At 41.6% G+C, this 144179-nt stretch overlaps 4 protein-coding genes and 1 non-coding gene across 11 annotated transcripts; 3 read left to right on the top strand and 2 right to left on the bottom strand.

Annotated features, from left to right (window-relative positions):
• The first annotated feature begins 6494 nt into the window (after positions 1 to 6494).
• On the top strand, positions 6495 to 16267 carry OVGP1 (oviductal glycoprotein 1). Of its 5 annotated transcripts, none has more exons than XM_027973012.3 (12): positions 6495 to 6537; positions 7057 to 7086; positions 7474 to 7678; positions 8603 to 8659; positions 9480 to 9645; positions 9922 to 10022; positions 10228 to 10387; positions 11014 to 11094; positions 11565 to 11672; positions 11771 to 11956; positions 13605 to 13721; positions 16103 to 16267. In XM_027973012.3, the coding sequence occupies exons 1-12, from the start codon at positions 6513 to 6515 to the stop codon at positions 16148 to 16150; spliced, it is 1284 nt and encodes a 427-aa protein (XP_027828813.2). In that variant the 5' UTR covers positions 6495 to 6512; the 3' UTR covers positions 16151 to 16267. The 5 variants fall into 5 exon arrangements, with proteins under 5 accessions (XP_027828813.2, XP_027828824.2, XP_027828810.2 ...); XM_027973023.3 differs by lacking the exon at positions 16103 to 16267 and adding an exon at positions 14689 to 15250 and having other exon boundaries at positions 7057 to 7283; XM_027973009.3 differs by lacking the exon at positions 16103 to 16267 and adding an exon at positions 14689 to 15249.
• Positions 16268 to 43337: 27070 nt separating this feature from the next.
• LOC114111016 (U6 spliceosomal RNA) lies at positions 43338 to 43444 on the top strand. Its single transcript, XR_003587148.1, has one exon. It is a non-coding gene; the product is annotated as a U6 spliceosomal RNA (small nuclear RNA).
• A 45399-nt stretch (positions 43445 to 88843) lies between these two features.
• LOC101106738 (acidic mammalian chitinase-like) lies at positions 88844 to 96207 on the top strand. Its single transcript, XM_060396897.1, is given in 6 exon segments — positions 88844 to 89213; positions 92930 to 93054; positions 93677 to 93800; positions 93962 to 94144; positions 95112 to 95228; positions 96163 to 96207. Coding segments are annotated over 6 exon segments (750 nt in total). The 5' UTR covers positions 88844 to 89057.
• A 2907-nt stretch (positions 96208 to 99114) lies between these two features.
• Positions 99115 to 104384, bottom strand: CIMAP3 (ciliary microtubule associated protein 3). Of its 2 annotated transcripts, none has more exons than XM_004002315.6 (6): positions 104338 to 104384; positions 103938 to 104080; positions 103213 to 103311; positions 102338 to 102468; positions 100776 to 100893; positions 99115 to 99369 (listed from the first exon to the last, which is right to left on the bottom strand). In XM_004002315.6, the coding sequence occupies exons 1-6, from the start codon at positions 104354 to 104356 to the stop codon at positions 99301 to 99303; spliced, it is 579 nt and encodes a 192-aa protein (XP_004002364.1). In that variant the 5' UTR covers positions 104357 to 104384; the 3' UTR covers positions 99115 to 99300. The 2 variants fall into 2 exon arrangements, with proteins under 2 accessions (XP_004002364.1, XP_060257428.1); XM_060401445.1 differs by having other exon boundaries at positions 103213 to 103308.
• A 14967-nt stretch (positions 104385 to 119351) lies between these two features.
• Positions 119352 to 141945, bottom strand: CHIA (chitinase acidic). 2 transcript variants are annotated; one of them, XM_004002314.6, is made up of 11 exons: positions 141905 to 141945; positions 140470 to 140499; positions 139695 to 139896; positions 128732 to 128788; positions 127603 to 127768; positions 122932 to 123056; positions 122382 to 122505; positions 121716 to 121901; positions 120862 to 120981; positions 120633 to 120774; positions 119352 to 119690 (listed from the first exon to the last, which is right to left on the bottom strand). In XM_004002314.6, the coding sequence occupies exons 1-11, from the start codon at positions 141927 to 141929 to the stop codon at positions 119449 to 119451; spliced, it is 1419 nt and encodes a 472-aa protein (XP_004002363.3). In that variant the 5' UTR covers positions 141930 to 141945; the 3' UTR covers positions 119352 to 119448. The 2 variants fall into 2 exon arrangements, with proteins under 2 accessions (XP_004002363.3, XP_042108223.1); XM_042252289.2 differs by lacking the exons at positions 128732 to 128788; positions 139695 to 139896; positions 140470 to 140499; positions 141905 to 141945 and adding an exon at positions 128026 to 128145.
• Positions 141946 to 144179: the final 2234 nt, after the last annotated feature.

The following is a 144179-nucleotide window of genomic DNA, read 5'->3' as shown; positions in this document are numbered from 1 at the left end:
TGCAGTCCAAGGGACTCTCAAGAGTCTTCTCCAACACTACAGTTCAAAAGCATCAATTCTTCAGTGCTCAGCTTTCTTCCCAGTCCAACTCTCACATCCATACATGACCACTGGAAAAATCATTGCCTTGACTAGACAGACCTTTGTTGGCAAGGTAGTATCTCTGCTTTCCAACATGCTATCTAGGTTGGTCATAACTTTCCTTCCAAGGAGTAAGCATCTTTTAATTTCATGGCTGCAGTCACCATCTGCAGTGATTTTGGAGCCCCCCCAAAATAAGTCTGACACTCTTTCCACTTTTTCCCCATCTATTTTCCATGAAGTGATGGGACCAGTGTGTCATGATCTTCATTTTCTGAATGTTGAGCTTTGAGCCAATTTTTTCACTCTCCTCTTTGACTTTTATCAAGAGGCCTTTTAGTTCCTCTTCATTTTTTTGCCATAAGGGTGGTGTTATCTGCATATCTGAGGTATTGATATTTCTCCTGGCAATCTTGATTCCAGCCTGTGCTTCTCTCAGCACAGCGTTTATCATGATGTACTCTGCATATAAGTTAAATAAGCAGGGTGACAGTATACAGCCTTGACATACTCCTTGTCCTATTTGGAACCTACTTAGCCATTAAAAAGAATACATTTGAATTAGTTGTAATGAGGTGGATGAAACTGGAGCCTATTATACAGAGTGAAGTAAGCCAGAAAGAAAAACACCAATACAGTATACTAATGCGTATATATGGAATTTAGAAAGACGGTAATGATAACCCTGTGTGCGAGACAGCAAAAGAAACACAGATGTATTGAACAGTCTTTTGGACTCTGTGGGAGGGGGCGAGGGTGGGACGATATGAGAAAATGGCATTGAAACATGTAAATTATCATATGTGAAACGAATCACCAGTCCAGGTTCGATGCATGATACAGGGTGCTTCGGCTGGTGCACTGGCATGACCCAGAGGGATGGGATGGGGAGGGAGGTGAGAGGGGGGTTCAGGATGAGGAACACAGGTACACCCATGGCAGATTCAAGTTAATGTATCACAAAACCAATACAATATTGTAAAGTAAAATAAATAAATTGAAAAAAAAAAAAAAGAAATGAGCACCAAAAAAAAAAAAAAAAAAAAAGACACAGATGTATAGAACAGTCTTTTGTACTCTGTGGGAGAAGGCGAGGGTGGGTTGATCTGAGAGAATAGCACTGAAACATGTATATTATTATATGTGAAACAGATTTCCAGTCCAGGTTCGATGCATGAGACAGGGTGCTCAGGGCTGGTGCACTGGGATGATCCAGAAGGATGGGATAGGGAGGGAGGTGAGAGGGGGCTCAGGATGGAGAACACATGTACACCCATGGCTGATTCATGTCAAAGCATGGCAGAAACCACTCAGTTCAGTTCAGTTCAGTCGCTCAGTTATGTCAGACTCTTTGCGACCCCATGAATTGCAACATGCCAGGCCTCCCTGTCCATCACCATCTCCCGGAGTTCACTCAAACTCTTGTTCATTGAGTTGGTGATGCCATCCAGCCACCTCATCCTCTGTCATCCCCTTTTCCTCCTGCCCCCAATCCCTCCCAGCATCAGAGTCTTTTCCAATGAGTCAGCTCTTCGCATGAGGTGGCCAAAGTACTGGAGTTTCAGCTTTAGCATCAGTCCTTCGAAAGAAATCCCAGGGCTGATCTCCTTTAGAATGGACTGGTTGGATCTCCTTGCAGTCCAAGGGACTCTCAAGAGTCTTCTCCTATACCACAGTTCAAAAGCATCAATTCTTCAGCACTTAGCCTTCTTCACAGTCCAACTCTCACATCCATACACGACTACAGGAAAAACCATAGCCTGAACTAGACGGACCTTAGTCGGCAAAGTAATGTCTCTGCTTTTGAATATACTATCTAGGTTGCTCATAACTTTTCTTCCAAGGAGTAAGCATCTTTTAATTTCATGGCAAAAACCACTACAATATTGTAAAGTAATTAGCCTCCAATTAAAATAAATAAAAAAGAAACAGTTGTTTAATTTTAAATCTAAGGTAATAAGAGGTAAGTATATACATGATCTCAGGTTTGTGATAGAATTAAAAGAACAACAATTAAAATAACTCACCTTTAACCAGGATATTTCACCCTTTGGATTATTAATTATCAATACTGGGTAATTCTTTGTTATGAGGGTCTGTCTTGCGCTGTAGGATGTTTAGCAGCATCCCTGGCTTTTATCCATCATGTACTAGTACCACCCCTGCCTCCACTGTGACAATGAAAAATGTCTCCGGACATTGCCATATGTCCGATGGGGGGCAGAGTATTGCCCAGTTGAGAATCACCGGCTTAAAAGGTAAAGAAAGAGGCCATTCCATGGATAACAATGTGTAATAACATGTTTATATATCTCTCACTAATGGTCATGTAGTCAACTGAGATGTGCCTGTTGTTTTTTGTTGCTATTGTTGTTACAAATAAACCTGCAGTGAACATACTTTCTTTGTATAACTGGGCAGATATCTCTGCATGGCAAATTTCTAAAAGGGAAGTTGCTGGGTTATAGGATTGTGGTTTCTCAAAATGATTTCTAAGGCGATTGAATAGTTTTTATATTTACTACTTTATTAAAATATTTCTTTTTGAGTTGCCTCAATTTTTACACTTTAATATATGAAATCATTGGATTTGGAGGTAGTATACATTTTCTAATATACATTAAAGTAAATGCATAAATATGAAAATAAAAAATCATAATACACAGCCAAAAATCATCTTTTATATTAAATACTAGGAAACAACACTCTAGCCTATCTCCTTCATTTTAGAGACATGGTAAGGCTCTCCAAGTTTATACTGATCTGTAGTCAATATTCTTTGTGTTCTTACATTAGTCAACTAGTTGCTTTTGTTCAAATCAAACTTCTCCATTTCTTCCACATGAGAATCATGAAAAATTTGGTCAAATGCTTTGTTAAACCCAAAGCCCTTCGCATCTGTGATCTTGCCCTCATCTAGTGAAGTGCTGTGGAATATGGGAGGGGCTGTTTGCTGTGGAATTTCTTTAGCAGGTCAACTAAAAGACATTTGTAAGTGTCTTTTCTCATTTCATGAGAACAGGCTAAACACTGGGAAGGAGTATTCTCTAAGTACCTGGTGGGTGTGTAAAAATACAAAGCAGTGGTTGTCTTTTGACAGCAAGAACTCAAGGAGGAGGATGGGGAGTGACCGGAGCGACATGGCACACTGGTTTTCAACATAGCCCAGCGTTTCACTGTTCATCGTCTCCTACACACAGAGCTTTAGTTGCCCACTCTTTGGCACAGTCACCCCTGAATGAAGCAAGGGTCACTCCTGGGCATCCATTGTTATGTCTTGCCATTCTTCTCAGCATCATCAGTCACTTTTGAAGGTATGGGACAGGCAGGTCTGGGATAGGAGTCCAGAGCACTGACCCAGGTGCAGATGAAGGAGGTTCAGCTGACCAACAGATTTGTCTCTGTGATGGGCACAGCATTAACAACCAGCCCCCTTGGCAGGAGTCTGGGTGGAAGAGAACAAACCTTGTGGGAAATCTCAGTGATGCAGAGTCTGGGTGGCAGGAGGTGGGGTGAGAGAAGGCCCAGAAGCAGAGAGAGGCAAGCATTCACATCAGGGAGGTCTTAAAAGTCAGGCAGTTAAGCCCCAGGAGCTTGGCAAGAATGAGTCAGGACCCAGGCCCTAGAAACCAAGTGAGGTACCTACAGTTTATAAACCAGGAAGAGAAATCAAAGCAGAGACCTAGAAACAAGACTTAGGGCACAAGGGCTAGGAACTAGGAAGCAAATAGGAGATTGGTCACTAGAGTTAGAAACCACAGTAGGGGCCATCTAACCAATGGCGTGAGTTGTTGTCAAACATGATCCAGTGTGCATTCAGGAATCTCTTGATTCAGGTTCACATTAACCCAAGGTATGGAAGGTGGCATTGAACATGCAGGTGTACCTAATGATACTACAGAGCAGGTATTGGATCTCAAGGTTTTTTAGAAACAAAACTCATGTATCTCCCACTTCACTTAATCCAAGAGACTAAGATAGAGACATGCTTTAGCTCTGGGAGATGTGATCCATATGTTCACTAGACTAGAGGTTCCTTGAGTAGAAACTCTTTCTTGATCAGCACATACCTAGGGTGTGTGTGTATCAGGGCCTGTGTGCACGTGCTTAGTTGTGTCTGGCTCTTTGTGACCCATGGACTGTAGCCCTCCAGGCTCCTCTGTCCATGGGATTCTCCAGGCAAGAAATACTGGAGTGGGTTGCCATTTCTTTCTCCAGGGGATCTTCCTGATCCAGGGATCAAACCCTCATCTCTTTCATCTCCTGAATTGGCAGATGGATTCTTTACAACCTGTGCTATGTGGGAAGCCCATTAGGGCCTGGCCTATGCTCAATAAAATATTCATTGAATATGTAAAGGAAGACAAAGAGGGATGAACAAATGGAGACACAGCCTCTGCTAGGTAGAGTATTCCCTCAGGCTTTCCCAGATTTCAGTGAAATATTCCCACCCTAAACATTCTATGCCACTTATTGTTTTTGTTCCATGATACCAAGCAACCTGCTGATACAAGTTACACTTTCCTGGTCTTCCTACTATAAATGAAGCAAATTAAACCACTAGTCATTGTTATTTCCCAGTGGCATTTATTATATTGACATCTGATTAGTTCCTCCATTGTGTGTGGATTAAGTGAGCAGTATGAATCTCTAAGAAGACAGGTGTATTGGATACACAGATAACAAAATTTTTGTCCCTGTGATGGAGGGTCACACTCTGAAATATGGGACCTACTCAAGGTTTGGGAACCTTGGTAGCAGAAAAGAAAACTGGTGGATCATGAAAACATTTGCTTATATACGTATTTTATTTATCCTTCATATTATTATTGTGTTTTTAAAAAATTGACTCTTAGGTGTCCAGAACTGCATTTGTTATATTTCTTAGGTTTATGACCCCTCTCATGACAGTGTCACCATTGGCTCGTATATTGGCTCAAACATCATTGACTCTTTCAAAAATTCAGATTTTTGTCTTCTCTTGAGAAATTGAAGAATCCTCCAAAGTATTGGTTCTATTTCACTGCAAGGCAAACATTAGTGGCTACTCAGAGTGCTGTCCCTGTTAATACTGATCTTTGATGTCTCCCAACTGAGAGACTTCATGTTAGCTGAAGTGTATCACTGGGCTTGCATTGTTATTCTTTTTTGTAAACTTTTCATTTTATACTGGAGTATAGCTGATTAACAATGTTGTGATAGTTTCAAGTGCATAGTAAAGGGATTCAGCCATACATATCATGTATCCACTGTCCCCTAAATGCCCTTCCCATCTAGGCTGTCACATAACATTGAGCAGAGTTCCCTGTGCTATACAGTAGGAGCACTGTTATTCTTCTAATCAACTGGAGCGTGAGCTATTCTATTGTGTCCACTTCACCAATTTGCATTACCTGCCTGTCAGCATTTGAGTTTGAGAATCCTGCTCTGGGGGCAAACTCTTGTGGCATCTCTAATAACTGCTATCTTTCACTGAGCCCTTGTTGTTGTTGTTCAGTTGCTCTGTTGTGTCTGACTTTTTGTGACCCCATGGACTGCAGGACACCAAGCTTCCCTGTCCTTCACTATGTCCCGGAGTTTGCTCAAACTTATGTCCATTGAGTCGGTGAGGCCATCCAACCATCTCATCTTCTTTCATCCCCTTCTCCTCCTGCCCTCAACTTTCCCAGCATCAGGGTCTTTTCCAATGAGTAGGATCTTCACATCAGGTGGCAAAAGTATTGGAGCTTCAGCTTCAGCATTAGTCCTTCCAATGAATATTCAGGGTTGATTTCCTTTAGGATTGACTGGTTTGGTCTCCTTGCAGTCCAAGGGACTCTCAAGAGTCTTCTCCAGCACCACACTTCAAAGCACTGAACTAAGTTTTTCACATGCTATGTCTTTAATCAGTATAAAATGCTATGAGGTAAGTTCAAGTGTTATCTCCATTTTACAAGTGTAGAAACTAAAGCTCAAAGAGCCAAGTAACTGTCCCTAGATGCTAAAACTTCTAATTTTTGACACTGCGATTCAAACTTTCCCCTTCCTGAGTCCATAGTTGGGAATTTTTAGCTTTACATTACATAATTTTCCTAACCACTAATATAACAACAGAATCACTGCTGCCCTTCAGTGTTTCTTCCTTGTACTCAGTCCATGTGAGGCTGAATTCCAGGAAGAGGGGCTGAGCATGGCCCTGCCCTCACTAGGGCTGGGCGTGGACACCTCTCTGCCAGTGTCAGAGGGAGTTGTTGCTTTGTTGGATCTCAGAGCTATGGCTCCGCTGGGTGGGAGGACAGAAGATGCTGGGGTCACTGTGACTCTGGGGCGGCCATGCATTAATCACTGTCCCTGGTTTTGTGTGTGTGTGGCTGGGTTGTCCCATAGTTGTACCTGGGGTATCTCATATAAAGGGGCTCCAGCCGTAGGCCTGCAGCTGTCAGACCACAGAGATGGGGAAGCTGCTACTGTGGGTTGGTGAGTGTGGTGGGTCCCAGCTACCAAATGTCTCTTAGTTCAGGAGGTGCTGGGCTTCATCAGCTTGTTGTCTCTGTGGTACCCAAGGAGCATCCTGGGCCTCAGGGGCCTGGATTAGAGGGAGGTGGACAGGACACAGTGAAAGGAGAAGTGATCAGAGCAGTGGTTCTCACCGGCTGCACATTAAGTATTTTTATGCCTGGCCTCCACTTCAGACCCACTGATCAGAATGTCTGTGGGAGGAGCCAGAAAATCACTATGCTTACATTATCTTCCAAGGTTGAGAACCACTGGCCTGAACCTTGCTGGGACTTCTCAGTGCCATGGTTGTCCCAAAGCCTGTGTGTCTACATGAGAGTATATTGGAGTGGGAAGGAGCTTAGATAGATCTGGCTTCACGCACTCTGTGTAGAGAAGAGGAAGGAGGGAAGGGTGTGTGTGTCTGCATTTGTGGGAGCTGGAGGGTGAGCTGGGGTGTGTGTGTGAATCTGCGTGTGTTTCTTCCTTTGTCTCCTGCAGGGCTGCTCCTCATGCTGAAACACCATGATGGTGAGGAAACTGGTCCTCTCCAGAGCCGGGGAGAGTGTCCACTGAGAACTGCTCCAGATCCAGTGTCTCCTGTGCCCACCTTGGCTCTGCGTCGGGGATCATTGACCCAGTGTGGCTCAACAGCGGATTCTGTCACTGTTGGGTCTTCTCTGCCAGGATCCAGACTCTCGGATCCATTCTGACCAGGGTTTCATGAGGTGTTCTTTCCCTGGGGGACCCCAGCAGTGGGGGATGGACCTGCCCTCCTTTTAGCTCTGGAGTGTGTGTGTGTGTGTGAGGGAGCAGTTACAGTAGCCTAGCCTCTCGGGCAGTGTCAACACCACTCTGTGGATGCTGAGCTCCATCCTCACTTGGTTTCTATCAATAATGCCTGCTGTCCCCTGCCAGGTGCTGCCCACAAGCTGGTGTGTTATTTCACCAACTGGGCATTCAGTCGGCCCGGCTCTGCCTCGATCCTGCCCCGGGATCTGGACCCCTTTCTCTGCACCCACCTGGTATTTGCCTTTGCCTCGATGAACAACAATCAGATTGTTCCTAAGGATCCTCTGGATGAGAAAATCCTCTACCCAGAGTTCAACAAGCTCAAGGAGAGGTGTGTTCACTGTGTGTGGGGGGCTGTATTTTACAGGTAAAGAGGAGTAAGTCTTTTCTTCTGTTAGTCGTCACCTGTCCTCTGATCCTTGGGTCCCTCCTCCTGTCAAGGGCTCTCTATAGTGTCCCTGCTCTGGGAGTTCCCCGTTGATCAGCACTTTGAGCTTGTCCTTGCCTCCCTGCCCTTGTGGCTGCTGTGCCCCTGCCTAGAATATGCTCCTCTCTCTTCTCTGTCTTACACCCCAACTCACCCTTCAAGCTCAGTGCTCAGGATTCTATTTTCAAATGCTTCGGAGAGAGCTGCGTATCACAAAAGCTTCACAAATGCTAGTGTTTCATTGCCCTTTGTCACCTGCAAATGAACCCCAAGGGAAGGGCTGGTGTCTATGGTCTTTGTACACCGGTGGCGGGGTCAGCGCCCAGAAGAGAGCTGGTGCTCAGTATTCTCTCCCAGGCCTCCTGGGCTGTCCTCTGCAGGGAGTGGTCTGTCGCTGTGTGCATGGTTGTAGAAGGGCAGAGAAAATCCATGTCACTAGAGCACAGCCTCCAGAGAGGAGAGCAGGGAGCTTGTCCTTCTGTTCATTGCTGTGTTTCAAGCACCTAAAGCAGTCAGAGGCACGTATTAATTGCTCAGTAAATGTTTGTTGACCAAAAAAGTGAGTGAAGAGAAAATTTAGGCTGCCTTTTCTTTTTCTGGGAATGTCATGGGAGTGGGGAGTTTGGGGGGCGTAGAGAGCCTGGGGTCCTGGGTGTGATGGTCTATATGTGGACTGGTTGCTGTCTCTTTTATCCTTCTTCTCCATCTTGGGCTCCACTCCTTTCTCCCTTAGGTTACTCCACCCACTGCCTCCTTTTCCTCCCCCTCCTCCCATCTCCACTACTTCCCACTGTTCTCCCAGCTCACCAACTCTGTCCTTTATCACAGGAACAGAGGGCTGAAAACACTGCTGTCTGTCTGGGGGTGGAACTTCGGCACCTCGAGGTGAGTCTGTGCTATTAGGTCTTCTCTCTGGGATGAGGTTGAGGTGATGGGTCAGGGGAGCAGGCCAGCTTTACACTCACTATCTCATGATTGCTAGGGGAAAGGATTAAAGTGGCTGTTTGCATTCCAAATTTGTAGGAAAAAAGCACGAATGAGAGCTTTGGTAGCTTACTGTATTTCACCCAGGTGTTCCTGAGAGATAATCAGCTAGGGATGATGATCAGGTAATGGAACCAAGCCTGCCAAGGTCTGAATCTGGTTAATCATTGCATGCAGTACTAGCCCCAAATTACTTAAAGTTCAGCTTTGCTATTCTAAAGGTTTTCCAATAGTGTCTTCACTATGGAAGAGAAAATACTAGGAAAAATGGAGAACAGTCAAACTGCTAATAAACAGAATAGCAAAAACTCTAGAACCCCTGGTCAGAGCCTGGCCCTCTTATGCCATGTTATGGGGCCCATTAGCTCAGAGATCTTTCTGGAAATGCTGGCCCTTTTCTCATGTTCCCTCCCCTTATCTGTTTGGACAAAGAGTCAGTGCCTGGCCAGGAGTGATCATTTCAAAGGCAGAGCTGTTCTGAGTCACTGTCTCTACCGCAGACTGAGTGTTGCTTCCATCTGGCAGGGGAAGGTATGGTTTGCAAATCCTTCCTGGAGCCTGAAGTCCAGGGCTGGGAAGGGACTTAAGAAGGTTTGAAAGTTTCAAAGCTCTGCCTTCCTTGCCACAGTCACATATGAACCAAAGAGCCTTGCAGGGGAGTGGTGGGGGGAGCACAGTTATGCAGAAAGCTCTCCTGGCCTCACCCCTGGCCCCCCTGCAGGTACACCAAGATGCTGTCCACGTTTTCCAACCGGGAAAGGTTTGTCAATTCAGTGAATGCCCTCCTGAGGACACATGGCTTCGATGGTCTGGACCTCTTCTTCTTGTACCCTGGACTCAGAGGCAGCCCCGAGCATGACCGCTGGACCTTTCTCTCCTTACTTGAAGTAAGGCCAGCTTTGTTGTTGTTCAGTGACTAAGTCGTGTGCGACTCTTTTGCCACCCCATGGAGTTGCTGGCTTCCCTGGCACTGGCCCTCTGCTCAGCGACTTACCACACTGGCTCACGTCCCCCTTTCTTGGGAACCTGTGGGCAGGGCCTGTGTCTGACTCTCCTGGCTCCAGGAGTTTTGTTATTGTGGAAGATTGTTTCCCGGATGACTCCTGCTTTCCCTGACTCCACTCTGCTTTGTCCATTTCTCTCATCTGCCTCTCTCTTCCCAGGAGCTCCTGCAGGCCTTCAAGAATGAGGCCCAGCGCACCATGCGCCCAAGGCTGCTGCTGTCTGATGCCATCTCTGGGGACCCCCATGTCATCCAGAAAGCGTATGATGCACGCCTTCTGGGCAGATGAGTGGGTGCTCCTTTGGTGTTTGGCGGGGGGCACTGGAGGGAAGAAGGCATCTTGGGTTCAGAACCCAGAGGTGTCCAGCACTGTCCCGGAGCTTTGACTTCCTGCCCTGCTGTGAGAGCACCTGTGGGAGGTGGGTTAAGCATGAATGTAGGTGGGGACAAGGATTATTCCTTATAGCCCGGACTTCCTGAGGAGATCAGAGGGGAGTGATGGAGCACCAGGCCATACCACAGCATCCCTTTGGGTAGATATCAGCATCATCCCTGGCTGGGCCTCAAGGAGTGAGTCCAAGGGCCTGACCTCTATTCTGCTGGAGTCCCCTGTGGATGTGCACCGGGTAACAGAGGGGATGGGTGAATTACCAACTACTGCCTCTGAAACAAAAATAGGAATGCCCAGTTAGGGCCCGTTTTCAGAGCAGAGGTCTTCATGCCAAAGTCACAAAACCAGATGGAGGGAGCTCATATCTCTAGGACATGCCAGTTCTGGACTAATTCTAACAAAGTTCAAGAATCAAGTGTTTCCTGATGTTAAAAGGGAGGCAGATGCAACATACAAGAGAGGATGCCATTCCTGTGTGTGATGACCCTTAGGGAGAGTGGGTTCAGCGTGTCAGGAGAGGTGAGAGATCCAGTGAGCTGAGTTGGCTAGTGTTGGTCTCATAGCCAGGCAGGATTGAGGACTCCACCTTCACCCAGCTGGGTCACCTGAGACAAATTAAGTAACTGCGTGAGTTTCAATTTTTTCATTTTAAAATGGAGACAATTATGGTAATTAGGATATTAACTAGATTAAAATGAAATTAGATAATCCATGCTAACCTCTACACTGTGCCTCGGTAAGGCTCAATTACACTTCGCCATCTGGAAAGCTTTCTGGAAGAGATGGGTTTCACTGGCTCCTTGAACAGTAGAAAGATGGATGCACTTTTGTGCTGTCTGATTACGCATGTCATTTATGCAGACCTCTGCTGCACTTGTGGAAAGGCAATGGCACCCCACTCCAGTACTCTTGCCTGGAAAATCCCACGGATGGAGGAGCCTGGTAGGCTGCAGTCCATAGGGTTGCTGAGGGTCAGACACGACTGAGCAACTTCACTTTCACTTTTCACTTTGATGCATTGGAGAAGGAGATGGCAACCCACTCCAGTGTTCTTGCCTGGAGAATCCCAGGGATGGGGGAGTCTGGTGGGTTGCCGTCTATGGGGTCGCACAGAGTCGGACACGACTAAAGTGACTTAGCAGCAGCTTAGCAGCTGCTGCACTTGTTTCCTGGTCTGACCCCTTGGATACTCTCAGGAAGGCATAGGTCCTGACACACCACTGTCCCTCACCAGCTGTGTGTTCCAGGGCAGCCTCTCACATGCGGAGCATGGCTCAGGCAGCTCCCAATACCCATCTCAGTACACAGAGATGGCAGGGGTGTTGGGTGGCTGATGTTCAGCTAGTTAGCTAGTTGGTGCTGTGAAAGTCTAGCTACCATGATCTTCATACCTCCTTTTCCTGCCCTTATAGATTCCTGGATTTCATCAGCGTCTTGTCTTACGACTTACATGGAAGCTGGAAAAGGTCACAGGACACAATAGCCATCTGTTCTCTCTGCCTGGAGACCCCAAATCTTCGGTAAGAAAAGGAAAGCTGTCAGGCAGCCCAGACATGCACCCCTGAGCCAGGCCAGTGGCTCTTGGTGACAAGGAGGTATTGGTTCTCCCTCCCTACAGGCATATGCCATGAGCTACTGGCGACAGCTTGGGGTCCCCCCCGAGAAGCTCCTCATGGGGCTCCCCACCTATGGATGTACTTTTCACCTCCTCAGAGCCTCTCAGAATGAGCTGGGGGCAGAAGATGTGGGACCAGCATCTCCAGGGAAGTACACCAAGCAAGCTGGCTTCTTGGCTTATTATGAGGTGACGGGAATGGGAACCTGTGTCTGTGAGTTAGGGCTCCCCGACCCGAGCCCAGGGCCAAAGCAGGGACAAGGGACCAAGGCAAGACTGAGGGCTAGAGATAGGACACAGAGGTGGTTTTCTGTGGTAAGGGACATCCAGTCTCTGGGATATTCTCTTTTCTTTTGGGGAAGTTATTTGAGCCCTTTGTAGGAGGTGAGGGACTGGGTGAACTCTGAATGGAGGGGGACAGATACCTCCTTAGAAGATTCTTAAATAATATTTAAGTCAATCCTGAATTACTGTATGGCCTAAATGAACATAATTAATATTTGAAAGATATATATATTTTTTCAAAAGTTCAAATATTTTCAAAAGTAAGAGAATAGTATAGCATCCTCTCATTCCCTGAAAGAGCCATGGGCCCAGGGCAGATATTTCACCCCTTAGAAGATTCTTAAATGGCAGTTAAGTCAATCCTCACTTACTATATGTCCTAAATAAACATAATTAATATTTACCATATGTATATAATCAGACATGTGCAAAAATAAAAGAACAGTATAACGTCCTCTCACTCCCTGATGCCCAAATGCCCTTCACTCAGCTTCAGTCATTAACCGCTCATGGTGAGTCTTTTTTTTTTTTCTCTGCTCCTGACTCCTTCCTTCTCACTAGTCAATTATTTTGAGACAATTCTAAGACATCCCGCATCACAGATTCTTTCTCCTCTACCTCGATTCCATGCCCGAATCCCCATCTCAACAAAGCTTGCTGTTGAGTAGGGGGAAGAGACATGGATCCAGGGGAATGTGGAACACAAGAGAAGACAGTAAGAGGCACCAAGTTCATGACTGTAGGGTGTGGGGTTGGTGGATTTTGAGCAGAACTATGAAGCACAGTAGAATCCTGATGGGTGGGAAGGACCTCCTAGGCAAAGGACAGCAGGCACCAGAGGGAGAGTTGCATCTTTGACTGAGGTGGTAATGGAGATGCTGGTGTCTCTCCAGTCTCTGCACTGTGCCTGCTCCTGGAGAAGTTTCCCTGCTAATCCAATGAAGCATGATTATGAGTGATGACATAGTCAAGGGGCGTAATGTTAAAGAGGTTTTGATAACAACTTTAATGAACAAACAAACAAAAATAATAACTTCCATATTAGCTTCTGCAGCCCAAATGGAATATTTCTATATCTTTGCAGCAAACTGTCTCCAGCACAGTGTTGGGTACCCAGTCTACAGTCAGTGGTTTTTTGATATAATCACCTAGTTCTCCCTGCCTTCAGGTCTTTACATTTATTATAGATTCAAAAGTTAGTTTGATAAATACCTGGATGGATCAGTTTATGTTGGTTTAATGAGCAAAGGAGATACTTGCTTATGAAAAGTCTTTGAGAAAGGTACAGGTTTGGTCTAGACTCAGGTTTCTTATGTAGTAGTTTGGTACTGACATTATTTACAAACTCTAGTTTGATTTCCTAAAGGCTGCCACCCACTCCTTGGTTCTCTACCTGTTTATCCATCATGGATATTAGAGAAAGGAATAAGCAATAGTAAGAATTTATCCAAAATAGAGAGGAAGTCTTTACCCCTAGGCGTGAACAGTTTGTCTGTGGTGCTTCTCTTCATGGAACGCCACGCAGCTGATCACTGTTCTGACGCTCCTGCAGATTTGTTCCTTCATTGAGGGAATGAATAAACGCTGGATTGATGATCAGCATGTCCCATATGCCTTCAAGGGGAAAGAGTGGGTTGGCTATGATGATGCCATCAGCTTTAGTTACAAGGTGAGAACTTGGTCCTTTATTGCTCCAACATAGTTTCCCTCTGGCTTCTGTGAGGCCCTTGTGTGTACAGTGTGTGTGTGTGTCTGTGTGTGCCCTCATGTGCACATGTGTGTATGTGCCTATAAAACTGCCAGAGGGATGGGATGGGGAAGGAGGTGGGAGGGGGATTCAGGATGGGGAACACACGTACGCCCATGGCAGATTCATGTCAATGTATGGCAAAACCAATACAATACTGTAAAGTAAAAATAAATAAAACTGAAAAAAAAAAAAAAAACCTGACAGGTTAACTTGTTAGCCTAAAAGTAGGGGGAAAAAGTCAGCATCTTCACAATTTCCAACTTAGCAATAATTCCTCCTTATTTTACATTTGGGGAAATTAAACCCCAGAAAGAAGCCAATTGATTTGGGCAAGTCATGTAGTTATTTGCATGTGACAATCTTTTCCATCAGTCTTACAAGAGAACTCTGGTAAGGTAATAAGAAAATCTGGATTCAGTGCTAAACAACTTCCATTTAGTTATATCTGAGGGTTTAATATCATGGATAAAATGCTTCATTTTCTTTTATGTGTAAAAGTTATGATATTGTCCATTCTATTCCTCTTTTATAGCATCACTATGTCATAAGATATGTTGAAATGATTTTTTTTTAAAATAAAGCAATATCTCCAATTTAATATGATGATAATGGTGATTAGCAGGCTGGGGAACCAGACAATATTTAATATTTATGAACATGTACTATGCGCAAAATATTGCTCCAAATATCTTACATGTATGAATTTAGAAATCTCTTAAAAATTATGGCAAAATATACATAACATAAAATTCACTATTTTATTCATTTTTTAGTCACCATTCAGTAGCATTAAGTACATTCACATTGCTGTGCAACCATCATATCTACCTCCAGAACTTTCTCCTCTTTCCAAACTGAAATGACTCCCCACTCCTTCCTCACACAGCTCCTGGTAATCACCACTCGACCTTCCATCTGTATGAATTTGACTACTCTAAGAGCCTCAATGAGTGGAATCATAGTATTTGTTCTTTTGTAATTGGCTTATTTCACTTAGCATTGTATCTTCCACTTCAACCTATGTTGTAATATGTGCATATAGGAACTCTGGATCCTAAAAATGTTGGAAATGTTATCCATTTTTGTTTTTTACATAAAAGGCAATTAAAACCCACAAGGCTTATGTAGCTTTTTTTTTTTTTTTTCAAGATCCCATAGCTAATAAGCAATAGAGGCTAGAGTCAAATACAGGCTACATGGCTAAGCATCCTACCATATTGCCTTCTGAGAGTCCATCTGATTTTGCCATTGTACTCAGTCTGGAGGGTGGCTAGTACAGCAGGTTGACTGACCATTGCTTTTTCAGGCATTTTTCATAAAGAGAGAGCATTTTGGGGGGGGGGAGCATGGTGTGGACATTGGACCTGGATGATGTCACAGGCACTTTCTGTGGCACTGGCCCTTTCCCCCTTGTCTACACGTTGAATTATCTTCTGGTGAAGGACAGTGAGTAGCTATGGCCTGGAAGCTGGGTTGGCAGTTGCAAAACCACTGGGTGGGTCCCTTCTGTAAGATTTAAAGGCTTTGTTGGTGCAAAATGACAATGAAAGAAGAAAATAAGCTTTGATGGCCAGGCCAGTCTGCTTTCTAATCTTGGTTTTGATGCTTGCTCCATTTGACCTCTCTGAGCTTTGTTTTCCCATCTACAAAACGGGAATAATCCTTATACACATGACATTATTATACACACTGGCAGTTAGGAGATGGAACCTGGCATGATAAATCTGCAACATCCTTGGAGATGGTCCATAATGAGATGGTCCAAATGAGATGGTCCTCATTTTGTGAGGAGACCAGGACTCAGAAAGATAATACAGCTAGTCAGGGGTGGAAATGAAACTCCAACTTAATTCTTTACAACATGCTTTCTAGGGCAACCTCCTTGCACTCAGCCTTTTTCCTCATGCCTCCCAAGTAGGGGACACAAAAGGATTCTTCCTGAGGATTCCACAAGTTAGGAAATAGGCCTCAGGGTCAATGTCTTGTGCAAAGTGTGACAGCCAAAGTGAGGGGCTCAGCATAGAGAACTGGCAGACTTCTGCTCGGGGTCACGCAACTGGAAATGTAGCAAACCCACCGAGTGTCCATGGGTGCCTGGGATCTTGTTGATACGTTTAAGTGGGGAAGCTGGGCTTCTGAGTGCGGAGACTTTATCTGTGTTGACAAGTGGGTGCATTCAGAAATCCTCTGCTTCTGGTTTGGGAGCTGGTACTTCATCCCTGGAGCAGCTCTAGTTCTGCCAGTGACAGGATGGGAAGGAAGAGGTAGGAGTCTCACCCTCTTCTGTTGATTTCTTCTAGAGTTCAGCTCAACTCCTTCACCAAAACTTTGGTTTTCAACTGCTGTGAATTCTTCAAGAATTGGCCCTGAAATGCCAACTACGACCAGGGATTTGACCACTGGTTTGGGCATTTTGCCGCTAGGAGGAGAGGCTATGGCCACTGAGACTCATAGAAAGTCTGCAACTATGACCACAGCCCCCAGAGGTGAGACTGCAACCCCTACAAGGACCCCTCTATCATCTGGAAGGCGCACTGCTGCTCCAGAAGGGAAGACTGAGAGCCCTGGAGAGAAGCCCCTGACCTCTGTGGGCCATCTGGCGGTGAGCCCTGGAGGGATAGCTGTGGGTCCAGTGCACCTTCAGATTGGACAGAAGGTCACACCCCCAGGAAGGAAGGCTGGAGTCCCTGAGAAGGTGACCACCCCCTCCGGAAAGATGACAGTCACCCCTGATGGGAGGGCTGAGACTCTGGAGAGGAGACTTTGACCTCTGAGGTGGACCCTGAGGCCTGGTGGGTTACTTTGGTCTTCAGACAGAAGCTAAAAAGTGGGTGCTGCTCTCTGGCTCTGTCATCTCACCTCTTTGGACAACTCCTCTTGCTTTTGACAATCCTTTTGTTCCCACTGATGGACTCATTCTTGGGATGACTTGATAACCCTTCTAATGAGTCCTCTCTGTAAAGAAACTTGGAAAACTCTGCTGTGAATAAAAGATACCAAAGTCTGTTGTGGGCAAAATTTGGGGGAAACCCTTATCTCTTCATCTAGGTCCCCTGATAGAGGCTGCCTGTGTCCAGACATTCATACATCATTCTTGGGGCAAACAGGTCCCAGGTCATAGTGAGGTCATCTCTTCTCTCTCAAATAAACTAAAAACATAAGAAGCCGTCTGAATTCTCTGAAGCTCTTTTCTTGAAATGACCAGTGGTAGTCAATTGTTATCTTCTCCCTTTCAAGATCACTTCCCCTTGCTATTTTTGGAAAGAGGGAATTTGTGTCTGTCCCAAGCTGATATTTTCCAGTGTTGATTATGAGCTTCTCTCTCTGCAATGAACACTGCTGACTTCACTGATGGTCAAAGCCAGAATCTCCTCTAGGGACGTTTTCCCTGTTGCTGAAGGGGCCTGAGAGAAGGAGGAGGGAGTTGTATCTTCCAGTTATATTCCCGACTTTGGAAAGTCTTAGTTGTCTCTGATAAAACACCTCCACCCCTACCTGTTCTCTCCATAAGGAGTGGTGGAGGGGAAGACAAAATCAACATATTTTGGTTATCTGCACACTTCTCCCAGGTCTATACTACACACTGCAGTCTACCTATGGTTTATTTTCCTGAGCATGATTCACCCTTATAAGTCAGTATAGACATAGGACCAACTTCTAGCTCTCCCTTCCTGGGAAGCAATGATGATAGTGTGTCCGATCTACCACCAATGTTACCTTTTCTTTTGGAAGTGCAGCCTCCAAGGCTTTAAAATAAGGGTTCATTAAAATACCTATAGGAGAGGCATTTATCATAAATGATAAAGCAGGTGAAGGCTGTACCCACACATGGGTGGGCACATGGCCTTGGGACCATGTTGCCACAGCATAAATCACAAATCAGTTAAGCTACAAAGCAAATCAACCTCAAAACCAGTTTACAAAACAGCCATTTATTTAGCTGATAATTCTGGAGGTTAGTCATTTAAGCTGTGTTCAGTTAGGTAGTTTTTATGATCTGGACTGGTCTTGACTGATCATGGCTGCAGTCACTCAACCATCTGCTATTAGCTAGTGGATTGGGTTGGGGTGGGCTGGTTTATCATGGCCTCAGCTGGGCTGCCTGAGGTCTCTTTCCATGAGACCTCCCATTCTTCAACTGGCTACTTTACAAGGTTGCGGTCTCTTTGTTACTAGAAAGCAAGAGAGAAATCTCCAATGGGCAATTTATTTTTAAATCTCTGCTTGAATTGCATTTACCATTGTTCCATTGGTCAAAGCAAGTCAAATGACCAAGCACGAAATTAGAATGGTTGCAAATTATGCAAATGAATATGGGGAAGCATAAATAAGTCGGAAGTTATTACTGCTAATCTGTTTCACAAACTCAATCTTCCAGTATTTAAGAAAAGCTGAAATTAGGTGTGTGTGTGTGTGTGTGTGTGTGTGTGTGTTTAGTAGAAACCTATTGGCTTCAAAGCATTGGCTAAAATGTCTGTGACTGGATGTGCCTGTGGATGTCAATCATGCCCCCTGGACCAGGGTGCTTTGATAGAGCAATTGGATCAAAGCATTCTATGTTTACATTAAGGTATGATGGAATAGAAGTGGGTTCACATTTCATTCTTATCACTGGATTTTCAGATTTTTTCTCCTAGTTGTTGTATAGACCCTACTCTCATCTACTTAAAGGTTAGGGATTATACATTTAATTGGACATTCTTAGAGTATAGGAGAGAATTAGAAGTGAAGCTTTTCCCACTAGGTCCTATATGGACAATAAACATTTCTGAGAATCTTTGTAAGTTTTTTTTCTGTCGCCTTTTCTACATGTGCTTTATTCATGGATAATGTGTCTAAAAGTTTCTATTTATCTATATATAAATAGATAAGTGTCTAGAAGTTTCTATTTATCTATTTCTAAAATCTAACTTATAAGCTTCCTGGAGCTTATCTTTTTGCTGTAAATTGACTGGGACTTCCAACTTCATCATTTATCTCAAAATATACATTAGTGGGCAACCAACATAAGTTGATACAGCCACTATAGAAAACAGTATGGGGGTCCTTCAAAAGTGAAAATAGTACCACCATAGTATCTCAGAACCCCACTTCTGGGTATCTTTCCAAAGAAAAAAACAGCACTAATTCAAAAAGATGTGTGCACCCCTATGTTCACTGAAGCATTATTTACAATAGCCAGTATGTTCATCAGTAGATAGAGCCAACCCAAAGCAGGGAGCCTGCACTTTTCTCTTTCTTAGTTCCTTTCTGACTCTACTCTTTACTATCCAAAATTTGTGGGAGCCACAGAAAAATTCCCTACAGTCCTGGTGGAACGTTTTGACCAAGATCTCCCTCCCTGTCCCTCTCATGGTCAAAGACATGGCAAAGGGATTTTTACCTTGAGAAGATTTGATGTGCAGTGAGTTCTCTGAACTTGGCCACAGCAGGTGAGTGGTCTGACAATACAGTGGGCTGCCCAGGGCCCTGGGGAATGGGACAAATGTGGAGTTGGATGCAGCTGGATTCTGGTACAATGCCTTGTACAGCTGTCCTCCTGTCACAGAGATAACAAGCCTCCCCTTAGCTCAGATCTTACACAGAGAGACAGGGCCCCAGGCCTTTGTGTGGGGCCTGCAGCAGAGATGGGGAGGATGCTACTTTGGGCCAGTAAGTTACACAGTGCCACTCCCCTCTTTGCCTCTAAACCCAGAAAATCCTCTCCATCAAGCATGAGTAGGCAGGGACCCAGCCCCTAGCTTCAATACAAAAAGGCTCTGTTTGGATTCTTCTGCATCATTTCTCTCTTGTCTGGGCATGTGCCATCCCATTAGGCCCCTGCTTTGTCAGGCTGCTGGCTTTTTCTTTCTCTTGCACAAGCTCAGGGTCCAGAATGAAAAGAGTGATGCCATCTGTACATTGATAGGAAGTGCTAAGTCACAAAGTACTGCATTTCAAGAGCTTAGCAGGTGTGTCCTAGCAAGTTAGGCATTCTCTGAAGGCATCTAACCTAAAATGCTGCTTCTGTAGTTTCCAATCCAAATCTCAGTGCCTCTCTCTGCAATATCTCACTCAAATAGAATGGCTTTTACAACAATTCTACACCTTAATCCATCATCTTTCTCATCACCCATAACTTACCCAGTGCCACCCTTTGTAATGAAGAACTAATGCTGCCTTCAGTGCTCAGATCTGTGACCTGGCACCACCCTACTCCTAGAGAGCCTTAGAAGGCTGTGGTCCATGAGCCCCTGAGGATGCTGAACACCACCCAAGGGAGTAGCTGATACAAGATGCTCTGGGGCATCTCAGGCCTCAGTGAGACTGCAGAGCTGTTCAGCTATTGCCTTCACTGAACATGCAGCTGAGTTAAGACAAGATCAGGTAAGTTGGATCTTGGCTTAAAGTCATTATCAAATGGTGAGAATCCAGTCCATTGGAGACTTAATGACTGTACCAGGTAGACAGTCCAATGGTTTAATCAACATGCATTTATTTGATTTTTGACTGTATGTTATATAATGTCACTTTCATTATTTCATCTAATCTTCACAATATACTTTGAAGTAGGTTTTAATCTCCCCATTGTGTCAGCAAGCAAAGCAAGGTTAGGAGTTCTATGACAAGGTATCCAGCATCCTGCAGCTGGAAGGAGAAGAGCCAGGCTTCAAGCACAACAGTGACTGCTCAAAGCCCAGGCTCCTTCTACTCACCACTCACTAAGTAGGAGGTGGACCCAGCTCCTGTCCCATTCATTGCCAGGGTAGCTGGGGAATATGTAGAGAGGAAGATGTGTGCAGAACTCATGAGGTGCTGACTGTTCATCATTAGGTGCTCAGCAGTGCAACAGGTCTGTAGCTTCCATGGGAATCCCTGAGCTGAGTCATGGGTTTATCTCTTGCCTTGTTACAGGTCTGGCTGTATTGCTGCAAGCATCATGACTCTTCTTCCTTTTGACAGAGGAGTTTCCACCATCAGCAAACTTACATGCTTGGAAATCTGAGAGAGCTGGAGTCTCCATCTCCTATGGCACAGTCAAATTTGCTACAAACAAATAAAGAAAGAGAAAAGAAAGAAGGATGGAAGGGAGAGAGGGAGGAAGGGAGGAAGAAAGAAAGAAAAGGAAAATGAGAAAGAGAGCTTTTTCAGCTCAACCTCCTGCATGCTTGTATCCACATTCCTTTGAACTCATGGAAATGAAATTGCTATGGATCATGAAGACCCTTATCAGAATAAGAAATTAAGATAGCAGTAGAGTGTGTTAGTTTAGACAGGATCAGTCATTAATTCCCTAGAAATTAGAACTCTTCAAGGGGAAAAGGTCTACTTTATCCTACATCTGCTTTGACTCCATTCCCAGGTCCTTGAGAAAGTGTTTATCTCTTATTCACCAATATGAGCCTTCCTCATGTCTCCAAGCCTAAGTCTAGAGGAAGAACTAAGATATTCAGAGTGTTTCTGCTGCTCCTCCTACAGGAGCCAGTGAAAGAAGCATTGAAATAACAGGTTTCAAGGCCTCTAAGTTCCAGCCCTTGTTCTTCCCACCTGAGTATACCATAAAGCTTATGTGTTATGACCAACTGGTCTCAATATCACCTGCTGCTGCTGCTGCTGCTAAGTCACTTCAGTTGTGTCCGACTCTGTGCCACCCCATAGATGGCAGCCACCAGGCTCCCCCATCCCTGGGATTCTCAGGCAAGAACATTGGAGTGGGTTGCCATTTCCTTCTCCAATGCATGAAAGTGAAAAGTGAAAGTGAAGTCATGTCTAAGTCTTAGCGACCCCATGAACTGCAGCCTACGAGGCTCCTCCGTCCATGGGATTTTCCAGGCAAGAATACTGGAGTGGGCTGCCATTGCCTTCTCCCTAGGCCCTGTCAAATTCGTACCAGAGAATGTTAACCTATGTCTGTGCACACAGGCCATCTATGCCTTCACCACTATGGTCAATAAAAAGATGGCGCCCTATGAGTGGAACAATGATGGCATCTAGTCTCAGTTCTAGAACCTCAAGGAGCAGTCAGCACCTTGTTCTGGAATATCTGGGAGAGTCACAGATATTGAGTGAATTTGAAACTCAGAGCTAGTTTTGGAAGCCAGCTCCCCACTCAGGGCTAAAGTACACCATACAGACAGTTCAGTTCAGTTTAGTCACTCAGTCATGTCTGACTCTTTGTGACCCCATGGACTGCAGCACACCAGGCTTCCCTGTCTATCACCAACTGCCAGGGCTTACTCAAACTTATGTCCAAGGAGTCAGTGATGCCATCCAACCATCTCATCTTGTTGTCCCCATCTCATCCTGCCCTCAATCTTTCCCAGCATCAGGGTCTTTTCAAATGAGTCAGTTCTTCATATCAGGTGGCCAAAGTATCGGAGTTTCAGCTCCAGCATCAGTCCTTCCAATGAACACCCAGGACTGATCTCCTTTAGGTTGGACTGGTTGGATCTCCTTGCAGTTCAAGGGACTCTCAAGAGTATTTTCCAACACCACAGTTCAAAAACATCAGTTCTTTGGCACTCAGCTTTCTTTATAGTCCTGCTCTCACATCTATACATGACCACTGGAAAAACCATAGCCTTGACTAGATGGACCTTTATCGGCAAACTAATGTCTCTGCTTTTCAATATGCTGTCTAGGTTGGTCAGTTTTTCTTCCAAGGGGCAAGTATCTTTTAATTTCATGACTGCAATCACCATTTGCAATGATTTTGGAGCCCAAGAAAATAAAGTCTGTCACTGTTTTCATTGCTTCCCCATTTATTTGCCATGACATGATGGGACTGGATGTCACTCAGTTTTCTGAATGTTGAGTTTTAAGCCAACTTTTTCACTCTTCTCTTTCATCAAGAGGTTCTTTAGTTCTTTTCACTTTATGCCATAAGGGTGGTGTTATTTGAGCACTGGGGGTTATTAATATTTCCCCTGGCAGTCTTGATTCCAGCTTGTGCTTCATCCAGCCTGGCATTTGTACTATGCATATAAGTTAAATAAGCGGGGTGACATTATACAGCCTTGACGTATTCCTTTCCTGATTTGGAACCAGTCTATTGTTCCACGTCCAGTCCTAACTGTTGCTTCTTGACATGCATACAGATTTCTCAGGAGGCATGTCAGGTGGTCTGGTATTCCCATCTCTCTCAGAACTTTCCACAGACTTCTGGCTGATCTCAGGAGAGGCTAAAGCTAATAGGTTTTTTAAAATTTGTTTTATTTATTTATTGACGTATAATTGATCTACAGCATTGTGCTATTTCAGGTGTATAGCAAAGTGATTTCACGTAAAAATATTTATAATATACATAGTGTTTTGACTATATATAGTGTCATCACTCATCTAGAGCCAGACATCCTGGAATGTGAAGTCAAGTCAGCCGTAGGAAGCATCATTACAAACAAAGCTGGTGGAGGTGATGGAATTCCAATTGAGATATTTTAAATCCTAAAAGATGATACTGTGAAAGTGCTGCACTCAATATGACAGAAATTTGGAAAACTCAGCAGTGGCCACAGGACTGGAAAAGGGCAGTTTTCATTCCAATTCCAAAGAAAGGCAATGCCAAAGAATACTCAAACTACCACTCATTTGCACTCATCTCACATGCTAGTAATGCTTAAAATTCTCTAAGCCAGGCTTCAGCAATATGTGAACCATGAACTTCCAGATGTTCAAGCTCTATTTAGAAAAGGCAGAGGAACCAGAGATCAAATTGCCAACATCCGCTGGATCATCAAAAAAGCAAGAGAGTTCTAGAAAATCATCTATTTCTGACATTATCGACTATGCCAAAGCCTTTGACTGTGTGGATCACAATAAACTGTGGAAAGTTCTGAGAGAGATGGGAATACAGACCACCTGACCTGCCTCTTGAGAAACCTATATGCAGGTCAGGAAGCAACAGTTAGAACTGGAAATGGAACAATAGACTGGTTCCAAATCAGGAAAGGAATGCGTCAAGGCTGTGTATTGTCACCCTGCTTATTTAACTTATATGCAGAGTACATAATGAGAAACGCTGGGCTGGAGGAAGCACAAGCTGGAATCAAGGTTTCTGGGGGAAATACCAATAACCTCAGATATGCAGATGACACCACCCTTACGGCAGAAAGTGAAAAGAACTAAAGAGCCTCTTGATGAAAGTGAAAAAAGAGAGTGAAAAAGTTGGCTTAAAGCTCAACATTCAGAAAACTAAGATCATGGCATCTGGTCCCATCACTTCATGGCAAATATCTGGGGAAAGAGTGGCTGACTTAATTATTTTGGGCTCCAAAATCACAACAGATGTTGACTGCAGCCATGAAATTAAAAGATGCTTACTCCTTGGAGGGAAAGTTATGACCAAACTAGACAACATATTAAAAAGCAAAGACATTACTTAGCCAAAAAAGGTCCATCTAGTCAAGACTATGGTATTTCCAGTAGTCATGTATGGATGTGAGAATTGGACTGTGAAGAAAGCTGAGCACCGAAGAATTGATGCTTTTTAACTGTGGTGTTGGAAAATACTCTTGAGAGTCCCTTGAACTGCAAGGAGATCCAACCAGTCCATCCTAAAGGAGATCAGTCCTGGGTGTTCACTGGAAGGACTGATGCTGAAGCTGAAACTCCAATACTTTGGCCACCTGGTGCGAAGAGCTGACTCATTTGAAAAGACCCTGATGCTGGGAAAGATTGAGGGCAGAAGGAGAAGGGGACGACAGAAGATGAGATGGTTGGATGGCATCACTGACTCAATGGACATGAGTTTGGGTAAGCTCCAGGAGTTGGCAATGGACAGGGAGGCCTGGCGCACTGCAGTCCATGGGGTCACAAAGAGTTGGACACGATTGAGCAGCTAAACTGAACTGACCTGAAAGACTACACACACACACACACACACACACACACACACACACACACACACATATGGGCTTCCCCGGTGGCTCAGTCTGTAAAGAATCCACCTGCAATGCAGGAGACCTGTGTTCAATCCCTGAGTTGAGAAGATCCCCTGGAGGAGGGTATGACAACCCACTCTAGTACTTTTGCTTGGAGAATCCCCATGGACAGAGGAGACTGGCAGACTACAGTCTATGTAGTCACAGAGTCAGACATGACTGATTGACTAAGCATATATATATACACACACACACACACACACATATGTATAGAGTCAGTTTCTCACCCCCACCCCCACCCATCCTGCCAAAATGTCTGTAGGAGTATCCTGCTTTGGCTTGAGCTGACAAGGTCAAAATCAAAGGTGGATTCTTGGCTGGAGGGAGCATTTGGTCCTGAGTCCTGTCCCGGGAAAATCACCAGGGAACCAGGGAAGTGAGGAAACTTCTAAAGCACCAAATGCCTGGACTCACGACTACTTGCAGCTGGATGCTGAGGTTCCTCTCCTGTCAGCTAACCTGAATTGCCAAGGTCTATCCAGGGGCAATTGCCACCATCCCAGAAACAAGGGATGTGTGTTGGGCATGTGGGGGAGGTTGTGTGGGGCAGGGCATGCCCTGGGTCTTTAATAACTCCTGACAAGAAGCTCTGAGAGGCCAGATGGGAAAGCAGTAAGTCTGTAGGATCAGGTGCCGAGACCTTACCCAATATTCCTGCCCATGGACATTCACCTGCTGTGTTCTTGTCCTGCTGTCTCTAGTAGCTTTTTCTGTCACCATTTCTAAAAGCATCACTTTCAGAGTTATCATTTGGATCTGACAAGTGGCTGTTCCATCAGCTGCAACATTTCAACACCAGCTTTTTCCAAGCCGTTAATAAACAAAAACACATTTTGGGAAATGTATCCTATATACATTGCCTTCACAGGCGACACTAGTTGTAAAGAACCTGCCTGCCAATGCAAGAGCCACAAGAGACTTGGGTTTGATTCATGGATGGGGAAGATTCCCTGGAGGAGGATATGGCCACCCACTCCAGTTTTCTTGCCTGGAGAATCCCATGGACAGAGGAGCTGGTGGGCTACAGTCCTATAGAGTCTAGCACCCAGTTGTGGATGTGACTGGTGATGGAAGTAAAGTTTGATGCTGTGAAGAACAATATTGCATAAGGACCTGGAATGTTAGGTCCATGAATCAAAGTAAATTAGAAGTGGTCTAGAGAGCTGTTATAAAACAATGTGATTAAACACTACTGAAGTGGCAGTGCAAAAGCATGGCCTAGAGGAACTACCCTACGTTCAAGGTCAGGGGCAGCAGCTGAAATGAGCTACCCCACATCCGAGGTAAGGAGCAGTGGCTGCACTTTGCTGGAGCAGCCATGAAGAGATACCCCAAGTGGCAAGGTAAGAGAAACCCAAGTAAGACGGTAGGTACTGAGAGAGGGCATCAGAGGGCAGACAGACTGAAACCACAATCACAGACAACTAGCCAATCTGATCACATGGACCACAGCCTTGTCTAACTCAATGAAACTAAGCCATGCCCTGTGGGGCCACCCAAGACGGGCGGGACATGGTGGAGAGGTCTGACAGAATGTGGTCCACTGGAGAAGGGAATGGCAAACCACTTCAGTATTCTTGCCTTGAGAACCCCACAAACAGTATGGAAAGGCAAAAGATAGGACACTGAAAGATGAACTCCCCAGGTTGATAGGTGCTCAATATGCTACTGGAGATCAGTGGAGAAATACTGGAGGGATGGAGCCAAAGCAAAAACAACACCCAGTTGTGGATGGGACTGGTGATAGAAGCAAGGTTTAATGCTATAGGAGCAATATTGCATAGGAACCTGGAATGTTAGGCCCATGAATCAAGGCAAATTGGAAGTGGTCAAAGAGGAGATGACAAGAGTGAACATCAACATTCTAGGAATCAGCGAACTAAGATAGACTGGAATGGGTAAACAACTCAGATGACCATTATATCTACTACTGTGGGCAAGAATCCCTTAGAAGAAATGGAATAGCCATAATAGTCAACAAAAGAGTCTGAAATGCAGTACTTGGATGCAGTCTCACAAACAACAGAATTATCTCTGTTCATTTCCAAGGCAAACCATTCAATATCACAGTAATCCAAGTCTATGCTCTGACCCGTAATGCTGAAGAAGCTGAAGTTGAACAGTTCTATAAAGACCTACAAGACCTTCTAGAACTAACACCAAAAAAGATGTCCTTTTCATTATAAGGGACTGGAGTGCAAAAGTAGGAAGTCGAGAAACACCTGGAGTAACAGGCAAATTTGGCCTTGGAGTACAAAATGAAGCAGGACAAAGGCTAATAGAGTTCTGCCAAAAGAATGCACTGGTCATAGCAAACACCTTCTTCCAACAACACAAGAGAAGACTCTACCCATGGACATCACCAGATGGTCACATTGAAATCTGATTGATTATATGAAGATGGAGAAGCTCTATACAGTCAGCAAAGATGGAGAAGCTCTATACAGTCGGCAAAAACAAGACTGGGAGCTGACTGTAGCTCAGATCATGAACTCCTTATTGCCAAATTCAGACTGAAATTAAAGAAAGTGGAGGAAACCACTAGACCATTCAGGTATGACCTAAATCAAATCCCTGATGACTATACAGTGTAAGTGAGGAATAGATTTAAGGGACTAGATCTGATAAACAGAGTGCCTGATGAACTATGGATGGAGGTTCATGATATTGTACAGGAGACAGGAATCAAGACCATCCTCAAGAAAAAGAAATTCAAAAAAGTAAAATAGCTGTCTGAGGCGGCCTCACAAATAGCTGTGAAAAGAAGGGAAGTGAAAAGCAAAGGAGAAAAGGAAAGATATATCCATTTGAATGCAGAGTTCCAAAGAATAGCAAGGAGAGATAAGAAATAGAGGAAAACAACAGAATGGGAAAGACTAGAGATCTCTTCAAGAAAATTAGAGATACCAAGGGAACATTTCATGCAAAGATGGGCTCGATAAAGGACAGAAATGGTATGGACCTAACAGAAGCAGAAGATATTAAGAAGAGGTGGCAAGAATATACAGAAGAACTGTACAAAAAAGAGTTTCACGACCTAGGTAATAATGTGGGGTGACTACTCACCTAGAGCCAGATATCCTGGAGTGGGGGCCTTAGAGCATCACTACAAACAAAGCTAGTGGAGGTGATGGAATTCCAGTTGAGCTGTTTCAAATTCTGAAAGGTGATGCTGTGAAAGTGCTGCACTCAACATGCCAGCAAATTTGGAAGACTGAGCAGTGGCCACAGGACTGGAAAAGGTCAGTTTTCATTCCAATCCCAAAGAAAGGCAATGCCAAAGAATGTGCAAACTACCGCACAATTGCACTCATCCCACATACTAGTAAAGTAATGCTCAAAATTCTGGAAGCCAGGCTTCAGCAATACGTGAACCATGAACTTCCAGATGTTCAAGCTGGTTTTAGAAAAGTCAGAGGAACCAGAGATCAAATTGCCAACATCTGCTGGATCATGGAAAAAGCAAGAGAGTTCCAGAAAAACATCTATTTCTGCTTTATTGACTATGCCAAAGCCTTTGACTGTGTGGATCACAATAAACTGTGGGAAATTCTGAAAGAGATGGGAATACCAGACCACCTGATCAGCCTCTTGAGAAACCTGTATGCAGGTCAGGAACCAACAGTTAGAACTGGACATGGAACAGCAGACTGGTTCCAAATAGGGAAAGGAGTACATCAAGGCTGTATATTGTCATCCTGCTTATTTAACTTATATGCAGATGAGAAACACTGGGCTGGAGGAAGCACAAGCTGGAATCAAGATTGCTGGGAGAAATATCAATAACCTCAGATATGCAGATGACTCCACCCTTATGGCAGAAAGTGAAGAAGAACTAAAAAGCCTCTTGATGAAAGTGAAAGAGGAGAGTGAAAAAGTTGGCTTAAAGCTCAACATTCAGAAAACTAAGGTCATGGCATCCAGTCCCCTCACTTCATGGCAAATACATGGGGAAACAGTGGAAACAGTGACTGACTTCATTTTTGGGGCTCCAAAATCACTGCAGATGCTGATAGCAGCCTTGAAATTTAAGACACTTACTCCTTGCAAGGAAAGTTATGACCAACCTGGACGACATGTTGAAAAGCAGAGATATTACTCTGTCAACAAAAGTCTATCTAGTCAGGGCTATGGTTTTTCCAGTGGTCATGTATGGATGTGAGAGTTGGATTATAAAGAAAGCTGAGTGCTTTTGAACTGTGGTGTTGGAGAAGACTCTTGAAATTCCCTTGGACTGCAAGGAGATCCAACAAGTCCATCTTAATGGAAATGAGTCCTGAATATTCACTGGAAGGACTGATATTGATGAAACTCCAATACTTTGGCCACCTGATGCAAAGAGCTGACTCATTTGAAAAGACCCCGATGCTGGGAAAGATTGAGGGCAGGAGGAGAAGGGGATGACAGAGGATGAAACTGTTGGATGGCATCACCAACTCAATGAACATGGGTTTGTGTGGACTCTGGGAGGTGGTTATGGACAGGGAGGCCTGGCATGCTGCAGTTCATGAGGTCACAAAAAGTTGGACATGACTGAGTGACTGAACTGAAGTGCACCCTTTAACATTATTAAGAGGGTGAATATTACAGCAGGTGTTTTCTACAATTAAAAAAAATGTAAATTAAAAAAAAACAGCCAGAAACATTGAATTTAGTTCTCAATTCTATGAATCAACTCTTTGGGCTAGGATGGGCTGGGTATTCTTCTGGTCTTGGCTAGGCTGACATATGCCTCTATGGGAAGCTAACACTCAGTGGACTGGCAGTGTTGCTGGGGTTGCCTGGCTATCAGCTAGAGCCAATGAAGTGACAGGCCACATGTTTCTCTTCTTCCTTCAGGCTAGCCCTGCTCACATGGCAGTCTTAGCACTAAGACTGTGGAAGCAAAACCTAAAAGGCCTCTTCAAAACTAGACCAGGAATTTGTATAATGTCATCTCTATAGCTGCTTTCTGTCAATCAAAGCAAATAACAAGGTCAAGTCGGATTCAGCTCCTAATGCAATGAGCTAAAGAGCACCATGGCTATTTTTACAATGGTCCATACTTGTGCTGTAGTCCCATTTTCCAAAATAATCCATTATTATCTGTTTCTTATGGTTTATATGTATAGAAGCATACTCTTTTCTATTTCACAAAATATTTTCACTCTCTCAGACACATATCATTAGCAGATTAGAGCTATTTTATTTTTTTAGTGGTGAATTTTTGCATTATCACTTTTTTAGGCTTCCCTTGCATCCATCTTTCCTGAATCTCAGTACTAAGTGCAGGATATTCTCAAAATGATCTTTTCCAAATATATTTTATTGATTCCCTCTATCTACTTCTGTCCCTTTTCCTTGGAATCTTTAACTCCAGATGCATAGCTGCGCACTCCTCAAGCTGGCTCCTTCTTATTTGGCTCTATTAGTTGGACCAAATTAAATCCAGACCAATTTGTCTTATAGCTCTTAAATCATCAGATTATAATTTTCCACTTATTTGACGCTGTGAAAGTGCTTCACTCAATATGCCAGCCAATTTGGAAAAATCAGCAGTAGCCACAGGACTGGAAAAGGTCAGTTTTCATTCCAATTCCAAAGAAAGGCAACACCAAAGATTGCTCAAACTACAGCACTATTACACTCATCTCACACACTAGTAAAGTAATGCCCAAAATTTTCCAAGCCAGGCTTCAGCAATATATGAACTGTGAACTTCCAGATGTTCAAGTGATTACACAGAAAAGTAAGCCAGAAAGAAAAACACCAATACAGTATACTAACATATATATATATGGAATTTAGAAAGATGGTAAGGATAACCCTGTATGTGAGAGGGCAAAGGAGACACAGATGTATAGAACAGTCTTTTAGACTCTGTGGGAGAAGGAGAGGGTGGGATGATTTGGGAGAATGGCATTGAAACATGTATAATATCATATAAGAAATGAATCACCAATCTAGGTTCGATGCAGGATACAGGATGCTTAGGGCTGGTGCACTGGGATGACCCAGAGAGATGGTATGGGGAGGGAGGTGGGAGGGGGGTTCAGGATTGGGAACACGTGTACACCCATGGCGGATTCATGTTGATGTATGGAAAAACCAATACAATATTGTAAAGTAAAAATAATAATCATCATCATAATAAAATTAAATTAAAAAAAAAGAAAAGGCAGAGGAACCAGAGATCAAATTGCCAACATCTACTGGATCATTGATAAACCAAGAGAGTTCCAGAAAACATCTATTTCTGCTTTATTGACTATGCCAAAACCTTTGACTGTGTGGAGCACAATAAACTGTGGAAAATTCTGAAAGAGATGGGAATACCATACCACCTGACCTGCCTCTTGAGAAACCTATATGCAGGTCAGGAAGCAACAGTTAGAACTGGACATGGAACAACAGACTGCTTCCAAATAGGAAAAGGAGTACATCAAGGCTGTATATTATCACCCTGCTTATTTAACTTCTATGCAGAGTACATCATGAGAAACGCTGGACTGGAAGAAACTCAAGCTGGAATCAAGATTGCTGGGAGAAATATCAATAACCTCAGAAATGCAGATGACACCGCCCTTATGGCAGAGAGTGAAGAGGAACTAAAAAGCCTCTTGATGAAAGTGAAGAGGAGAGTGAAAAAGTTGGCTTAAAGCTCAATATTCAGAAAATGAAGATCATGGCATCTGGTCCCATCACTTCATGGGAAATAGATGGGGAAACAGTGGAAACAGTGTCAGAATTTATCTTTTTGGGCTCCAAAATCACTGCAGATGGTGACTGCAGCCATGAAATTAAAAGACGCTTACTCCTTGGAAGGAAAGTTATAACCAACCTAGACAGCATATTAAAAAGCAGAGATATTACCTTGCCAACAAAGGTCAGTCTAGTCAAGGCTATGGTTTTTCCAGTAATCATGAATGGATGCGAGAGTTGGACTGTGAAGAAAGCTGAGTGCAGAAGAATTGATGCTTTTGAACTGTGGTGTTGGAGAAGACTCTTGAGAGTCCCTTGGACTGCAAGGAGATCCAACCAGTCCATTCTGAAGGAGATCAGCCCTGGGTGCTCTTTGGAAGGAATGATACTAAAGCTGAGACTCCAGTACTTTGGCCACCTCATGCGAAGAGTTGACTCATTGGAAAAGACTCTGATGCTGGGAGGGATTGGGGGCAGGAGGAAAAGGGGACGACAGAGGATGAGATGGCTGGATGCCATCACCGACTCAACAGACATGTTTGAGTGAACTCTGGGAGTCGGTGATGGACAGGAAGGCCTGGCGTGCTGTGATTTATGGGGTCTCAAAAAGTCGGACACAACTGAGCGACTGAACTGAACTGACGGTGGTTTTATTCCTAGTTTTTAAAGGGATCTCCATAACATCTTCCACAGTGGCTGTATCAATTTACATTCCCACAAACAGTGCAAGAGTGTTCCTTTTCTCCACACCCTTTCAAGCATTTATTGTTTATAGACTTTTCAATGAGGTCCATTCTGACTGGTGTGAGGTGATAACTCATTGTAGTTTTTATTTGCATTTCTGTAATAATCAGTGATGTTGAACATCTTTCCATGTGTTTGTTAGCCATCTGTATGTCTTTGGAGAAACGTCTGTTTAGGTCTTTCCCCTACTTTTTGATTGGGTTTTTTGTTTTTCTGGTATTGAGTTGTATGTGCTGCTTGTATATTTTGGAAATTAATCCTTTGTCAGTTGTTTCATTTGCTATTATTTTCTCCCATTCTGAGGGTTTCCTTTTCACTTTGCTTAGAGTTTCCTTTGCTGTGCAAAAGCTTTTAAGTTAAATCAGGTCCCACGTGTTTGCTTTTGTTTTTATTTCTGTTACTCTAGGAGGTGGGTTTTTATTTCTGTTACTCTAGAGGATCTTGTTTTGATTTATGTCATCGAGTGTTCTGCTATGTTTTTCTCCAAGAGTTTTATAGTTTCTAGTCTTACATTTAAGTCTTTAATCCATTTTGAGTTTATCTTTGTGTATGGTGTTAGGAAGTTTTCTAATTTCATTCTTTTGCATGTAGCTGTCCAGTATTCCCAGCACCATTTATTGAAGAGGCAGTCATTGCCTCATTGTATGTTCTTGCCTCCTTTATCAAAAATAAGGTACCCACAGGTGCATGGGTTTATTTCTGGGCTTTCTATCTTGTTCCATTGGTCTATACTTCTGTTTTGGTGCCAGTATCATACTGCCTTGATGACTGTAACTTTGTAGTATAAACTGAAGTCAGGAAGCTTGATTCCTCCAGCTCCATTCTTCTTTCTCAAGACTGCTTTGGCTATCTGGGGTCTTTTGCGTTTCCATATGAATTGTGAAATTTTTTGTTCTAGTTCTGTGAAAAATGCCATTGGTAATTTGAGAGGGATTGCATTGATCTGTAGATTACATTTGGTAGCATAGTCGTTTTCACAATATTGATTTCTCCTACCCAGGAACATGGAATATCTCTCTATCTTTTTATGTCATCTTTGATTTCTTCCATTCAGTTCAGTTCAGTTCAGTTGCTCAGTTGTGTCCGACTCTGTGACTTCATGAATTGCAGCACGCCAGGCCTCCATGTCCATCACCATCTCCCATAGTTCACTCAAACTCATGTCCATTGAGTCAGTGATGCCATCCAGCCATCTCCTCCTCTGTCGTCCCCTTCTCCTCCTGCCCCCAATCCCTCCCAGCATCAGAGTCTTTTCCAAGGAGTCAACTATTCGCATGAGGTGGCCAAAGTACTGGAGTTTCAGCTTTAGCATCTTTCCTTCCAAAGAACACCCAGGGCTGATCTCCTTAAGAATGGATTAGTTGGATCTCCTTGCAGTCCAAGGGACTCTCAAGAGTCTTCTCCAACACCACAGTTCAAAGCATCAATTCTTCAGCACTCAGCTTTCTTCACAATCCAACTCTCGCATCCATACATGACCACTGGAAAAACCATAGCCTTGACTAGACGGACCTTTGTTGGAAAAGAACTGTCTCTGCTTTTTAATATGCTGTCTAGGCTGGTTATAACTTTTCTTCCAAGGAGTAAGTGTCTTTTATTTCATGGCTGCAGTCACCATCTGCAGTGATTTTGGAGCCCCCTAAAATAAAATCTGATAGTGTTTCCACTGTTTCCCCATCTATTTCCCATGAAGTGATGGGACCAGATGCCATGATCTTTGTTTTCTGAATATTGACCTTTAAGTCAACTTTTTCACTCTCTTCTTTCACTTTCATCAAGAGGCTTTTTAGTTCATCTTCACTTTCTGCCATAAGGGTGGTGTCATCTGCATTTCTGACGTTATTGATATTTCTCCCAGCAATCTTGATACCAGCTTGTGCTTCTTCGAGCCCAGCGTTTCTCATGATGTACTCTGCATATAAGTTAAATAAGCAGGATGACAATATACAGCCTTGACTTACTCCTTTTCCTATTGGAAGCAGTCTGTTGTTCCATGTCCAGTTCTAACTGTTGCTTCCAGACCTGAATACAGGTTTCTCATGAGGGTGGTCAGGTGGTCTTGTATTCCCATCTCTCTCATAATTTTCCACAGTTTATTGTGATCCACATAGTCAAAGGCTTTGGCATAGTCAATAAAGCAGAAATAGATGTTTTTCTGGAACTCTCTTGCTTTATCAATGATCCAGTGGATGTTGGCAATTTGATCTCTGGTTCCTCCGCCATTTTGAAAACCGGCTTGAACATCAGGAAGTTCACGGTTCACATATTGCTGAAGCCTGGCTTGGAGAATTTTGAGCATTACTTTACTAGCATGTGAGATGAGTGCAATTGTGCAGTAGTTTGAGCATTCTTTGGCATTGCCTTTCTTTGGGACTGGAATGAGAACTGACCTTTTCCAGTCCTGTGGCCACTGCTCAGTTTTCCAATTTTCTATCATGTTGAGTGCAGCATTTTCACAGCATCATCTTTCAGGATCTGAAATAGCTCAACTGGAATTCTATCACTTCCACTAGCTTTGTTCATAGTGATGCATCCTAAGGCCCACTTGACTTCACATTCCAGGATGTCTGGCTCTAGGTGAATGATCATACCATCGTGATTATCTTGATCATAAACTCTTTTTTGTACAGTTCTTCTGTGTATTCTTGCCACCTCTTCTTAATATCTTCTGCTTCTGTTAGGTCCTTTTAGGACCATTTCTGTCCTTTATCGAGCCCACCTTTGCATGAAATGTTCCCTTGGTATCTCTAATTTTCTTGAAGAGATCTCTCATCTTTACCATTCTTTTGTTTTCCTCTATTTCTTTGCATTGATCGCTGAGGAAGGCTTTCTTATCTCTTGTTGCTCTTCTTTGGAACTCTGTATTCAGATGCTTGTATCTTTCCTTTTCTCCTTTGCTTTTTGCTTCTCTTCTTTTCACAGCTATTTGTAAGGCCTCCCCAGACAGCCATTTTGCTTTTTTTTGCATTTCTTTTCCATGGGGATGGTCTTGATCCCTGTCTCCCGAACAATGTTGGGAACTTCAGTCCATAGTTAATCAGGCACTCTATCTATCAGATCTAGTCCCGTAAATCTATTCCTCACTTCCACTGTATAATCATAAGGGATTTGATTTAGGTCATACCTGTATGGTCTAGTGGTTTTCCCTACTTTCTTCAATTTAAGTCTAAATTTGACAATAAGGAATTCATGATCTGAGCCACAGTCAGCTCCCGGTCTTGTTTTTGCCGACTGTATAGAGCTTCTCCATCTTTGGCTGCAAAGAATATACTCAATCTGACTTCAGTGTTGACCATCTGGTGATGTCCATGTGTAGAGTCTTCTCTTGTGTTGTTGGAAGAGGGTGTTTGCTATGACCAGTGCGTTCTCTTGGCAAAACTCTATTAGCCTTTGCCCTGCTTTATTCTGCATTCCAAGGCCAAATTTGCCTGTTACCCTAGGTGTTTCTTGACTTCCTACTTTTGCATTCCAGTCCCCTATAATGAAAAGCACACCTTTTTTGGGTGTTATTTCTAAAAGATCTTGTAAGTCTTCATAGAACCATTCAACTTCAGCTTCTTCAGCATTACTGGTTGGGGCCTAGACTTGGTTACTGTGATATTGAATGGTTTGCCTTGGAAACGAACAGAGATCATTCTGTCGTTTTGAGATTGCATCCAAGTATTGCATTTTGGACTCTTTTGTTGACCAGATGGCTACTCCATTTCTTCTAAGGAATTCCTGCCCACAGTAGTAGATATAATGGTCATCTGAGTTAAATTCACCCATTCCAGTCCATTTTAGTTCGCTGATTCCTAGAATGTCGATGTTCACTCTTTCCGTCTCCTGTTTGACCACTTCCAATTTGCCTTGATTTATGGACCTGACATTCCAGGTTCCTATGCCATATTGCTCTTTACAGCATAGAACCTTGCTTCTATCACCAGTCCCATCCACAGCTGGGTATTGTTTTTGCTTTGGCTCCATCCCTTCAGTATTTCTCCACTGATCTCCAGTAGCGTATTGGGCACCTACTGACCTGGGGAGTTCCTCTTTCAGTGTCCTATCTTTTCGCCTTTTCATACTGTTCATGGGTTTCTCAAGGCAAGAATACTGAAGTGGTTTGCCATTCCCTTCTCCAGTGGACCACATTCTGTCAGACCTCTCCACCATGTCCCGCCCATCTTGGGTGGCTCCACAGGGCATGGCTTAGTTTCATTGAGTTAGACAAGGCTGTGGCCCTAGTGTGATTAGATTGACTAGTTTTCTGTGATTATGGTTTCAGTGTGTCTGCCCTCTGATGCCCTCTTGCAACACCTACCATCTTACTTGGGTTTCTCTTATCTTGGACCTGGGGTATCTCTTCACAGCTGCTCCAGCAAAGTGCAGCTGCTGCTCCTTACCTTGGACGAGGGGTATCTCCTCACTGCTGCCCCTTCTGACCTTGGAGTAGCTCCTCTAGGCCCTTCTGCACTTGTGCAGCCATCGCTCCTTGGATGTGGGGTTGTTCCTCTTGGTCGCTGACCTCGGGTTTGGGGCAGCTCCTTTAGGATGTTCCTGCGCCTTCGCAGCCTGGCACTCTCAGCTGCTGCCCCTGACCTTGGACGTGGGGTAGCTCCTCTTGGACACACTTGTGTGCCGTCACAGTGGCCTGTGCTTTTGCACCGTCACAGCCGCCTTCCTGTGTCCAGTTCTTTCATCTCCTTAGGTAAGTTTATTCCTAGATATTTAATTCTTTTTGTTGCACTGGTGAATGGGATTGATTCCTTAGTTGCTCTTTCTGGTTTTTCATTGCTAACATATAGAAATGCAAGTGATTTCTGTGTATTGATTTTGTATCCTGCAATTTTGCTAAGTTCACTGATTCAGTTCAGTTCAGTTCAGTCGCTCAGTCATGTCCGACTCTTTGTGACCCCATGAATCACAGCACACCAGGCCTCCCTGTCCATCACCAACTCAGATTCACATCCATTGAGTCAGTGATGCCATCTAGCCATCTCATCCTCTGTCGTCCCCTTCTCCTCCTGCCCCCGATCCCTCCCAGCATCAGAGTCTTTTCCAATGAGTCAACTCTTCGCATGAGGTGGCCAAAGTACTGGAGTCTCAGCTTTAGCATCATTCCTTCCAAAGAACACCCAGGGCTGATCTCCTTCAGAATGGACTGGTTGGATCTCCTTGCAGTCCAAGGGACTCTCAAGAGTCTTCTCCAACACCACAGTTCAAAAGCATCAATTCTTCTATGCTCAGCCTTCTTCACAGTCCAACTCTCACATCCATACATGATTACTGGAAAACCATAGCCTTGACTAGACGGACCTTAGTCGGCAAAGTAATGTCCCCGCTTCTGAATATGCTGTCTAGTTTGATCATAACTTTTCTTCCAAGGAGTAAGCATCTTTTAATTTCATAGCTGCAGTCACCATCTGCAGTGATTTTGGAGCCCTCAGAAATAAAGTCTGACACTGTTTCCCCATCTATTTCCCATGAAGTGATGGGATCGGATGCCATGATCTTAGTTTTCTGAATGTTGAGCTTTAAGCCAACTTTTTCACTCTCCTCTTTCATTTGATTAGTTCTAGTAATTTTCTGATACTATCTTTAGGGTTTTCTGTGTACAGTATCATGTCACGTGCAAATGGTGAGACCTTTACTTGTTCTTTTCTGATCTGGATTCCTTTTATTTCTTTTTCTTCTCTGATTATTGTAGCTAGGACTTCCATAACTATGTTTAATAATAGTGGTGAAAGTGGACACCCTTGTCTTGTTTCTGATCTTAGGGGGAATGCTTTCAGTTTTTCACCATTGAGAATAATGTTTGCTGTAGGCTTATCATATATGGCCTTTACTATGTTGAGGTAGGTTCCTTCTATGCCCATTTTTTTGAAGAGTTTTAATCATAAATAGGTGCTGAATTTTGTCAAAGGCATTTTCTACATCTATTGAGATGATCGTATGGTTTTTATCTTTCAGTTTGTTAATATGGTGTATCACATTGGTTGATTTCTATATATTGAAGAATCCTTGTATCCCTGGAATAAACCCAACTTGGTCATGGTGCATGAGTTTTTTGATGTGTTGCTAAATTCTGCTAAAATTTTTTTGAGGATTTTTGCATCTCTGTTCATCAGTGACATTGGCCTGTAGTTGTCTTTTTTTGTGTTGTCTTTGTCTGGTTTTGGTATCAGGGTGATGGTGGCTTCATAGAATGAATTTGGAAGTGTTTCTTCCTCTGAAATTTTTTGCAAGAGTTTTTAGAAGGATAGGCATTAACTCTTCTCTAAATGTTTGATAGAATTCTCCTGTGAAGCCATCTGGTCCTGGGCTTTTGTTTTTTGAGAGTTTTTATCACAGCTTCAATTTCAGTGTTTGTACTTGGGTTGTTCATAATTTCTATTTCTTCCTGGTTCAGTCTTGGAAGGTTGAACTTTTCTAGAATCTGTCCATTTCTTCCAGATTCTCTATTTTATTGCCATATAGTTGTTCATAATAGTCTCTTATAATCCTTTGTATTTCTGCATTATCTGTTGTAACCTCTCCTTTTTCATTTCTAATTTTGTTGATTTGATTCTTCTCTCTTTTTTTCCTTGATGAGTCTGGCAAAGGGTTTGTCAATCTTTTTTTATCTTCTCAAAGAACCAGCTTTTAGTTTTATTAATCTTTACTATTGTTTCTTTCATTTCTTTTCATTTATTTCTGCTCAGATCTTTATGATTTCTTTCCTTCTACTAATTTTGGGGTTTTCTTCTTTTTCCAGTTGGTTTAGGTGTAAAGTTAGGTTGTTTATTCGATGTTTTTCTTGTTTCCTGAGGTAGGATTGTATTGCTATAAACTTCCCTCTTAGAACTGCTTTGCTGCACCCCATAGGTTTTGAGTTGTCCTGTTCTCATTGTCATTTATTTCTATAAATTTTTAAATTTCCCTTTGATTTCTTCAGTAACCTGTTGGTTATTTAGAAATGCATTGTTTAATCTCCATGTGTTTGTGTTTCTTGCAGTTTTTTCTTGTAATTGATATCTAGTCTCATAGCATTGTGGTCAGAGAAGAAGTTTGATGCAATTTCAATTTTCTTAAATTTACTGAGGTTTGGTTTGTGACCCAAGATGTGGTCTATCCTGAGGAATGTCCCATGTGCACTTGAAATGAAAGTGTATTCTTCTGCATTTGGATGGAATGTCCTGAGGATATCAATGAGATCCATCTCATCTAATGTATCATTTAAGACTTGTATTTTCTTATTAATTTTCTGTTTTGATAATTTGTTCATTGGTCTGAATGGGGTGTAAAGTATCCTAAAATTATTGTGCTACTGTCAATTTCTCCTTATATGTTTGTTAGTGTTTGTCTTATGTATTGAGGTGCTCCTATGTTGGGTGTATAGATATTTACAATTATTATGTCTTCCTCTTGGGTTGATCCCTTGATCATTATTAGGTAGTGCCCTTCCTTATTTCTTATAATATTCTTTATTTTAAGATCTATTTTGTCCTATAGAGGATTGCTACTCCAGCTTATTTTTGCTTCCCATTTGCATGGAATATATTTTTCCATCCTCACGCTTTCAGTCTATATGCGTCTTGAGGTCTGAAGTGGGTTTCTTGTAAACAGCATATATGGTTCTTCTTTTTGTGTCCATTCAGCTAGTCTGGGTCTTTTGGTTGGAGCATTTAATCCATTTATATTTAAATTAATTATTGATATATATGTTCTTATTGCCACTTTCTAATTTTGGGGGTTGATTTTGTAGATTTTTTTTCTTCTGTTGTATTTCTTGACTATCAGTTCAGTTCAGTTCAGTCGCTCAGTCATGTCCGACTCTTTGCGACCCCATGAATCGTAGCACTCCAGGCCTCCCTGTCCATCACCATCTCCCGGAGTTCACTCAGACTCACGTCCATCGAGTCCATGATGCCATCCAGCCATCTCCTTCTCTGTCGTCCCCTTCTCCTCCTGCCCCCAATCCCTCCCAGCATCAAAGTCTTTTCCAATAAGTCAACTCTTCACATAAGGTGTCCAAAGTACTGGAGTTTCAGCTTTAGCATCTTTCCTTCCAAGGAACACCCAGGGTTGATCTCCTTCAGAATGGACTGGCTGGATCTCCTTGCAGTCCAAGGGACTCTCAAGAGTCTTCTCCAACACCACAGTTCAAAAACATCAATTCTTCAGCGCTCAGCCTTCTTCACGGTCCAACTCTCACATCCATACATGACTACTGGAAAAACCATAGCCTTGACTAGATGGGCCTTAGTCGGCAAAGTAATGTCTTTGCTTTTGAATATACTATCTAGATTTGTCATAACTTTTCTTCCAAGGAGTAAGCGTCTTTTAATTTCACGGCTGCAGTCACCATCTGCAGTGATTTTGGAGCCCCAAAAAATAAAGTCTGACACTATTTCCACTGTTTCCCCATTTATTTCCCATGAAGTGATGAGACCAGATGCGACGATCTTCATTTTCTGAATGTTGAGCTTTAAGCTAACTTTTTTGCTCTTCTCTTTCACTTTCATCAAGAGGCTTTTTAGCTCCTCTTCACTTTCTGCCATAAGGGTGGTGTCATCTGCATATCTGAGGTTATTGATACTTCTCCCGGCAATCTTGATTCCAGTTTGTATTTCTTCCATTCCAGTGTTTCTCATGATGTACTCTGCATAGAAGTTAAATAAGCAGGGTGACAATATACAGCCTTGACATACTCCTTTTCCTATTTGGAAGCAGTCTATTGTTCCATGTCCAGTTCTAACTGTTGCTTCCAGACCTGCATACAGATTTCTCTTGACTATATGAGTCCGTTTAACATTTGTTGTAAAGCTGGTTTGGTGGTATTGAATTCACTTAACTTTTGCTTATCTGAACAACTTTTCATTTCTCCATCAATTTTGAATGAGATCCTTGCTGGGTACAGTAATGTTGGTCGTAGATTTTTCCCTTTCTGTACTTTAAATATATCTTGCCATTCCCTTATGGCCTGCAGAGTTTCTGCTGAAAGATCAGTTGTCAAGTATATGGGGTTTCCCTTTTGTTACTTGTTGCTTCTCCCTTGCTGCTTTTAATATTCTTTCTTTGTGTTTAGTCCTTGTTAGTTTAATTAGTATGTGTCTTGGCATGTTTCTCCTTGAGTTTATCTTGTATAGGACTCTTTGTGCCTCTTGGATTTGATCGGCTATTTCCTTTTCCATGTTGGGGAAATTTTGAACTATAATCTCTTCAAAAATTTTCTCATGCCCCCCCTTTTTTTTTCTCTTCTTCTTCTGGGACCCCTATAATTTGAATGTTGGTGTGTTTGATATGGTCCCAGAGGTCTCTGAGACTGTCCTCAGCTCTTTTCATTCTTTTTACTTTATTCTGCTCTTCAGAAGTTATTTCTACCATTTTCTCTTCCAGCTCACTGATTTCTTCTTCTGCTTCAGATATTCTGCTATTGATTACTTCTAGAGTATTTTTAATTTCAATAATTGTGTTGTTTTTCTCTGTATGTTTATTCTTTAATTCTCCTAGGTCTTTGTTAATTGAGTCTTGTATTTTCTTCATTTTGTTTTCAAGGTTTTTAATCATCTTTACTATCATTATTCTGATTTTTTTAAAGGTAATTTTCCTATTTCCTCTTCATTTATTTGGACTTCTGTGTTTCTAGCTGTTCCTTCATTTGTGAAGTATTTCTCTGCCTTTTCATTTTTTTCTTTTTTAAGTTTATTGTGTTTGAGGTCTCCTTTTCCCAGGCTTCAGTGAAAGTTGAATTCTTCCCTTGAAGAAGGTTGAATTCTTCTTCCTTTTGGTTTCTGCCCTCCTAAGGTTGGCCCAGTGGCTTGTGTGAGCTTTATATAGGGTGAGATTTGTGCTGAGTTTTTGTTTGCTTGTTTGTTTTTCTTCTGATGGGCAAGGCTGAGTGAGGTGATGTACTCCTGTACTGCTGATGATTTGGTTTGTATTTTTGTTTTGTTTCTTATTTAGATGAGGCACCCTGCACAGGGTGCTACTGCTGGTTGGGTGATGCTGGGTCTTGTAATCAAGGGGTTTCCTTGTGTGAGTTCTCACTATTTGATACTCCCTAGGGTTAGTTCTCTGATAGTCTAGGGTCTTGGAGTCAGTGCTCCCACTCCGAAGGCTTGGAGTTTGATCTCTGGTCAGGAATGAAAATACCACAAGTGGCTTGTTATGGTATTAAGGGAGAGTAAAACAAATATCCAAAAACGAGAAACCAAAGATGAACCCCAGATCAATAGCAGTTACAAAATCAGGCAAATAATAATTAAAATAATGGAATATCTAGGTTGTTTCCATGTCCTGGCTATTATAAACAGTGCTGCGATGAACATTGGAGCTGATTATACAGAGTGAAGTAAGCCAGAAAGAAAAACACCAATACAGTATGCTAACACATATATATGGAATTTAGAAAGATGGCAATGATGACCCTGTATGCAAGACAGCAAAAGAGACACAGATGTGTATAACGGACTTTTGGACTCAGAGGGAGAGGGAGAGGGTGGGATGATTTGGGAGAATGGCATTCTAACATGTATACTATCATGTAAGAATCGAATCGCCAGTCTATGTCTGACGCAGGATACAGCATGCTTGGGGCTGGTGCATGGGGATGACCCAGAGAGATGTTATGGGGAGGGAGGTGGGAGGGGGGTTCATGTTTGGGAATGCATATAAGAATTAAAGATTTTAAAATTAAAAAATAAATAAATAAATAAAATTTCAAAAAAAAATGGAATATACACATATACATATACACCCATGAGCAAAGTGAAAACACTAGAACAAAAATAAAGTACAGTAGATTGATCCAGTGAACAAAGGAAATCAAAATTTATATTTACCAGTTAAGAACAAAACGAACTTAAACACAAACTGGAAAACAAAACTAAAGCAAGGTGCCAAGTGGGAAATAAAGCAATGAAAACAAAACTAACAAATATGTTGAGAGGAAAGGAAAGAAAGAATAGACATGCAAATTTAAATAGAGGTAGATGAAGAAGATTTATATACATTAAAGATTAACTGCAAGGAGAAAAGAACAGTAGGAAGGACAAACGAAGGAATAACTGTAGAAAAATATTATAGGTTAAAAAATTAAAATTAAAAAAAAGAGAAAAGAGGAAAAAACGGAAGAAGAAAGAAAAAAGGGGGGAAAAAGGAAAACTCCACACAACTCCAAAAACCCAACATAGAGGCACAGGTTTATAACAACAATAGAAAGTGTAACTGAATGCTCACTTCGGCAGCACATATACTAAAATTGGAACGATACAGAGAAGATTAGCATGGCCCCTGCACAAGGATGACACACAAATTTGTGAAGCATTCCATATTTTTACTAGAACATTTTCTAACACCATACACACACAAAAAAACTCAAAATGGACTAAAGATCTAAATTTAAGACCAGAAACTATAAAACTCCTAGAGGAGAACATAGGCAAAACACTCTCCAACATAAATCACAGCAGGATCCTCTATGACCCACCTCCCAGAATACTGGAAATAAAAGCAAAAATAAACAAATGGAATCTAATTAAAATTAAAAGCTTCTGCACAACAAAGGAAACTATAAGCAAGGTGAAAAGACAGCCTTCTGAATGGGAGAAAATAATGGCAAATGAAGCAACTGACAAACAACTAATCTAAAAAATATACAAGCAACTCATGCAGCTCAATTCCAGAAAAATAAACAACCCAATCAAAAAATGGGCCAAAGAACTAAACAGACATTTCTCCAAAGAAGACATACAGATGGCTAACAAACACATGAAAAGATGCTCAACATCACTCATTACCAGAGAAATGCAAATCAAGACCACAATGAGGTACCATTTCACACCAGTCAGAATGGCTGTGATCCAAAATTCTACCAGCAATAAATGCTGGAGAGGGTGTGGAGAAAAGGGAACCCTCTTACACTGCTGGTGGGAATGCAAATTAGTACAGCCACTATGGAGAACAGTGTGGAGATTCCTTAAAAAATTGCAAATAGAACTGCCTTATGACCCAGCAATCCCACTGCTGGGCATACACACTGAGGAAACCAGAATTGAAAGAGACACATGTACCCCAATGTTCATCGCAGTACTGTTTATAATAGCCAGGACATGGAAGCAACCTAGATGTCTATCAGCAGAAGAATGGATAAGAAAGCTGTGGTACATATACACAATGGAGTATTACTCAGCCATTAAAAAGAATACATTTGAATCAGTTGTGATGAGGTGGATGAAACTGGAGCCGATTACACAGAGTGAAGTAAGCCAGAAAGAAAAACACCAATACAGTATACTAACACATATATGTGGAATTTAGAAAGATGGTAACAATAACCCTGTATGCGAGACTGCAAAAGAGACACAGATGTATAGAACAGATTTTGGACTCTGTGGGAGAGGGGGAGGTTGGGATGATTTGGGAGAGTGGCATTGAAACATGTATAATATCATGTAAGAAATGAATCGCCAGGCTAGGTTCAGTGCAGGATACAGGATGCTTGGGGCTGGTGCACTGGGATGACCCAGAGAGATGGTATGGGGAGGGAGGCGGGAGGGGGGTTCAGGATTGGGAACTCAGGTACACCTGTGGTGGATTCATGTTGATGTATGGCAAAACCAATACAGTATTGTAAAGTAAAATAAAGTAAAATTTTTTTTAAAAGGCAAAAAAAAAAAAAAAAAGAAAAGAAAGTGTGACTGAATATACACATATACATATACACCCATAAGCAAAATCAAAACAGTCCAACAAAAATTAAGTACAATGCATTGACCTGGAGAACAAAGGAAACCAAAAATTATATATGAGAACAAAATTAATTAAAGCACAAACAGGAAAACAGAACTAAAGCAAGACGCCTACTGGGGAATAAAGCAATGAAAATAAAACTAGCAAATATGTTAGAGGGAAGGAGAGAAAGAAAAGAAAAAAAGAATAGACATACAAAGTTAAATAGAGGTAGATAAAAAAGATTTAGATACATTAAAGATTAACTGCAAGAGGAAAAGAACAGTAGGAAAAGCAAACAAAGGAATAAATGTAGAAAAAATAATATAGGTTTAAAAATTAAAATTAAAAAAGGAGAAAAAAAAAAGAAGAAGAAAACTCCACAGAACTGCAAAAGCCCAATGTAGAGGCAGAGGTTTATAACAATAAAAACTGTGACTGAGGAAAAAGAAAAAAAAGTATCAAAAGCTTAATTGGATTTCTTAGTGCCAATAAAATTAACAACTACAACGGAGGTGGGGGGAGAAAAAGAAAAAAATCCAAGAGAATCTACAGGACAAGTCAAAAAATAAGAATAATAAATGTTTTTCTTGAGTCATTGCTGTTAGAGTCCTTTCCAGCGCTGGGAGTCACAATCCACCTTACCTCCCTAGGATGCCCTCCAACACTGTGCTGATCTCTGGACCTGCTGTGGGGGCACCTCAGATTCTAATCTGGTCCTACTCCTGTGTGTTCTTGCCTCCAACATCCACAGCTATCACAGCTAGTGTGTTTTCTTTTGTGGGAGCTCTCAATGTCCTTTTATATATTCCACAGACACACAGTCTGCCTAGTTGATTGTATGGATTCAATCTGCAGCTTGTCCAGCTAGTCAGAAGGTTTGGGGTCTTCTTCCTTAGCCACACTGCCCCTGGGTTTCAATCGTGGTTTTATTTCCACCTCTGCATGTGGGTCATTCACTGGGATTTAGCTCCTGAGGCTGGCCTGAAGGGCTTGGGTTTGCCCCTGTGAGGGCCAGATGTAGAGATTGTAGAGCTGCTTGGAGTGCAGGAGTTCTGGCAGCAACAGTTAGTCAGGGGGCTTGGTGGCTAGGGTAGTAGGAAATATAGAAGGGCTTGGCAACCCATGTTGGCTGACATGCTCCAGTATTCTTGCCTGGAGAACCCCCTCTTTGACAGAGAAGCCTGACAGGCCACAGTCTACAGGATTACAAAGAGTGGGACACTACTGAAGAGACCCTGTGCACATAAACACAAGGCTTTTTTTTTTTTTTTTGCCTGTGGCAGCTTTGCCCCAGTGAGAGTTGAGCGTGAAGGTGGTGCAACTGCTTGGCTTGCAGGAATCCTGGCGAGGCCAAGTGTGCAAGGACACAGACTGCCTCCACAGCAGGAGTTATGGCCTTATCAGAGTCTCTTTTTGAGCCTCTTGTAGCTGGCGATCAGAAGGCCTCTTTGGCCAGTCTTTCTCCATAGCTCTGCCCATTCAGGCACTTAGAGGGATCCCTTGCCTGGGGTCCTTCTCTGTTGTCCCATGCATCAGGCACATAGAGAGGGGCCCCCCTGACTGGGGTCCTACTCTGTAGATTGGTGGATCAGGCTCTTAAAGGGGCATCCTGGGTGGGGTCCTACTCTGTAGTTCAATGTGTCAGGCATTTGATGGGCCAGCCTCTCTATTGTTCATCTGCCAATGCTAGCATGTGTAGAGAGAGAGGCTATGGTGATGGCTCCGTCCCCTACACATAACTCAGCAGTATCACCTTGCTTCTCTATAGGCATTTCCCACCATGATCTCCTTCCTCACATCCCCTCTATCTGTCTCTCCACAGTCAACAGCAGCCCTCACCCTGGGGTTTCTCCATAATCCCTAAACTCAAGCTCCCAGACGCTGCCCCTTCCAGGAGACCCGTGTTCCTGACAGGCATATGTGTGGCTGTGGCAAGGACTGTCTGATTCTCATTCCATTTGGGCTGCCACAGGTCAGCTGTTTCACTCTTAGCCTTAAATATTTCTCCTCTGGCTCAGACAATTGCCCTGTTGTGGGGATCAGACCCCTGCTTCAGTTCCCCCAAGCCTCTGAAGGCAGGTCCAGTCCTACTAACACTCCTGTTTCTGCCCCTAGTTCCTTTGGTTCCGAGTTTTGCATGGTTCTGTATACTCTTTGCCACTGGTCAAGTACTCCTGTCTGCTCTCAGCTGGTGTTCTGCATGCACTTCTGTGTCTGAAGGTGTATTCCTGATATATCTGTGGAGATAAATGTACTCCATGTCCACCTACTTCTACGCCATCTTGTTCTCCCAAGTGGTATTTCTGAGCTAGATGGTGGAAGGAAGTCTCAGTAATGACACCTGGTAGGTGAAGCACCAAATTCAGGGTGGATTTTTTTCTGGATGCTGTAGTCTGAGTGAGTATAGCCACCCTCCAACTGTTTGCCCATGAAAGTCAGAAGCTGCTGGCTCTGTGGCTCCGTCTTGAATTTTGCCTTTGACATTCCCTTGATGCCTTTGACAGGGTTGCTGGGTTCAACTTCAAGAACAAAGACCCCATCAGGGTCTCACAAAGATCTGCATCTCTACATCTTCTGATTAGCTACCTCGTTGAAGAGAAAGAGCTAAACCTACAATCTTTGTGACCCACATGCTTTATAATGTTTTCTCTCTCCATTGAGAAGAACAATAGCTGTGGGGAAAAAAAACAGAAGCAAGGAAGGAAAATTTTCAGACTGTAAGCTTAGTTTTCAGGCAGGTATTCGAGCAGAGAGTACAGAGGAAATTTGAGAATCTGGGCATTTATTTGATTCAAAAGGGTTGTTAGGTATTATAACATCAGGAGTGAAATCACAGGGGATAGACAGAGGGAGCATGTTAATCTGCTTCTGGAAAGGACCATTGAAATCATGTGCTGCAAACACGTGAGCTAGGAAGCCAGAGGGATTAAGCAACTTTCCCAGCCTCCTCAGTGTGTTAGTGGTAGAGCTCACACTAGATTTCTCCTGACCGCCAGGCCCAGGATGTATTCTCATCCATTACACCCTGGACTTGGGTTAAGGCTTGTATCTGCCTTTTGCCCTCTTCCCTCACTCTACTCCCATCTGCACTGTAGTCTTACTCCTTAAAGTCCTTTGAGAGATAGGGGAAGCATACCCCTGCTCTAGAATCGTAGGCTGGGGTCTGCCCTTGCTGTTGAAAAAAGGCAAAAATGAAAGAATATTAATAACCCTGTAGAGCCTTCTAGGAATCCACAGTAGAGTTGGGAGACTTTCAAAGAAACCAGCTGAACTAGCACAAAGATCCATGAGCTTTCCTGAACTCCCCTGAGAGCCTTATGACCCAAGAGTAAGAAGCCAGGACCTCAGTGCCATTCTACGGATTGGGAACCCAAAACAAACTACAGATGAGTCTGTGTCCAGATCCACAGGCACCAGCAAAGCGCTTCATATGCTGCACTGCTAGAACTCGCTAGCTCACCTGTTTTAAGAGAGAGAGAGATGCTTTGAGCATTCTGAAACATAGCTTGGGAGACACAGAAGAAACTGACGACTGTCCGAGAGGGCTGGGCTACAAGATGAGAGAAACCATACTTATTTTTCATGGCGTGCACATGCCTCAGTGTTCATTCATACAGCTACAAGTTTCACAGCAACCCCCTCAGACTGCAGTAAGACTAAACTGAATCCACCCTGCAATTCTTAGTGCTTGTGTGTCTGGCAGTGTGTCTGGACAGCCTTCTACAAGATGTGACTAGAAGGAGATCATCCCTACCCAAAAGTGTATCTTCATGCCAGCCAGTCTTGTATACAGAATACTCACGATAGTTAGTCTTCATAAAATTCACTCATTTGGTATTCAGTGAATGTTTAGCCATGGGGCTTATTTTGCATAGGAAGTAGATTTTAAGTGTGATATGAAGTTGACATAGGCTTGCCTGATGTTCTTAAGGAACATTAAGTCAAGCATGGGAGATAAGGCAGATGTGCAGTATTCTATAATGACAATTATAATTTGTGGGGTGTTTATTGTGCACTTGATTTTTTACATATATTTTATTTAATGTTAAGAGCTGCCTTGAAAAGTAAGCATTTATAACCCACTTTTTTACAAATTAGGAAACTGAGATTAAGGAATCTTCCCATTTCCCTCTATCTAGAAAGTGGTATTATAGAAAGGATTTGAACCTCAGTCTGTGTGGCCCTTCTGCTAGTCCACACTTCTTCCTGAATGTCCATAAAAATAAGCAATGAGTTCTCTGAATGGTATAAATAAACTGCCAGGGAGCAGAGATGAAGAAGGTTCTCACTTCCAGCTGGGACATTTGGGGAAGGTATCATGGCAAAATGCATTTGAGCTTTAATGATGGCAATTTTAACAGAAGGAATAAACTCTATATTCTAGGCAGTGGGAATGGCTTCAGAAATAGCATGATGAGGCTGGTTTGGATCATGGATAATAGTATAATATACAAGGTGGATACTAAGGGGCTCACAGGAGGCAAGGCTGGAAAGGTGAGTTGAGGCCAGATTGTGGAGTCTTGCTGACAGGTGAAGAAGCAAAGTCTCTCTTTATGAGGCAATGGGAGCCTCTGAAGCCCTCCTCTCAGGTCCAGTTAAAAGGAAAATGAGGCTACAGTCATACCTCATTTTATTGCACTTTGCTTTATTTCACTTTGCAAGTATTGCATTTTTTACAAGTTGAAGGTTTGTAGCAACCCTGTGTTGAGCAAGTTTATCGACACCATTTTTCCAAAATCATTTTTTTAAACTTTTTTTCTCTGTCTTACATTTTAACAATTCTCCCAGTATTTCCAAAATTTTAATTCCTATTTTATTTGTCATAGTAATCTGTGATCAGTGATCTTTGATGCCACTTCTGTTGTTTTAGGATGCCATGAACTGCGCCCATAGAAGACAGAAAACTGTGTTCTGATTACTCCATTGACTGACTGTTCTGCCATCTCTCTATTTCTCTCCTCTTGCCACCCCCCCCCCCATTCTCTGAGGCACAACAATGTTGATATTAGGCTAATTAATAACCCTGCAATGGTCTCCAAGAGTTCAAGTGAAAGCAAGAGTCTCTCACTTTAAATCGAAAGCTAGAAATGATTAAGCTTAGTGAGTAAGGCATGCCAAATGCTGAGACAGGCTGAAATCTAGGCCTCTTGAACCAAACAGCCAAATTGTGAATGCAAGGAAGAGATTAAAAGTGCTACTCCAGTGAAGATATGAATGATAAGAAGCCAAAACAACCTTCTTGCTGACAAGGAGAATGGTATAGAGGTCCAGATAAAAGATCAGATAAATCAGCCACAATCCTTTATGCCAAAGCCTAATCCAGAGCAAGACCCTAACTCTTCTTAATTTTATGAAGGATGAGAGAGTTGTAAAAACTGCAGAAGTCTGAGGCTAGCAGAGGCTGGCTCATGAGGGTTAAGGAAAGAAATCATCTCCATCCCATAAAGGAGATGCAAGGAGAAGCTGCAAGTTCTAACACAGAAGCTGCAAAAAGTTATACAAAAGATCTAGCTAAGATAATTAATGAAGATGAATACACAAAATGGTAGATTTCCAGTGCAGATAGAGCAGCCTTATATTGGGAAGAGATGTCATCTATGACTTATAGTTTGAGAAGAAGTCAATGCCTGTTCCACAGCTTCAGAAGACAAGCTGACTCTCTTGTTAGGGGCTAACATTGCTGGTGACATTAAGTTAAAGCCAATGCTCAGTTAACCATTCAGAAAATCCAAAGATTCTTAAAAATTATATAAATCTACTCTGCCTGTGCTCTATAATAAGGCCTAGGTGAGAGCACACCTGTTACAACATGATTTACTGAATTCTTTCAACATGCTGTTGAGGTACACTGTTCAGAAAGGAAGATTTCTTTCAAAATACTAATATTACTGCTCATTAACAATGTACCTCCTCACCAAGAGCTCTGATAGAGATATACAATGGGATTAGCCCCATTTTTACACCTGTTACCACAGCACCTATTCTGTAGGCGGTGGATCAAGGAGTAATTTCAACTTACTACTTAAGAAATACATTTTAAAGGCTCTAACTGCCATAGATAGTAATTCATCTCATGGATCTGAGCAAAGCAAATTAAAAACCTTCTGGAAAGGATTCAATATTTAGATGCCATTAAGATCATTGAAGAAGAGGTAAAAATATCAAATTAACAGCTGTTTAGAAGAAGTTGATTTCAACCCTCATGGATGATTTTGATAAGCTCAAGACTTCAGGGGAGAAAGTAAGTACAGATGTGGTAGAAATAACAAAAGAATTGGAATTAGGATTGGAGCCTGAATATGTGACACAATCTCATAAAATGTGAATGGATGAGGAGTTGCTTCTTATGGATAAGCAAAGAAAGTGGTTTCTTGATATAGAATCTATCCTTGATGAAGGTGTTATGAAGATTGTTAAATTTAGTTGATAAAGCAGTGGCAGGATTCGACTATATTGACTGTTAGGTAGTTAGAATAGGAAAAAGGAGTCCATAATGGTGGTGGCCAAAAGACAAAGAAAGGAAAAAGCCCATGAAAATAGAACAGAGGAAGGTCCAAGGACCGGAGCAAGAACCTCCGGTAAAACAAACAGCCCTCCTGGCTAGCCCAATTTACATAGGGCAGGCTCATGGGGAGGAGAAAAAACATATAAAAAGAGGAGCCAAAATTGAGCAGGGGGACCTCTCTTCTCTTCTTTCTCAGGCCTCAAGGATGTATTTTCCTTTGCTTGCCAAATAAAATTGAGCTGTAACACTGGTCTGTCCATCACTTCAAATTTTTGGTGCAGTGAGACAAAACTGAGGAAATTACAAACTCCCCTGACAACTCCAATTTTGAAAGAAGCCCTACTGTGGGTAAAATGCTACCAAACATCACTGCATGCAGCAGAGAAATCGTTCATGAAAAGAAGAGTCAATCAATGCAGCATATTTCATTGCTGTCTTATACTAAGAAATTGTCACAGCCACCCCAGTCTTCAGCAATCACCACCCTGAGGAATCAGTAGCCATCAACATCAAGGAAAGGCCCTCCAAAAGCAAAGATTAAGATTCTTTGAAAGCTCAGCTGATGATTAGGGTTTTTATTTTTGCAATAAAGTGTTTTTAAAAATTTTTTATTTATTGGCTCTGTTGGGTCTTTGTCGCTGCATGTAGGCTTTCCTTAGTTGTGGCGAGCAAGGGCCACTCTCTAGTTGCTGTGCATGGGCCTCTCATTTCAGTTGCTTCTCTTGTTATGGAGTACAGTCTCTAGAGGGTGCAGGCTCAGTTTCTGTGGCCCACAGGCTTAGTTGCCTGGTGGCATGTGGAGTCTTCCTGGACTAGGGATCAAACTGGAGTCCCTTGCATTACAAGGCAGATTCTTAACCACTGGACCACCAGTGAAGCCCAATACAGTATTTTTAATTAGTGCATATACATTGTTTTTTTAGACATCATGCTACTGCACACTCAATAGACTACAGTGTAGTGTAAACATGACTTTTATATGCACTAGTAAACCAAAAAGATTGTGTAACTTGTTATCGTAATATTTGCTTTACTATAGTGGGCTGAGGTCTGAACACTTCATGCAATGATGGGCTCAATAAAGGACAGAAATGGTATGGACCTAACAGAAGTAGAAGATATTAAGAAGAGGTGGCAAGAATACATGGAAGAACTGTACAAAAAGATCTTCACGACCCAGATAATCATGATGATGTGATCACTCATCTAGAGCCAGACATCTTCGAATGTGAAGTCAAGTGGGCCTTAGAAAGCATCACTACAAACAAAGCTAGTGGAGGTGATGGAATTCCAGCTGAGCTGTTTCAAATCCTGAAAGATGATGCTGTGAAAGTGCTGCACTCAATATGCCAGCAAATTTGGAAAACTCAGCAGTGGCCACAGGACTGGAAAAGGTCAGTTTTCATTCCAATTCCAAAGAAAGGCAATGCCAAAGAATGCTCCAACTACCGCACAATTGCACTCATCTCACACACTAGTAAAGTAATGCTCAAAATTCTCCAAGCCAGACTTCAGCAATACATGAACCGTGAACTCCCTGATGTTCAAGCTGGTTTTAGAAAAGGCAGAGGAACCAGAGATCAAATTGCCAACATCTGCTGGATCATGTAAAAAGCAAGAGACTTCCAGAAAAACATCTATTTCTGCTTTATTGACTATGCCAAAGCCTTTGATTGTGTGGATCACAATAAACTGTGGAAAATTCTGAGAGAGATGGGAATACCAGACCACTTGACCTGCCTCTTGAGAAATCTCTATGCAGGTCTGGAAGCAACAGTTAGAACTGGACATGGAACAACAGACAGGTTCCAAATAGGAAAAGGAGTACGTCAAGGCTGTATATTGTCACCCTGCTTATTTAACTTGTATGCAGAGTACATCATGAGAAACGCTGGACTGGAAGAAACACAAGCTGGAATCAAGATTGTCAGGAGAAATATCAATAACCTCAGATATGCAGATGATACCACCCTTATGGCAGAAAGTGAAGAGGAACTAAAAAGCCTCTTGATGAAAGTGAAAGAGGAGAGTGAAAAAGTTGGCTTAAAGGTCAATATTCAGAAAACGAAGATCATGGCATCTGGTCCCATCACTTCATGGGAAATAGATCAGGAAACAGTAGAAACAGTGTCAGACTTATTTTGGAGGGCTCCAAAATCACTGCAGATGGTGAGTGCAGCCATGAAATTAAAAGACGCTTACTCCTTGGAAGGAAAGTTATGACCAATCTAGATAGTATATTCAAAAGCAGAGACATTACTTTGCTGACTAAGGTCCGTCTAGTCAGGGCTATGGTTTTTCCAGTGGTCATGTATGGATGTGGGAGTTGGACTGTGAAGAAGGCTGAGCGCCGAAGAATTGATGCTTTTGAACTGTGGTGTTGGAGAAGACTCTTGAGAGTCCCTTGGACTGCAAGGAGATCCAACCAGTCCATTCTGAAGGACATCAGCCCTGGGATTTCTTTGGAAGGTATGATGCTAAAGCTGAAGATCCAGTACTTTGGCCACCTCATGCAAAGACTTGACTCATTGGAAAGGACTCTGATGCTGGGAGAGATTGGGGGCAGGAGGAGAAGGGGACGGCAGAGGATGAGATGGCTGGATGGCATCACTGACTCGATGGACGTGAGTCTGAGTGAACTCCGGGAGATGGTGATGGACAGGGAGGCTTGGCGTGCTGCGATTCATGGGGTTGTGAAGAGTCGGACACGACTGAGTGACTGAACTGAACTGAACTGATAGTGGTCTGAAACTGAATCCACAATATCTCTGTAAACTGTCACAGATGATAAGCTCTGAGAGCAGTGGTGGTGGGGAGTGGAATGCAGGGACCTGAGGAGAGGAGTACTACTGAGCTCACAACCAGTGGGTGGCAGAAAGGAGAGATGATTCAAAAAGGATGTTTTGATAAGAGCCTTGGTGACAGAAATGTTGGAAACATTCACAGAAATATGGGAAATAGGAAGAGGTGCAAGCCTGAGGGAGATAGCCACCTGGAAATTGTCACCCATTAGGCTCAGGGTCTGGGGGCAAGGGTTGTCATGCTGGAGGCAGCTGAGGAATGTGAACCAAGGGGAGTCGCACAGGAGGAAGGAGCCTGAGCATAGTGAAAGCAAGCTAGGGCCACGTGAGGGGTAGTAGTTTGTGGCAAAGTAGGAGTAATAGGAACAGGAAAAGGAATAGGAAAAATATATGTAAGAATTTGAGGGCAAAAAGAAAAAAAAAAGAGTAAGTTATCCCTCTCTGTCTTTGCTTAAGGAGGGACCTTTGTTCTTACACTAAATGAATGAATGCAACCAATAAATAAATGCAAACTTAGTTAATGCTTCTGACTGTCAAAAAGAGTATGACATAGCCAATCATTTGCCTCACTGTCCAAACAGAATATAGCCCACTGTACATAAACCATCTTGAATTATGTAAGCTACTCCATGACGGAGCTTATTAAAATGGTTCCTGGGCTTGAGCCCAACCTTTTCTTCCTATAAAGTGAAATAAAGATAGCATGACTTTGCTGTCAGTAATAGGTTCTTAAATATGCTTGAGCTTTGCTGGCACTACCAACATTAACATTTACTTTCAGGGCAATTATGGTAAAGCAGAATATGATAAGTCACCAGAGAGAAGGAAGAGGGTAAGAAAGGCAGGATGAGGGAGCCTCTACATCCAGGCAAATGACCTAGCTCACTGTCCAGGAACCACCATAACTTTGTGCCTGTGAGTCACTCTCTCCCTCTTTTTTATTATTATTATTTTTTGCCCTTGAAATAAAATCAGATCACCTGACTCAATTGTTTTTTACTAAAGTAAACAGGGACATGTTTCCTTCCCTGCTAATAGATCTCACTACCCTACCATCTCCCTCCCTTCATCAACCCTACAGCTCATGGCACTTCAATGGCCTTGAGAGTAGGAGCAGAGGGAAGTGGGATTCGTGGAGAAAATTCTGAAGTTTTATCAGCCTCAGTAGATTGGGAGTCTACATAGAGTATTAAAAGGACTCAAGGAAATAAAAATAGCAAAAGTTTCCTACTGCAAGCAAAGCAATAGTTTACAAAAGCCATTCTTTTCACAGATGTGTTCCTCTAGCTGCTCTCTGTTGCTTTAAGCTCTGCTCCTAGTGCTGACAGTTGAGATAAGTATGTATTTCTCTTGGGATGGACCACCATATGGTTTCTCTTTTGTATTCTCACAGTTTAGAAACTCAGCACAGCTCCCTGTGCTTCTACTTTGAATAAAGACTATTAACTAAATTTTAAAGAGAGTTTGAAATTCCCTAGCCGAGTTTCAAAATGGCAGAATAGAAGGATGTGCGTTGATCTTTTCCTGTGAGAATTCCAAAATTACAACTTGCTGCTGAACAACCATCAACAGGCAAATGTTGGATCCCACCAAAAAAAGATACCCCACGTCCAAAGACAAAGGAAAAGCCCTAGCAAGACAGTAGGAGGGGCGAAATCACACTTAGATTCAAACCCCATACTGGCCAGAGATGCTCGTAAGGCTCAAACGAAATCTTGTGTGCACCAGGAAACCCCACAGAGACCGGGTCAGATCAGCCTTTGAGTGTTTGAAACTCCTGTGGAAGTACAGGTCAGCAGTGGCCTGGTGCAGGGGTAGGGGCTCTGGGTGCAGCAGACCTCGGTGTGACATAAGCCCTCTTGGATGAGGTCACCATTAACCCCACCATAGAGCTGCTGAGCAGACGACCCACAAACTGCAGAGCAATTATACCAAATAAATTCTCGCACTGTTAAGAAAGTTCTAGGACCTAAACAGATTTCCCAACCTGGAGATCTGGCAAAAGGGGCTGAGAACCTCCAGGGAATTTGACTTTGGAGGCCAGTGGGATTTGATTACAGAACTTACACAGGACTAGGGAAACAGACTCTTGGAGGGCACAAAAAACCCTTGTGAGCACCAGGACCCAGGAGAAAGGAGCAGTGACCCCACAAGAGACTGACCCAGACTTACTGTGAGAGTCCAGGAATCTCCAGTGGAGGTGTGGGTTGGTGGTGGCCGGCTACAGGATCGGGGGCACTGAGTGTGGCAGTGCATGCATGCGACTTTTTGAAGGAGGTCACCATTATCTTTATTATCTCTACCATAATTTGTTCTCAGGTCAAACAACAGGGAGGGAACACAGCCCTGCCCATCAACAGAAAATTGGATTAAAGATTTACTGAACATGATCCCTCTCATCAGAACTAGTCCCAGTTTCCCCCGTGGTCTCTTCTATCAGGAAGCTTCCATAAGCCTCTTAACACTATGCCTCAGAGGGAAGACATAATAAAAACCACAATCACAGTAAACTGACCAAATTGATCTCATGGACCACAGCCTTTTCTAACTCAATGAAACTATGCACCTTGCCATGTAGAGCCACCAAAGACAGATGGGTTATGGTGAAGAGTTCTGACAAAAAGTGGTGGTCCACTGGAGGAGGCAATGACCAACCACTTCAGTATTCTTGCCTTGAGAACCTTATGAACAGTATAAAAAGGCAAAAAGATAGGACATTGAAAGATGAACTCCCCAGGTCAGTAGGTGTCCAATATGCTACTGGATATCAGTGGAGAAACAACTTGAGAAAGAAAGAAGAGATGGAGCCAAAGTGAAAACAACACCCAGTTGTGGATGTGACTGGTGATGGAAGGAAAGTCCGATGCTGTAAGGAACAATATTGCATGGGAACCTGGCATGTTAGGTCCATGAATAAAGGTAAATTAGAAGCGGTCAAAGAGGAGATGGCAAGAGTGAACATCGACATTTTAGGAATCAGTGAGCTAAAATGAACTGGAACAGGTGAATTTAACTCAGATGACCATTATATCTACTACTGTGGGTAAGAATTCTTTGGAAGAAATGGAAGAAGTAGCCCTCGTAGTCAACAGAAGAGTCTGAAATGCAGTAATGGGAAAAATCTCAAAAACAACAAAATGATCTCTGTTAGTTTCCAAGGCAAGTCATTCACTACCAGTCATCCAAGTCTATGCCCCAACCAGTAATGCTTAAGAAGCTCAAGTTGAAGGGTTGTATGAAGACCTACAAGACCCTCTAGAATGAACATCAAATAAAGATGTCCTTTTCATCATAGGGGACTGGAATGCAAAAGTAGGAAGTCAAGAGATACCTGGAGTAACAAGCAAATTTGGTCTTGGAGTACAAAATGAAGCAGGGCAAAGGCTAACACAGCTTTGCCAAGAGAATACACTGGTCATAGCAAACACATGCTTCCAACAACAAAAGAGAAAACTATACACATAGACATCACCAGATGGTCAATATCAAAATCAGATTGATTATATTCTTTGAAGCCAAAGATGGAGAAGCTCTATCAGTCCAGTTCAGTTCAGCTGCTCAGTCGTGTCTGACTCTTTGCGACCCCATGAATCACAGCACGCCAGGCCTCCCTGTCCATCACCAACACCCAGAGTTCACACAAACTCACGTCCATCGAGTCAGTGATGCCATCCAGCCATCTCATCCTCTGTCGTACCCTTCTCCTCCTGAGTCAAGTCTTCTCATGAAGTGGCCAAAGTACTGGAGTTTCAGCTTTAGCATCATTGCTTCCAAAGAAATCCCAGGGCTGATCTCCTTCAGAATGGACTGGTTGGATCTCCTTGCAGCCCAAGGGACCCTCAAGAGTCTTCTCCAACACCGCAGTTCAAAAGCATCAGGTCTTCGGCACTTAACTTTCTTCACAGTCCAACTCTCGCATCCATACATGACCACAGGAAAAACCATAGCCTTGACTAGATGGACCTTTGTTGGCAAAGTAATGTCTCTGCTTTTCAATATGCTATTTAGGTTGGTCATAACTTTTCATCCAAGGAGTAAGCGTCTTTTAATTTCATGGCTGCAATAACCATCTGCAGTGATTTTGGAACCCCCCAAAATAAAGTCTGACACTGTTTCCCCATCTATTTCCCATGAAGTGATGGGACCAGATGCCATGATCTTCGTTTTCTGAATATTGACCTTTAAGCCAACTTTTTCGCTCTCCATTTTCACTTTCATCAAGAAGATTTTTAGTTTGTCTTCACTTTCTGCCGAAAGGGTGGTGTCATCTGCATATCTGAGGTTATTGATATTTATCCTGGCAATCTTGATTCCAGCTTGTGCTTCTTCCAGTCCAGCGTTTCTCATGATGTACTCTGCATATAAGTTAAATAAGCAGGGTGACAATATACAGCCTTGACGTACTCCTTTCCCTATTTGGAAGCAGTCTGTTGTTCCATGTCCAGTTCTAACTGTTGCTTCCTGACCTGCATATAGGTTTCTCAAGAGGCAGGTCAGGTGGTCTGGTATTCCCATCTCTTTCAGAATTTTCCACAGTTGATTGTGATCCACACAGTCAAAGGCTTTGGCATAGTCAATAAAGCCGAAATAGATGTTTTTCTGGAACTCTCTTGCTCTTTTGATGATCCAGCGGATGTTGGCAATTTGATCTCTGGTTCCTCTGCCTTTTCTAAAACCAGCTTGAACATCTGGAAGTTCATGGTTTGAGTATTGCTGAGCCTGGCTTGGAGAATTTTGAGCATTACTTTACTAGCGTGTGAGATGAGTGCAATTGTGCGGTAGTTTGAGCATTCTTTGGCATTGCCTTTCTTTGGGATTGGAATGAAAACTGACCTTTTCCAGTCCTGTGGCCACTGTTGAGTTTTCCAAATTTGCTGGCATATTGAGTGCAGCACTTTCACAGCATCATCTTTCAGGATTTGAAACAGCTCAGCTGGAATTCCATCACCTCCACTAGCTTTGTTTGTAGTGATGCTTTCTAAGGCCCACTTGACTTCACATTCCAGGATGTCTGGCTCTAGGTGAGTGTGAGTAATCACACCATTGTGATTATCTGGGTCTTGAAGATCTTTTTTGTACAGTTCTTCTGTGTATTCTTGCCACCTCTTCTTAATATCTTCTGCTTCTGTTAGGTCCATACCATTTCTGTCCTTTACCGAGCCCATCTTTGCATGAAATGTTCCCTTGCTATCTCTAATTTTCTTGAGGAGATCTCTAGTCTTTCCCATTCTGTTGTTTTCTCTGTTTCTTTGCATTGATCACTGAGGAAGACTTTCTTATCTCTTCTTGTTATTTTTTGGAACTCTGCATTCAGATGCTTATATCTTTCCTTTCGTCCTTTGCTTTTTGCTTCTCTTCTTTTCACAGCTATTTGTAAGCCTTCCCCAGACAGCCATTTTGCTTTTTTGTATTTCTTTTCCAGGGGAATGGTCTTGATCCCTGTCTCCTGTACAATGTCATGAACCTCATTCCATAGTTCATCAGGCACTCTATCTATCAGATCTAGGCCCTTAAATCTATTTCTCACTTCCACTGTATAATCATAAGGGATTTGATTTAGGTCATACCTGAATGGTCTAGCGGTTTTCCCTACTTTCTTCAATTTGAGTCTGAATTTGGTAATAAGGAGTTCATGATCTGAGCCACAGTCAGCTCCTGGTCTTGTTTTTGTTGACTGTATAGAGCTTCTCCATCTTTGGCTGCAAAGAATATAATCAATCTGATTTCAGTGTTGACCATCTGGTGATGACCATGTGTAGAGTCTTCTCTTGTGTTGTTGGAAGAGGGTGTTTTCTATGACCAGTGCATTTTCTTGGCAAAACTCTATTAGTCTTTGCCCTGCTTCATTCCGTATTCCAAGGCCAAATTTGCCTGTTACCCTAGGTGTTTCTTGACTTCCTACTTTTGCATTCCAGTCCCCTATAATGAAAAGCACATCTTTTTTGGGTGTTATTTCTAAAAGGTCTTGTAGGTCTTCATAGAACCATTCAACTTCAGCTTCTTCAGCATTACTGGTTGGGGCATAGACTTGGATTACTGTGATATTGAATGGTTTGCCTTGGAAATGAACAGAGATCATTCTGTCGTTTTTGAGATTGCATCCAAGTACTGCATTTTGGACTCTTTTGTTGACCATGATGGCTACTCCATTTCTTCTAAGGGATTCCTGCCCACAGTAGTAGATATAATGGTCATCTGAGTTAAACTCACCCATTCCAGTCCATTTTAGTTTGCTGATTCCTAGAATGTCGACATTCACTCTTGCCATCTCTTGTTTGACCATTTCCAATTTGCCTTGATTCATGGACCTGACATTCCAGGTTCCTATGCAATATTGCTCTTTACAGCATCGGATCTTGCTTCTATCACCAGTCCCATCCACAGCTGGGTATTGTTTTTGCTTTGGCTCCATCCCTTCATTCTTTCTGGAATTATTTCTCTCTCTGATCTCAGTAGCATATTGGGCACCTACTGATCTGGGGAGTTCCTCTTTCAATATCCTATCATTTTGCCTTTTCATACTGTTCATGGGGTTCTCAAGGCAACAATACTGAAGTGGTTTGCCATTTCTTCTCCAGTGGACCACATACTGTCAGACTTTTGCACCATGACCCACCCGTCTTGGGTGGCCCCATGGGTATGGCTTAGTTTCATTGAGTTAGACAAGGCTGTGGTTCTAGTGTGATTAGATTGACTAGTTTTCTGTGAGTATGGTTTCAGTGTGTCTGCCCTCTGATGCCCTCTTGCAACACCTACCATCTTACTTGGGTTTCTCTTACCTTGGATGTGGGATATCTCTTCACGGCTGCTCCAGCAAAGTGCAGCTGCTGCTCCTTACCTTGATGGAGGGGTATCTACTCACAGCTGCCCCTCCTGACCTTGAACATGGAATAGCTCCTCTAGGTGTCCTGGGCCCACGCAGCCAGCGCTCATTGGATGTGGGGTTGCTCCTCCTGGCCGCAGCCCCTGGCTCGGACATAGGGCAGCTCCTCTCAGCTGCTCCTGTTTTGTCCTAGCTTGGCACTCTCGTCTGTCGCCCTTGACCTCTGACGCAGGGTAGCTCCTCTCGGCCGTTGTCCCTGACCTCAGACTGGGGTAGCTCCTCTTGGCCGTTCCTGTACTGTCACAGCCTGGCACTCTCAGCGGCTGCCCCTGACCTTGGACGTGGGGTAACTCCTCTTGGCCGCTGCCCCTCAGGCATGGGGTCCTCCCGGCTTCTGCCCCTGACATCAGATGTGGGGTAGCTCCTCTCCACAGTGCTAAGTGAGCTGGTCACAGCCGCCAGCGCTAAGCTCTATACAATGAGCAAAAACAAGACTGGGAGCTGACAGTGATTCAGATCACGAACTCCTTATTATTAAATTCAGACTTAAATAGAAGAAAGCAGGGAAAACCATTAGACCATTCAGGTGTGATCTAAATCAAATTCCCTACAGTTATATGGTGAAACTGACAAATAGATTCAAGGGATTAGATCTGATAGAGTGCCTGAAGAACTATGGACTGAGGTTCATGATATTGTTCAGGAGGCAATGATCAAGACCATTCCCAAGAAAAAGAAATGAAAAAAGCAAAATGGTTTTCTGAGGAGGCCTTTCAAATAACTGAGAAAAGAAGAGAAGCTAAAGGCAAAGGAGAAAAGGAAAGATATACCCATTTGAATGCAGAATTCCAAAGAACAGGGAAAGATAAGGAAGCCTTTCTAAGTGGTCAATGCAAAGAAATAGATTAAAACAATAGAATGGGAAAGACGAGAGATCTCTTCAAGAAAATTAGAGATATCAAGAGAACATTTCATGCAAAGATGGGCACAATAAAGGACAGAAATGGTATGGACCTAAGAGAAGCAGAAGATATTAAGAAGAGGTGGCAAGAATACACAACTATACAAAAAAAGATCTTCATGACCCAGATAACCACAATGGTATGATCACTCACCTAGAGCCAGACATCCTGGAATGCAAAGTCAAGTGGGCCTTAGGAAGCATCACTACGAACAAAGCTTAGTGGAGGTGATGGAATTCCAGTTGAGCTGTTTCAAATCCTAAAAGATGAGGCTGTGAAAGTGCTGCACTCAATATGCCAGCAAATTTGGAAAACTCAACAGTGGCCACAGGACTGGAAAAGGTCAGTTTTCATTCCAATCCCAAAGAAAGGCAATGCCAAAGAATGCTCAAACTACCACACAATTTCACTCATCTCACACACTAGCAAAGTAAGACTCAAAATTCTCCAAGCAAGTCTTCAACAGTACGCGAACTGAGAAATCCGGATGGTCAAGCTGGATTTAGCAAAGGCAGAAGAACCAGAGATCAAATTGCCAACATCCGTTAGATCATCAAAAAGGCAAGAGAGTTCCAGAAAAACATCTACTTTTGCTTTATTGACTACGCCAAAGCCTTTGAATGTGTAGATTACAACAAATTGTGAAAAATTCTGAAAGTGAAGGGAATACCAGACCACCTGAATTGCCTCCAGAGAAATCTGTATGCAACTCAAGAAGCAACAATAAGGACTGGACATGGAACAACAGACTTGTTCCAAATTGGGAAATGAGTACCTCAGGCTGTATATTGTCACCCTGCTTATTTAACTTATATGCAGAGTACATCATGTGAAATGCCAGGCTGATGAAGCACAAGCTGGAATCAAGATTGCTGTGAGAAATATCAATAACCTCTGATATGCAAATAATACCACCCTTATGACAGAAAGCGAAGAAGAACTAAAGAGCCTCTTGATGAAAATGAAAAAGGAGAGTGAAAAGGCCAGTTTAAAATTCAACATTCAAAAACTAAGATCATGGCATCCAGTCCCATTACTTCATGGCAATAGGTGAGGAAGCAATGGAAACAGTGAGAGACTTTATTTTTGGGGGCTCCAAAATCACGGCAGATGGTGACTGCAGCCATGAAATTAAAAGATGCTTGCTCCTAGGAAGAAAATCTATGACCAACCTAGATAGCATATTCAAAAGCAGAGACATTACTTTGTCAACAAAGGTCCATCTAGTCAAAGCTATGACTTTTCCAGTAGTCATGTATGGATGTGAGAGTTGGACTATAAAGAAAGCTGAGCACCAAAGAATTTGAACTGTAGTGTTGGAGAAGACTCTTGAGAGTCCCTTGGACTGCAAGGAGATCCAACCAGTCAATCCTAAAGGAAATCAGTCCTGTATATTCATTGGAAGGACTGATGTTGAAGCTGAAACTCCAATACTTTGACCATCTGATGCAAAGAACTGAGTCATTGGAAAAGACCCTGATGCTGGGAAAAATTGAAGGCAGGAGGAGAAGGGACAAGAGAATGAGATGGTTGTATGGCATCACCAACTCTATGGACATGAGTTTGAGCAAGCTTCAGGAGTTGGTGATGGACAGGGAAGCCTGGCATGCTGCAGTCCATGGGGTTGTAAAGAATTGGATACAATTGAGTGACTGAACTGAGCTAAGTTTAAAAAATTGAGATTACTGATATAAAACTCCTAAAGCTGAAACTGACTAGTTAGTGGTCCTAAAAACAAATGTTAATATGTACATACTACTATATATATAATAGATAAATAACAAGGATCTACTGTATAGCATAGGGAACTATAGGGAACTATGTTCAGTATCTTGTAATACACGTAATGGAAAAGAATCTGAAAAAGAACATGTGTAAATATAAAAGTTTATATATATAAAAGTGAATCCGTTTTCTGTCCATATGAAACTAATTCAACTGTGTAAACCAATTATACTTCAATTAAAAATGATTAAATATGAAAATAAAATTGCAAAAAATATAAAAATTGTTAACAATAAAAAGTAAGATGGCAGGGCTCTTACATGGTGTCTTCTGCCTTGTTAAGCATTTTAAAATCTGTCATCTTACTGAGTCTTTAAAACAACTTTTCTCTGAGAGGTGAACAGGAAAGGTATTACCATACCATCTCACAGATCACTTAACTAAGGCAGAGATGTGTCTGGTAACTTGACTCTGAAAATACAGGGACTTCATGAAGATCATGGCAAAATCTAAACCTGAAGCCAGGATTCTTGACTCCTCCTGGATGGTTCATTTCCGCTTGGGTGAAATTACTAATCAGGGAAACAGCTCCAAGTGTTTAACACTCTTTAATAGTCATATAATAGTATGTTAAATAGACATATACTACTATCTTTTCTGTTTCAGTCTCCAAGTCAGTAAAATGGTAGTAATGATAGTACTGAATACATAGGGTTATAGTGAGAGATAGTGACTGAACTTAACTGTTTAAGAATCACTCAGAGCAGTGCTTGGAACATGACAAGTGCTGAGTAAGCATTGTGTGCATGCCTGCTAAGTCTCTTCAGTTGTGTCTGGCTCTTTGTGACCCTATGAACTTATAGTCCATCAGGCTACTCTGTTCATGGAATTCTCCAGGTAAGAATATTGGTTGGGTTGCCATTCCCTTCTCTGGGTGATCTTCCCTACCCAGGAATCGAACCCACGTCTCTTATGTCTCCTACATTGCAGGCAGATTGTAGGCAAGATTCTACAGCCTAGGCAACAGGGAAGTGTTCATTTAAATCAGAGTTTTCCAGCTTTAAGTTTTCATTTTAGCAAAAAGCACAGAAATGGAACACCAGACTGCTTCCAAATAGGAAAAGGAGTATGTCAAGCCTGTATATTGTCACCCTGCTTATTTAACTTATATGTAGAGTACATCATGAGAAATGCTGAGCTGGAGGAATCACAAGCTGGAATCAAGATTGCTGGGAGAAATATCAATAACCTCAGATACGCGGATGACACCACTTTTATGGCAGAAAGTGAAGAAGAACTAATGAGCCTCATGATGAAAGTTGAAAGAGGAGAGTGAAAAAGTTGGCTTAAAGCTCAACATTCAGAAAATTAAGATCATGGCATCCAGTCCCATCACTTCATAGCAAATAGATGGGGAAACAGTGGAAACAGTGGCTGACTTTATTTTGCAGGGCTCCAAAATCACTGCAGATGGTGATTGCAGCCATGAAATTAAAAGATACTTACTCCTTGGAAGGAAAGCTATGACCAACCTAGGAAGCATATTAAAAAGCAGAGACATTACTTTGTCAACAAAGATCCATCTAGTCAAGGCTATGGTTTTTCCAGTAGTCATGTATGGATGTGAGAGTTGAACTATAAAGAAAGCTGAGCACCGAAGAATTGATGCTTTTGAACTGTGGTGTTGGAGAAGACTCTTGAGAGTCTCTTGGACTGCAAGGAGATCCAACCAGTCTATCCTAAAGGAGCTCAGTCCTGGGTGTTCATTGGAAGGACTGATGTTGAAGATGAAACTCCAATACTTTGGCCACCTGACGTGAAGAGCTGACTCATTTGAAAAGACCCTGATGCTGGGAAAGATTGAGGGCAGGAGGAGAAGGGGATGACAGAGGATGAGATGGTTAGATGGCATCACTGACTTAATGGATATGCGTTTGGGTAGACTCTGGCAGTTGGTGATAGACAGGGAAGCCTGGCGTGCTGTGATTCATGGGGTCACAAAGAGTCGGACACAACTAAGAGACTGAACTGAACTGAACTAATTTATAAGGTTTTTAATTATCTCTTGGAAGAACAGAGGTACCTGTAAGAGACACCATCAGCCCTGAATTGCCTGTAAATTACAGGTTTGCTGTAATACATAAGGATCTCATGCAGATCCTCCCCTTCCCTCTTCAGATTTAAACAGAAAAGTTATTTGGAAATCTGTGGTTTCTTAAGCAATATGAAACTCCCCAGGGAGCTTTCTCTGTGAGAGTTTCTCACACTCTTCCTCTGGGTAATAGGTTCTGCCCACTACCTGACCTACTACTTCACGAACTAGGCCAAGTACCAACCAGGTCTGGGGCACTTCAAGTCTGGCCTCACCTCTGCCTTCATACTCATTTGATGTATGCCTTTGCTGGAACGTGGGAAGTGAGATCACACCATCAAAAGAAAAGATGAGACTCTCTACCAAGCTCTCATTGGCCTGAAAGACACGTAAATGATGAAAGGACTGTGAATCAAAATCTTTTTACCTTCAAGAACAGGTTGAACAAAACCTTCTACAGCAGCCTGCAAGCAGAAATTCCAAACAGGCCAACAAGAAAGAAGCACACAGATTTTTAATGATTCCAGTACTGTGATGACTCTAACATAAGGGAAATTGCTGCCTCACAGGAAGAGGTTGTTAATTGAAACACAGCTCCATAACCAAGGGAAATTCGGGAAAGTCCACGTTCCTGCGGACTCAGAAGGAAACAATCTTCCACTCAGAATCCATCCAAAGCTGGCATTGATGAAGCACTCAGTGTCTTTACTCAAGAACTTCACTCCAAGTGGAGTAATTTGAACAGTAGAGACATTGAAACACAGCAAGTTGAGATCAGCTACTCCAACCACTCTCATAATTTAGGAAATAAGGATGAGAATAAAGGAAATCAGCATGAGAGGCTGTGTGAGACTCCTGGTTTCCCAGTCCCTCCAACAGGTGGTGTTGAAATGATCAGTCAGTCTTTCTTTCCATTTGTTCTGATGCAACTCTTTGCTTCTTTTCCATCAGAAATAGACAAATGGAAACTCTCCTGGCTCTTGGCAACTGGGACTTTGGAGCTGCTCCATTAATTTTTCAAGGTTAATGTCATCTTTTCAAGATGACTTTCTACACTGGCTTTACTACAGGTATTGAGATCACTAGAGTCTTACCATGCCTTCTTTGGGTCTCTCTTAATTTTGCTGCCATGGTTTCCACTCCTGAGAATCACCTGACTTTTCTATTGCTTTGGTCACCAGATTCCTGTGCCAGTATGGGTCTGATGGGCTGGACTTTGGAAGCACCTGGCTCTTGTGGGAGTGCTCCTTAGAATAATCATCTCTTCACTATCCTGATGCAGGCGAACTATATTCCATATTATTTTAACTGGAAAGCACACAATCAGTTACCTGTGAAAGATCTCTGAGACCATATAGAAAGCCTAAATCCCTGCAATCTCAATTGGAGATGAAGGATCTGGAGACTCCATCCCAGTGGGGATGAAGAATGAAGGATTGTAATGCAAGTAAGCTTAGAGTTAACATTTGTAGAATTTCTTCTACTCATGTATAGGGAATGTGTGAAACTTTTGAACAGAAGGCCAAGCAGATCAACAAGCCCTAGGTGATGGTAGTTGCTGACATCCCCAACATCCAGTCTGGCTATGAGATTCCCTGACCTGTCCCAGTGAGTGATAACATGTGCTGTAATTCCTCTGTGTGCCACTTGTATAAGAGACACTCATCCTGATACAAAGAGCTGACTCACTGGAAAATACCCTGGTGCTGGAAATGATTGAGGGTGGGAGGAGAAGGGGGCAACAGAGGATGACATGGTTGGATGGCATCACCAACTCGATGGCCATGTGTTTAAGCAAACTTGGGGAGATAGTGAAGGACAGGGAAGCCTGGTGTGCTGCAGTCCATGGGGTTGCAAAGAGTAGAACATGACTTAATGACTGAACAACAACAGGAGTGGGAAATGACAATCAGAAAGATTTTAAATCTTTTACCCCTCTTCAGGTGCCTTCAGGACTATATCCATGTCATGACTTATGACCTCTAGGATTTTGGAAGGGCTACATTAGAGAGATCAGCTCTCTTCAAATACCAACAGCAATACCAACAGCAATGCCAACCTCAGTGGGTGAGTCCCTGCATAGACCAAACTGTAGACCAGAGATGTTGTAAATTACACGGAAATTCAGGGACAAAAGAGATCATAAATTTAATAATTTTCTTAAAGGAAAATTAAGTTATTATAATTAATTAACTTGTTCGTATTTACTAAAAATTCACCAAGTAATTAATATTGTACTAACAATTTTATCAGATAGGATACAAGATTAACAACCAGTGCTTTTTTTAAATAGAAGAAAATGAAGTACCATTACTCATTTAATCATAAATTATAAAATGTTTCTCCCATCTTTCCCCTTTCTGTTCCCTTTCTTCATTGCCTATTTTCTACTATTCTAATTCTTATACGTGTATGCCATACAGAATTTCAGCCATTCACCAGTGAATCATACAAGAAAAATCATGAAAAAAAGCCTTGGTTCTTACGTTGGAGAAGAGTCTTGAGAGTCCCTTGGACTGCAAGGATATCCAACCAGTCCATTCTGAAGGAGATCAACCCTGGGATTTCTTTGGAAGGAATGATGCTAAAGCTGAAGCTCCAGTACTTTGGCCACCTCATGCGAAGAGTTGACTCATTGGAAAAGACTCTGATGCTGGGAGGGATTGGGGGCAGGAGGAGAAGGGGACGACCGAGGATGAGATGGCTGGATGGCATCACTGACTCAATGCACATGAGTCTGAGTGAACTCCAGGAGATGGTGATGGATAGGGAGGCCTGGCATGCTGCGATTCATGGGGTCACAAAGAGTCGGACATGACTGAGCAACTGAACTGAACTGAACTGAATATATTTTTGATGGGAAGGGTATTTCTAAAGCCTATATATTGGTATGCTATTAAAATAAGCTTGTTGAGATAGAGACATACTCTTTCAAATGAGGGTGTATAAGTGATGTTGTAAAATACATTGCAATTACTTTGTACCACAGGAAAAACCATATGATAAAGTTTATTTAATATCTAATTACTGGGCCATCAACTGAGTGGAGCCTCTAGCTAAACTGCCTGCCTTTGTAGGATTATGCCAAGAGCCTCTAGAAGGACAATGAGGCCACAGCTAAGAAGCTCATAGTTGGATTCCCAGCCCATCATCCTGAGGAACACTTGCAACCATGACATTCATGTTCCTCTGGCCCTGGCTCTCCTGGGACCTACACCAGGTAGTCTGGATTCTGAGACTACAATGAGGTATGCTCCTGGAGACTCTAGAGAGAAAGAAGTAGGTGGCTTTTCCTTAGTCCACAGATTTAACAATATAAACAACATTCAACACTTCTTGGTTCATTTAGCTAGTGGTTGAAGCTACTAATGGATACTTATGGTTATTTTGAAGGGAGGCTAGATAAGCACTCATATTGGCTACTTTAGTTGGACCTCTGCTCTTTTAGGCTGGATTCCAAACACAGAGAAAGCAGGGGGGAAAAGATATCATCAGTAAGAATATATCAGTTTATAGATATTTCTAAGTGACTGCCAAGGTATTCTTTGATTGAGAGCTTTTCCTCAAAGAGGAAAAAAAAAGTAACCCAAATGTGAGAAAAAATCAAAATCCTGAATTAACTTTACTACTTTTTCCTATTTCTGCAAAAAGAAAAAAATGCCATTGAGATTTCGATAGTAATTGCATCGAATATATAGGTTGCTTTAGGTAGTGTAGACATTTTAATACTACTAATTCTTTCAGTTCATGGACACAGATGTCTGTTTATGTCTTCTTTAATTTCTTTCAGCCATGTTTTGTAATTTGCCAAGTATGAGTCTTTAGTCTTCTTGATTAAGTTTATTCTAAAAAATTTTATTCTTTTTGGTGCTATTGTAATTGAGATATGTTTCTTAATTTACTTTTCATGTTTATAGTTCATGTATAGAGATGTAGCTGATTTTTTGTATATTGATTTTATATCCTGCTACATTGCTGAATTGGTTTATTAGTGCTCTGTGTGTGTGTGTGTGTGTGTGTGTGTAATATATTGGGTTCCCTTGTATAAACTGTCATCTGCAAGCAAATACTTTAAATTCCTTCTTTCTAATTTGAATGCCTTTTATTCATTTTTCTTTTTTTTAATTGAGAGGTCATCAACACGTAACACTGTGTAAGTTTAGGGACCAAAGAAGGAGAGACGTGTGCAGTAGTGCCCTAAGAGAGTCAGGTGTCTGGAAAACCAAGGAAGTAAAGGTTTCTGGAGGAGAAGGTGATCAACTGTGTTAAATACTACTGATAAGTCAAGTAAGATGAGGTCTGAGAACTGACCATTAGGTTTACCAATATGTAACTCATCAACAAGAGTCAGTTTATTATATGGCTTTGTGGCAAAAGCCTGACTAGGTTTAAGAGAGAATGAAAGGAAAAGATTAGAAAACAGAAAACACAAGCCTATCTAAGTGTGCCTTAAAGAGAAGAAGTTAGGAGGAAAAGATTATGCAGACTAGAAGCTGGACTTATGATTTACCTCAACTTTAGACATATGAAGTACAAAAACATAACATTCTTTCAATATCTCTCACCTCCTGATTTTTATGTTATTATTTTCATTCAGTCAAAATTTTTATATTACATTTTTATAGTAGAGCTAAAGTCATATTTGAATTAATGTGATCTTCATCACCAGTACTTATACTACAGCTTCTCTGATACTGAATTCTTTCTTTGTTTTGTTAGACAAGAAGGGCTTATGTTGTTATGGTCTTTTTCTTGCATGTATGAAAAAGCCTGACTTTTGGTCATTAGCCTGACATTTGTCATTAGCTTGCTGAACATAAAAGTCATGGCTCACTTTTATTACAGTTTTTTTCCACAGATTTTGTATTTCTTATTTTTCCCCCCTCTGGCATTACATATTGAACAATCTCTTTGCCTATGGTTTTTTTCATTTACTTTTTGTTATTGTTGGCTGGTTTTGCAGTTGAATAGTTTTTTTTAAGTAGTGCTGTGGCTACTACAGTCCCTGAATTCTTTCATATTTGAGAACATCTGTTTGTTCTCTTTATATTTAAAAACTTTCTGGCATCCAATAGGACAGAATAATACTTTCTTTTTCTCAGAATTATTCTCTCTGCTTTACCCTTTAACTTCAGCAACTGGGGCAACAACCAGCTCTTCATAAGCTCAGTTACCTTCATGAAGTTGTAGACCCGTGTGTTGCACTTCTTTCTTCCCATCCTGGGGCTTCTCAGATACACACTTATACTGAAACATGGACAACCTAGACTTCAGAGGAGTTAGTGTCATCCCTGGGGATCAGAGGACCATGTTTTCTCCACCTTTCTTCCCTGGATAGACTAAAAACACATTCCATAGGACTTTTAAGAGAGTCCCAAGGGATTGAACATCCAGCTGTCCCTATTAGTGGCCAACTTGAACATATATTTTTGTACTGACTCTTTCTTCCTGTAACATTCCTCCATCTTTTCCTTCTGTTCACTAAATGCCACTTCAAAATAATTTATTCTCATATGAGCTGCTTCCAGGTAAACTTAGTTTTAGATAGTACATATGGCTCCATTGTGTTCTGGCACTGAATATAGTTGTGAGGATGTTTGAGGCCAATGGGTACTCACTATGCCTTTATTAATCCATATCTTTTAAATTATTTAATACCCTTTTCCTTCTGGTGCCTGAGGAGTTAATTATTATTCCTCGAAGTTCCATGACTTAACTAGAATACGCTCAGATTATGATGGTTGTCAATTCCTCCTAGAAGACAGTTGAAAGGAAAGGGTTAATTTAACCAATACCCTGCAGGCTGGCTCCCTAGAAAGAAATTTGGCCTCCTGCCTCTGAAAACCAGATGTAGCCTAGGGTTTGACACTATCTGTCCTGGCAAAGAAGTGACATGGTAGAGCAGGAATTCAGCCAAGTTTCCACCAAGTAACAATGCTGTAATCCTAACAGTTGTATCACACCAAGGGAAGTCCAAGCATTCTCGCAATCAATCAATGCTGAGATAGTGGGTAGAGCTGAAAGCCCAGGTTTTGCAACACCAGTGTGCTATTAGGTCCTATACCCTAATCTCGCTAGGAAGATTTTGGTTTTTAAAAACTAAGTATAAAAACCCCAGCATCCAAGATCCAGGGTCTCTCTCTTAGACCTAGATTTGCTCTCTACTAGATTGTTGTGTGCTGCCTGAGAACAAGATGGTCACAGGAGGATCAGTCATCTGCTATTGCTTTAATATCTGGGTTTTCTGCCAATAAAAATCAGTTCTGGGAAGCCTAGTTTACATGCTGCTTGATCAATCACCCTTAATTGCTTGACAGCTGGTGCAGAGATCTGGGTTTCTGCCTTGTGGCATCCAGCATGGCCTTCTAGAAGTGAACCAAGGGACTTGGGACTGAAAACATCTGCCTGGAGTATTGTGGCCCATCACAGTCAAAGTCGTGGCAGTCATGAATGAAGTCTAGTGTCCCAAATTCCTGAGAATCCAGAGAAATGAAAAGAGACTGGGTGGTTAAGATCACCCAGCCTAATATCTGATGGCTGTTATTAGTGATCTTGGAGGAAGTTGCCCAAAAGAGGACTGAGGGAACCTTAAATTAGCATCTCTGATGAAACCACAACTTGAAAACTCTGATTGGTTAAATATGAAGTGATTTCTTACATGGCCATATGCCATATAAGGTAGGTGCAAACATATGGGCGACTCCTCTGACTCTTTTCCTGTGACTAGTAAGGTCAATTCAAAATGGCATGGATAACTAGCATACCAGGGTGCTACACACCCCAGTTAAGTTGGGGCAAAAGAGGGGACGGAGCTGTAGTATGTGACATGTGATTAGTTTCTCACAGCAATTTAAGAAGATAATCACAAGTAGACTGACTGAAACAACAGAACTTCTGGGTAGATTCCTGCTGATGTCACATCTCAGAAGTCTTTGTGACTATGGCTGTTAAATAAAGGGCTCAAACATGACAAAATTGATAATGGTACTTATCTTTGTTTATGGGAAAAAATAGCAACATGTTGCCAAAGGGATGAGTGCAACTGGACTAATCACTTAGTGAGTAAAGTGAAAGTCACACAGTCATGTCCAACTCTTTGCAACGCCATGGATTGTAGCCGGCAGGCTCCTCTGACTGTGGAATTCTCCAGGCAAGAATACTGGAATGGGTAGCCATTCCCTTATCTAAGGGATCTTCCCAACCCAGGGATTGACCCTGGGTCTCCTGCATTGCAGGCAGATTCTTTACCATCTAAACCACCAAGAAAGCCCCTTAGAGAGTTAGGTGGAGAGAAAAATAAGGGACAGCAAATCCAGAATACAGTAGTCCCTCCTTGTCTGTGTTTCTCTGTCCATTTCCATGATGGTCAAGCTTGGTCTAAAGTAATTAAGTGGGAAATTCCAGAAATAAACAATTCATAAGTTGTAAATTATGCACCATTCCTCTTTGAGGAATGAACTCTCATATCATACCTCTTTGTCCTACTCAGGATCCCCAATATTGACACTGTCTTCTGCTGACATCCACACATGAACATTGTCACAGCTTTGGACTCAGGGTCACCCCAAGTGCATGATCCTCTCTCTGACCTATCATTGGAAGGTCAAGAGTAGTCTAATGTTATTTCATTCACCACAAATTAGCTCATCATGTAGACATTTTGCCATCTCACACCATCACAAGAAGCATGAATACAATATGATGTTTTTAGAAAGAGACACTATTTGCATAACTTTATTTTTTTATTTTTTAATTTTTACTTTACAATATTGTATTGGTTTTGTCATACATCAGCATGAATCTGCCATGGGTGTACACGTGTTCCCAATCCTGAACCCCCCTCCCACGTTCCTCCCCATACCATCCCTCTGGGTCATCCCAGTGCGCCAGCCCCAAGCATCCTGTATCCTTCATCGAACCTGAACTGGCGATTCATATCTTATATGATATTATACATGACTTTCTAATGCTAGTGACTAATGAAGTACTAATTTATATTTTTCTTTTTGCATAATTGTAAATCTTATATATGGTTGTATGCCCTATTTTGTGTATATGAAGATAAGATTACTTGTGATGTGTTACTTTAGTGGATGTTTTTATTGTTGTTAAAGTTATATAACTTTTACTACAGTATATTGCTATAATTTTATCTATTTTCTTATTGTTAGTATTATAAATCTCTTTTTGTGCCTAATATAAGTTAAACTTTATCACAGGTATGTAAGCACAGGAAAAAACATATTATGTATAGGATTATACTCATTTCACATGCTAGCAAGGGTATGCTCAAAATCCTTCAATCTAGGCTGCAGCAGTACACAAACTGAGAACTTCCAGATGTACAAGTTGGGTTTTAAAGAGGCAAAGGAGCCAGAGATCAAATTTTGTTTGACGTTGGGGAAAGGGGGTTCCAGAAAAACATCTATGTCTGCTTCATTGACTATGCTAAAGCCTTTGACCATGTGGATCACAAAACTGCTGAAAATTCTTCAAGAGATAAGAGTATCAAACTACCTTACCTGTCTCCTGAGAAAATTGTATGCAGATCAAGAAGCCACAGTTAAAACCGGACATGGAACAATGGACGGATTTAAAGCTGGGAAAAGAGTACATCAATGCTATATATTGTTACCCTGTTTATGTAACTTATATGTAGAGTACATCATGCAAAATGCCAGTCTGGATGAATTGTAAGTTGCAATCAAGATTGCTGGGAGAAATAACAAAACCCTCTGATATGCAGATGATACCACACTTGGCAAAAAGTAAAGAGAATCTAAAGAGGCGCTTGATGAGGGTGAAAGGGGAGAGTGAAAAGGCTGGCTTGAAACTCAGTATTAAAAAAACTAAGATCAAGGCATCCAGTCCCATCTCTTCATGGCAAATAGAAGGGAAAAGTGGAAGCAGTAACAGATTTACTTTCTTGGGCTTCAAAATCACTGTGGATTGTGACTGTAGCCGTGAAATTAAAAGACACTCCTTAGAAGGAAAACTATGACAAACCTAGACAGTGTATTACAAAGCAGAGACATCACTTTGCTGGACCAAGGTCCATATAGTCAAAGCCATGTTTTTTCCAGTAGTCATGTAGGGACATAAGAGTTGGACCATAAAAAGGCTGAGCACTGGAGAATTGATGCTTTCTAATTGTGGTGCTGGAGAAGACTCTTGAGAGTCCTTTGGACTGCATGGAGATCAAACCAGGCCATCCTAAAGGAAATCAACCCTGAATATTCTTAGGAAGGACTGTTGCTGAACTCAAAACTCCAGTATTTTGGCCACCTAATGCAAAGAGCTAACTGACTGGAAAAGATCCAGATATTGAGAAAGCTTGAAGACAAAAGCAGAATGGGTGGGATAGGATGACATTGTTAGAGATTATCACTGACTCAATGGACATGACTTTGATCAAATTCTGGGAGATAGTGGAGGGAGACTGGTATACTACAGTTCACGGGGTCATACAGAGTTAGACATGACTTAGCTACTGAACAACAACAATGCTTAGGATTTGGTACTATCTGAAGTTTCAGACATCCACTGGGGGTCTTGGATCATATCCCCTGTGGACAAGAGGGGTTACTGGACAGAATGGTGAAGTATTCAATATAATGCCACATTTCTATAAGCGTGGCTGTAAAATGTTTGATCCAATGAGATAGCATGGGAGAGCTCTCATAGTCAACAATTCCCTGGCACCTCCTGACTTGATGAGTTGGAGGCATTTTGCTTTCTGAGCAGAATTAGTATCCACATGTATCAACATTAAAGGGGTAATTCTATTATTGCAATCTCTACTATAAGCACAATTGTGTCCCCCAAAGTTTATATGTTGAAATTCTAAGCCTCTGTGATTGTATAGGAGCTAGGGCCTTGAAGAAGATAATTAAGGTTAAATGAGGTCACAAGGGTGGAACCCTGATTCAATAGAACTGGAAGAAGAAGAGACACCAGAGAGCTCTCATTCTCTTCACCACTGAAAGAAGCAACCAGAGGTGGCTATCTGCAAGCCAAGAAGAGACCTCTAACCAGAACCTGCTGCTGCTGCTGTTGTGTCTGACTCTGTGCGACCCCATAGATGGCAGCCCACCAGGATCCACCATCCCTGGGATTCCCCAGGCAAGAACACTGGAGTGGGTTACCATTTCCTTCTCCAGTGCATGAAAGTGAAAAGGAAAAGTGAAGTCGCTCAGTCGTGTCCGACTCTTCACGACCCCACGCAGTACTGGAGTGGGATGCCATTGCCTTCTCTGAATCAGAACCTGAACCTTCTCAGAAACTTGAATTTTCCAGCTTCAGGAATTGTGAGAAAATAAATTTCTGCTGTTTAAAGCTTCCCAGTCTATGGTATTTTGTTATGGTGACCCAATCAGACTAAGACAATGTCCAAACATTATCTGATGGCTCTTTCATGTCTTATTACCCACAGAAGATGGGATCAGGGAACGTGAAAAAGTCAGCCTGAAGACAAAGAGCTTAAGCCTGCTGTTTACTTACAAGTGGTGGAGTAGCTGAATTTCTTGCCCATTGCTATAAATGTCCTCAATAGAGCCATCCCAGAAACAGTCCATCTGTTCTCAGCCATCTGTTAGAAACCTAGGGATCTGAGGAGAGAAAGCTTTCTGGAGTTGAATAATTGAAATTTGGGGACCCAATGCAGGTCTCCCTTCCCACACATTCTCTTTCTATTTCCCCAACTCTGACTATAGGCAACTGTAAAATCTGGACTGCACTCAGTGCTAAAGGGTGGGTGGAGACCTACCTGGGTTACTGCTATCTCTGCCTGGACATTGAGGGTCTACCCAACTGCAGCTGTGTCCATTACCTTTACCCTGCTGAGTAGCCATTCTTACCTGGTGCTGGCACAAATGAAACCCTTCAACTATGCCATGACCCATGGGAATGGGCAAGTGCTGATGCAGGATTCCCACCTTGGTGATAGCTCCAGTTCAGTTCAGTTGCTCAGTCCTGTCCGACTCTTTGCAACCCCATGAACTGCAGCACATCAGGCCTCTCTGTCCACCACCAACTGCCGGATTCTATCCAAACCCATGTCCATTGGGTCAGTGATGCCATCTAACCATCTCATCCTCTGTCGTCCCCTTCTCCTCCTGCCCTCAATCTTTCCCAGCATCAGAGTCTTTTCAAATGAGTCAGCTCTTTGCATCAGGTGGCCAAAGTATTGGAGTTTCAGCTTCAACATCAGTCCTTCCAATGAACACCCAGAACTGATCTCCTTTAGAATGGACTGGTTGGATTTCCTTGCAGTCCAAGGGATTCTCAAGAGTCTTCTCCAACACCACAGTTCAAAAGCATCAGTTCTTTGGCAGTCAGCTTTCTTTATAGTCCAACTGTCACATCCATACGTGACTACTGGAAAAATCATAGCCTTGACTAGACGGACCTTTGTTGACAAAGTACTATCTCTACTTTTGAATATGCTGTCTAGGTTGGTCATAACTTTCCTTCCAAGGAGTAAGCGTCTTTTAATTTCATGGCTGCAGTCACCATCCGCAGTGATTTTGGAGCCCCCCCAAAATAAAGTCAGCCACTGTTTCCACTGTTTCCGCATGTATTTGCCATGAAGTGATGGGACCAGATGCATGATCTTAATTTTCTGAATGTTGAGCTTTCACTCTCCTCTTTCACTTTCATCAAGAGGGTCTTTATTTATTCTTCACTTTCTGCCATAAGGGTGGTGTCATCTGCATATCTGAGGTTATTGATATTTCTCCCGGCAATCTTGATTCCAGCTTGCGCTTCCTCCAGCCCAGTGGTTCTCATGATGTACTCTTCCTATTTGGAAGCAGTCTGTTGTTCCATGTCCAGTTCTAACTGTTGCTTCCTGACCTGCATACAGGTTTCTCAAGAGGCAGGTCGGGTGGTCTGGTAGGTATGGGTAAAATGACATAAATATTTATAGAAGAAGAAAACCCCTTGCTAGTTGGAAGAAAGCATCTGAAACCAGAGCAGCTGGATGAGATGCATTTTCACTTTCACTGCATCCTCTCAGGACAATTATCACTTAGGTTGTCATCAGTTCTTTGATGCAACTCTTATAGGTTGTGGATTCTTCTGCTAATCTTTATGATACTACATCTACCATCTAGAATAAATGCAATCAGGGAGAGCCAGAGGCCATTCTAGTCTCTCCAAATGTCACTGCTGCTGCTACTGCTGCTGCTGCTGCTAAGTCACTTCACTCGTGTCTGACTCTGTGTGACCCCAGAGACGGCAGCCCACCAGGCTCCCCTATCCCAGGGATTCTCCAGGCAGGAACACTGGAGTGGGTTGCTACTTCCTTCTCCAATGCATGAAAGTGAAAAGCAAAAGTGAAGTCGCTCAGTCGTGTCCAACTCTTAGCGACCCCATGGACTGCAGCCTACCAGGGTCCTCCTAGTCTTGTAAAATATTCTACTGAGTTACACCACCTACACCCTTACAGTTTAACTGAGTGTCACTTAAGGATCCTGGGTCCTAAGGCCTAATAGTTCATGGAGGAGAAATGTTCTTCCTTCTGGGATAGTACTGGCTACCTGGTCATTGGAACTGACATGGGACCAATGTTATAGTCATTAGTGAGTTATTTCCTGAGCTTTGTACTGCATCCCCCAATGATGGCTTTATTCAGCTCCCTATAATGCTTTTATGCCATCAGTAAGGAAAATAGTCATTGATGGGTTGATTCTGGATATACATGCCAATTTCTGCTCTATGTAATGAGCCCATCAGGGGTTCTTCCTTGTGAATGAACATCTTCCTCTATTGGCCTCAGGCAAATGAGTCTTGCACCCTGCAGAAGATTCACCCAATCATTCTTAGGTATCCAGGACTCTGTGGCCACTATTTGTCCTGATTCAAAAAAGTCACCTTTCTATGGAGTTGGCATCATAATGCTCCTCACCTTTATTTGTAGTCTCATCTTTGGATGATAAAATGCAGAAGAGTTAACTTAATGTGATGTATGGCAGTAGTATCTTCTAGTAGAAGTAATATCTTCTAGTAGTTATCTAGAAGATATTAATAAGATGGAACAATGGTCCAAGAGATGAGACAAAATTAAATAGATAATCATCCGCTCCTGTATTTCACTTACATTAAATTGAAGTCACTATACATTAGTTGATTAATACCTTGAAAGACCAAGGACTGTGCTAGAGATATAGAGATGGATAAAATAGTATCTGCCTCCAAGGAACTTACCTATTAGCAGGAGATATGGGCTATAAACAAATGGCACAAAACACAGTGCTGTATCTAATAAAATTTTGCATAGGGTTACAAAAAATCAATTTTCCAGGTACACAGGAGAAAGTTGTTACTTGAGTCCATTTCATATGTAGGCTCAATATGAAGCAAAACTGTGGTAAATTTGCTGCAAGAGATAATAGTCTTAGGCTGCATTAGTAACAATATTGAATTCAGCAAAGTGATAAACGAACAAGTAAATAAAAACACAGAACTAGGAGTCAGAAGCTCCGAGCTTGAGTTCTGGCTATGTATTTTACTGTGTGACTTCAGTAAATTCTTTCTCAGTTTCCCCTTCTGTTTATAGGAACAATAAAGAAACAAAGAAGTCTGACTCGCCTCCCTAATTGCTGTTGATAGAGCAAACTGATACAACTGCTTTGGAAAAGAAGTGCTTCAGTTCAGTTCAGTTGAGTCACTTAGTCGTGTCCGACTCCTTGTGACCCCATGAATCGCAGCACGCCAGGCCTCCCTGTCCATCACCAACTCCGGGAGTTCACTCAGACTCACATCCATCGAGTCGGTGATGCCATCCAGCCATCTCATCCTTGGTTGCCCCCTTCTCCTCCTGCCCCCAATCCCTCCCAGCATCAGAGTCTTTTCCAATGAGTCAACTCTTCGCATGAGGTGGCCAAAGTACTGGAGTTTCAGCCTCAGCATCAGTCCTTCCAAAGAACACCCAGGGCTGATCTCCTTCAGAATGGACTGGATGGATCTCCTTGCAGTCCAAGGGACTCTCAAGAGTCTTCTCCAACACCACAGTTCAAAAGTGCTTAGCTAAGCAGTAAAGTTTAAGATGCGTGTGCTGTTTCACTCAGCAATCCCACTCCCAGGCGGACACACAAGAAATCTGAAAATGCACCCAGAGTTGGGTAGAGGAATGCTTACAGCAACATGTAAGGAGGGAACCTGGAAAAAAAAACACACATGTTTTTCTAGACAGAAAGGATAAAAAAATCACAGCATATTCATATAATGAAATAGCATACAGCTGTGAAAAATAGTTTCTACTTGTAACGACTTGAATGAATCTCAAAAACATGAATGAATCTCTTAATACTGAGCTAAAAACAAGAAAAAGAAGAATATATATTGTATTATTTCACTTATACAAAAAATGAATGAATATAACTAAATAAGAAACACATTTTAATAATTTATTATAAACTATTTAATGTATTGTTTATGGATACATATGCATATGTGATAAAATTATAAGTAAAGCAAAGAAATGGTTGGCACAAAATTCAGGATAGTTGCTTATTTTAGGGAAGTGAGAAGCATCTAATTGGGGAAGGACATTATAAGATAATTTTCAAAGATAATATTATCTCCTTCAAACTGGGTTTTGGCAGAGTTCCCTCATGGTCCAGTGGTAAAGAATTTGCCTTCCAATGGAGGGGACGCAGGTTCGATCCCTGGTCAGGGAACTAAGATTCCACATGCCATGAGGCAACTAAGCCCCCTTGCACCACAACTACAAACTCGCACTCCACAGGAAAGACCCAGCACAGCCAAAAAACAAACAAACAAACAAACAAACCCTGAAAAAAAAGCCTGGGTGCTGGAACAGGGGTTTCACTTTATTATTTTTCTTTGAAATGTATACCTAAACTCATGTATTATAAAATTGAGATAGACTAAAAATAGTATGGGTTTATTGAAAAAAGTTGGGCAGTATGAGAAAATAGACAATGCCAACAGTTCTCAATATTTATTATTCTCAAATCTTATGATGATAGTAATTCTTTTTAGCATGGAAGTGTTCAGATGGAAGGCAAGTTTGACAGGGACTCAGTGGATATCCTAGGTAGTTATTAAGAAGGGATGTTTTATGTGCAGGTCGTTATACAGGGCCAGGAGAACCAAATTCAGCAGAAAATATCTCACTAAGTTAGGTCCAAATATTAATAAGATAAATCTGGGACTAGTGGTCTTACTGCTTGTTTTTACATATCTTTGACTTAACTTTGATTTGGCACAGTTCTGGCTCTTTGTCCCAACCGTATTCTCCTGGGCACTGCATAGAAATGCCTTTCCCAGTTCAACCTCGGACCACTTAATAAGAGGAAGCAATGCAGTGTAAATATTAGGATATTTCTATTGTGGACACCTCTAACCTTGGCACTGAATCCCGGATCTGGTGCTTAAGATTTGTTTGATCAACTTTCTCATCTACAAAGTTGAAGTGACAGTAATAATCCCTTTTATAGGCTAAAAAAATAATGAAGTAGAGCCCTCTGATTGTTTTTCAGTCATTCAGTATTTACCCTCCATTCTTTTAGAATTTCATTTTGTGGCCAATCTGGATGGAAATTTAAATCCAAGTGCCCTGTCCTTTCCCTAAGTGAGGGACTGGTTCAGACTCAGAGCTTCACAATCAGACTATTTCTCCCAGGACTTGGATTCTTGTGCGGACTGATGCATGAATGAAAAGTAAAACTGGAGCTTATTGGTCCTCAGTTCTCCTTATACATTGCTTCCCTAAGAAATGTGATTTCTGTCACATCAGGGGCAGGTTCTACGTTCTTATCTTTGATTCTGTGAGCTTCTTCATATTCTCCCAATATACTCTCTTGTGCTTGTTAGAGTTGTATTTTTGTTGTTGTTGTTTGTTTGTTTTAGTAGCTAAGTCATGTCTTACTCTTTTGCGACCCCATGGACTGTAGCCCTTCAGGCTCCTATGTCCATGGGAATTCCAAGGCAAATACACTGGATTTCCTTCTCCAGGGGATCTTCACAACCCAGGGATCAAACCTGCATCTCCTGCACTGGCAGGTGGATTCTTTATCACTGGGCCACCTGGGAAGCTCAGAGCTGGTTTCAGTCATTTGTAAAAAATAAATTCTTTAATTATATAAACACCAGAATGATCTCTGGTGTATAGTAGGTGCTTATAGTGTTTGCTGATATTACTATTTTTACAACTGAAATCCTCCCTGGCAGCACTTCTACCAGACTTTCTCTGGCCCTATTAGTCAGAACCAGATATCCAGGACCTAATCATCACTGGGAGAATGGATACAATTATTTAGTTCCTAAATGTGATAAAAATAAAAATCAATCTATATCTACAATAAGTCTGCTAAGGTGCCGACATCCCATGATGGGCACTCATATGTCCACCAACTACTTTCCAGGTACTGTCACAAGACAGCATCTTGGAAGCAAGTACAGTATGTACTTGAGGACATAAGTGTTTCAGAGGAAGGAGAGATCATTGAGCTTCCAAGAGAGGATCTGAGCTGGGCCTTGAAGAACTGTAATACTGGGGTAGGCAGTGAGGAGAAGGAGAAGACATTACAGGCAAAGTATGGAGAGACAGTGTGAGCAAAGGCATGCAAAACATGTTGGGGACAATGAACAGGCCATTTTGGCTGAGGCAGAGATTTTTAATGGGATAATAGTAGTGCATAATGTTTAGGAAGCTGAACTGGAATAAATTTTAAACAAAAAGTTCCATCAATGGTCAAGTTGCAAATACTTCTATTAAGAGAGACCTCAGTAGCCTCACCATCGTCTCTATCTGTCTGCAGCACAAAATATTTTTAAACTTTTTCTAGATCTAATTTGGAACTGTGGATTAGAGAGTTCTTACTGACCTTCAGAGGGTACATTTTGGGAACCATATGTTTTTAGATAAAATTACTGTATAATCATGACTAAGGTTGTCTCACATTGGGTGGCTCAGTGGTAAAGAATCTGCCTGCTAGTGCAGGAGACATGGAGATGTGGGTTCATTCCTTGGGTTTCCTCCCTGAAGGAGGAAATGGCAATCCACTCCAGTACTCCAGCGTTCTTGCCTGGGAAATCCCATAGACAGAGGGCTATAGTCCATGGGGTCACAAAGAGTAGGACATGACTGAGCACCTGCGCACATACATTCCAAAGAACAGGTGTAGAAGGTTCATCAAGTAGCACCTAAAGATGGACTTTTCTTAGGCACTGATTGCGTAAGTTACATAAGACTAATTCTACAAAGAAGAAAGGTCTAAGAACAGCTAATACCTTCCAAGGATTTTTAGTGTTTACTTTTCAATGAATACATGCTTTGATGCCAGGCACTAAATGTCCACAGCATAAGAATCTAATCATAATGTTTAAATGGATGCCTGTCAGCCCTGAGAACGGCCAAAAAAAAAAAAAAAAAAAAAACACCCTATTAAGCTGGTACTTTTCATGGTGATGGTCTCTGCTACCTCGTTAGGAGATGTTTTGTCCTTATTAAGCAGAGGAGGTGGTAGAGTGCGGGTTGGAGGTCCATGAGTGGTGTTTGTAGGGGAGGAGATCTGTTGACTTACTGATTAGCTATATACATATCTGGGTTAGCTGCTCTCCGCTTGGAAGATATCCTTTACAACGACCTGATAGTCAGATGGCATAAAAGGCAAGCTCTGCAAGACCAATACTGACAGCAACCATGGCGAAGCTTATTCTCCTCACAGGTGAGTCTGTAATTGGTGTGTGTTAGTTGCTCAGTTGTGTCCAACTCTTTGCAACCCCCATGGACTGTAGCCCACCAGGCTCCCCCTGTCCATGGAATTCTCCAGGCAAGAATAATGAAGTGGGTTGCCATTTCCTTCTCCAGGGAATCTTCACTACCCAGGGATCAAATGGATCCCTACATTATAGGTGGATGCTTTACCATCTTAGCTACTAGGGAAGCACAAAGTGAAGGTCACTCAGCCATGTCGGACTCTTTGTGACCCCATGGACTATACAGCTCATGGAATTCTCTAGGCCAGAATACTGGAGTGGGTAGCTGTTCCCTTCTCCAGGGGATCTTCCCAAACCAGGGATCAAACCCAGGTCTCCCACACTGCAGGTGAATTCTTTACCAGTTGAGCCACAAGAGGAGCCCAAGAATATTGGAGTGGGTAGCCTATCCCTTCTCCAGCAGATCTTCCCAACCCAGGAATCGAACTGGGGTCCCCTGCATTGCAGGTGGATTCTTTTTCAGCTGAGCTATCAGAGATGTCCCTCTATAATTGGAGATGGAGCCTTATTCTTACCTGATTTCTTTTCTCTCTGGATCTGATAGGCATGAAGTAGTCTTTACACAGAGCTCTACGCTTTTCTATTTTTCTTTCATCATTTCAAATTTCCATGCACACATATGTCTGCTTCTAATTCTCTTATCTCGATTGACTATGGCAGCATTTCTATCTTCACTGAGTCTAGAAGCATGGTCCTAAAAGAAAGGCTAGTTTTCTTCCAGTGCTTGTCTTACTCTCCCATCTCTTGTTGGGTTCTCTTTTCTCTATTCATCTTCCTGCACCACCTCTTTTTAATTGGCATTATTTTTATTTACATGCTTGTGTTTTTGGTTTTTTTCAGAGATGAAAATCAGTAGGAACTGAGATAAAGTTATGCTAGCTACATTTGTTCTGCTCTTTTCAGGATTATTCCATTTTTTATCCCTTACTGTTTTTATCCCTTGCTGTTGATATATTATAAAAATATCCGTTAGAAAGTCAATCATTTAAATGGGTTGATTCAGTACATTGTTTAGAGCCCAGTTGTATCCACGGCTTTTTAGTTGTTCTAGAGTTGAGATTTACAAACTTTTTGTAGCTTCGGCTTGTCCAGATGAGATCTCTAACTCAATTTATAAAACAATCAGATCAAAAATGTTCCTTACACCCTGATGCCACCACCCCACCCAGAATGAGGACAAGGGGGCAGAGATACAAGATTCATGTTTATCTGACAGCTGATGCCCTCTCCCCATCCCAGTATGGGAGGAAAGCTGGCACCTGCAGCATCCTCTGTCTGCCTCTATCCTTCCCCCCAGAACTGTGGCTGTAAAATCCCCAGGAGACAAGGGGGAGAAGATGAGGCTGATCCTGCCCCTTCCCTTCAGGTTCATTCCAGAATCCTGGCCATTGGCCTTAAGACAAGGGCTGGTCCTGTAGGAGGAAAATTACATTCCTTAGGTGAAAGCTGCTCAATATCACAACTAACCCCCACGGTTTTTTCTGGCTTGGGACCCTGACTTCAGAACCGTGCCCTTCATTCCTTCCCTGGGTTTTCATAGATTTGGCTTCAGTGCTGAGCTAAGTCCTCCAACTGTAAGGGGTTCTGTCAGAATAGCCAGGCCTGGGCTGGCGAGGGAATAGTCCTGGGACTCTCTCCCCCTTACATTTCTATGAATCTGAGATGGGTGGAGGTATGAATGTGACAACCTTGGGCACCTGTGCCAGGAGGTGGCAGCGGTGCTTTTCCTGCAGTGATAAAAGTCTTATATAAGACTGAGCCCAGAGGCTGCCCAGATGGCCAGCGTGTAGGCACGATGGGGAGGATGCTGCTCTGGGTCTGTGGGTCTCCCACTCTTTCTGCTCTTCTTCCTTCCCACATGTCATGGGGTGTCCCTGGGAATGCAGAGAAGGGTGGGCTTCTGTTTTAGTGAAGCTTCTACATGAGTTATTCCCCCATGCCTTGGCCTCTGTGTAGAGGAACTTGGGATCCAGGCCTGAGAATGATGAAATGGGGTCCTGGAAAATACCACTGATAAATCCAAAAACTCAGAGTGACTTTCAGACATTCTGAAAGTCTCCTGGGTAGCACCAGGTCCTAACTGGAAAGCCCATCTAAGGATGCCTTGTTTCTGAGTTTTGTTTCTTTGTTTGTTTCAGGCTTGGCTGTTCTGCTGCAGGTACAACTAGGTAAGGAGTAACACAGCCTCCTAGCCACACTCCAATTTTCCTGATAGTTACTCTTCTTTCCTTCCTTGCTTCTGACTCTGAATTTCCTCCTCCTTTCATGATGTCAGCGCTAGGACCTGTTTCGTGATGTTGGGACTTGAGCTAGCTCCCAGCCTGTTTCGGTTGATCTCAGAAAGCCAGCAATGAGAGGGGGCCTATAGCTCACCTAATCCAGAATAATTCACTTTATAGATGGGAAAACTAAAGCAGAGAGGACAGAAGTGATTTGTCCTTGATTGTTCAGAATCAGGACTTAAACCTATATTCTGATGCCAAGACTGGTAAGTATTTATTACCTTTGTAGTTTATACTCTTCTTTGTTTTGTCTTTTTTCCTCTCAAATATCTTCACATTATTTCTAATAACTAGGCATTGGCTGTGGATGTGAACATGACTAAAATCCAGATATGGGGACTCAGGAGACTGGGAAGAGCATGAGCTTTGGAGCAAGACTGCCTGGAAGTAGTGTAGGCACAATCAGTATTTGTGGAATAAATGGATGAATGAATTGGAATTCATCTTAAACTTTCAGCCTTGAGTAGTCCTGAGTCTCACCTGAAAACGAGAATGTTTCCCCCATTAGGCTGTATTGGAATTAAAATTTAAGCAAACCAATTTGCATAAAGCCTCTCAATAAAATATCAGTCACATCATATGCCATCTATAAGAGATATTTGTTTTATTGGTAATGAACTTGAGTAATCTTTGAAATTATGAATTATGCAAGGAGCATCATTAACCTTACCACTTGCTGCTATGATGGCAAATTTATTTTATTTTATGTGTAGACTTGAAATGATTTCAAACTTTCTGGGTCAAGAAATAAGCTTAGACCTGTTGACAAAAGTGTCATGACTGCTTAGCCAGGTCTTCCATAAGCAAGGGAAAAGGGTACTGCAGTATCTACCAGGTATCCGCCATGTGACCTCTTAGGGACCCCTTCCCCTTGAGGAGCTCATCAGCAAGTGACACAGACAGTGGAGCCCTGCACCACAATGACCGCCGCTTTCTCTTGCAGGTTCAGCCTATAAGCTAGTGTGCTACTTTACCAACTGGTCTCAGTATCGACCAGAACCAGCCAAGTTCTTCCCCAAGGATGTGGACCCATGTCTGTGCACACATCTGATATACGCTTTTGCCACCATGAATGACAACAAGATTGCTCCCTATGAATGGAATGACATTGATGTCCTGTATCCTGAGTTCCAAGCCCTGAAAGAACAGTCAGTAGGAACTGAATCCAAAGTGAATGGGAATCAGTGAGGGAGAGTGGAGAGCCCAAGTTCTGTCCCCCGTTCATCCCCAAATTTCATAAGATTCTGAAAGGCAGTCCTTTGCAGATTTCTGATGGGTATGTGGTAACGTATGATGTAAAGACTTACGTGGGCAGATGGGAGGAGCACTTGCCATGGGAACTTTAGAGCTTGTACTTGGCTGTTGCCCATTTCTCAGAGACTCAAGAATGGGGATAGAAGAGTTGTTTTCTGCAATATATGTATCCTAAAGCTCACAGAGCTTTCACTTAAATGTGCCTCTTGGTTTCTTTCTGCAGCAACAAAGATCTGGTCACTTTACTGGCAGTTGGTGGCTGGAACTTTGGCACTCAGAAGTAAGTCTTTCCGTGGCCAGAAAATGAGAGTGGAGGCAAAAGAAAGAAACCCTCAAGCTGGAGTGGGGAAATAAGATACCAGTGGGGAGGTGAAAATGAATGTTCCAGGGGGAAAGAGGCCAGCTCTTAAGAAGAAACTGTCCATGGATGGAAAGGGCTGACTGCAGCAGACCTGGAGAAATAGCAGTAGAATGGGGGAAATGATGGGGAAACACTCAAAAGACAGTAGAGAATGGTGAGTGAGACAGACTAGCTTGGTGACAGAGAAGCACCTGGGCTGCCATAAGATCATGAGCCCTGGGCTGAGTCATAGGCTCTTCTCTGGGGAAGTAGAGAGAAAGGATTTGTAACCTCACAGGCTTTTTGACTCTGAGTTAGAAAAAAGAGATGATGAGGTTAGACTTGACTTGTATGTTGAAAGTTGTCCAAGTCAGTGGTAAACAACTTTTTAAATTATGAAGTTGATGTCTTCCCATGTGCTGTGTGTGCTAAGTCACTTCAGTCATGTCCCACTCTTTGTGACCTTATGAACTGCAGCCTGCCAGGCTCTTTTGTCCATGGGATTCTCCAGGCAAGAATACTGGAGTGAGTTGCCATGCCCTTTTTCAGGGCATCTTCCTGACCCAGGATCAAACCCATGCCTCATGTCTCCTGCACTGGTAGGTGGGTTCTTTACAACTAGCACCACCTGGGAAGCCCAATGTCTTCCCATAATTATTTTAAAATTAGACAGCACAAAGTTATTTGACATGAAAAGTAACTTGCCCCTCTCTTCTTCCCTCCACAGTTTTCCCAAGGTAGCCAGTCATGCTTAAAATGTTGGAGCAAAATGTAATGAGTGTTTTTATTCTCACTCTAATAGCCAAGTGAAACTTCTGGCAGTTACCTATGAGGTAACAAGTTAATTCTCACATATAGCATTTGACCAATATTTCTTTTCTTTTCTTTTTTTAACCTCAAGTCCACTCTGCCAGTAGAATTTTTTCTTATCTTCCTCACAAATCACTTAAATAAGAAAATCTTTGCAGGTCAATTCCCCCAAACTCCAGACAATATCTCTACTCTTGACATTTTAGATTACCTAGTTTGTGCTAGTCAATTTTTTTTGATTTAAAAAAAGTACAGCCATTGAATACCAGAACTAAAAACAAAAAGAAAAACAAAAAGAAGATGAATTAAGGAGGTTGTGATCCAGTTTACAAAGCGTTTACCACAGGCTTTTTATAATCAGGAACTAACCAAGAGGGTTTGAATATGTGTTAATAGACTATAAAATTGCTGACTATGGCAGAGGCACTAATTTTTCTAGATATTAAGTCACCTTCAAATGCAAGACTCACAATATATTCATATATTGGGGGTCAGAAGTGCTTCATTAAATGCATTCACATTTTATAAGTCACATCTTAATTTTGGAAACAGTAAATAGAAAAATAAACATCTTAGGATCAAAGAACTGTGGTAGCTAAACCACTGCCCCTGAAAGATCTCACTAATAAGTAAAATGCACGTATACCACTGATTCAATAAACAGAAAAATATTATTCATTGGGTATACTGAATAAAATAAAAATTTAATTATAAAATTTTCTATTAATTACCATTAACAATTTGAATTCACTTAGCTGTAAAAATCCAACAGAAGTTATTATAAAATGCATAATAAAATTGATATTCAAGGGTGTAAGGATGATTTAGGGATCAGTGACGTTAATATAGACAAACTGTCTGCCTAGATTCACCACCATGGTCTCCTCAGCTGCCAACCGAAAAATCTTCATCTGTTCCGTCATTGACTTCCTTCGTCAACATGAGTTTGACGGCATTGACTTGGATATTGAATATCTGGGGTCCAGGGGAAGCCCAGCTGAGGACAAACAGCGATTTACCATCCTGATTAAGGTGGGAATGAAGCGCTAGTTCTCTGTCTTTTCGTGGAGAGGCCAGTGCCTTCATGGACTGTCTGTGAGAGTTGTGTTTCCCAGGGATAGCAAAGGCTGCTGTCCTCAGAAGCACACTTATGAAGGTGTTTGGGAGTTGTAAGCAATAGAAACAGACTCTGTGGGTAGCTTAAGTCAAAAGAGAATTTACTGGGAGGATATAGGTAACTGAAGGAATCCAATGAAGAAATTCTTTTTTTATTATATGTTTCTGGTAACACAGCATTATAGTTCAACATCTGTGTACATTGCCGAGTGATCGCAACGACAAATCCAGTTATTAGCCATCATCATGAAGCTGATGTCTTTTATCTGTTTGTCCACCCCCCACTCCCTTCCTCTCTGGTAACTACCAATTCACTCTGTATCTATGAATTTGCTTTTGTTTTATTTTATTTGTTTGCTGGGTTGTTTTTTTTTTTCTCCTCAGATTCCACATATGATTAATATAATATGGTATTTGTTTTTCTCCCTCTCACTCATTTCACTTAGCAAAATACCCTTACCTCTATCCATGTGGTTGCAAATGGCAGGATTTCACTGTTTATTAAGGCTGAGTAGAATTCCTATAACATCTTATGGAAAGATCCAAATGAACTTTTAGGACAAACATATGTGTATATATATATGTGTGTGTGTGTATGTGTATGCTAAGTCACTTCAGTTGTGTCTGACTCTGAGACCTTATGGACTGCTGCTTGCCAGGCTCTTCTGTCCATGGGATTCTCCAGGCAAGTATACTGGAGTAGGTTACTATTTCCTTCTCCAGGGGATCTTCCTGATCCAGGGATTGAACTCGTGTCTGTTGTGTCTTCTCCATTGGCAGGTGGTTTTTTTTTTTGTTTTTTGTTTTTTTTTTTTTAACACTAGCGCCACCTGGGAAGCCCTGTCATCTCATATATAGGAAGAGAAACTAATACCCTCCTCCCAGAACTTAGTGTTCATCCCTTCTTTCTTTGTAGCCTAAGAATATGTAAGAATACGTTATGCCTCTTCCTACTGGCCTGTAAGGTTTCTGCAGAAAAATCTAATGATAGCCTTATGGGATTTCACTTTTAAGTAACAAAATTATTTTTCCCTTTCTGCTTTCCTTAAAGCAGCAGATTCTTTCTTTTTTCATTAAATTTTACCATTTGTGTTACAATGTGTCTTGGAGCATGTCTATTTGGGTTCATTTTATTTTGAACTCTAAGCATCTTGGACTTGGATGTCTATTTCCTTCCCCAGATTAGGAAGTCTTCAGTTGCTATTTCTTCAAATAATTTTATGTCCCTTTCTCTTCTACTTCTGGGACTGTATAATGGGAATGCTGTTCTACTTGATATTGTACCAAAGTTTCCTTAAAGTATCTTCACTTTTTAAAATTCTTTGTTCAACCTGCTGCTCTGTGTCAGTGAGTTCCATTACTTTGTCTTTTGGCTCACTGATTTTTCTACCTATTCCAATCTGTTGTTGAACATATATAGGGTATTTTGCAGTTCAGTTATAACTTCTGTTTAGTTTTTGTGTTTTTAAAAAATATTTTCTAGCTATTTGTTGATGACGTCATTGTGTTCTTCCCTTCTCCTCCCAAGTTCAGTATCTTTATGATCATTTTGTTGAACTTGTTCTCAGGTAGATTGGTTATCTCCATTTCATTTCATTCTTTTTCTGAGATTTTGTCTTCTTCTCTTGATTAGAACCTGTCTCCTCATTTTTTCCCTAATTTTCTGTGTTTGTTTTGATGCATTAGATAAAGCAGCTACATCTCCCAGTCTTGATGAGTGGCTTTATGTGGGAGATATCCTGTGGGGTTCAGGCGCACTATCCTACCTGGCCACCTGAGCAATGTGCACAAGCCATGTGCCCTCTGTGGGCTGTGTATGTTCTCCTGTTTTGGCAGGGTCACAGCTACGATGACAGCACACCGGTATGCAGGGCTGGCCCTGCAGGATGCCTCTGGGGTCTCACCACAGCGGCTGCTGAATGCTGGTGGTCAGCACTAGGTCTTGAAATGCCATGGTGGCTGCCAGTAACTAGTGGGTGAGCTGGCCCCAAAATGGCTGTGAGACTCATCCGCGGTGGCTTCTGGGGGCTTGTGGGCAGGGCTGCCCCTCTAATGGCTGCAGGGTCTGTTTTCAGTGGATGCCAGGTGCTGGGAGATAGGGCTGCACCTCAGAACTGCAGGGGGCCCCTACCTGCCAGTGCCCAGCAAGGTTATTTCCTGGCTAACTGTGAGGCACTGCTGAGGCACAGGGGTAGGCAGGACTCTTGGCCATGTGCACCCACAGATTAGATGGAGATTTCCAATGTGATGCCACCAGTGCCTTTATTAGTAAGGTGGCTTGAGATGGCAAAAATGGCTCCTACTAGGGTCGCAGTTCCTAGGGATCATCCCACTGTTCCTTACTCTCTAGCAGCTGCGTCAGGATTAGTGAGTGGGGCTCTTTCATCTATCTTCCATATACTTTTCAATCTGGTGATTTTATATAGGTTTTTGATCAAGTGAAACTGGGCCCTTTAAAAATGAGCTTTCTTTCCCCTGTAGTTCTATGGTTTTCCTGAGAGTATTTCATACTGGTTTTCAAACTTCTTTTTTTTGGGGGGGAGGGGGAAGGGAGATGCTTTTATCTCCTGAGAAGCAGCTTTGGGATGGTTTGCATGATGTGGAACTTGAAACTTTCATTCCTTAGGAAAAATAAGTATCTTTGTTTTTTAATAAAGATTTATTGGAGTATAGTTGATTTACAATGTCATGTTAATTTCAGGTAACTGTACCTTTGTTACACTTTCAACTGTGGATCACTGTGGCTGGAGTGTGGTTTTTCCTTGGAATGACTATGTATCTGTTTCTTCTACCCATCTCAATGCTGTCTTTTTACCCTTTGTTGAGAATACTGTTCATGTGGTTTTCAGGTCCTTTTCAGGGGAATTTTTTTTTTTTTATGTAGTTGTAGATTTGCTGTGTCCATGAAAGGAGTCAGTTCAGAGTCTTCCTATACTTCCATCTTGAATCTTCTTTTCAAATAAAGTTTTGAATCAGGAAGAAGGAATTTCACTATGTCATTCATTCAACAAGTGTTGTGTGCTTTCTGTGATCTAGACCCACTGGATACAGAGCAGGGAGCAAGGTAAACCTGATTCCTGCTCTTGGGATTACAGCATAGTGGAGAATATGGAGCTAATAAATAAATAAATGTCAATCGTGGTAAGAGCAATGATAACAGCAAAATTAGATGCTCAGGGGAGTCTTCCCAGGGAAGTGACATTTGAGCAGCAATATAAAGTAAAAAGAACCAGGAATACAAAGGATGGGAAGAATTTTCTAAGGATGTGGTAACAGCATTTGCAAAGGCCTAGAGGCAGGAAAGACATTAGCCTTGCTATACACAAATGCTGAGAATAGAGCTTTAAGAGGGATGGTGAAGTCACAACAGAGAGGACAGCTCCTAGACCCTCTGCCAGGAATTCCTGAGCTTTTTCTGTAGAATTGTCATTAAATGAGACTTAGATTCAAGGACTCCATGTTTGCATCAATTTATTCCAAGTTATACCTTACCAGACTCTATCCCTAAATTTCAGGAGCTATTTTCAGAAATAGGAAATTGTTACAGGCTGGAAACCATCTCAAGAGGTATTCACAATAGGGAATAGATAATGAACACAACCACTAAAATCCACCCTCTTTTCTCTCTCCAGGAAATGATACAGGCTTTTGAAGAAGAGGCTGAAGAAACAGGAAAACCCAGACTGCTGATCACAGCAGCTGTGTCGGCTGGCAAAGAGACCATTGATAGAGGATATGAAATTGCAGAGATTGGAAAGTGAGTGTGATGAGCCTCCCAGGGCCTCCACATCCCAGAGCAGAGATTCCTTAAACATTTTAGTAGAAAGCATTCCCAGTAGTTATGTAAACATAATGTTGAGAAGGTTGGTACCATCAATTGCCAAAAATGTTTGAATATTTAGTGGTTCTGGGATAAGGTGACCCCTTTATATTGTCACTATGGTAGGCTTTAGGGGAAAGAGAAATAAGATTTAAGATCTTGGAAAATCTTTATATGTAACAGCAGTTCTCACTGACAGTTTCTTTTGAAAAGCTGTAAAAGCGAGAAAGCTATTACTGACGAAACAATAGGAGTGCTTTCCACCTCAAGTTCCCATAATCCTAGAGACATGTGTTTCTGAGACACATACTTTAACAACTATATTTCCTTATCTTCTGATCTGGGTTTGCCCTTAATCTTTCAAGGAAGTAAAGGAGACTTTCTGTCTAGCCTCATGGGAGTCGCAGAAGATAACCAGGAGACACCTAGGAAGCCACATTAATGGGATCATATGGATATCTACTTGACATCATGAATTTCCACAGCTATCATTTCTTGCTCTTAAATTGTCTATTAAAAAATGCTCCTGTGTCATGATGTTCAAATTCTCTTGTTCTAGGCTTCTTGATTTCATAAGTGTGATGACCTATGACTTCCATGGTGGCTGGGACCCATGTACAGGACACAACAGTGCTCTGCACGTAGGATCCAAGGATCAAGGCAACATGCGTTATTTCAACTGTGTAAGAAAGAAAACCCCCCAGTCATATGCAGAAGAAAGACAGGGACGAGATTAGAAGTGTTGGTTGTTGGAAGGCTTTCTCTTTGTGGGACAGTTAGCTAGACATTTTTCATCATGTGGGACAAACACTGGTGAGGAATAATGTCTGTGTTGCTTCTGCAGGAATATGCCATGAAGTACTAGAGAGACAATGGGGTCCCTTCAGAGAAGCTCATCATGGGGTTCCCCACCTATGGGAGGACCTTCCGGCTCAGCACTTCTGACACCTCAGTCTGTGCCCCAGTCTCTGGAGCAGGGTCATCTGGTCCTTACACACTTGAGGCTGGCTTCTGGGCTTACTATGAGGTAACCACCATGGCTAATTCAGGCTAAAATGCCCTGGGGAAAATTCTTCCACTCTCCAAGTCATCTTGCTATCCTTATGTTCTTGAGATCCTATACCCTGGCAGCTCATAGCTCTGAGCATATAGCCTGTGGAAAGGCAGGTTGATGGCTGAAGAACACTTTTTACTTGAAAAAAAAAAAATCAATGTGAATTTCCTTTTGGGTTTAGAAGTATATGGGACCATCTTTTCTATAGTTCAAAACTATACTGAATTCTATTACATCCATGTAAATAGATGGAGAAGGATTTCAATAATTTAGCTCAGGGATGGCAAATAATTGGATCTTCTTTCAAATCTGATTTGATTGCATTTACTCAAATCTGAAGCTCTAATACTTGGGCCACCTGATGTGAAGAGCCGGCTTATTGGAAAAGACCCTGATGACGGGTAAGATTGAAGACAAAATGAGAAGAGGGCTGGAGAGGATGTGATGCTTAGACAGCCTCACTGACTAAATGGATATGAATTTGGGCAGACTCCAGGAGATAGTGGAGGACAGAGGAGGCTCGCACGCTGCAAGCCATGGGGTTGCAAAGAGTCAGACATGACTAAGTGACTAAACAACAACTACTCAAATCTTGTGTTAAAAATTCAGACTGATAGAATAATTAGCAGTTTTTGCCAGAGACTCAAGTGTTTTTGGAAGAATGACCTTAGCACTCATGGTCATGCTTACCATTTCTCAACTAAACTGTGGTTATAGAATTGGAATTTCACTTCTTTGAACCTGGTTTCATAGAAATTGTATCTTTGTTTTATGATACAAAGTCACTTTCTAAAGAAATGTGTGAAATTAATGTAGGTATTTCACAATGCCACTTTTCCCATCGCTCTTCCATTTCTTACTATTTTTCCCATCCTTCCTCGTGCAATACATGACATAATCTGTGACATGCTCAACATTGCCTTCTTCCTTCGCTTCATAGATCTGCACATTCCTAAGTGAAGCCACAAATGGCTGGATTGAAGACCAAAAAGTTCCATATGCTTATAAAGACACTGAGTGGGTTGGCTATGACAATATTAAGAGCTACAAATGTAAGGTATGAGCAGTGTAAAAAAATGCAATTTTAGCTTCAAATCCTAAGTTCATCATGAAGCCATTTTACTAAGATCTGTGGCTTCAAAGTTATAAATATGTACAAAGTGGAATAAATCAACCTCATTGTGATTTACTTTTCCCTCAAGACAGAGCAAATGATATGATTAAATATAGATTTAATGATCCAGTGTACAGCATATACTACTATACACTAACATATAGTATAATATTCTAATGTGGTTGAAATTTATTTTCCCAATTTTTGTTCAGAATTAATCTATACTAACTTCCATGAAATGATTATATAAGCCAGGCTTAAGACCAACATTTTCATGGACAATAATGAAAATATCCTTTACATTTTTACCTAAATGCTTTACAACCATTACCTGACTTGATTCTACACAATCCAATGAAGCAACAAATAGCCTCTCCAGTTTACAAATGTGTACACTGAGGTTCATAGATGCTGCGACTAATCCAAGGTTTCATAGCTGGAAAATGCAAAGGCAGTAACTGAACATGTTGTCTGGCTCAGAGTCTAGGCTCTTTCCATAACACTGCTCCGTCAGTGCCTCTTTATTGAATCCTGGTCAGGAGAAGGCGGTTAAAATGGAGGAGAAAAAGAGCTATATGGTGCAATGGTTAAGAATCTAGACTTTGGTGTCAGATATACCTGGTCCTCAAGCCCCAAAAGACAGGATGAGTTCCCACAAACCTGTGAAAGAAAAAGATCGACCTAGTAGTTCCTGTAAAGATTAAGCAAGTAATGAACACTAAGATGAAATGTAGCTTAGCCTAGAATACTAGTATCAGTTTAACAGTATATTAAATTAGCTATTTTATATATATATATAGCTAATTTAATATACTGTATTAATATACTGTAATATACAGTATGCTGATGCTCTGAAGTGATCTTCTTGTTCTTTTAGAATGCACTCCATCAGCCACCAAGACTTGGTATCATCAACAAGTGATACCCAGAAGTGAAGGTTTCTGTGCCAATATTGGTGGAGACAGCGGCAGTGGTGGAGAAGGTGGCAGTGAAGGAGATGAAGGTTTCTGCACTGGAAAAGCAGATGGCATTTATAGCGATCCTGAGGACAACACCAAGTTCTACCAGTGCGCAGGAGGCAGGACCTTCTACTTCCAGTGTAACCAAGGTCTGGTGTTCGACCAAACCTGCACATGTTGTAACTGGCCTTCAATTTAAAATGTTGGGAAAACTCTACTTTGTTTCATGTTTTCTCATGCTGCATGTCAAATTTCATCTTCCAATACTCCATGTTGTCTATGTATTATATCAGTCTATCTGTCAGTTTGGAAGCCCTACCTTACTAAAGCAGCATTATGATTAGGTTTCACTCCATTATAACCTAAAAAACCTATAAACACTCTGAACCAAATCCATATGTAAAATAAATATGACACTGCATGTTTTATTTTTTATAATCGTCTGTATTTTTTCTTACGTACTTGTATATATAGCTCAGCATTTCAAGTGACTCTGAAGGTTAATAGAAGCTATTTTTATTGAAATTAAAATTTTATTTTTTATCAAATCAGACTACTGTTTTAGAAAAGGGAGTTTCCTTCCCTGGCAAAAGCCTTGAGAGTGTGAACCAAACAACAGTGTGAAAAAATTCTCTCGCTCTTGTCAACACCTCCAAAGAAGGGCCCAAGACCCTGTGTCAGAAAAATAACAAATGCTAAATTACCACCTCTGAAAAAAGCTGCATTTATATGGATCCAAAGGAGGAAATAAAGGGATGTGTGTGAGAGAGGTGAGAAAGGTTAATCTTGACTAATTTCAAGTCATAAAAACACTTTTACCATGATAATAAAAATCTTTAAATCATCAGATTAAATGGAGTAAAAGTTTTTAGATTGAGGTATCTAGGATTATCTTAATATTTTAAGTTGATTTCCAGTGAACTTTCACTATTTTCTTCAGAAGACCTTGTCCCCTAAAGAAAGAGGCCTCTCAGCATAATTTAGTAGGTTTCGTCTTCCAGTGCCTCGTTCACCAGCTAACGCTTACCATGCGATGGCCTTGACGAGTACAGCAGGCTGTAGTTTTTTGAGGCACTAGCAGCATCTCACTCTTTGTTATCCAGACCCATGAAGTCTTGCCATCAGGCTAAGTAGGGGACTACCTTGGTAGTCTGGTGATAAAGAATCCACCTTGCAATGCAGGGCGCACGGGTTCAATCCCTGGTAGGGGAACTAAGATCCATGTGAGTAGCTCACGTTATCCGGTGAGTAACATGCTGTGAGTAACTAAGCCTGTGTGCCGCAACCACTGAGCCTGCATACTCTGCAGCCCATGTGCCACAACTAGAGAGGCCAAGTTCCACAACTACTGAATCCTACATTCTCTGGAGCCCACACGCTGCAGCTACTGGGCTCACACGCCACAATTAGAGCATCCATGCACCACAAAGAAAGATCCTGCATGACACAGTGAAGACCCTCTGTGCCACAACCAGGACCCAACACAGCCAAATAAATAAATAAATAAGAAGGCTGAGTAGGCATAGAAGGACCTTCCCAATACAAGAAGCTAGACTACACTTAATGCCCATTCTGAAGAAACCATACTTGAGTTATTAAGGTTTGTGTTGGAAGTAAAAGGCCTGTATTCCAGGCAATGTCTGGGCTTCCCAGGCGGCTCAGTGATAAAGAATCCACCTGCCAGCATAGGAGATGCAGGTTCGATCCTTGGATGGGGAACGTCACCTGGAGAAGGAAATGGCAACCCATTCCAGTATTCTTGCCTGGAAAATTCCATGGACAGAGGACCCCAGTGGGCTACAGTCCATAAGACCGCCAAGAGTGGGAGTGCAACTGAGCAAATGAACACACACCAGGCAATGTCTAGATGAGTACTTTGAACATGGCTCTCATGACTTCTGACCTTGGCACACCTAGAGCAACTTGTGAGGCTTTCGGGTATAATTCAAACTGGAAGTCGGGGGCAGATCCAATCTACTAGCCTCCCTGGGAAGTCCTTCTCATATTGCAGTCCATGGAGCCAGTGGATGAGTCTATTCTGATTCCTGCTGCATCCCCAGTGCTTGCCACTCTGCCTGAGGCATGTTTGGAATTCAGTATGATGATGACTGACAGACTAAATAGATGATGTAATAGGAAAGGGGGAGGGGGTTATTGGTTCTTTGAGTTTTACACGAACCTGAGAAAGGCAATCAAATCAACAACCCACTCCAGTATTCTTGCCTGGAAAATCCCATGAACAGAGGAGCCTGGCTGGCTACAGTCCACAGAGTCACAAAGAGTCAGACTCGACTCAGCACAGCACAGAGAAAAGCAGTCAAATCAGGACCTTCCCGCTCCATGCTGGGAAACTTGGACACTTTGAAGCACTCCTAAAACATTTACTCTGCCTTTAAGTGTCCTCTGCATCCAAAAAGCCCCCAAACAAGGCCCAGCAAGCCATTCAAAGCCTTGATATGTATAGAACAATAAACCGTCTCCTATCACCAGGGCTAGTGGTGTGGTGCTTTTGTTGCTAAGTCGTGTCCAACTCTTGCAACCCCATGGACTGTAGCCTGCCAGGCTTCACTTTCCATGGGATTTCCCAGGCAAGAATACTAGAATAGGTTGCCATTTCCTTCTCCAGAGGAGAGGATCTCCCAACTCAGAGACTAAACCCATAACTCCTTCATCACAAGCAGATTCTTCACTGATGAGCCCCCCGGGATGTCCCAGGCTAGTGGTAGACAACATAAAACTTGTGGCTGGGAATTAGAGGGCGAGGACCCACAAGTATAATATTTCAGTCATGAAGCCACCCCACTGAACACTCAGGAGGAATCCTTCTAGCCCTTCTACATGAATACACAACAAACCAGCACAAGGAGAAAGAGCCTTCTGAACTAGTCTTTATACTGTCGTGTAGTACTTATGAGGCCCTTGCCCTCCCTGTGCCCCATGCTGGCAGACAGGAGGGTCAGAGCGATGCAGAAAGACAAGAGCACCTCTGGGCTCTGCATTGCACTGTCCTGGAGGATTGGTGGTCAGGAGGCGCACGTGAAGGGAGTCACAGCTTTTCAGTCATAGTACAGGCTTAGGTAGGCCAGACGGTTCCGACGCTTTCTAAAGTCTTTGTCTGTGGGCAGCTGCAATGAAAGAATATTATCTAGGTCAATATTCAAATGAGAACCCACTGCCTCTGGTCTTCCTGGCTCTGTGAAATAGGCGTGTATGTTATACCTGTTGTGGCCTAGCTGAACCTCAACCCCATAGTAACCTAACCTCACTGAGTCTCTCAGCATTGCTCTGGACATCTACTCTTTGTCGTCTTACTCTGGAAATGTCATACTAGGAATTATTTTCTACTTGGGAAGTTGTCAAGTATAGCTGGTAGGACTTCCCTGGTAGTAGAGTGGATAAGAATCCACCATGCCAATGCAGGGGACATGAGTTCCATCCCTAGTCCAGAAAGATTCTACATGACATGAGCATCTAAGCCTGTGCACCACAACTACTGAGCCCACACCCCAGAGCCCACAAGTCACAACTGCTGAGCCCATGTGCTGCAACTACAGCAGCCTGCGTGTCTAGAGCTTGTGCTCTGAAACAAGAGAAGCCATTGCATTAAGAAGCCTGAGCACTGCAAGGAAGAGTAGCCCCTGCTTGCCGCAACCAAAGAAAGCCTGCCCATGCGCAGCAACGAAAACCTAGCACAGTGAAACATAATTAATTAATTATTTTAAAACTATAGCTGGTAAGCTTCTTGAAAAGAAAAATCATATGTTTAATTCTTGAATGTTACCCATAGGCCCTAGCATAATGATGTTAATACACTTGGTGTTTAATACATACTTGCAGAATTAATCCCAAGTTCCACTGGAGAATAAAGGGCACCTCAGGAATTATGATAGCTGACATGGACTGAGCATTTATTATGCTCAATATGGCACTAAATACTTTTCTACAATATCTCAATCTTTACATCTTTATCAGATAGAGTCTATTATTATATGCATTTTAACAGTAAGCACACTGATGCTTAGAAAAGTAAGATTATTAGACAAAATCACACAGCAAGCAAATATGGAACTAGAATTTGGACCCAGGTAGTCTGTTCTAAAAATCCATGTTCTTGGCAGAATGATCCACAGCCCGTGATGATCTAACACTAAGTGGTGTGATGGGAAGAGCAGTGGCTTAGAAGTCACCAGATCTAGGCTCTATTTGAGCAACTTCAACAAGCCACTTAATCCATCTGAGCCTCAGTTTCCTCCTCAGTTGCAGAGAATAATTATTTTGGACTAACCACAGAAGATTATTTAAGGACTAAATAAGAAAATGTGACTTTTGTTCTATCACACGCACTTTAAAAATCTAGTGAAATTGGGTAACTCTCCAAAAAAAATTCCCATATGTATATACACGAAATTGTGCAAGTAATTTCAGGGGAACAAGGACTTAACTGAAGCTTATTCACAGACTCCCGGTTAAGAATCACTGATACGCATGGAAGAATTAGGTAAAGGGCTCCAGAGAAGTCCAATAGTATTACCTCAGCTTTCAGGGTTCTTTTCTGTAGACATGGAACCTGAGCCCAGTCTGGAGATCCAAATTTCATTGGCCATCTGATTCTCTTGGGTGGCTTTATCTCTGGGTTGTATGTGGTAGGGCTATAAAACATACAGAACATCATGCGTAATGAGTTAGCGATCATATATGACCTTCCACCCCTAATCTAGAGTCCTAACCCTTTGGGAAAAGGCAGTCAACTGATTCATATAGGAGTCCTTTGCCTGTTAAAGTATTTCTAACTAAGTTTCAGTGTTCAAAGTATCTAGTCTTGACAAAGTAAAAACTCAATTCCAGTTTAAAATATTTCTGGAAGTTCAGTCTCCTTAGCTGAGAGATCAAAAGATCCCAGAAATGGTGGATGATAAAGTTAACACAGTGATGTGTAAGTACTGCTCACAATGTAAAACTGAGGAGGAAAGAAAAGTGCTAATTTAAAGTATCAACGATCTGGTGTCAGTAAAGTAGAACCATGTAAAATTCCTTGACAATGGGATTATTTAATTATAGCCTTTGTTCATAACATTCTTTTGGTGTAGACTCTTTGCTGTGGAAATAACATGTAGAGTGGACATAGGAATCAAGATTCAATATCTCTATTCCTTACTACAACCTTGAAAAAGTTACACTCACTCTCTGATCTTTGAAATTCTCACCAGTAAGAAAAAAAAAAAAGACCTTGACCCCATGCCCTACCATTCCACACATTCTCAACGGCTTCCTAAAGCACAGAGACTGCCGCCCTTGGTCTACTGGCCTATGTACTATAGCCACCACCACCCCCGCCTTCCCCACCCCATTCTTACTTCCTCTTTGCCCACGATACTGTAGCTACACTAACCTTTCTTTTTTTCTGCACACCAATTTCCTTCCCAATAACAGCCTTTGTACTTGAAGTTCCTTCTGCCTGGGAAACTCCGGGCCTAGATTTTCAAAGGGCCAGCTCATTCTTGTCATAATGATTTCAGAAACAAGTGTCATTTCCCTAAAAGATCTATCTTGAGAATCTTTGCCAAAGTATATAGATTTTAGTCCACCACTCTGTATCATATCATCATCTTGTTTGGTTTCATTCAGCACAACACCAGGTCACCTTACTTCCTAGCACGTTTATAACAGCCCCAGCTAATGGCTACTGTCTTGGTATAATTATTAATAAGACCCCATTTCAAGTCTCAGAAGTGTCATGTGCTGACTAATAAATTATATAGTCACTCTCTTTGTTACTATTGATATTTTCTTGTTTGTTTGCTTCTCATCTGTCTGGACTCTAGAATGTAAGCTCCAAGATATCAGGAATCTTGTATGATGGGCTTAATGCAAAATCTCTGGAATCCACAAAACTGCTTGGCCTTTTATAAATACTCATTGAATGAACCACTACACTCTACCACTCTATAATTTCTAGAGATCTAGAAGGCAAGAGGTTGAATCTTTAAAGCTAGATGCTTTCTTATTTAGAGGGCATGGTTGGGATGAAACCCCTTTTTGTACTTCCTTTCCTATTGCTCTTTGTTGAAGTGCAGCAGAAAAAGGGGCGCATACCCAGGATAATAAGAGTCCTTTGAGTATGTCCGAAAGCGAGGCAACAAGGCATTAAATGGAGCAAAATTTGGTTTGTGTGTTTGCTCTTGAACATTGACTGTCTGGTACATGCCTGGGTAAGGTGTCATATCCTGTTTCCAAGAAAAAGATCAATATGTTAGAGGGTGATATATACATGTAAAGCCTTTTAATTAGAAAAAACAAAGCTATCCTCTCCCTGTCATGTATCATCTATGGTTTAACTACCTCAATCTATAGAAATGGCCTACAATAGGTAGAAAACCAAGATAAGTGTATGGTTCAGCTACATAAAGGTACCTAATGCTTAGGCTGTAGAAACAAATCTATGAGGGTAGAGAACCATGGTAACTTATTACAGTTACTACCACCACCATCCCACCATCCCACTCAGATTCTTCTGGAGCCAGTATCCCTCTTCCTGAGCTTAAGCATCAACAAAAGTCCAACAAGAGATTAAAGAAGATAATTAAGACTTGAAATCCAGCTACACAAAAGAGTACAGAAGTTGGAATTGGTTTTTTAACTGAGAAGATATTATATATTACATATAATTATATGATGTGTATAAACAAAGCTTCCAGTATTTTACAAGCAAGTGTCTCAGGGCTAAAACCTTGCTTTGGTGTTATTTCTTCTTAGAATCATTTTATACTCTCCCAGGACACTCACACACACATTTGCCATGTTAATATCCATGCTTTTAAGATAGGTTTTTAAGTGGCTTTTGCCCAAAAGATTTTTCGTCTTGAATTTGGGGCATATTCTTTAGGTAGCCTCCAGCTATGCTCCCCAATGCAAATACATTCAGCAACATGGATCACAGTGAAATCTAAGCACATTCAGTCATGTCTAACCTTGTTAACTGGCTTAAACCTCATGGCTGTTCTGGCGCCAAGAGTGTATCCTTTTTTACTGGTCGGGATCTTGGAGAGATTGTATGCCAAGCCATACTTCTTCAGGTGTTATACAGAAAACAAAGAAAAAACACATATAGAGAACATTATAGTTATTAAAACAGTCTGAACTTAAAGTATTCCTGAATATTCTCTGCCAAAGTTGCCCATTCTTTCCTGATTCTCCTGAATCATGACCATATAATTACATAAGTAACACAAACAGTTGCATTCCTACAAAGGAATGTGGCTAGATAGGTGGAGAGAATGCCATTTCTATACATTCCAGTGAATGTATAGAAATTTTTCTACACATTTTTCTGGGTCCCACAGAGCTGAATCTGCTCTAATTCAACTATCAGTATGATTATACAATTTCATAAACTACCTATCAGCACAACCACAGTCCAGGTTTGGACTAAGCGGAGATACTGAGTCACTGGTCTTTGGGACTGTGAATAGTGAAGGAACAATCCTGGGAACTGCATGAGGCCCAGGCTTGCATTTGGTGGGAAGGCAAAGGGGAACAGTGGCTCTTTACTCTCTGATTGTAGAGAACCAGGGCACTTTCTCATGTTGGGACCCTGATAGTCACAAATCTCACAGGGTTTTATTCGGGAAAACTTGGGTTTCCTTAGATAATGGTCTGGGAACTGAGACCCATCTAAGGGAAGGTGCATACTCACATCTTCTGCTATGTAACACCCAGGCCCTCTGTTGGGGGCTCCCCTAATAGGGGGAAATGTGTTTCCCAACAAGCTTGGGGGACGGATGTGAGGAAAGATCTTCCTATGTTGACGTGTTCCAAAGGAGTAGTTAAGCAGCGGCTCTGCAGATAGAGAAAGAAGAGAAACTTCACGAGGAAAGGCCCCTTGATCTAAGTGAGAGCTTCAGGGCTAGTGAGGGGTGGGCCGCGGGACAGAGCTCTTAAGGGCAGACCCTTAAGAAAAATCCATGTAAAGGGTAGCTCAAATCTATGTAAAGAGATGAACTGCATTTTCGCCTCCCTTTGCCCTTCTTCTTTCCCAGCCTTCCTACTCTTCCTCCTGTCTCTACTGTAGACTCCCCTACTACAGCCCTCCTCACCTGCTTTAACGAAGCACATCTCAGGAGCTCCACCAGGCCCGGGGTTTGTGTACTGCGTTGCCCAAGAAACAGAGGCGGGGCTGGGCAGCCCCAGCTGCCCAGCTCTCACAGAGGAGTGGCTCAGAGCTAGCCGACTAAGTAGTGGGGATTCCTGCAGAGCCCGCTTTGGGGCAGGAACTGCGCCTCCCAGGCCAGGGATCCAGGGGAGTGAGAACTCTGAAGCTGGGCAGGAGGTAGGGGGTTTGCTAGATCCAAGCTGTAGGCTGAAGAGCTTTGAAAGCTGGGCCACTGGAAATGCACTACTGAGGAAGGACGGACTCCTCCACGTGCAGGATGCCCTGAAATCCGGGCTGCCAGGATCAGGAATGTAGAAAAACACAGGATCTGCAGTGATGATCTACGGAGGTGGGCTTCCTGGGCAATGCCCAGAAGAGGGAAGTTGGGAACCTGATGGAGCCTAGATAGTTCCGTATTAGGCCTATTTTAGACCCATTGTTCCTTTTCTTCAAGGCATTCCCATCAGGTTACCCCCTTATACCCTTAAGAGGGGCTCAAGTCTATAAAAGGTCTCTTTAAGCAGAGCAGTAAGAGCACAATGGAATAAAAGTGTTTAAATTTGGAGGCAGTTACTTAATGTTTAGGACTTCCCTGGTGGCTCAGAGAGTAAAGCGTCTGTCTACAATGCAGGAGACCTGGGTTTGATCCCTGGGTCGGGAAGATCCCCTAGAGAAGGAAATGGCAACCCACTCCAGTACTCTTGCCTGGAAAGTCCCATGGACAGCGGAGCCTGGTGCAGGCCATTGTCCATGGGGTTGCAATGAGTCGGGCACGACTGAGCGACTTCACTTTCACTTTTCACTTTTCACTTAATGTTTAAGTTCCAGGTTCCTCATCTCTAAGTTAGGAACAGTAATTCCTTTTTATAGGGTTGTTGAGAGGGTTAAGATAACAGGATTAAAGAGGGTCATTGCCTAGTGCTTGGTAGATCACAATAGGAGAGGTTTTTATTACTACAACAGTATCTAGCCAGCCTAGGAGTACTCCTACCCTAACCTAAGAAGAAATATCAGGGTGTATGATGACTTCTTTACCTTTGTCCTAGATATTAACCCTAACTTGTTCTCACTTGATTTTAGGATAACTTTCAGAGTTGGCAAGTGTGGCAGGCAACAGAAAGCACAGTGTGATAGTGTTATTGATACACTCTGTCTTTGGCTTCTAAGAATGATCTTGGGATCCACACATACCCAGGGTTAGCACTGTCTACAGGCATGCTTTTATAGCTCTAATGCAGGTTCCAAGAGAAGTGATCCTGAGTCCTAGAGGATATTTGGGAAACTTAGAGAAGTCTTCTGGGCTTCCCAGGTGATGCTAGTGGTAAAGACCCTGCCTGCCAGTGCAGGAGACATAAGAGACATGGGTTTGATCCCTGGGTTGAGAAGATCCCCTGGAGGAGGGCATGGCAACTCACTCCAGTATTCTTGCCTAGAGAATCCCATGGACAGAGGAGCCTGGTGGACTACAGTCCATAGAGTTTGCCAAGAGTCGGACATGACTGAAATGACAGCACAGAAGCCTTTTGCTTGTTAAAAATTATTGAGGCGATGCTCCTGGTCAGTGAACCAGGAAGGCTGGATACCTGTAGCTCATTGTGCAATTACACAGTGAATTGTGTCAAGTCCTATATAACAAACACTCCAATGTCTTCCTGGCCTCTATGAAAAAAAAAATTGTATTTGACATATATACAAAAAAGACAGTGTTTTGTTCTTTTTTTTTTCAAGAAGTAATGCAGAAAGCCCAGTAATATAGGAGAACATCTTAAGAGAAACAAAACTTAACTGGAATAACAATATAGTCTCAACATTATTGAACAATTTGCTTCAAGTCTCCTTTCTACTCAAAATATAATTGCAGTAACAATGATGGTAAACAAAATGTAAAGAGACATAGCATTAATTTGATTATTTTCACTGTCTTTAGGGATATTAATATTTGTAGTACCCACAGTGTTTTTTGGAAATTAGTGTTTACATTATTAGTAACATGAAACAAGTCTCACAAAGTATTTTGAAATTATGACAACATATTCTTCACTGGTGTGTTGGTTTGCTTCAGACTAATTCTCCAGCTGAGAAGAGATAGAAATACCAGATAAAACATACATATTTCAAGATATCAGAGATATAGCAAAGAAAAAAGAATCTGAAGGGCCAAGACCCTGGAGAGAGGGCAGCCCCAAATGGTGAGCCCAACAGTTGGTGCTGTCGTTCCCTTTGAACATTCGCTAATTAAAAATCTCACTGAGAAGCAGAGAATTTGAGCAGAATTTTGATCAAACAGTCTCTAAAAACAGGGAGTAAAAGTTAGGCTGACCATGGCAGAGGAGAGACTGGAAAACACCCTGGACTTTTAGTTAGGAGTCTAAAGAGATACAACTCAGCTATAAAAGTAAATAAATAGAGTAGCTCTCAAAAAGAAAAAAATCCTGAAATTTAGTTTTGTATCAACTCTAGTCCCCAGCTCCATTAAGATAATCTATTTCTACCCTTATTGCATACCCAAAACAAAAGTAAATCATCTTGTACAATAGCATTATTTGAGCCCCAAATAAGTTGTATAATTTTTAAGCAAAATGTTCAGCATTCAATATAAAGCAACCTCTTATACCAAACAAAACACCTAAGTAGACATAAACCCAAAAGGAATCCAGCGATTGGAGTATCAAGAGTGGACTTTAACTGTACTTGGCTTCAGGTTTTACAAGAAGGCTGAAGACTGCAGCGTGAACATAGGAAGCAAAAGAAAGCAAGGAAATTTGTGATCATGAAGCAGATTCTTGGCTTCTCAGGTACGAGGCTAAAAGAAAAATATAGATTACACTCTAAAAACAAAGTCAATAAGAGAAAATTTCCCCCATCAATCTTTATGTTTATGTTACTAACATAACACAAGAGTGTCCACATACATCCAGATTGATGCAAATTTATCAACTTTTCATTAAAGCCAATCCAGACATAGTACAAAGATAGACTGTACTTTATGTATATTCCCTGTATTATTAATTGTGTGATGGTAAAATTCAGAAGTTAAACAGAATTTCAGATAGCTCTAAGGACTGTCAAGAATCATTGAATCTTTAAGTGATGGATTTTTTGAATGATGATCATGTGTAAATGAAACTTTGCAGGTGACTACTTGGAACAGAATAATAAACAAAATTTCATATGTAGCCACTTTTGATGAAGAATGTTTAAAGAATTCAGCAGGTCCTGTCATGTACATTTCTAACTATGATGATAGCGTCAAGGGATGCCTGATGCTTATGGAGACTGTTATGGACTTAAGAGTTAGTTATCTGCTTTCCTCATTTGACTGTGTATGAGGCCATTGTATTAATAAGAATTACAATTCTAGGAAACTACTTCCCCTGGTGAAGTGGTCTAATTGAATGGGGATAAGTAATTCAACATTTATATAATGTTTTAAATATATTTTGTCTCATTTTAAAACATAATGGATTTAATGGTATTATATCAATTCAGCAAATGGTAAAGGTGATAATTATATTTAAGAAACTAAATGAAAAGATGGAGAATTTTAGAAACAGTAAGAAAAAAGTAAATTAAAAATGTGGAAATAAAAAGTGCCATCACCAAAAGTAAGATATGCATTCATGGGCAACAGAAGATTATAACAGTTGAAAAGAAATTAATGAAATGAGAAATGAATCAGAAGAAAGTATACAGACCAAAGCTTGAGGAGGCAAGGATAGAAAATACAGAGGCAGAGGAGAGACAGTGGAAAGTTCTAACACACATGTATTTGAAGTTCCGCAAGGAATGGAGAGGAGAATATGGCAGATGCTAGAGCTGAAGAGATAATGGCTGAGAGTATTTCAGAACTGACGGAAACCATTTAACCAGGATTTAACAGATGCTCTAGTCTAAAGCTTACTCCTTGGAAGAAAAGTTATGACCAACCTAGATAGCATATTCAAAAGCAGAGACGAGACTGCCGACTAAGGTCCGTCTAGTCAAGGCTATGGGTTTTCCTGTGGTCATGTATGGATGTGAGAGTTGGACTGTGAAGAAGGCTGAGTGCTGAAGAATTGATGCTTTTGAACTGTGGTGTTGGAGAAGACTCTTGAGAGTCCCTTGGACTACAAGGAGATCCAACCAGTCCATTCTGAAGGAGATCAGCCCTGGGTGTTCTTTTGGAAGGAATGATGCTAAAGCTGAAACTCCAGTACTTTGGCCACCTCATGCGAAGAGTTGACTCATTGGAAAAGACTCTGATGCTGGGAGGGATTGGGGGCAGGAGGAGAAGGGACAACCGAGGATGAGATGGCTGGATGGCATCACGGACTCGATGGACGTGAGTCTGAGTGAACTCCCGGAGTTGGTGATGGACAGGGAGGCCTGGCGTGCTGCGATTCAGGGAGTCACAAAGAGTCAGACACGACTGAGCGACTGAACTGAACTGAACTGAAAGCAAGATAAATACAAAGAAATTTTCATTTGGTCATATCATAGTGAAACGTATGAAAAATAGAGAAAATTTTGAGATTGGCTAGATAGAAAAGGCAGGTTACTTTTAAGGAAGCAACAATAAGCCTAGAGGATGAACTCTTAAGAGAAACAAGAGAAACTAGAAAGCAATGGAATAGTGTCTTTAAGTGCTAAAGAAATAACAGTAAAAAGGATGGGATACATATTCCATATGAAGACTAACAAAAACAAAGTTAATGTATGTGTACCAAGATATGAGGGACATAGAAAAACTGAGCAATTACTTCAGATTGAGGTATACTGATGAACACAGTGTAATACAACATTTAATCCTGGATAGGATCCTGGATGAGATAGGAAAGATATGTTGTTGGGACAACAAATTTGAATAGGGTGTGTGGATTTTCATGTTGATGTGTGGCAAAACCAATACAATATTGTAAAGTAAAATAATAATAATAATAATAATAATAAGAGAGGAAAAAAAATAAAAACTCAAAAAAAAAAGAATAGTGTATCAATCTGATTTTCAAATTGAAAGAGCTGTTCTGATCATGGTTTATGAGAATCTCAGGGAGGGTAACAGTAGAGTTTTTAGAAGGGATGGGGAATAATTGCAGAAAAAAGAATATATCTCTATCTATCTATCTATCTATCTATCTATCTATGGAAAGAAATAGAAGCAAAATTTAACAACTGAGGAATTTGTGTGAATGGAGCTGAGGGAATTCTTTGTACTGTTTTGAAGCTTTTCTTTAGATTTGAAACTTTCAAAATAATAATTAAAAATATGTATGTATAATTATGGGTGAGAAAGGAAGCCAAGATATGAGAGAAAATATAAGCAAGTGAAAGTGTTAGCGGCTCAGTTGTGTCTGACGCTTTGCGACCCCATGGACTCTACCCCACCAGGTTACTGTCTATGGAATTCTTCAGGCAAGAATATCAAAGTGGGTTGCCAATCTGCAATGTACAATAAAATATCCACTACCCATATGTAACTGCTGAGCACTTGAAATGTGGTTAGTCCAAATTGAGATGTATGTAAGGATAAAATGCACACTAGATTTTAAAAGCTTAGAATGAAAACAAAGTGTACAAACTATGATTTAAGTGTTATATTGGTTACATGTTGAAATGATAATAGTTAGATATATTTGGTTAAATAAACATATATTTAAGTTAACTTCATATTCTACTTTTTGCTCTTTTAAATGTAACTGTTAGAAAATTTAAACATTGTTTGAATTATATTTCCATTGGATAATGCTGATCTCTAGAAATAAAAGCACTTACAGATCAATAAGGAAAAACAACCTATTTCTTTTAATTGGTAAAATGCTTGAATGCACACTATAGACAAAAAGAATATCCAAATGACTAGTAAACATATTAAAAACTGCTCAATATCAACAGTCAAAAAGGAAATGCAAATTAAAACCACAGTGACATACCCACCTGATGGCTAAAATTTTAAAGATGGAGAAGAGTGCTAAGGATGTGAAATAGCTAAAAACCTTTAATACACTTTTAGTATAAGTGTACATTGATACATTCACTTTGAAAAATGGGTAGTATTTACTGAAGCTGGACATAGACATCTCTGTGATCTAATAATTTCTACTCCTTATATGTTCTCAGCAGAAATGCATACAGTTGTGTTCCAAAGACATTACAAGAACATTAAAAAGCAATATTACCAGTAATACTCCCCAAACTAGAACAACTGAGTCCATTAACATTAGAATGGGAAAATATGTTGTGCTATACTCATGTAAATTAACACGATACAGGAATGAAAATGAATAAAATCCTGCACACTTAATAATGTAGATTAATCTCACCGAGTTGAATGAAATAATTCAGACATGAATATTTACACACTGTATGAGCAAATTTACACGATGTTCAAAAATAGGCAAAGCTAATCTATATGTTAGAAGTCAGGATAGCTTTGTAAAAGAGAGTGGAAGGAATAACTAACAGGGAACTTGAGGAACACTTGGAGTGAAAGCAATGTTCCATTTCTTTTTAAATTGAGGTATAGTAGATTTATAATATTATATTGAATGCTTAATGTGTACAACATAGATTCAAAGTTTTATTGATTATACACTATTTATAGCTATTATAAAATATTGACTGGATTCCCTGTGCCGTATGACATATATTTGTATCTTATTTATTTTATACATAGTAATTTGTATCTCCCAATCCCCTACCCCTATTTTACCCCACCCTCTTCCCTCTCCCCACTAGTAACCACTAGTTTGTTCTCTGTATCTCAGTCTTTCTTTTTTTGTTATTTCATTATTTTATGTTTTAGATTCCACATCTAAGTGATGTCATATAGTATTTGTCTTTCTCTATCTGACTTATTTCACTTAATATAATACCCCATCATCTCCATCCATGTTGTTGCAAATAGCAACATTTTGTTATTTTTCATGGCTGCTTAGTATTTCTTCCATACCTTGGCTATTATAAATAATGCTGCTATGTACATTGGGGTGCATGTGTCTTTTCAAATTAGTGTTTTTGTTTTCTTTGACTGTATACCCAGAAGTGGACTTGCTGGATCATATGGCAGCAAGTGACTAACCTAAAATTAGCATTTAATAAATATTAATGTATTTCAACCTACCACCCCCATGCCAGGGCTATATCTAACGCCAAGGGTACCTTTGTGCAAATTTTTTAATGGTGCCCTTTCATCTGGATGGGTGTCACCCCTAGTCAAGGTTCATGACTTGTAGAGTGGAGCACTGACCCCATCCCCACTGGGATCAAGGTTCCTACCCCATGGCTTTCCAATTAGACTCCAATACTGAAGGAATGAATTTACATATATGTGCTAGAGTTCAAGAATATGATTACCATGATCAAAGTCCCAAAGGAATGGCTGGGTGATCTGTAGCATAATGCTGTTTTCCTTCAAGTTCCTGGATAGGACAGATGGCATGAGCTTTGAAAATCTCCGAGAAGCTCTGGACCATAACTCTTCCTTATAGGGACTTTCAAAAACCCTGGCTCTCTCATGTATTGATTCCATTAGTGACAAATTTTATAAGTGGACTTTAACCAAGACTTTGGACAGTGTAACTCAGACTGGCTGCTAAGCAACAGCCCCACCCTTGAAGTCACCTCTTCAAGTCATTGTGACAGTGCTTTCTACAAGGCAACACTATGGTGTAGAGGAAGCCAGAAAGGCCCAATTTTGAAAATAAACTCTGCCATTTATTATAACTTCATCATCTTGGACAAGTTTTCCCTCAATTTCTTTACCTGTAACACCAGGACAATATTCACCATGCAGGAGATAACCTATATAAAGTACCCAGTCCAGTGCTTGGCTTACTTAACTTGTTTACCATCTCCCTTCCTGCCCTCATTGATTTATTCATTCAACAGGTACTTACTAAACTCTTATAATATGCTCTAGGCATTGGGAATATAGCCATGATCAGAGGCTCACAGAAGTTAATCCTCATTGACCTTAATTCTAGCAGGGCAGGCAATAAAAATGATAAACACATAAAATGCATGTGATATCAGGTATTGACAGGAAAAACAGAGGAAGAAGGAAAAGGGAGTTTCTTGGCCAGGAATGGTGAAAGGTAGCTTTGAGGAAAGGCCTACAGGAAGTGAGGTAGAAAGTCAAATGGAAATCTCAGGAAAGAATATTTCAGCTTGTGCAAAAACCCTGAAGGAGTAACAAGCCTGGACTATTGGAGAAACAGCACAGATGTCAACATAGTTGAAGTAGAGGGAATAAGAAGAATCAAAGGAGGTGAGATTAGAGTGGTCATGCGTGCTGAGTTCTGCCTGTCCTCTTCTTGCACATATTAGGTATACAGTAAACATTAATTTGAATGACTAATAGGTAAATGTAGCACAAAAATAGGGGGCAAACCAATTTTTTAGGTTGCCATGATTTTTGCATTCTAGAAATGGTGACAGGATTAATCTTTGCAGGAAAATAGTGGTGGAAAAAGCATTAGTCTAGGAAACCACTTTGATCTAGCCAGTAGCCATTGTACTGTTCAAAAATGCTTTTCCTCAAATTCAGCAGTATTTTTCATGCTTTTCATGAAAGAGGTCAGTTTTCATTCCAAACCTAAAGAAAGGCAATGCCAAAAAATGTTCAAACTACTACACAATTGCACTCATCTCACACACTGGCAAAGTAATTCTCAAAATTCTCCAAGCGAAGCTTCAATAGTATGTGAACTGTGAACTTCCAGGTGTTCAAGCTGGATTTAGAAAAGGCAGAGGAACCAGAGATCAAATTGCCAGCATTCATTGGATCATCAAAAAAGTGAGAGAATTCCAGAAGAACATCTACTTCTGCTTTATTGATTACCCTAAAGCCTTTGACTGTGTAGATCACAACAAACAGTGGAAAATTCTTAAAAAGATGGGAATACCAGACCACCTTACCTGCCTCCTCAGAAATCCGTATGCAGGCCAAGAGGCAACAGTTAGAACCAGACATGGAACAACAGACGAGTTCCAAATTGGGAAAGGAGTCCCTCAAGGATGTATATTGTCACCTTGCTTATTTAACTTATATGCAGGATGCATCATGCAAAATGCTGGGCTGGATGAAGCATAAGCTGGAATCAAGATTGCTGGGAGAAATATCAACAACCTCAGATATGCAGATGACACCGCCCTTATGACAGAAAGTGAAGAGGAATGAAAGAGCCTCTTGATGAAAGTGAAAGAGGAGAGTGAAAAAGCTGGCTTAAAACTCAACATTCAAAAAATGAAGATCATGGCTTCCAGTCCCATCACTTCATGGAAAACAGATGGGGAAGTAATGGAAACAGTGACAGGCTTTATTTTCTTGCACTCCAAAATCACGGCAGATGGTGCCTGCAGCCATGAAATTAAAAGACGCTTGCTCCTTGGAAGGAAAGCTATAATCAACCTAGACTGCACATTAAAAAGTAGAGACATTACTTTGCTGACAAAGGTCCATAGAGTCAAAGCTATGGTCTTTCCTGTAGTCATGTATGGATGTGAGAGTTAGACTTTAAAGAAAGCTGAGCACTGACGAATTGATGTTTTAGAACTGTGGTGTTGGAGAAGACTCTTGAGAGTCCCTTGGACTGCAAGGAGATCAAACCAGTCAATCCTAAAGGAAATCAGTCCTGAATATTCATTGGAAGGACTGATGCTGAAGCTGAAAGTCCAATACTCTAGCCACCTGATGCGAAGAGCTGACGCATTGGGAAAAACCCTGATGCTGGGAAAGATTGAAGGCAGGAGGAGAAGGGGATGACAGAGGATGAGACAGTGGGATGGCATCACTGACTCAATGGACATGAGCTTGAGCCAGCTTGGGGAGTTGGTGATGGACAGGGAAGCCTAGCGTGCTGCAGTTCATGGGGTCACAAAGAGTCAGACATGACTGAGCAACTAAACTGAACTGAGCTGCATGCTCTTCACCAAGTCTAGTGCTCCACCTCTTCACATCCCCTCCTCAGTATTATAGGAAACTCCTTGCCAAAAGACCTCCCCAAATTCCTGTGTTCTCTTTTGCTGTTGAGTTGCTAAGTTGTGTCTGATTCTTTGGAGGCCCAAGGAGTGCATGCTCTTCTGTCCTCCACTATCTCCCAGAGTTTGCTCAACTTCATGTCCATTGAGTTAGTGATGCTATCTAACCATCTCATCCTCTGCTGCCTCTTTCTCCTTTTGCCTTCAGTCTTTAGCATCAGGGTCTTTTCCAACGAGTCAGCTCTTCTCATCAGGTGGAGAATGTATTGGAGACTCAGCTTCAGCATCAGTCCTTCCAATGAATATTCAGAGTTGATTTCCTTTAGAATTGATTGATTTGATTTCCTTGCAGTCCAAGTGGCTCACAAGAGTCTTCTCCAACACACCACACTTTGAAAGCATCAGTTCCTCTGCACGCAGCCTTCTTTGTGGTCCATCTCTCACATCTGTACATGACTACTGGAAAAACCATCGCTTTGACTATACAGACAAAGTGATGTCTCTGCTTTTGAATATGCTGTCTAGGTTTATCATAGCTTTCCTTCCCAGGAGGAAGCATCTTTTAATTTCATGGCTGTAGTCACCATCTAAAGTGATTTTGGAGCCCAAGAAAAGAAAATCTGTGACTATGTCCACTTTTTCCCTTTTTATTTGCCATTACATGATGGGACTGGATGCCATGATCTTAGTGTTTTGAATGTTGAGTTTTAAGTCATCTGTTTCACTCTCCTCTTTCAGTATCATCAAGAGGCTCTTCACTTTCTGCCATTAGCATGGTATCATCTGCATATCTGAGGTTGTTGATATTTTTCCTGGCAATCTTGATTTCAGCTTGTGATTCATCCAGTCCAGCATTTTGCATGATGTACTCTGCGTATAAGTTAAATAAGCAGAGTGACAATGCCTAGCCTTTTCGTACTCCTCTCAGAATTTTGAACCAGTCTGTTATTCCATATCAGGTTCTATTTTACTCCAGGCTTTATCATTCTTTGGCTGGAAATGTAATTACATTAATAATTCAATTTTACTGGCTCTTGCCTTTACCTGCTCATTGAGGACACTAGTCCCTCATATCAATGTCTTCAATCCCCATGGTATGTCATGCAGATATTCAGCTAAGATCATCATGAGTGCTGGTTTTCCACGTTCTATAATCCTATCTCAGCTCCATTTAGATCATGATATAACCTTCAAATTACTTTACAGTTCACTTACAATAAAATCCAAACTTTTAACCAAGTTTCAACACCTCGCATGATCTGACCCTTCCCTAGTTGTTCCCTGGCAACACTGGTCTCCTTCTTCTTCTTCTTTTTTTTTTTTTACTGAAGTGACATTGGTTTATAACATTACGTAAGTTTCATGTGTATGACTTTATTGTTTGACATCTGTGTATACTTCTGCATCCCCCCCACCAAAAGTCTTGTTTCCATTCATCATCTCACACTTGACCCTTTCTACCCATTTTTTCCTCCCTTTTCTGCTCTTCCCTTCTGGTAGCCACCAATTTGCTCTCTGTGTGTATGTGTTTTGATGTTTATATCCGTGATGAGTGAAATCATACATTTGTCTTTCTCCATCTTATTTATTTCACATGGAATGATATCTTTAGGTTTCATTCATATTGTCACAAATGGCAAGATTTCATTTTTGCTGAATGGCTGAGTACAATTTCACTGCATACACATACCATACCTTCTTTATCTGTTCATCTGTCAGTGGTCACTCAGATTGTTTCCACATCTTGGCTATTGTAAATAGTGCTGCAGTGAACATATGGGTGCATGTATCTTTTCAAATTATGTTTTCATATTCTTCAGATAACTACCTCAAAGCAGAACAGCTGAGTCTCCCAGAGGCAGCATATAATTGGATCTTGTTTTTAATACATCCAGCCACTCTGTGTCTTAATTGGTGAACTTAATTCACTTGTACTAAAGGTAATCACTGCCAAGTGAGGGCTTAGTACTGCCATTTAATCTTTTGCTTACTGGTTGCTCTGTATCTCCGTTGTTTCTTTTCCTGTGTGTTTCTGTCTGCCATTTTAGTTTGATAGTTTTCTATGATGTTTCTCTCAGTTTCCTCTTTCTTTACATTTTGTTTCTCTGCTCTAGTTTTATGGTTATTATGAGGTTTGTACAAAACATAGCATAGTTTTATACAAGGTAAAATAGTCCTTTTTCTGCTATTAGCAACTTATTTGCCTGTATGGATTCTGTCCTTTTCCTCTTCCCCTCTTATGCTTTTGTTGTCTCAAATTAACCCTTTTTAAGTTGTGAGTTCATTACCAAATTAAAGTAGGTATAGTAATTTTACTGCTTTTTCCCTTTAAATTAACCCTTTTTAAGTTGTGAGTTCATTACCAAATTAAAGTAAGTATAGTAATTTTACTGCTTTTCCCCTTTAACTTTTACTCTATAACTGTTTAACAATCTGTTCTGAAGTTGAAATTTTCTGATTCCATTTACCGCTTTACTCAAAGTTTTGAATTCTTTTGCCTTTTTGTTTGAGTTAGAAGAGCTGTTTTCAACATCTCTTGTAAGGCAGGTGTAGCGATGATGAACTGGACTGTCTCATATCACCATGATTTTGATGTCATCCCTGATCCTTTTTCTAACATTCATCTCCATTTACACCTGAAGGACTTTGTACTTGGTGCATCTCTGTCCGAAATGCACTTTTCCCAGATCTCAAAACAATTGGTTCTCCTGTAACATCAAGGCTCATCTCATATGGGATCTCTCCAGAGAGGCCTTCCTGGACTGCTCAGACTAAAGTTGGCTCTTCCCTTGGTCACTTTTTATTACTGTTTCATTTTCCTCTTTTTTATTTTTATTTTTTGACTAATTTATTGCTTAAGATTCCTATCAGCAAGGTGTAATCCCCATAAAGGTGAGCTCTTTATCTTGTTTACCACTGTGTCTTTAGTACCTAGAACATTATCTGGTACATAATAATAAAGAATCGTTGTAGACTGATAAATGAATACTCATTACCAGAAAGCTGCAGGCACCTCATCATTAACACCAGTACTGCCTTATGCCTTGAGAACACTGAGGTCTGTGTCAAAGGAAGCAGTGAAACATAATAGTTAGGACTGTGACTTCTTTTGAATCTGGCTCTGCAATTAATGAGAACTGAGATGTTGGGTGGGTTATTCAGTTTTGGATTAATGTTACCTTGTCTTCCTCACTAAGTTGTTGGGAGAATTAAATAATAAAATACATGTAAAACACTTAGAACAGAGTTTGACTTTCGGCAAGTATGCCAGAAAATAGGAACCATTATATTCTTATTTTACTAGTTCAGTTCAGTTGCTCAGTCGTGTCCGACTCTTTGTGACCCCATGAATCACAGCACGCCAGGCCTCCCTGTCCATCACCAACTCCGGGAGTTCACTCAGACTCACGTCCATCAAATCAGTGATGCCATCCAGCCATCTTATCCTCTGTCATCCCCTTTTCCTCCTGCCCTCAATCCCTCCCAGGATCAGAGAGATTCCAACAAGTCAGCTCTTCGCATGAGGTGGCCAAAGTACTGGAGTTTCAGCTTTAGCACCATTCCTTCCAAAGAACACCCAGGGCTGATCTCCTTTAGATTGGACTGATTGGATCTCCTTGCAGTCCAAGGGACTCTCAAGAGTCTTCTCCAACACCACAGTTCAAACGCATCAATTCTTCAGTGCTCAGCTTTCTTTATAGTCCAACTCTCACATCCATACATGACTACTGGAAAAACCATAGCCTTGACTAGATGGACCTTTGTTGGCAAAGTAAAGTCTCTGCTTTTTAATATGCTGTCTAGGTTGGTCATAACTTTCCTTCCAAGGAGTAAGATTCTTTTAATTTCATGGCTGCAATCATCATCTGCAGTGATTTTGGAGCCCCCCAAAATAAAGTCTGACACTGTTTCTACTGTTTCCCCATCTATTTCCCATGAAGTGATGGGACCAGATGCCATGATCTCAGTTTACTGAATGCTGAGCTTTACGCCAACTTTTTCACTCTCCTCTTTCACTTTCATCAAGAGGCTTTTTAGTTCCTCCTCACTTTCTGCCATAAATTAGGATCCTTTTAGTTGCAAATGAAGAAATAAACAAGTCAGCATGTGTAGCAAAGAGAAATTTATTATACAGTTATAGAGGTGTTTCACAGAACCCAAAGGCAGAAATCTCTCTAGGCCTCAGGAATGTTTAGAATCAAGAGTTGGAAAGCCATCAATAAATGTTCTCTCCATCTCTCATCGTGGCTTTTCTCCATAACCATCTCCACCCTCCCCCCCTCTCCCCTTAATCTCCTTGGTCTGCATCCGCAGCAACTTTCCCTTCTCCTTAGCTTCTCTCTGCAGAGCCTGAACTTACATATTATAGGGCAAAGCCACTCTCAGACCCTGGCAGCCTTGTTCTCTGCTGTAGATTCCAAGGGGTAATAATCTGATTAGCCCTTGTGAGTCTGATGTCTATCCCATCAATCAGCCAAGCCAGGGGACGATGTGATGCAGTACAATTATAGCCGCAAGTGACCACTATATATGGTTTCAAGGAAGGGACCTCTTCTTTCACTCCTGAGAAAAGCAGACATCCCCAGAGGAGTCCACTGCACAGACCTTCCCAATGCTGACAATTCAGAGGGTTGGACCAGCTCCAGGACTTCAGCAGGCATAGAGAGAATGCCCTGGCCTTCTGCTCCTTGAGCAAGTCAAGAGGCCTGTGCCCCTAAGACTCCCAGAATCACTTTGGCTCCCTACCAAGGACACTCGCCAAACTAGAGACCTATCTTCTTCATGACTTCACCCCCTGCCAACACCAAACATGCATAAATTTCCTTCTGACAGCTTTCAACCTTCATAAAGATCAACCTAAGCAAATAAAAGACTTGTGAGGTTGTTGGTGCCATGACTTCCTCACACACACTCTTCTGCCACTCCAAGCCCATGCACAGCCTATATTTTCACATCTAGAAAGGTCTCCAGCCAAATCACTTAAAGCCAAGGACACTCATGTTTTAATTGATGCATTTTATTGCAGAACTTTAGGTAGGAACAAGGTGTGCTAGGCAAAGGAGACTTGTACCCTAGGAAATGGAGACACAGGTCAGTTTTATGCCCAGTTGCAGCAGTGACAGCTAGTGTCAAAGACAAGCCCGGGTGGGCAATTCTGCTCATATGTGATTCCATTTGCGCAGTTCCAGAAGGCATTTCTGTTATCCGCCACTGGGTAGAGGCCATCGGCTTTGCCAGCACAGTACCCTCTACTCTCAGAGCTGCTGCTCTCATTTCCACTCCCACTTCCATTTCCAGGACTGCTGTTGGGCTCACTGGGTTGAGTGGAGGCGTTACAGGCTGAAACAGCACAAAGAGCAGACCTGGCAGAGGCTCCCAGATTCACCTAGAGGTGAAGAACTAGCAGACCTGAGGTGAGGTCTGGAGATGGGTTGCTGTTCTCTCTGGGTCCTGTCACCTGAGAAGCTCACAAGGTAACTCCATACTTAGGAATTAAGAGCAACTCTAATTTTAAGCCAGCCTGGTTTTAAATTTTAGAAGTTCTCTCTTATACTGCTAAAATTATTTCTAAAAAATTTTACTGAGCATCCAGTATATGCAAAATGCTTTTCTAGGATTTGGGTTTAAGTGGTGAGCAGATAATCTCTAACAGAAAATCTGGATAAAATTTAGAGAATGGGTACTTCCCCTGAATTATAGATTTAGAAATACGTCAATATGAGCTTCCCTCTTAGCTCAGTCATTAAAGAATCTGCCTGCAATGCAGGAGACCTGGGTTCTATTCCTAGATCAGGATGATCCTCTGGAGAAGGAAATGACAACTCACTCCAATATTCTTGCCTGGAGAATTCCATGGACAGAGGAGCCTGGCAGGCTACACTCAGTCCATGGGGTCCCAAGAGTTGGACACAACTTAATGACTAAACCCTAAACCCAACCAGGTACTGCTTAGGGTTTGTTATTCAGTCTCCTCAGGCAGGCTGAAGGAGACTTTTAATAAGGGGTTCATAGAAAAGTAAATGCTAATATTGAAGGTCAGCCTCATTTCTTGAGGTTTTTCCACACCTTTAACTCTTAGCAGACCTGGAAAACCCTCCCAGCAGACCTGGTTTCTCATTAGAGCATACAATTTCTAATGAGGAAAGAATGTAAGTGCCTCTCTCAGCCAGGCGCCAACATTGAGGAGATGCCTGGGGGCAAAGGGTGTGGGAAGATGTTAGGCTGTCTTGAGTTGGAAAAGGAGCATCTATACACCCTGGACATTCCCCTACTGTCACTTACCTGCACTCTTCAGGCCAAGAGCATCCTTCAAGGTGTTTATCAGGGGGAACTTGCCCTGGTTGCAGAAAGTGCCTGTGAAATCATCCAGGTCAATGGCCCAGACCATGGCACCTCCAAACTTGTTCTCCTTAAGCCACTGAGCCTATTTAAGGATCGAGGACACCAGGAGTCATTTTATTTCTTGAGACTCTGGGCTGAGCTGAAAGCACATTGGAGGGGCTGACCTTACCTTGATTCTGAAGCTGTTAACATTGTCATAACCAACCCACTCAGTGCCCTTGTAGGCATAGGGCACGTTCTGAGAGTCATCCCATCCCGCAGTGGCTCCTTCTCTCAGGAAGGTGCAGATCTTTAAAAAGTCAAGAGATTCAAATCCTTTAAATATGACTCCCATGAAAAATAAAACATACACCTTCCTCTTTGATTTTTTTTTTTCCTGTCATGTCTCCAATTGGGGTTTTCCACAGGTTTCTAATTATGACCTTTTATCTGCAGTAAATAGCAACAAGTTGTTTTTGAAATACTCAGATGTTAGCCTTATTCTTAGTGCTTGATTTTGGGAACCCACATCAGTATGGGAGATAGTTACTTAATTCCCTTGTGTGTTAATATAAATGACCTTAAGTATGCAGTCTGTTGTTTGAATGGACTTTCCTGGTGGCTCAAGAATTCACCTGCAATGCAGGAGATATGGGTTCAACCCCTGAGTTGAGAAGATCCCCTGGAGAAGGAAATGGCAACCCACTCCAGTTTTCTTGCCTGGAGAATCCCATGGATAGAGGAGCCTTGCAGGCTACAGTCCATGGAGTTGCAAAAGAGTCAGACATGACTTAGTGACTAAACAACAAAGAACAACAATTGTAGTTTGAAGGGATACTGCACACTATTAATCTTCATACTGGATTAGGTAAATGAATAGGTTACTTATACATCTGAAGCATTTGGAGTAATATTTGTGTTAAAATAGGTAAATAGTGGACAGAATGAACATTCAAGCTTCTTGCAGGTTCTAGCCCTAAGGCTATTGTGCAGCACAAGACACGGCATTCCTAGAATTCCAGTTGTACAGCCCAGCCTACCTACCTCGTAGTAGGCCCAGAACCCAGCCTCCCTGGTGTAGGGCCCGGCAGGACCAGCGCCAGAAGTTGGGGCACCAATGCCATTGTTGGAAGCGTCTCTTAGGATGAAATTGTGTCCGTAGGCAGGGAATCCAACGATGAGCTTCTCCACCGGGGCCCCATTGCTCTTCCAGTAGTGCATGGCGTATTCCTAAAAAGGTAGCAGGTGAGTTAGAGGCCTACACAGCTGAAGACCCCACGCTTAGTTATGCTAGTCCACTGACCTAACAGGTAAAATTTAATGATGCTCATGACATAGATTAGTTTGTACTTTTTCAAAACTACTTTGGTGAGGTTACAGTGAAAGTGAAGTTGCTCAGTCGTGTCCGACTGTTTGCGACCCCATGGACTGTAGCCTATCAGGCTCCTCTGTCCATGGGATTTTCAAGGCAAGAGTGCTGGACTGGATTGCCATTTCCTTCTCCAGGGGATCTTCCCAACCCAGGAATCAAACCCGGGTCTCCCACATCGTAGGCAGACGCTTTACCTTCTGAGCCTACAGTAAATGAGATAAAATCGGTCACTTAGGAGAGTTATCCAAATGAGACTTTTGCAGAATTTATGTTTGTTTTGTTCCTGAATCTGCATGTAACTTACAACATCTCTGGTCTGCATCTGTGTGGAGACTCACCACATTGAGGTAAGCATTACTGCCAGTGTCAGTTGGGTATTTGTAGAGAGGGCTGTTCTCTCCAGTGTAGCCTTCCCAGGAGCCATGGAAGTCATAGGTCATGACATGGATGAAGTCCAGGTACCTGAGGTAGAATAAAGGGTTGTAAAGCATTTCCCATGGCTATTTCCCACACTTACATGGGCATTCCTGGTAGCTCAACAGTAAAGAATCAGTGATTAAGAATCCACCTGCCAATGCAGGAGACACAGGTTCTGAACGTGGTAGGAAAGATCCCCTAGAGATGGAAAAGGAAACTCACTCCAGTATTCTTGCCTGGGAATTCCCATGGACCTAGGAGCCTGGTGGGCTACAGTCCATAGGGTCCCAAGAGGGTTGGACATGACTTAGTGACTAAATAACAACAGTAGTTATGTCCCACACTTAAACGAGCAAAAGATACCACTTCCAAAACACCCTGAACAAAGTCCCTGGGTAGCAAGACAAAGCACAAATCTACCTTGCAAGAGTGATGCCTACAGGAGGTTTGAGGATAAGGTGAGTCACTCACTGGGATAGCTGGGGAATCTCATAGCCAGCCTGGATATTGGAGATGCCAGCAGCTACTGCAGCGGTGACCAGCAGCCTGGGCTTTTTGGTTTGCTTGGCTTCCTGTTCAAAAGCTTCACGTGTTTCCTATAGAATAATCAAGTATAGTACAGCATCTATGAAACTGATTTCAACTCCTTAACTATTAATAAATTTATATTTATATAATGCTTTACTTTTTCAAAATGCTTTCACATATTTTATCTTACTTTTGTTTCTCAGTCAGTTCAGTTCAGTTGCTCAGTCGTGTCCGACTCTTTGCGACCCCATGAATCACAGCAGGCCAGGCCTCCCTGTCCATCACCAACTCCGGGAGTTCACTCAGACTCACGTCCATCAAGTCAGTGATGCCATCCAGCCATCTCATCCTCTCTCGTCCCCTTCTCCTCCTGCCCCCAATCCCTCCCAGCATCAGAGTGTTTTCCAGTGAGTCAGCTCTTCACATGAGGTGGCCAAAGTACTGGAGTTTCAGCTTTAGCATCATTCCTTCCAAAGAACACCCAGGGCTGATCTCCTTCAGAATGGACTGGTTGGATCTCCTTGCAGTCCAAGGGACTCTCAAGAGTCTTCTCCAACACCACAGTTCAAAAGCATCAATTCTTCAGCACTCAGCTTTCTTCACAGTCCAACTCTCACATCCATACATGACTACTGGAAAAACCATAGCCTTGACTAGATGGACCTTTGTTGGCAAAGTCAAGTCTCTGCTTTTTAATATGCTGTCTAGATTGGTCATAACTTTCCTTCCAAGGAGTAAGCGTCTCTTAATTTCATGGCTGCAATCATCATCTGCAGTGATTTTGGAGCCCCCCAAAATAAAGTCTGACACTGTTTCTACTGTTTCCCCATCTATTTCCTATGAAGTGATGGAACCAGATGCCATGATCTTAGTTTACTGAATGTTGAGCTTTAGGCCAACTTTTTCTTCACTTTCTGCCATAAGGGTGGTGTCATCTGCATATCTGAGGTTATTGATATTTCTCTTGGCAATCTTGATTCCAGCTTGTGTTTCTTCCAGTCCAGCGTTTTGTTTCTCAATACTCCTATAAAGTAGACAGGATTGATGGTATTAATTGTATAACTAATATGTGTATAAGTTAGATAATTTCACAAAAGTCTCACAGCAAGTTGGTAGCCAGGTCATGACTAAAACCCAGGTCCCAGATGATGATTCAGAGCTCTACTCATATCACTGCACTATGAAGTTATAGTTGCTGTAATAATTTATATCCAGGTTTTAGCAGTACATAAATTTGCTTCCCTTTGTCCAGTAAATGAGCTACTTTATTGGACTGACATCCCAACAAGTGAAATGTTCAATTGGTCAATGAGGAAGCGGTTAACAGCCAGGTGATAGGTTCCCATTCAATGCTAGAGGTTAATCCACCTTTATTTTGTGTGACTCTAATCTCATCCTGAGTACTGAATTCAGTTTTCATAACTGCATTATTAGGGTGTACCAGAGTGTGCTCCAGTGAAGAATGTGTCTAAAAATTGTCATATGTATACTTGTTAAATGAACTATGCTATTTAACTAGAAGAAGAAAAATTATTAACAAGATATTATAGCTGTCTTCAAATATTGGACCAACCAATATATTGCCAAAGGGAGAAGCTTTATTCTTTGTTAGTTCAGTGAATAGACTAGAACCAATGATTGGAAGTTATTAATTGTGACTGGAAGTATGTCTTGACTAAGAATATAGATGTTCTTTTTGATCACTAGAGCTGCTCAACAAGTAAGTGGATTGATTTTTCAACCAATGAATTACTTAATATTGAAATTTTGGATACTGGCAGAAAATATGGTATAACAGATGGTATAGGAAAAATCTCTATCTTGGGGAAGGGTAAATCTATGAAAGCTTTCCTCAGTGATCAATGCACAGAAATAGAGGAAAACAATAGAATAGGAAAGACTAGAGATCTCTTCAAGAAAATTAGAGATACCAAGGGAACATTTCATGCAAAGATGGGCTCAATAAAAGACAGAAATGGTAGGGACCTAAGAAAAGCAGAAGATATTAAGAAGAGGTGGAAAGAATACACAGAAGAACTGTACAAGAAAAGATCTTCATGACCCAGATAATCACGATGGTGTGATCACTCACACTCACTTAGAGCCAGACATCCTGGAATGTGAAGTCAAGTGGGCCTTAGGAAACACCAGTACAAACAAAGTTAGTGGAGGTGATGGAATTCCAGTGGAGCTATTTCAAATCCTGAAAGATGATGCTATAAAAGTGCTACACTCAATATGTCAGCAAGTTTGGAAAACTCAGCAGTGGCCACAGGACTGGAATAGGTCAGTTTTCATTCCAATCCCAAAGAAAGGCAATGCCAAAGAATGCTCAAACTACCACACAATTGCACTCATCTCACACGCTAGTAAAGTAATGCTCAAAATTCTCCAAGCCAGGCTCCAGTAATATGTGAACCGTGAAATTCCAGATGTTCAAGCTGGTTTCAGAAAAAGCAGAGGAACCAGAGATCAAATTGCCAACATCTGCTGGATCATCAAAAAAGCAAGAGAGTTTAAGAGAAACATCTATTTCTGCTTTATTGACTATGCCAAAGCCTTTGACTGTGTGGATCACAATAAACCGTGGAAAATTCTTAAGGAGATGGGAATACCAGAACACTTGACCTGCCTCTTGAGAAACCTGTATGCAGGTCAGGGAGCAACAGTCAGAACTGGACATGGAACAACAGACTGGTTCCAAATAGGAAAAGGAGTATGTCAAGGTTGTATATTGTCACCCTACTTATTTAACTTATATGCAGAGTACATCATGAGAAACGCTGGGCTGGAGGAAGCACAAGCTGGAATCAAGATTGCCGGGAGAAATATCAACAACCTCAGATATGCAGGTGACACCACCCTTACGGCAGAAAGTGAAGAAGAACTAAAAAGCCTCTTGATGAAAGTGAAAGAGGAGAGTGAAGAAGTTGGCTTAAAGCTCAACATTCAGAAAACGAAGATCATGGCATCTGGTCCCATCACTTCATGGCAAATAGATGGGGAAACAGTGTCAGACTTTATTTTGGGGGGCTCCAAAATCACTGCAGATGGTGACTGCAGCCATGAAATTAAAAGATGCTTACTCCTTGGAAGGAGAGTTATGACCAACCTAGACAGCATATTAAAAAGCAGAGACATTTCTTTGTCAACAAAGGTCCATCTAGTCAAGGCTATGGTTTTTCCAGTAGTTATGTATGGATGTGAGAGATAAACTATAAAGAAAGCTGAGCACCAAAGAATTGATGCTTTTGAACTGTGGTGTTGGAGAAGACTCTTGAGAGTCCCTTGGACTGCAAGGAGATCCAACCAGTCCATCCTAAAGGAGATAAGTCCTGAGTGTTCATTGGAAGGACTGATGCTGAAGCTGAAACTCCAATACTTTGCTGCCTGATGTGAAGAACAGACTCATTGGAAAAGACTCTGATGCTGGGAGGGATTGGGGGCAGGAGGAGAAGGGGACGACAGAGGATGAGATGGTTGGATGGCATCATCGACTCAATGGACATGGGTTTGGGTAGACTCCGGCGGTTGGTGATGGACAGGGAGGCCTGGTGTGCTGTGGTTCATGGGGTCACAAAGAGTCAGACACAACTGAGCAACTGAACTGAACTGAAATCTAAAAGCCATCCTTGCTTTTCTTACTCCATTCATTTTTCCTCGGTGATCTCTTAACTATTTAAGTTTGTTGATGATGTCAATACGATATATCAAATCAAGTTCTTGACCTGAACACCAGATATTCATCCAATATCTATTCATCCAGTGTCTATTGGACATTCTTATGACGCCCTACAAATTCCTCTCACTCATCGTTTTCAAAGACAAATTAATGAGTTTTTCTTCTTGTTTCAGATCTACCTTCTTCCTGTATTTACTATCTTAGTTAAGAGGACCACAGTCAAATCAATTCTTAAGGACAGAAAACTGGAAGTTCTCTCTTTTCCCACTTCCAATTGGTCTCCAAATCCTATTGATTCTACCCTCCTATTATCTCTTATATACTTCTTCTTTCTGTCCTCACTGTTAGGATTTTTGTTCAGATCCTCAGCATTTCTGGCTTGAGCTATTGTAATGGCCTCCTAACTCTCTCTCTCTGCCTCTGTACCTCCTTCTAATTCATCCTCCATGGTTAAAGTCAGAGTAATCCTTCTAAAATATGAGTTTTTCCATATGTCTAGATTCCTTAAGAATCCTTCAAAAAATTAGTACTCATTAGTATCCATGTAGTACCCAGACTACATGGGTAGTTATGATACCTATTAGTTGTTTGATGTTAGGTTACCTAAACTCTTTATATTTTAGCTTTCATTTAGCTTTATATTTTAGCTTTCTCAAGGTTATGATACTTATAGTATCTTTATCATAGGGTACATATGAAGATGAAATGGGTTATGACTTTAAAAACAGCTTATAAAATTGTGCCTGGCACATAACACATGTAATGTTGTTATCAAATGCTGTTGAATATAAGCATGATATCCAAGAATCTTTGTGATGCAAAGATCCAATAAGTTGAAACTTCAGTTTACTTCATTCTGGAACACCAGATTCTCCTTACAAATATTTCTCTTTGAATTTTCTTGGGCTCAACGGTGCCACCTTCCTCCTCACCTGCACCAAGACAGTGAAGAGATGCTTGTCCTGAGATGGGCTTCCACGAGAGCCAGGGTACTCCCAATCAAAATCCAGCCCATCAAATCCATACTGGTGCAGGAATTTGATGACTGAAGAAATGAAAGTTTTGCGGTTCTCTGGAGTGGCAACCATAGCAGTGAAACTGAGGGAGATTCAAAGAAGGCAGTGAGGCCTTGGTGGCCACAACGTCTTGTTGTAAAGTCAAACTCCTATATTTTTGCCCCAAAACTTTTCACTAGGCCCCAAAGCCCAGATAAAAGTATATTGCTGGTTTTCTCCTGTACTTCTTTATATAATTACTCTGCCAGCCATGGTACCTCAACGTTCTCTTTACTTTGTTATCCACCCAACTCTGATTTTTCTCCCAAATTGGACCTGTTGCTTTGAACACCTGTTTACCTTGGCTCACTGTGTTGTCTCTCTAAATAGTCTCTGAAGTTCGTATGCCCTTAAAAGAGTCTCTTTATTTTCATGACTTTCTCTTCCTTTCTTCCAGAAGGTAAATGGAGAAAAGTGCTATAACGCTCTTCTCAGGCATTGTACTTCTGAAATACTTTAAGAAGAGATTGTTTTGAAGTCTCAGTCACTGAATCTCTGTGAATGGAGTCCTGGAATATCCATCTAAATGTAAACATATACAATAAATTGTGTTCTATTTAGTACTGAGATTCTGGTATAGTAATTTATTTAAGTAGCATATTTGTTTAATGTACATCCTTGATACTCCATCTTAGGTTATGAAATCTGGATAAGGAAATGGCAACCCACTCCAATATTCTTGCCTAGAGAATCCTGTGGACAGAGGAGCCTGGTGGGCTGCTATCCATAGGGTTGCACAGAGTCAGACATGACTGAAGCGACTTAGCATGCATGCATGCATTGGAGAAGGAAATGGCAACCCACTCCAGTATTCTTGCCTGGAGAATCCCAGGAACAGAGGAGCCTGGTGGGTTGCTGTCTATGGGGTCACACAGAATCGGACACGACTGAAGCAACTTAGCAGCAGCAGCAGGTTATGAAATCTGAAGGGACATAGGTCACACTGGGCTAACCTGTTATCCATAGCAAATTAAATGAACATCTAACTCTCTCATAGAGGACTTACGGGGCAGTTCCAAAGTTCCAGCCTCCAATAGCCAGGAGAATTTTCAGCTGGCTGTTCCTGCAAAACAAGGTAGAGAAAAGAAAAACTTCAAAATCCATGAATCCCTCAATTTAAAATAATAATGCTTTGTAACAGGCTTGATTATAAATGTTAATGTTGTCTTGATAAGATATTCTGTAGAACAATTTCCCATCACTACAGAACACTTTCTTTATAAAAATTATTTGTGTTATCATTATGAATGCACAGAGTTCTTTAGCGAAATCTAAATTAGAGGACTGCTTTTTTCCCCTTTAGAATAAAAGAACAGTTTATCCATGAGTTAAAAGGAACATGGGCTTCCCAGGTGGCACTAGTGGTAAAGTATCTTTCTGCCAATGCAGGAGACATAAGAGAAGCAGATCTGATCCCTGGGTAGAGAAGATCTCCTGGAAAAGAGAATGGAAACCCACTCCTGTATTCTTGCCTGGAGCATTCAATGGAGAGAGGAGCCTGGCAGGCTACAGTCCAGATGGTCGCAAAGAGCTGGGCATGACGGAAGCAACTTAGCATATAAAAGAGACATATAAGCATACTATAGTTTAAAATATTATAGTAAAAAACTGAGAAAAAAAATAGGTTGATACTTATGAAACTACAGAGCTTCCCTGGTGGCTCAGAAGGTAAAGAATCTGCCTGCAATGTGGGGGACCTGGGTTTGATCTCTGAGTTGGGAAGATCCACTAGAGGAGGAAATGGCAACATACTCCAGTATTTTTGCAAGGAGAATCCCATGGACAGAAGAGCCTGGAAGGCTACAGTCCAGGGCGGGTCACAAAGAGTCAGACACGATTGAGTGACTAATACTATTAGGGCAAAGCCTTCATGTGGGATTGAGGGCAGCACTTGATGGGTGAGCAGGATCCTCCTGGATCTTGTCCTGGAAGTTCTTTTCTGCAGCTATCCCTGCTTCAAACTCTCAAAGTTCCTCTTCCTTCTCTGTTTCTCGGGCCTAAAGTTGGAAGCCCATTTTCATCTGAAGTTGCTTCCAGTACTCCTGGGCTAAACTGCAGCAAGTAAGTGTCTTGTAAAATTCTCCCTCACTTCATGGTTAAGCTCTTTAAGACCTTCATTTATGAGTTCTTGTTCCACAGGACTAGGTTTTTTAAAAATAGGATTGTACTGGCAATTCTTACATTCTATCCTATCAGCTGAAATGGTAAATGTTGCTTGGACATAATTACTTTCTCAGACTGTGTGACAATGAATATGAATCAATTGGCTTAGAATCATGAACATTTTCTGGACTAGTGGTTCTCAAGCCTCAGCTTAGATAAGAATAGAGTACAAGGGCCAGAGTTGAAGGATAACATTGAAATTTCAGGTGTTTAGCCCCTTTCTCAAAGACTGTGATTCAGTTGCATAAGGGACTGAGATTTTTATCAACAGCCTCATATGTGATTTTGATGCAAGATCAATAATAAATCACAGTTTAAGAAATACTACTCTGAAAGGGCTTGGGCTTCCTAGACAGTGCTAGTGGTAAAAATTCTGCCCGCCTATGCAGGAGATGTAAGGAATGTGGGTTCAATCCCTGGGTGGGAAAGATTCCCTGGAGGAGAGCATGGCAACCCACTCCAGTATTCTTGCCTGGAGAATCCCATGGACAGAGAAGCCTGGTGGGCTATAGTCCATATGGTTGCAAACAGTGGGACATGACTGAATTGGCTTAGCATGCACACACACATAACTCAAATTCTAGTAGCTACATTCTAGATACTGCCACTACTGATGTTTGCAACAGCCCATAGCCTTACTTCTCCTAGATGTAACTAACCAAACAAATTAGAAATTTAAAGATACCAAGATTTTCTTGATTGTTTTGTTTCATTTTCCCCCAAAGTAGAACTCTATTAAAATACAGTAAACTCTTCTGATTTCCTGACCTCTGCTATGTCTAATCTTCAGTGTCCTCTGCTTCCTGCTCTCTGATTCAAATAATTAAGATGGTTTGCAGTTTCCTAGGTTATAAAAAAGATATTGAGAAGATGGTAGAGGAATAGGACGGGGAGACCACTTTCTCCTCCACAAATTCATCAAAAGATCATTTGAACACGGAGCAAATACCACAAAACAACTTCTGACGCTGGCAGAGGACACCAGGCACCCAGAAAGGCAGCCCATTGTCTTCAAAAGGAGGTAGGACAAATATAAAAAATAAAGAGAGAGACAAAAGAGTTAGGGATGGAGAGCCGTCCTGGAAAGGGAGTCTTAAAAGAGGAGAAGTTTCCAAACACCAGGAAACCCTCTCACCATCAGGTCTGTGGGGAGTTTTGGAATCTCAGAGGGCAACATAACTGGGAGGAAAAAACAAATAAACAAAACCCACAGGTTACGTGCCTAACTACAACTCCCAGCAGAGAAGTAGCCCAGATGCTAGCATCCACCACCAGCAAGCAGGGGCTGAGCAGGGAGGTGCAGGCTGCATTGCTTAGGTTAAGGACCAGGCTTGAATGCCCTGAGGGCAATCTGAGGGAGCTAACGTGAGATAGCAACCCAAACTGTGGGATAACCAGAAAGAGGGGGAAAAAAAAGGAGGAAAGAGAACTTTCTGGTGAAAGGCTCTAACCTAAAGCTCTGCAGGCCCACTCACAGAACAAAGGACTGAACGAATACCAGAGGAGAGCCAGCTGGCAGTGGACCGGTCCATCCCCCGCTGGAGGCAGGGAGGCAGGTGGGTGACAGCCAGAGCTGGAAAGGGGCAATCTCCACCCCAGAGATGGCATCCTCTACCAAACTGAGAGCAGGCTTCCAGTTGTTAGCCAAGTCTTCCTGGGATCCTGGATGGTTGACGTCCACCAGGAGGGTCACAGCCAGAGATCAGCTCCCCAGAGGAGACACATGGCACACCTGGGACAGCGCTCCCGCTGCACACCAGGAAACCGAGTGACTGGGACAGAGGAGGTGATAAGACACCCGGCCCCACCTGGGGAGACTGAGCTCGCCAAGCACCTGGTCACCTGAGCTGCTCGGACCTGGGAAGGGCACAAAACGCAGGCCCAACCAAGTCTGTATCTTTGTGGAGTACCTGAGAACCTGAACCTGGGTGGCTTAGACCTGGGAAGTGCATAGAACCCAGGGCCTGCCTTTGAGAGTTCCCTTGCAGAGCAACTTGGAGGCTGAGCAGTGTAGACCGGGAAAGCACACACACGGTGGGCGGGGAAAAACCCAGTGTGGCCCAGACACTGTGAACACTCCCCACACATGCCAATGATATTTGTTTGTGGTGCTCCTCCCTCCTGCAGCACAATGAAAAAGTGAGCCTAATAAATGACCACCTTCGCCACCTTGTGTCAGGGCGGAAGTTAGATACTGAAGAGTCCTGCAGAGGAAGCCAAAATAAACAAAGAAGGAACCACTTTGGAAGTGACAGGTGCAACAGATTAAAACCCTGTAGTTAGCACTGGCTACATTGGAAGGGACCTATAGACATTGAGAAGAAGTATAAGCTGGAACAAGGAACTATCTGAAACTGAACTGACCCCTACTGCCCTCAACAGCTCCAGAGAAATTCCTAGATATATTTTACTATTATCATATTTTAATTAAAATTTTTTAAAAAATTTTAAGTTCTTTATCACTTCTTTAATTCTTATTTTTAAAACTTACTATTACCTTGCAAAAAAATTCTATTTTAAAAGCAAATTTCATATTTTTTAAATAACTTTTGTGATTTTTTTTTAAATATTGTATTTCTGAGAATCTAACCTCTACTCTAGATTTTTAATCTTTGCTTTTGGGTATTTGTTATCAATTCTGTACCTTTAAGATTCCAGTTTTCAGTACCCATTTTTACTTAGGAGTGTGATTACTGGCTTGATTGCTCTCTCCCCTTTTGACTCTCCTTTTTCTCCCCCAGGTCACCTCTATCTCCTCCCTCCCTCTTCTAATCTCTACTTAACTCTGTGAATCTCTTTGGGTGATCCAGGCTGTGGAGAACACTTAGGGAACTGATCACAGGCTAGATTGGTCTTTCTCCTTTTGACTCCCTCTTCTCTCCTCCTGGTCACCTCTATCTCCTTCCTCCCTCTTCTCTTCTCTATGGAACTCTGTGAAACTCTCTGAGTGTTCCAGTTTGTGGAGAAAAAATAAGGATTTGATTACTGGCTAGATTTCTCTCTCTCCTTTTGATTCCCCCTCTTCTCCTTCTGGTCACCTCCTCCCTCTTCTTTTCTCCATGTAACTCTGTGAACCTCGTGGGGTGTCCCTCACTGTGGAGAATCTTTTCACCAAAAACCTAGATGTTTTATCATCAGTGCTGTGTGGATGGAGAAGTCTTGAGACTGCTGTAAGAATAAGCTAGAGGCAGGAGACGTAAATCCAAAACGTGAGAACACCAGAAAACTCCTGACTCCAGGGAACATTATTCAATAAGAGCTCATCCAAAAACCTCCATACGTATACTGAAACCAAGCACCAACCAAGAGCCAACAAGTTCCAGAGCAAGACATTTAAAGCTAATTCTCCAACAATGCAGGAAGATAAACCTGAGCACAAAAATACAGGTGGCCAAAAGTCACACCAAACCCATAGACAACTCAAAACTAACTACTGGACACTTCATTGCACTCCAGAGAGAAGAGATCCAACTCCACCCACCAGAACACCGACACAAGCTTCCCTAACCAGGAAACCTTGACAAGCCACTCGTTCAACTCCACCCACAGGGAGGACCCTCCACAATAAAGAGGAACCACAAACTCCCAGCATACAGAAATGCTACCCCAAACACAGCAACCTAAACAAGATGAAAAGGCAGAGAAATATTCAGCAGGTAAAGGAACATGATAAAAGCCCACCAAACCAAACAGAAGAGGAGATAGGGAGTCTACCTGAAAAAGAATTCAGAATAGTGGTAGTAAAAAATGACCCAAAATCTGGAAAACAAAATGGAGTTACACATAAACAGTCTGGAGACAAGAATTGAGAAGATGCAAGAATAGTTTAACAAGGACCTAGATGAAATTAAAAAAGAGTCAGTCTTAATGAATAATGCAATAACTGAAATCAAAAGCACTCTGGAGGGAACCCAACAGTAGAATAACTGAGGCAGAAGATGGGATAAGTGAGGTGGAAGATAGAATGGTGGAAATAAATGAAGCAGAGAAGAAAAAAGAATTAAAAGAAATGAGGACAACCTCAGAGACTTGTGGGACAATGTTAAAAGCCCCAACATTCAAATCATAGGAGTCCCATAAGAAGACAAAAAGAAAGGCCTTGAGAAAATACTTGAGGAGATAATAGTTGAAAACTTCCCTAAGATGGGGAAGGAAATAGCCACCCAAGTCCAAGAAACTCAGAGATTCCCAAAGAGGATAAACCCAAATTGCAACACCCCAAGACACATATTAATCAAATTAACAAAGATCAAACACAAAGAACAAATATTAACAACAGCAAGGGAAAAACAACAAATAACACACAAGGGGATTCGCATAAGGATAACAGCTGATCTTTCAATGGAAACTCTTCAGGCCAGAAGGGAATGGCAGGACATACTTAAAGTGATGAAAGAAAAAAACCTACAACCCAGATTACTGTATCCAGCAAGGATCTCATTCAAATATGAAGGAGAAATCAAAAGATTTACAGACAAGAAAAAGTTCAGAGAATTCAGCACCACCAAACCAGCCCTTTAACAAATGCTAAAGGATCTTCTCTAGACAGGAAACACAGAAAGCGGGTATAAACTCGAACCCCAAACAACAAAGTAAATGGCATTGGGATCATATTTATCAATAATTACCTAAAATGTAAAAGGGTTGAATGCCCCAACCAAAAGACAAAGACTGGCTGAATGGATACAAAAGCAAGACCACTATATATTCTGTCTGGGGCTTCCCTGGTGGCTCAGATGGTAAAGTGTCTGTCTGCAATGCTGGAGACCCAGGTTTGATACCTGGGTTGGGAAGATCCCCTGGAGAAGGAAATGGCAACCCACTACAGTACTCTTTCCTGGAGAATCCCATGGACAGAGGAGCCTGGTAGGCTATAGTCCATGGGGTCACAAAGAGTCAGACACGACTGAGAAACTTTACTTATATATGCTGTCTACAAGAGGCCCACCTCAAACCTAGGGATACATATAGACTGAAAGTGAAGGGCTGGAAAAAGATATTTCATGAAAATAGAAACCAAAAGAAAGCAGGAGTAGCAATACTCATACCAGATAAAATAGACTTTGAAATAAAGGCCGTGGAAAGAGACAAAGAAGGACACTACATAATGATCAAAGGATCAAGCCACGAAGAAGATATAACAATTATAAATATATATGCACCCAACAGAGGAGCACTGCAGTATGTAAGGCAAATGCTAGTAAGTATGAAAGGTGAAATTAACAGCAACACAATAATAGTGGGAGACTTTAATACCTCACTCACACCAATGGATAAATCAACTAAACAGAAAATTAGCAAGGAAACACAAACTTTAAATTATACAATGGACCAGTTAGACCTAATTGATATCTATAGGACATTCCACCCTAAAACAATGAATTTCACCTTTTTCTCAAGTGCACATGGAACCTTCTCCAGGATAGATCACATCCTGGGCCATAAATCCAGCCTTGGTAAATTAAAAAAAAATGAAATCATCTCAAGCATCTTTTCCGATTACAATGCAGTAAGACTAGATGTCAACAGGAAACAAGCTGTTAAAAATACAAACACATGGGAGCTAAACAACACACTTCTGAATAACCAACAAATCACAGAAGAAATTAAAAAAAATATGCATAGAAAAGAATGAAAATGAAGACACAACAACCCCAAACCGATGGGATTCAGTAAAAGCAATGCTAAGGGGAAGTTTCATAGCAGTACAAATGTACCTCAAGAAACAGGAGATAAATCAAATAAATAACCTAACTCTACACCTAAAGCAACTAGAAAAAGAAGAAATGAAGTGCCCCAGCGTTAGTAGAAGGAAAGAAATTCTAAAAATAAGGGCAGAAATAAATGCAAAAGAAGCAAAGGAGACTATAGCCAAAATCAACAAAGCTAAAAGCTGGTTATTTGAGAAGATAAATAAAATAGACAGACCATTAGCCAGACTCAGCAAGAAACAAAGGGAGAAGAATCAAACAAAAACAAAATTAGAAATGAAAATGGAGAAATCACAACAGACAACACAGAAATACAAAGGATCATAAGAGACTACTATCAGCAACTATATGCCAATAAAATGGACAACTTGGAAGAAATGGACAAATTCTTAGAAAAGTATAACTTTCCAAAACAGAACTAGGAAGAAATAGAAAATCTTGACAGGCCCATCACAAGCATGGAAATCAAAACTATAATCAGAAATCTTCCAGCAAACAAAACCCCAGGACCAGACGGCTTCACAGCTGAATTCTACCAAAAATTTAGAGAAGAGCTAAATTTCCAGCAGTCATGTATGGATGTGAGAGTTGGACTGTGAAGAAAGCTGAGTGCCGAAGAGTTGATGCTCTTGAATTGTGGTGTTGGAGAAGACTCTTGAGAGTCCCTTGGACTGCAAGGAGATCCAACCAGTCCATTCTGAAGGAGACCAGCCCTGGGATTTCTTTGGAAGAAATGATGCTGAAGCTGAAACTCCAGTACTCTGGCCACCTCATGCAGAGAGTTGACTCATTGGAAAGGACTCTGATGCTGGGAGGGATTGGGGGCAGGAGGGAAAGGGGACGACCAAGGATGAGATGGCTGGATGGCATCACTGACTCGATGGACATGAGTCTGAGTGAACTCTGGGAGTTGGTGATGGACAGGGAGGCCTGGTGTGCTGTGATTCATGGGGTCACAAAGAGTTGGACATGACTGAGTGACTGAACTGAACTGAACTGAACACCTATCCTACTCAAACTTTTCCAGAAAATTGCAGAGGAAGGTAAATTTCCAAACTCATTCTATGAGGCCACCATCACCCTAATATCAAAACCAGACAAAGATGCCACAAAACAGAAAACTACAGACCAATATCACTGATGAACGTAGATGCAAAAGTCCTCAACAAAATTCTAGCAAACAGAATCCAGCAACATCATAAAAAGATCATCCATCATGACCAAGTGGACTTTATCCCAGAGATGCAAGGATTCTTCAATATTCGCAAATCAATCAATGTGATACACCATATTAACAAATTGAAAGATAAAATCCATGACTATCTCAATAGATGCTAATAAAATGGACAACTTCGAAGAAATGGACAAATTCTTAGAAAAGTATAACTTTATAAAATGGAACTAGAGAAAGTTCCAAAATGGAAATAGAAAAAACCTTTGACAAAATTCAACATCCATTTATGATAAAAACCCTCCAGAAAGCAGGCATAGAAGGGACATACCTCAACATAATAAAAGCCATATATGATAAACCTATAGCAAACATTATCATAAATGGTGAAAAATTGAAAGCATTTCCCCTAAAGTCAGGAACAAAACAAGGATGCCCACTCTCACCACTACTATTCAACATAGTTTTGGAAGTATTAGCCATAGCAATCAGAGACAAAAAGGAAATAAAAGGAATCCAGATTGGAAAAGAAGATGTAAAACTCTCGCTGTTTGCAGATGACATGATCCTCTACATAGAAAACCCTGAAGACTCCACCATAAAATTACTAGAGCTAATCAATGAATATAGTAAAGTTGCAGGATATAAAATTAACACTCAGAAGTCCCTTGCATTCCTATACACTAACAATGAGAAAACAGAAAGAGAAATTAAAGAAACAATTCCATTCACCATTGCAACGAAAAGAATAAAATACTTAGGAATGAATCTACCTAAAGAAACAAAAGACCTATACATAGAAAACTATAAAACACTCATGAAAGAAATCAAAGATGACACTAATAGATGGAGAAATATACCGTGTTCATGGATCAGAAGAATCAATATAGTGAAAATGAGTATACCACCCAAAGCAACCTATAGATTCAATGCAATCCCTATCAAGCTACCAACAGTATTTTTCAGAGAACTAGAACAAATAATTTCACAATATGTATGGAAACACAAAAAACCTCAAATAGCCAAAGCAATCTTGACAAAGAAGAATGGAACTGGAGAAATCAACCTACCTGACTTCAGGGTATACTACAAAGCAACCAGTCATCAAAACAGTATGGTACTGGCACAAAGACAGAAATATAGATCAGTGGAACAAAATAGAGCCCAGAGATAAATCCACACACCTATGGACACTTTATCTTTGACAAAGGAGACCAGAATATTCAATGGAGAAAAGACAGTCTCTTTAACAAGTGGTGCTGGGAAAACTGCTCAACCACTTGTAAAAGAATGAAACTGGAGTGCTTTTAAACACTATACACAAAAATAAACTCAAAATGGATTAAGAATCTAAATGTAAGACCAGAAACTATAAAACTCCTAGAGGAAAACGTAGGCAAAACACTCTTTGACATAAATCATAGCAGGATCCTTTATGACCCACCTCCAAAAGTAATGGAAATAAAAGCAAAAATAAACAAATGGGACCTAATTAAACTTACAAGCTTTTGCACAACGAAGGAAACTATAAGCAAGGTGAGAAGACAGCCTTCAGCATGGGAAAAAATAATAGCAAATGAAGCAACTGACAATTAATCTCAAAAATATACAAGCAACACCTGCAGCTCAATTCCAGAAAAATAAGTGACCCAATCAAAAAGTGGGCCAAAGAACTAAATAGACATTTCTCCAAAGAAGACACACAGATGGCTAACAAACACATGAAAAGATGCTCGACATCACTCATTATCAGAGAAATGCAAATCAAAACCACAATGAGGTACCATCTTATGCCAGTCAGAATGGCTGCTATAAAAAAATCTACAAACAATAAATGCTGGAGAGGCTGCAGAGAAAAAGGAACCCTCTTACATGTGGAAATGCAAATTACTACAGTCACTATGGAAAGCAGTGTGGAGATTCCTTAAAAAACTGGAAATAGAGCTCCCATATGACTCAGCCATCCCACTGCTAGGCATATACACTGAGGAAAACAGAACTGAAAGAGACATGTACCCCAGTGTTCATCACAGCACTGTTTACAATAGCCAGGACATGAAAGCAACCTAGATGTTCATCGGCAGATGAATGGATAAGAAAGCTGTGATACATATACACAATGGAATATTACTCAGCTATTAAAAAATGCATTTGAATCAGTTCTAATGAGGTGGATGAAACTGAAGCCTGTTATACAGAGTGAAGCAAGTCAGAAAGAAAAACACCAATACAGTATATTAATACATATATATGGAATTTAGAAAGATGGTAATGATGACCCTATATGCGAGACAGCAAAAGAGACACAGATGTAAAGAACAGACTTTTGGACTCTGTGGAAGAGGGTGAGGGTGGGATGATTTGAAAGAATAGTATTGAAACATGTATATGATCATATGTGAAATAGATTGCCAGTCCAGGTTCAATGCATGAGACAGGGTGCTCAGGGCTGATGCACTGGAATGACCCAGAAGGATGGGATGGGGAGAGAGGTGGAAGGGAGGGTAAGGATGTGGAACAGATGTGCACCCATGGCTGGTTCATGTGAATGTCAGGCAAAAACCACCACAATATTGTAAAGTAATTATCCTCCAATTAAAAAAGAAAAATAAAACCTGCCTTGAAAGGAACAATTAAAAAATATATTGATAGAGAAAGGAAGGAAGAAACAGAACTAGTTTTTAAATACTAGCTAAAGCAGGCAATGTTTTATGTTATGTATAGACTCAATACTTGAAGTTCGATTCCTGGACAAGAAGCATCGACATTACTGGGAAGCTTGTTATAAATACAGTGTCTTAGTTTCCACCTGAGACTCACTGAACCTGAACTGCATTTTAAGAATGACTTGTTTGTACATTAATTAATGTCTGGGAAGTATTGGCCTGGGAGATACTAACTCAGATATCTCTGCTTTCTCTTACATTTTTTTCAGGTCGTTGAAAGAACTGTAGAGAGCCACATCATTCCATTCAATGGTGGTGATCTCACTGTTACTCATCCCAGCGAAGGCATAGATCAGGTGAGTGCAGAGGCAGGGGTCGATGTTGTCAGGCTTGAAGCTTCCCAGGCCTGGACGGTACTGGGCCCAGTTAGAGAAGTAGCATACTAGCTGGTAGGCAGAACCTGAGGATAGTGAGAAGTAAGAACAATGGCCTGAGTTACGTACTACTGCAATGCATGAAAAGTGTTAGCTTTGCCTCTGTTTGCCTCCATTTCCCTCAGATGCCTCTTCTCTGTGCAGGGTTGGTTAGTAGGAATGCCTTCACAAATCAGTTCAAAGCTTCTAATGTGGGAACCAGTCACTGACTTGAGGCTGGTTATTTTCAACTTTGACAGATTCACTTTGTGATCTCGGCTAAGCCGGAGAACCACTTAAGAAAAGATGCCCAGGAGTCCTCCTATGAAGCCCAGTGAATACCAATGTATAACTCTCAGGTTATCATGCTGAAGAGGATAGCAGTAGCAGCCAATACATCAAACCCATCTGTTTGTGAAGAAGACAGTAGCTTTCTTTCCCTAGTACAGCTTATCTCTTGGTATATATATATATATATTTTAAGTAATATTGGGATATTAAAAAATAGCATTTAATACATTAAGCAGACAAAAATTGCATTTTGTATAATTTACAGAGTTTGGAGGATTATGGTAGAGGAAACATTATGTCAAGGATAAAATACAGAGTCCATGACTTACCTAGCTGAACATTCAGCAGAAAGGCCAGACCTAGAAAGAAAGAAACAACATGAATTCTGAACCAGTTGTCTATATCTTGCCAAATATAATTCTGAGGCCTTAGGTACTATGCTATGGGTCATAGATGTTTACAACCCAAGTGGCACTCAGGGGTTATGCCAAATAGTAGGCTTTTCAAGGAAGGCAAAGGGATTCCCTGGTGGCTCAATAGTAAAGAATTTGCCTGCCAGTGCATGTGACACAGGTTTGATCCCTGGGTTGGAAAGATCCCCTAGAGGAAAGCATAGCAACCCTCTCCAGTATTCTTGCCTGGGAAATCCCAAGAACCGAGCAGTGTGGTGGGCTACAGTCCATGGAGTTGCAAAAGGGTAGGATACAACTTAGCAACTAAACAACAACAAACAATGAAGCTTCGCTTCCTTTCTCTTAGTCAAAAATGAGCATGGCTCCCTATTCTTCCACTTCCATGTCAGTAACAAATGTTATGGAATGAGGAGTTGGAAGTCTACTATCTATGGAAGATCTACTTACTGAAACTATCCAAAATATACTCTTAGTGACTACACACCCATCCATGCTTCACTGTCCTTAACTCGGATGAATACAGCCTTCACACACAAAGCATCCTCTAAATCAGTGAACTCAGTATCTCTGAGAGCCTTGGAATTTATTTAAACCAACTTTAAGAACACTTACAGCAGAAGACAAGAACTAGAAACTGTGAGGCAAGACTCCAGATGGCACTCCCTGGCTTCTACCAGAGCACTTTTGATCTGATTGTTTTATAAATTGAGTTGGAGATATCATCTGGAAAAGCTGAAGCTATAAAAAGTTTGTAAATCTCAGCTCTAGAGCAACTAATAAGCTGTGGGTACTACTTGGCTCTAAACAATGTACTGAATCTACCCATTTAAATGATTGAATTTCTGATATTTTTATAATATATCAGCAGCATAGTAGAACAGTAAGGGATAAAAAGAGGAATAATCCTGAAAACAGTAGAAAAAAAGACAACTTGCATAACTGTATCTCAGTCCCTACTGATTTCCTTCTCTGAAAAAGACAGACCAAAAACACAAGCATGTAAATAAAAATAATACCAATTAAAATGAGTTGGCATAGGAAGATGGATAGAGGAAAGGAAACAACCCAACAAGAGATGGCAGAGTAAGACAAGCACTGGAAGAAAACTAGCCTTTCTTTCAGGACTGTACTCATGGCCTCAAAGAAGACGGAAATGGCTGCCATAGTCAATTGAGAAGAGAATTAGAAACAGATATATTTGTGCATGTCAGGATTCCCTTGGAAATTTGAAATGATGAAAGAAGAATAGAAAAATGTAGAGCTATGTGTGAAGACTACTTCATGCCTTTCAGATCCAGAGAGGGAAAGAAATCAGGGAAGAATAAGGCTCCATCTCCAATTACGGACTCACCTGTGAGGAGAATAAGTTTTGCCATGGTTGCTGTCAGTACTGGTCTTGCAGAGCCTGGATTTGCCTTTTATAGCATCTGACAACCAGGTCATCACAAAGGATATCTTCCAAGCAGAGAGCATGTAATCCAGATGTGTATATAGCTAATCAGTAAGTCAACAGATCACCTCCCCTACAAACAACCACTCATGAACCTCTAACCTGCACTTCCCCCTCACCACCTCCTCTTGCTTAATAAGGACAAACATCATGTTTCCTAATGGGGTGGTAGAGACCATCACCATGAAAAGTACAAGCTTGATAGGTTTTTTGGCAGTTCTCAGGGCTGATAAGCATCCATTTAAACATTATGATTAGGTTTTTATGCTGTGGACATTTCATGCCTGGCATCAAAGCATGTATTTATTGGAAAGTGAGCTCAACATTCAGAAAATGAAGATCATGGCATCCGGTCCCATCACTTCATGGGAAATAGATGGGGAAGAGTGGAAACAGCATCAGACTTTATTTTGGGGGGCTCCAAAATCACTGCAGATGGTGACTGCAGCCATGAAATTAAAAGACACTTACTCCTTGGAAGAAAAGTCATGACCAACCTAGATAGCATAGTCAGAAGCAGAGACATTACTTTGCCGACTAAGGTCCGTCTAGTCAAGGCTATGGTTTTTCCTGTGGTCATGTATGGATGTGAGAGTTGGACTGTGAAGAAGACTGAATGCCAAAGAATTGATGCTTTTGAACTGTGGTGTTGGAGAAGACTCTTGAGAGTCCCTTGGACTGCAAGGAGATCCAACCAATCCTTTCTGAAGGAGATCAACCCTGGGATTTCTTTGGAAGGAATGATGCTAAAGCTGAAACTCCAGTACTTTGGCCACCTCATGCGAAGAGTTGACTCATTGGAAAAGATTCTGATGCTGGGAGGGATTGGGGGCAGGAGGAGAAGGGGATGACCAAGGATGAGATGGCTGGATGGCATCACTGACTCAATGGATGTGAATCTGAGTGAACTCCGGGAGTTGGTGATGGACAGGGAGGCCTGGCGTGCTGTGATTCATGGGGTCGCAAAGAGTCAGACATGACTGAGCAACTGAACTGAACTGAACTGAACTGAAACACTAAAAATCCTTGGAAGGTATCAGTTGTTCTTAAATATTTTTCCTTTGTAGAATTAGTCTTGTATAATTTGTACAATCAGTCCCTAAGGAACTTTCATCTTATTAGATGCTACTTTATGAACATTCTACCCACACCTGTTCTTTGAAATGATCTTAGTCATGTGTGCTCAATCACTCAGTCATGTTTGACACTTTTTGAGCCCATGGACTGTAGCCCACCACGCTCTTTTGTCCATGGGATTTCCCAGGCAAGAATCCTGGAGTGAGTTTCCAGAAGGAAGTAGGTTTCTTCTCCAGGGGATCTTCCCTACCCAGGTTTGGAACCCCTGTCTCTTGTACTGGCAGGCAGATTCTTTACCTCTGAGCCACCCAATGTGAGACAACCTTAGTCATGATTATCCAGTAATTTTATCTAAGAACATATGGTTCCCAAAATGTACTCTCAGTGAGAACTCCCTAATCCACAGGTCCAAATTACATCTAGAAAATATTCAAAAATATTTTGTACTGTGGAGAGATGATAGTGATGATATTGAAGAGTTTTTTTGATAGAAATATTTGCATCATCACCTTGTATAGAATTTTTTTGATTTAAAATTAATTCCAATCCACCCTCCCAAACATTATGCACTATTATTATCCTATAAAAATACTTCTGCTTCAGCCAGAATGGCCTAGTCTTTGTCCCCAGCATGTTTTGCATGCCTTTGCTCACACTGCCTCTCCATATTTTGCAGGTAATGTCTTCTTCTCTTCACTGCCTACCGCGCTATTACAGTTCTTCAAAGCCCAGGCCGGATCCTGTCATTGAAGCTCAATGATCTCTCCTTCCTCTGAAATACTTATGTCCTCTAGTGCATATCGCCTGTGCTTGCTTCCGTGATGCTGTCTTATGACAGTACCTGGAAAGCAGTTGGTGGACATATGAGTGCCCATCATGGGATGCCGGCAGCTTAGCAGGCTTATTGTAGATATAGACTAATTTTTATTTTTATCACATTTAAAAACTATATTGTATCCATTCACCCAGTGATAATTAGGTCCTGAGTATATGATTCCCACTCATAGGACCAAAGAAAGTTTGGTAGAAGTGCTGCCAGGGATTTCAGTTATAAAAATGATGTCAACAAACACTACAAGCACCTGTGTATGCCAGAGAT

The sequence above is a fragment of the Ovis aries genome, chromosome 1, assembly GCF_016772045.2.
Source record: "Ovis aries strain OAR_USU_Benz2616 breed Rambouillet chromosome 1, ARS-UI_Ramb_v3.0, whole genome shotgun sequence".
In the NCBI taxonomy this organism is placed as follows: domain Eukaryota; kingdom Metazoa; phylum Chordata; class Mammalia; order Artiodactyla; family Bovidae; genus Ovis; species Ovis aries.
This window is presented reverse-complemented; position numbering and strand designations above follow the sequence as displayed.

Bases quoted from the DNA above. Each gene is read 5' to 3' on its own strand.
- CIMAP3 (XM_004002315.6), bottom strand. The intron at 103,312-103,937 runs GTGAGTATGCAC...TAACACCTGAAG, and splicing joins GGTGTTACATAGCAGAAGAT to AAGTATGGCTTGGCATACAA. The intron at 102,469-103,212 runs GTTAGACATGAC...TCTTGGAAACAG, and splicing joins GGTTTAAGCCAGTTAACAAG to GATATGACACCTTACCCAGG.
- OVGP1 (XM_027973009.3), top strand. From the start codon at position 6,513: ATGGGGAAGCTGCTACTGTGGGTTG. The intron at 7,087-7,473 runs GTGAGGAAACTG...GTCCCCTGCCAG, and splicing joins CATGCTGAAACACCATGATG to GTGCTGCCCACAAGCTGGTG. The intron at 7,679-8,602 runs GTGTGTTCACTG...CCTTTATCACAG, and splicing joins TTCAACAAGCTCAAGGAGAG to GAACAGAGGGCTGAAAACAC.
- CHIA (XM_004002314.6), bottom strand. From the start codon at position 141,929: ATGGCAAAACTTATTCTCCTCACAG. The intron at 140,500-141,904 runs GTGAGTCCGTAA...CTTTCTTTCTAG, and splicing joins AAAACTTATTCTCCTCACAG to GTCTGGCCTTTCTGCTGAAT. The intron at 127,769-128,731 runs GTAAGTCCTCTA...AATCTCCCTCAG, and splicing joins TGGAACTTTGGAACTGCCCC to TTTCACTGCTATGGTTGCCA.